Source organism: Thunnus maccoyii, chromosome 2, assembly GCF_910596095.1.
Source record: "Thunnus maccoyii chromosome 2, fThuMac1.1, whole genome shotgun sequence".
Taxonomy (NCBI): domain Eukaryota; kingdom Metazoa; phylum Chordata; class Actinopteri; order Scombriformes; family Scombridae; genus Thunnus; species Thunnus maccoyii.
The window spans coordinates 20,823,228-20,934,028 of NC_056534.1; the positions used below are offsets into that span (position 1 = coordinate 20,823,228).

Sequence of the window (110,801 nt, forward strand, 5' to 3'; positions counted from 1 at the left end):
CAAATTTCATATGCTTGTTAAGAGTCCCAATCTGAACACATGTTCAGTCTCATATTTAGCGAAAGTCATAGCGCCACCTACTGGCAACAGGAAGTATCATGCGTCGTACTTTGTCTAATTACTCCTAGGAAATTTGGCTGATGCACCTGAAATTAAGTCAGCTAATAAACAAGACCTTGGTGATGCTACATTTGGCAGCTCATGACCCAAAACTGAATGCTGTTACCATGGCGACACATCCTTCGCCATGAAATATGATACTGTTTTTCAGGGAGAAGGGATTGCTCTACAGTCATGAAACTTGACACACATGTCTAGAGTGATGTCAGCTAAAATCCTATGTGGTCGCTTTGAATGGGCGTGGCAAAATGGCTCAACAGCGCCCCCTTTAAAATTTCAAAATTGCAGCCCCGCCTTCCAGATTAACGTAGAGAGATGAAATTCACAGGGCACATGTATAATGTCAACACGCACAAAAAAGCCTCTTGAAGCCTTATTGTAAGTTGAACAGGAAGTCGGCCATCTTGAAAAACTGGTCAATTTTCGCCTTTTTTTGGCCATTTCGCATACCTTGTATTTTAACGCACTCCTCCTACAGATTTCATCGTAAGGACTTCAAAATCAGTGTGTGTCATCTAGACTAGTGTATGATCATGATGGTTTGGCCGTGGCGTGGCGTTGAGTTTTGATGTTTCGCCATGACAGAGGAAATTGATATAACTTGAGTGTACATGGTTGGATCTGCCTCAAACTTTACACAACAAGTCACTGACAAAAGCCCTTCGACTGAGCGTCACTTCGACATGCGCTGGGGTGCGAGGGCCCGATCATCGCTGCTTGCAGCTTTAATTATTATTATTATTATTATTCCTCCGAAACAAACGCATTTTTGAGGGCCTAAACATGCACGAAAACTCATGAAAATTTGCACAGATGTCAGGACTGGCGAAAATTTCGATATTTTATGGGTCTCGAAATAAAGCGGGACAAAATGGCTCGACAGCGCCACCTAGAAAGTCAAGAAAATTGAGCCCCTCGATACAGATTGTCGTAGGAGAACGAAATTCGGTATGCATATGTATCATGACCAGACGCACCAAAAAGTCTCAAGGACACATAGCCTAACTCCAACAGGAAGTCGGCCATTTTGTATCAAAGTTGAAATTTTGCACCGATTTTGTCATTTCCAGCCCGCATACTTTAACGAACTCCTCCTAGAGATTTGACCCCAGGACTTTCAAATTCGGTCCGTATCATCTACAGGCATAGGAGATTAAAAGTTGCTAAAACAATTCTCATTAGTCTTTCCTAGGGGGCGTGGCTGGGCGGCGAATTTCGATCCTTCGCCATGAAAAATGAAACGGCTATAACTCCGGCATACATGATCCTAAGAGAGCCAAACCTTTTGTGCTTCATAAGAGTCCCGCCCTGAACGGGTCCATGTGACAATACAGGATATGAGTCATAGCGCCACCTCCTGGCAACAGGAAGTTACATGTTTTACGCTCTGACGCCCTGTGGGCAGCACGGTGATGGAATCCAGCTGAAATTTACTGAGAATAGCCTCAAGACCTTGGAGATCTTATATTATGAAGTTGGTGACCCTTCGTTGAAAGGTGTTGCCATGGCGACGCGGCGAATTTCGATGTGACGCCATGAAATTTCAATGCCTTATAACTTGACTCCACGTGGTCTGATCTTTTCCAAATTTCATATGCTTGTTAAGAGTCCCAATCTGAACACATGTTCAGTCTCATATTTAGCGAAAGTCATAGCGCCACCTACTGGCAACAGGAAGTATCATGCGTCGTACTTTGTCTAATTACTCCTAGGACATTTGGCTGATGCACCTGAAATTAAGTCAGCTAATAAACAAGACCTTGGTGATGCTACATTTGGCAGCTCATGACCCAAAACTGAATGCTGTTACCATGGCGACACATCCTTCGCCATGAAATATGATACTGTTTTTCAGGGAGAAGGGATTGCTCTACAGTCATGAAACTTGACACACATGTCTAGAGTGATGTCAGCTAAAATCCTATGTGGTCGCTTTGAATGGGCGTGGCAAAATGGCTCAACAGCGCCCCCTTTAAAATTTCAAAATTGCAGCCCCGCCTTCCAGATTAACGTAGAAAGATGAAATTCACAGGGCACATGTATAATGTCAACACGCACAAAAAAGCCTCTTGAAGCCTTATTGTAAGTCGAACAGGAAGTCGGCCATCTTGAAAAAAATGGTACATTTTCGCCTTTTCTTGGCCATTTCGCATACCTTGTATTTTAAAGAACTCCTCCTACAGAATCCATCGTAAGGACTTCAAAATCAGTGTGTGTCATCTAGACTAGTGTATGATCATGATGGTTTGGCCGTGGCGTGGCGTTGAGTTTTGATGTTTCGCCATGACAGAGGAAATTGATATAACTTGAGTGTACACGGTTGGATCTGCCTCAAACTTTACACAACAAGTCACTGACAAAAGCCCTTGGACTGAGCGTCACTTCGACATGCGCTGGGGTGCGAGGGCCCGATCATCGCTGCTTGCAGCTTTAATTAGGGCCCGAGCACCGACCGGTGCGAAGCCCTATTGAAACTGAAGGAATTATTATTATTAGGGCCCGAGCACCGACCGGTGCGAAGCCCTATTGGAACTGAAGGAATTATTAGGGCCCGAGCACCGACCGGTGCGAAGCCCTATTGAAACTGAAGGAGTTATTATTATTATTCCTCCGAAACAAACGCATTTTTGAGGGCCTAAACATGCACGAAAACTCATGAAAATTTGCACAGATGTCAGGACTGGCGAAAATTTCGATATTTTATAAAGCGGGACAAAATGGCTCGACAGCGCCACCTAGAAAGTCAAGAAAATTGAGCCCCTCGATACAGATTGTCGTAGGAGAACGAAATTCGGTATGCATATGTATCATGACCAGACGCACCAAAAAGTCTCAAGGACACATAGCCTAACTCCAACAGGAAGTCGGCCATTTTGTATCAAAGTTGAAATTTTGCAACGATTTTGTCATTTCCAGCCCGCATACTTTAACGAACTCCTCCTAGAGATTTGACCCCAGGACTTTCAAATTCGGTCCGTATCATCTACAGGCATAGGAGATTAAAAGTTGCTAAAACAATTCTCATTAGTCTTTCCTAGGGGGCGTGGCTGGGCGGCGAATTTCGATCCTTCGCCATGAAAAATGAAACGGCTATAACTCCGGCATACATGATCCTAAGAGAGCCAAACCTTTTGTGCTTCATAAGAGTCCCGCCCTGAACGGGTCCATGTGACAATACAGGATATGAGTCATAGCGCCACCTCCTGGCAACAGGAAGTTACATGTTTTACGCTCTGACGCCCTGTGGGCAGCACGGTGATGGAATCCAGCTGAAATTTACTGAGAATAGCCTCAAGACCTTGGAGATCTTATATTATGAAGTTGGTGACCCTTCGTTGAAAGGTGTTGCCATGGCGACGCGGCGAATTTCGATGTGACGCCATGAAATTTCAATGCCTTATAACTTGACTCCACGTGGTCTGATCTTTTCCAAATTTCATATGCTTGTTAAGAGTCCCAATCTGAACACATGTTCAGTCTCATATTTAGCGAAAGTCATAGCGCCACCTACTGGCAACAGGAAGTATCATGCGTCGTACTTTGTCTAATTACTCCTAGGAAATTTGGCTGATGCACCTGAAATTAAGTCAGCTAATAAACAAGACCTTGGTGATGCTACATTTGGCAGCTCATGACCCAAAACTGAATGCTGTTACCATGGCGACACATCCTTCGCCATGAAATATGATACTGTTTTTCAGGGAGAAGGGATTGCTCTACAGTCATGAAACTTGACACACATGTCTAGAGTGATGTCAGCTAAAATCCTATGTGGTCGCTTTGAATGGGCGTGGCAAAATGGCTCAACAGCGCCCCCTTTAAAATTTCAAAATTGCAGCCCCGCCTTCCAGATTAACGTAGAAAGATGAAATTCACAGGGCACATGTATAATGTCAACACGCACAAAAAAGCCTCTTGAAGCCTTATTGTAAGTCGAACAGGAAGTCGGCCATCTTGAAAAAACTGGTCAATTTTCGCCTTTTCTTGGCCATTTCGCATACCTTGTATTTTAACGCACTCCTCCTACAGATTTCATCGTAAGGACTTCAAAATCAGTGTGTGTCATCTAGAGTAGTGTATGATCATGATGGTTTGGCCGTGGCGTGGCGTTGAGTTTTGATGTTTCGCCATGACAGAGGAAATTGATATAACTTGAGTGTACATGGTTGGATCTGCCTCAAACTTTACACAACAAGTCACTGACAAAAGCCCTTCGACTGAGCGTCACTTCGACATGCGCTGGGGTGCGAGGGCCCGATCATCGCTGCTTGCAGCTTTAATTATTATTATTATTATTATTCCTCCGAAACAAACGCATTTTTGAGGGCCTAAACATGCACGAAAACTCATGAAAATTTGCACAGATGTCAGGACTGGCGAAAATTTCGATATTTTATGGGTCTCGAAATAAAGCGGGACAAAATGGCTCGACAGCGCCACCTAGAAAGTCAAGAAAATTGAGCCCCTCGATACAGATTGTCGTAGGAGAACGAAATTCGGTATGCATATGTATCATGACCAGACGCACCAAAAAGTCTCAAGGACACATAGCCTAACTCCAACAGGAAGTCGGCCATTTTGTATCAAAGTTGAAATTTTGCACCGATTTTGTCATTTCCAGCCCGCATACTTTAACGAACTCCTCCTAGAGATTTGACCCCAGGACTTTCAAATTCGGTCCGTATCATCTACAGGCATAGGAGATTAAAAGTTGCTAAAACAATTCTCATTAGTCTTTCCTAGGGGGCGTGGCTGGGCGGCGAATTTCGATCCTTCGCCATGAAAAATGAAACGGCTATAACTCCGGCATACATGATCCTAAGAGAGCCAAACCTTTTGTGCTTCATAAGAGTCCCGCCCTGAACGGGTCCATGTGACAATACAGGATATGAGTCATAGCGCCACCTCCTGGCAACAGGAAGTTACATGTTTTACGCTCTGACGCCCTGTGGGCAGCACGGTGATGGAATCCAGCTGAAATTTACTGAGAATAGCCTCAAGACCTTGGAGATCTTATATTATGAAGTTGGTGACCCTTCGTTGAAAGGTGTTGCCATGGCGACGCGGCGAATTTCGATGTGACGCCATGAAATTTCAATGCCTCATAACTTGACTCCACGTGGTCTGATCTTTTCCAAATTTCATATGCTTGTTAAGAGTCCCGGTCTGAACACATGTTCAGTCTCATATTTAGCGAAAGTCATAGCGCCACCTACTGGCAACAGGAAGTATCATGCGTCGTACTTTGTCTAATTACTCCTAGGAAATTTGGCTGATGCACCTGAAATTAAGTCAGCTAATAAACAAGACCTTGGTGATGCTACATTTGGCAGCTCATGACCCAAAACTGAATGCTGTTACCATGGCGACACATCCTTCGCCATGAAATATGATACTGTTTTTCAGGGAGAAGGGATTGCTCTACAGTCATGAAACTTGACACACATGTCTAGAGTGATGTCAGCTAAAATCCTATGTGGTCGCTTTGAATGGGCGTGGCAAAATGGCTCAACAGCGCCCCCTTTAAAATTTCAAAATTGCAGCCCCGCCTTCCAGATTAATGTAGAAAGATGAAATTCACAGGGCACATGTATAATGTCAACACGCACAAAAAAGCCTCTTGAAGCCTTATTGTAAGTGGAACAGGAAGTCGGCCATCTTGAAAAAAATGGTACATTTTCGCCTTTTCTTGGCCATTTCGCATACCTTGTATTTTAAAGAACTCCTCCTACAGAATCCATCGTAAGGACTTAAAAATCAGTGTGTGTCATCTAGACTAGTGTATGATCATGATGGTTTGGCCGTGGCGTGGCGTTGAGTTTTGATGTTTCGCCATGACAGAGGAAATTGATATAACTTGAGTGTACACGGTTGGATCTGCCTCAAACTTTACACAACAAGTCACTGACAAAAGCCCTTGGACTGAGCGTCACTTCGACATGCGCTGGGGTGCGAGGGCCCGATCATCGCTGCTTGCAGCTTTAATTATTATTATTATTATTATTCCTCCGAAACAAACGCATTTTTGAGGGCCTAAACATGCACGAAAACTCATGAAAATTTGCACAGATGTCAGGACTGGCGAAAATTTCGATATTTTATGGGTCTCGAAATAAAGCGGGACAAAATGGCTCGACAGCGCCACCTAGAAAGTCAAGAAAATTGAGCCCCTCGATACAGATTGTCGTAGGAGAACGAAATTCGGTATGCATATGTATCATGACCAGACGCACCAAAAAGTCTCAAGGACACATAGCCTAACTCCAACAGGAAGTCGGCCATTTTGTATCAAAGTTGAAATTTTGCACCGATTTTGTCATTTCCAGCCCGCATACTTTAACGAACTCCTCCTAGAGATTTGACCCCAGGACTTTCAAATTCGGTCCGTATCATCTACAGGCATAGGAGATTAAAAGTTGCTAAAACAATTCTCATTAGTCTTTCCTAGGGGGCGTGGCTGGGCGGCGAATTTCGATCCTTCGCCATGAAAAATGAAACGGCTATAACTCCGGCATACATGATCCTAAGAGAGCCAAACCTTTTGTGCTTCATAAAAGTCCCGCCCTGAACGGGTCCATGTGACAATACAGGATATGAGTCATAGCGCCACCTCCTGGCAACAGGAAGTTACATGTTTTACGCTCTGACGCCCTGTGGGCAGCACGGTGATGGAATCCAGCTGAAATTTACTGAGAATAGCCTCAAGACCTTGGAGATCTTATATTATGAAGTTGGTGACCCTTCGTTGAAAGGTGTTGCCATGGCGACGCGGCGAATTTCGATGTGACGCCATGAAATTTCAATGCCTTATAACTTGACTCCACGTGGTCTGATCTTTTCCAAATTTCATATGCTTGTTAAGAGTCCCAATCTGAACACATGTTCAGTCTCATATTTAGCGAAAGTCATAGCGCCACCTACTGGCAACAGGAAGTATCATGCGTCGTACTTTGTCTAATTACTCCTAGGAAATTTGGCTGATGCACCTGAAATTAAGTCAGCTAATAAACAAGACCTTGGTGATGCTACATTTGGCAGCTCATGACCCAAAACTGAATGCTGTTACCATGGCGACACATCCTTCGCCATGAAATACAATACTGTTTTACAGGGAGAATGGATTGCTCTACAGTCACGAAACTTGACACACATGTCTGGAGAGACACCAGCTAAAAACCTATGTAGTTCCTCTTAATGGGCGTAACAAAATGGCTCAACAGCGCCCCCTTTAAAATTTCAAAATTGAAGCCCCGCCTTCCAGATTAACGTAGAGAGATGAAATTCACAGGGCACATGTATAATGTCAAGACGCACAAAAAAGTCTGTTGACGCCTTATTGTAAGTTGAACAGGAAGTCGGCCATCTTGAAAAACTGGTCAATTTTCGCCTTTTTTTGGCCATTTCGCATACCTTGTATTTTAACGCACTCCTCCTACAGATTTCATCGTAAGGACTTCAAAATCAGTGTGTGTCATCTAGAGTAGTGTATGATCATGATGGTTTGGCCGTGGCGTGGCGTTGAGTTTTGATGTTTCGCCATGACAGAGGAAATTGATATAACTTGAGTGTACATGGTTGGATCTGCCTCAAACTTTACACAACAAGTCACTGACAAAAGCCCTTCGACTGAGCGTCACTTCGACATGCGCTGGGGTGCGAGGGCCCGATCATCGCTGCTTGCAGCTTTAATTTCTTTCTTATTCTTTCTTTATTAATACGCCACTTCAACCCTAAATTTGACCCCCTTAACATGCTCAAAAACTCACCAAATTTGGCACGCACATCTGGTCTGGTGAAAAATTTGATAAAATGTAAAAATTATCCCCCAAAGTGCCAAAATGTGGTCAAGAGTGCCACCTATGTATCTAAAATGGCCGCCACGGCCCGTAGGAATGTCGTAGAGAGATCGAACCAAAACTCAATTATTTGTCTCATCAAGACCTACAAATCATATGCTGACACCCCTGACTTAAATCCAAAAGGAAGTCCGCAGTGTGCTCATCAAAGTATGACTTTGTGCCAATTTTGGACCTTGAATAAACGCTATCTCCTCCTAGGGCATTAATGGTATCGGCTTCAAACTTTAATACATGACTTATCACACTGCGCTGAACAAAAATTATTAAAAACTTTGTAATAACTCTAATGGTTTAGATCTAGTAAGCCCTGAAAGTTGTAGTGCCACATCACACCTTATAATGTAAACCAATGGGGAGGCAATCTCTGAACATGGACTTTGTGCCAAACTGGGGCGTCTGACGTCTAAACTATAAATCCGACCACTTTCAAACCTGTATCAATGGATTCGCGACGAAAATTCCTACAAAAAAATGTGATTTTTAATGTAAGATTTGGCCAAAGTCATGGGATTTACGAGGATATTTCACAAGAAGAGTACTCTGAAATCCTTCTCTACAGCTGAGAGAGAGAGAGAGAGAATGGGAGTGGGGGGGGATGGGTAAAGTAAGACCTGTCAGCCCAGGTTTGAAAACATCTACATGCCTGTGACAGAAGCCCTTGGACTGCGCCACACTCCAGTTACTTAGTGTTTCTACACATCTGACAGCAGTGTTCAATCCTCACACTCCAGTTACTTAGTGTTTCTACACATCTCACAGCAGTGTTCAATCCTTACTTTTTTTTCAAGGAGTACATGTGCTCCTAAATGAAAAAAAATTAGGAGCACACATATAATTTTAGGAGCAAACTGAAAAATGTTCAAGTAACAGTTTCTTAAAGAAAACAATTCATTACATACATATTTACAATTTATCACATACATATTTAAACTCTGTGTGTGTGTGTGTGTATGTAAATCACAATTTATGTTGTTTTTAGGGGTGCTCAATTATGGCAAAAATCATAATCACGATTATCTTGTTCAATATTGGATCACAATTATTTAACACGATTACTTTTTGACTGTCATTTTTGCCAATTGTCGATGATCATATATGCACATATTTTTTCCCACTTGGCTGAGGAGACTATTACACATGCAATCATATATTGTACTAATGATCAAGAAAGACTATAGCCTATATGAAGGAAAAACTTTAATGCTGAGCTACTGAACTCCAGTCTTCCTAAGTTCTTCCTTCATATATTGTCTTTCTTGATCATAGTATTATCTATGCTTGCATGCATAATAGCCTCCTCAGCCAGCTGGTAAAAATATGTGCATATATCAGTATCGGCAATCGGCCACAATGAGTTGGAAATATCAGCATATCGGATATCGGCAAAAATCCAATGTCATGCATCTCTAGTTAGTGGGCGGCTGTGGCTCAGGAGGTAGAGCGGGTCGACCACTAATTGAAAGATCGGCGGTTCGATTCCCGGCTCTTCCAGTCCACATGCCGATGTGTCCTTGGGCAAGACACTTAACCCCAAAATTGTTCCTGATGGCTGTGCCATCAGTGTATGAATGTGTGTGAATGGTTAGCTTCCTCTGATGGGCAGGTTGGGACCTTGCATGGTAGCCCCTGTACCCATTCAGCATATGAATGTGTGTGAATGGGTGAATGTGATTTGTAGTGTAAAAAGCGCTTTGAGTGGTTAGAAGACTAGAAAGGCACTATACAAGTACAGTCCATTTACCATTAAAAGTCTTTACATTCCTAAAAATAGACTTGATGAAAATTAGGAAATTAATTTGTTTTACACACAAACTCATCAAGGGTTTTCAATTTACTAATTGAAATTCAAGTGAATGGGCACAAAACTTGCATGATTTTTATGACACAGGTGTGAGCAAGGCAGCCATGTCTCACCCTGCAGAAAATTCTCATCCTCACACTGTTGAGATTTGATGTTTCGCCATGACAGAGGAAGTTGCTATAACTTTATTGTAAATGCTCCAGTCTGCACCGAACTTTACATGTTTGATAAGACTCCTGGCCTGAACACGTGTACATGACAATGTTCCATCAGTGATGCAAACTGGCTGAATAGCGCCCCCTACGAAATTTCAGTAAAGCAGCCCCAACAGCGGGCAAAATAGTGGACAAAGGAAGTGATGTTTATCTCCTTCTTGCACTCTCTGAGAACAGCCCGGGTCTGAAGACATCTACATGCCCGTCACAGAAGCCCTTCGATTGCGCCGCGGCCCGAAGTGCGCAAGGGCGCGAAGGCCCGTTCAATGCTGCTTGTGGCTTTAATTTATATTTATGATTTATACTATCAAAATAATCTCCTGTCAAACATCATTTTAACTGTCTGTAGTCTGAACATTTTATAGCCTTGCTGATAAAAATTTAATTCACAGACACACATTGTACATTCAACTGAAAGATAATTTCACACATTTGAATATAATGTTACTGTTTTTTCAATACTTCTTCTGTGGTAACATTTTTAATCACTGTTGAGACATATAATTGTTTTTCTTTTGCTTAAAAACTTAACTATATTATACATATTATATTAAGTATTATAACAGATGTGATAAAATGTGATGTAATTCTTGTATAAGAATATATATTTTAATTGAATACTTTGAAAGTAATGGGATAAATCTATATTTTTGTATAGATTCGTGTTATGGGGACTGAAACTACATAGTTATGAAAGAGGCCAGAGGTAGTGTAGATCCAGCCCTCAGATACAGCCCATATTTGAGGAAAATAGAGTGATTTTCATCTGATCTGGCACCAGCCCAGATCCAGTACTGAACTGATCTGGATTTTTATTTTTACTTGATGGTGAATCAGAAAACAAACAAAAGATAAAATTTGCGAGTAATATACTTCAGCTGAATCTGTTATTTATCTGTCCACTCCACTATAAAACTGTGGTGATCCGCTGCAGCGTCCAATTACTAAAAGATTTCCAATAAAGGAGTGTGTCAGCTGGTAAAAGACTAGACTCCATAAAGGCTGAACTCATGTATCCTCGCTCAGGCCTCCTCAGGAATCTCTCCTCGCTCCTCAGAGCAGAAATAAGCACTTTAGAGCAGCCTTTATGATGGCAGACCAGAATGATTTCTGGGTCAACCGAGGATCAAGAAGCGAGGAACAAAGAAATACGGAAATTGACATCTGTCTGTGGATGTCTGTGGACATTATTGGAAAATGAACAGCACATAGAAAATAAACAGTAACAATAAATATTCCAGTTTAGGTCAATTTTAGGTAAAACAGACAGAAATCAATACAACACATGTTGACAGAATTTGCTAGTAGCAGCTGTTTATTAAAGTTTAATCACTGTACACATTACCAAAAACATTCCATATATTTCACAGTTGTCATACAAAACAAACCAGAATGCTGACTGCCTGAGGTACAGCATTTACATTTTTGAGTCATTAAATCATATGGGTATGTGTCCACGACAGTCTACAGTATGTGTTTCATTACTGAAATATGTCCATCGTGACAGCTGGGGCTCATCCTTCATATCAGTGATGTCACACCTACAGAAAAACAGGAACAACAGGTCAACATAAATAAACACTCATATCATGTTCAGTGTTTCCCCTAGAATTTTTTTCAGGCCCAGTGGTATGCACCGAAAAAACCCTAAAGAGACGAGGCACTCACATCACGTCAAGAGTTTCCCAAGCAAGAACACAGAGGTTCACTCACGTTTCAGAACAGAGGCTCAGAGGCTCCCAAACGCAAATGATTATTGATTTCCGAATGAATGGATATTTGGCATTATTTTTGGCATTAAAGAAAATATTTTTTTGGCCCAATGGGGCCTCTTGTTGGCCTGGTGGCCCATCAGGCCTGTACAATTACAGGGGAAACACGGATAGTGTTCTAAACATAAGTGCAACAACTTGCTGTAGCTCCTTATCAGAAAAATCATAAATAATAATAGTACAAATTCATGATCAAACAAAGCTTGTTATGCCGTTATGGCAACCAAATTTAGTTAGAATGTCTCACATGAAGCTATATGAATACTTCTATAGAAATCAAAAACAGATAATCTCATGCTATGACCACAGTTATCTGAGTTAAAGCCACGCTTGCTTTGAGCAGTGCTGTATAAAGTAGCTCTAACAAACATTCACCACAGACTCACCATGGGAGTACTTGCACTGTTTGAGTGCCTCATTGAAGCCCTCACATAAACTCAGGTCATTCTGGTTGGTGGCACAGTCCAGGAACTGTTTGACCTCAAAGTGACAAGGGCCTGGCTGGGCTGGAGCAGGCCGAAGGGGCTCCTAGAATGATACAAGCAAGGGAGGAAACACATCACACATCTGAGGTGTAATGATATTTGACCACAGGAGAGCAGCTAGAAAGTTAGAAATGAATGTTGAGGCTTCTGGTTGGTCACAACTTTTTAAGCAACAGTCTGGGTATTAGTGGGATCATTTTCATAAGCGTATTTAAAGTATCTTCAAATATTAGTTACTTGGTGAATCATTTGTACATCCTGTGAATACATGAAGCGAAAGGAAATGTCTCAACTTTTAGTATACTACACCTAGGGCTGGGTATTGCATGGTACATGCTTGTGCTGATATGATATCAGAGTTTGGGAGCTGATGCAAAGGCCTTTTTTTTTGATATCGTACTTAAAATAAGGTTGTTATTTTACAAAACCATATTTTTTTAATTAGGAAATTATCTAAATGAATAAACAACTGAAACCAAAATATGTCATGCAATTTGTAATATTTTGATAACCAGAGATATTTTTATTTTACTCATTCCATTTTTTGTTTGAAATAAAAAAGATTAAGATTATTTTATTTTGAATATATACAACATACAACTAAGGATTACTGAAGAACTAGAAGCAGCAACACTTGTGCTTTAAAGCAGAGGCAGCAACTACGTTCAACCATGGGCCCTAATATTCCACTAATAATCGGAATAATAGCCCAATCAGAATAAAAATGCCTCATGTAACCACCTCAATCTGAATAGACTGGCCCGATCGGAAGGAATTTTCAATCAGGTTGAGAGGGGTGGTGTAAACCTCTGATAATCCGTTCAATAGGAAAACATTAGCGCCTAATAACTACATAAACACTTAAACGAATAAATATATTCTTTCTGTGCATGTTTTCCCCACATGGGTTTAACAGTAGGTGAGGTGATGGGGGAGAGAGAGAGAGTGAGAGTGTGTGTGTGACAGACTATGAAGTTAGCAGCTGTGAACATAGCAGTGCAGTGTCTGTACAGTTTAGTCTATTCGTCAGTGAATAAATGCCACAACTCCTCAAGGCCAAAGGCAAGTTCCTGTGTTCTATTTACCAGACCAATTGGACGTTTTCACAGACAAAGTGGATGAGGGGAAATAATTGTGCGCACACAGGTGAACACAGCGTTCGGGCTCATCTAATTGCAAACTGTCACGATTCTTTGCTGCTGAAATAAACTTTCCTTGTGGATTATTCTTGGATGGAACATAGGCCATAGGTCATTGCAAAATGACTGATTTCTTCTTGTTTGTCTGAGTGGTGAAATTGCGGGTTGCTCCTTTTGGAACTGTAGCTTCTTGCTCCTTGTTAACTTTGATTTTGATTATACAGTCTTGATTAACTTTATTCTATTGCTATCACTATTTCTATTGATTACTGGATATTAAGATTGTTATAATTTGGGTTTTTTTGTCACGTTTATAAATCTATATTTTGGTGTTTATCTAACGTCGGCTTATGTAGGCAGTTAACATTAATGTGCACATGTCTGCCAAGATTTGATTCATTAATCCTCATTCATCTTTAATAGCTTACATCGTGGGGCTATAATCATTGTTTCATTATTGTATATAGTACTGTTATATTGTCAAGAAACGATGTGTATGATTTTCAGTTTGTGGCTTTAATTAGTAGCCTAAGAGAAGGCCCTGTCTAATAGTAATAGGATAGCCTATTGGGCTAAGTATTAGGCTATCCGATCCATCTCCATTGAAGAATTGATATTGTGTAAACTAATTTAGCCTAAATAAAAGATTATGTGATTATAGCCTTTATTCAATCATATTTTGAATGTACATAGAAAGCCAAGCCTATTCGTTTTCAGAATTAGTAGACGGATTAGACATTCGAGAATATTGGCTATAGCCTAAAAATAAATATAGACTAGGCCAAAGGTATTAGGCTATGCAATAATTGATTGTTATGTTTGGAGGTGATGGAGAAAAGGTGCAAAGAGATTAAATTGTTAGGGGATCTGGCGCTGCTGCATATCTGGCGCTGCTGCAGCCTTGTCTGCATTACATCACAATGATAAAAATAGAGGGAAAGCTTATTTTCAAGACATGAAACAATGATACTATTCTGTAGGCCCTACTAAACTTTGCATTTTGGGATGAAAAGCGAAATACGAGAGGTAGGGCTATCATGATCAGAGGATGGGCTGTTGCCACAGAGGCTGTTAAACGTAGCCTATAAAGTTGTCTGTGCAGCTGTTTCAATCCCCGCAACAACAGATGTAAACTTTGCATAGTCTATATGGTTTGCTGGCTAGGTTACAACAGTCAATGGCACATTGCTTTTAGTAGCATACAAACCAGTTTTACTAACGAGAATGCATGTCAAAGTAGAGCCAATGTGATACAATGGCTCTTGGCCGTTTAACAAAAAAATGCATTGCTAATTAGTTAGCGAACAGAATTGCCAAATGCAAGGCTAATGTTAGCTGGCCAGCTACCATCTGTAGCAAACCATTATCTATCTGTTAACTCATGTTAACTCATTTTCACTGATCAAACATTCAACAAAACAATATGAATCTTACCGTTGTTATACTATTATCCTACATTTAAACAGCAATAAAACACAAAAACACAAACACTATGATCCAACAAATATATTTAAGTCAGCAGAATGAACTCTTCACAAACTCTGTGAACTGAGCATATAGTCCATATACAATCAAATCAAATAAATAGGCTTGCTGTTAATTTAATGCTACTATGCGGGCAGTCTGCAGCTGCAGCTGCAGCTCCGCCACCACCTCCACCTGCCGCGGTCTGCCTGAGCCCGCCTCTCACCGAGAGCGGGTCATCCACTAATCGAAAGATCAGTGGTTCCAGTTCACATGTCGATGTGTCCTTGGGCAAGATACTTAACCCCTAATCACTCCTGATGGCTGTACCATCAGTGTGAGAATGTGTGTGAATGATTAGATTTCCTCTGATGGGCAGGTTGGGACCTTGCATGGTAGCCCCTGTACCCCTTCAGCGTATGAATGTGTGTGAATCTGATTCGTAGTGTAAAAGCACTTTGAGTGGTCGGAAGACTAGAAAGGCGCTATACAAGTACAGTCCATTTACCATTTACTTTTCAGAGTCGTGTTAACTGCTGTTAAGCCAAAGCGCAGGACTGCTCCTGAAGTGCATGCTGGCTTTTCAATCTCGTGTTACACTTAGTCACATCTGACCAAACACTCAGTGAATCTCTCAATGTCTTAACAGTGGAGGCAAAACCAAACTTTTGCATAATATAAGTTAATATTTAAGTTATTTTGGCAACATATCTTATAGGTCACACAATATTAAGCTATTTAATGTGCTATTAATGAATTTAGCAATCGGCATATTTCCCACCAGACATTTTGGCCGTTGATATTATCATCTGCCGGACAACTATACATGATACTGGCAAAAAGCCGCCATATGCCAGCTAACATAAACCCAGCTGCAGACAGATGAAGTGCAGCTCTGAGCAGCTGGATGAATGGAGAGAGATCATTACACGGAGCAAAACATCCTCGCATCTTAAATAATAGCATCCAAAGTCTGACTGAAACTAAAACAAAGTAGCCCGTAGATGTCGCAATGAGTCAGTTTCCACCGCTGAACGTTTGACTGTTAAATTCAGACACATATGCGCTGTGAGGAAGACACCGCTCTGTCTGTCTGTCTCTCACTGCGCTGTCTTGCTGCTCCGACACTTAATGCACTGGATTTATAACAAGACAAAACCAGAGCACCATTGCGAAACGGAATGTGACAGAATAATCGGTTTATCTTGATTATCTTGTTTTCATAATCGTTGGAAGCCAAAAGTAGCCTTTAGCTAACTCTGGTGCAGTGCATCAAATGTTAACATTTATGTTTAAAACTGTATATTGTCCCAATAAATACAATACAATACAATCTCATCGGGTAGTGAGTGTGACAATTTGCAAAGAACATTACCTACAACAACATTACCTATGTTACCTAGCCAACTGTGCATTGTAGCAGTCAGCCTGCTAATGTTAGGATACTGAATGGCAGCAACAATCAGTGATAACAGAAAAAATCTACACATGACACTTCCATTTGAACAGCTGATGTTGGGAGTAACGTTAGTGGTAGGGTAAAGCAGAGTCAGCTGCTTCTCTTCTTTACATTTTATTATTGTTGGACCATGAACGGTTAATCGTGACTGTTTGTCACTTTCTTTTTTGTCCTGCTGGTTTTTACTTCTTTTATCTTACTTGAAACTGTAAATGCTCCAGTTGGTGTCCGTTCCACCTGCTGCTATGGAGTGTGTCTCTGCCCTTACAGTGGAACCTTTGTTCACACCTCTTTGATACTCTCAGCCAGATAGTGGTCATACCTGACCACTTTAGGAAGAGTAGGATTTAGTGGCCAAAACGAAAGTATGGATGGACTTGGTAGATTATTTTTGTTGCTCAGAAATCTAACTTCTGGGCTTTGTATTTAAAGTAAAATAAGTCAGACTAAAACACAGACCCGGACCGAAGTGCAAGGCCTCAGAGAAAATGTGAAGACCATATAGGCATTTTAAAGCCAAACTAGGGGTCTGTCCCAATACCCACACTTGTGGTCTTGAGGGCTTACATGCATGTTCACGCACTGCAAGTAGGGAAGTGTGTCCCACATCTGAAATATACCAACACACACTGCACTCAACCCACACTTCTCCTAATACTGCTTTGAAACGATATTCAGAACCAAGTGTATCGCACAATTCACCATGGTATATTGTGCTAAACCAGTCCAGCTGTTTGTGGTAGTGTGCCAATTGTAGGGCTGTAGTCTCCTGGTCGACTGACCGATTAGCTGGTCGATAAGCTCTCATCCAACCAAATTCTCATTAGTCAAATAATCACTGTGTTATCTTCATAAGGAGAGAAGTGCTACATCAATAGCTTTCCAAGATTAATCCATTATTTCCTGCGGCGGAAGAGACAGACTAACAAATTACCTGTGAACCCCCCCCCTCCCGCGACTAATTGATTAGTTGAGCATTATGTACAATTTCAGTCGATCAAGATTTTCTTTGGTTGACTACAGCCCTAGCCAATTGGCTGGTTTTAGAACTAACAATAATCTACAGACAAGAAGTTGAAATTTATGACATATTAGATTTTAAATCATTCAAAATAACACTGTGTTATATCTAATGTACATTAAACCTATGTGATTTTAGATAACTTGATTTAACTGCTTTATATTTCTCCTCTCAGCTCCTGAATGTGCATTTTTTCTGTCATCTGACTGACTATAATACTGTTTGGTTGATCCAACTACTTCAAAGTCATGGACAGTGGCCTATTTGTATTTGTGTGGTTGACAGGACGTCATTAATCAAGAGAGTCCCAGTGAGTTCTCATAAACTTCCAGAGGTTTTAACAGGCACTTGGGCACTGTGACAGTAATCGGAAATATGTCACACAAGTAGCCACTTGACTACTTGCAAAATGTTGGGACGGACGTGAAGTATCTATCTTCTGTCTGAGGAGACTCTACCTCTTACCTGGTATGTAGGTTTGGCTGGCTCTGGACTGCTGCTGCCCCCACTGAACGCTCCTGTAAGGGCACTGCCAACCACGTGGCCAACAGCTGAGCCTACTGCCACCCCAGCAGCTGTGGTAGCCATCTGGGCCATGAGGCCTGGTCCCTGGGACTGAGCTGGAGCCGGGGCCAGGGCGGCTGGAGGTGGGTGAACGGGGGCCGGAGCATGGGATGGAGCTGGGCTACATAGAGAACAAAAACAGTCCATTTCCTGTGCATTAGAGAGGCTTAAAGTACATTACATAATCTACTGTATAAATGACAACACCACCAAGTGAACTTGTCTCCTTCACCACACCACAACTTCTCCTGGCCCCTGGAGCTCTATCAGAAAAATAAACTGTCAAATATAAGTATGGAGTAGAACCCGACCAATATATCGGTCAGCTGATATTATCAGCCAATATTGACCTATCACAGATATATCAGTATTGGGGTATATGTTCATCATGCACCAATATATATATATATATATATATATATATATATATATATATATATATATATATATATATATATTTTTTTTATTTATTATTTTTTAAAGTTGTACAGGCAGCATTTTATTTATATTTGATCCTTTATCTGAATTCAAGTTTAATATATACATACATGTTTTTTATTTATAATTACTAAATTCCCAGTGAAGTTTACTATTTCAGATCACTGATGTCATTTCATACAATAAAGTTTAGTGTTAAACTGTAAACTATCATGCCTCCATTACATATCTTTGTCACAAATGTTTGATAACCACATTTGAAGAATCATTGCAAAAAATGTGTGTTTATGTATATATTTGTTATGTATAAGATTAACAGCTGATACATCGATATCAGAATTTTTTTTACTGCCTAACATCGGTATAGGCATCAGCCCAAAAAATCAAGTATCAGTTGGGCCCTAGTATGGGGTATATCCTCATGCAAGACCATCATTTGCAGAGAAAATACCTACCTATCTGTTTAGTCTATAGAATTTCAAAGATAAGGTCAAATGTCTATCACAAGGTAACTGAGCCGAGAGTTGAGTTTTCAAATTAATACAGTAAGACCCAACAGTATCCAATTTATAATATAATGTGATGCTTGCATTGGAGAAGCAGAAGAGAACTGTTGCTTGATAAATACTTTAAACAACCACCAAACTGTCATGATGGATTAAATGATTGAACAAGTGTCCTTGCAGTAACTGTTATCCACACAGTGTTACCTAACAACCACATTGAGGAAAACAAATTGTTTCTGACATTAGTAATGCTCAGTGACATTTACTTGTCACATTACAGTTCACAAAAGCATTTTAATACATTTGGGCCCCTGTGAAAGTACACAACTCTTACAATACACTTGAAATACAATTTTTCTCCACTGTGGTAAAACAATTGCAGAAGATTTTCAGTCTAACATTATTATTGTCTTTGTTCACAAGCCCAAAACTAAAACACATAAAACTCTGAGTGTAAGTAACAGTGTAACAATGTAAGCATAGAGATGTAGAACTACACAACTATTTCTCTTCAGAAAAATCTCAGGATACAACACAGCCATACAGCTCTCTGACTTGCCTAAAAAAAAGATTACCTTTTGCGTAGTGACCTTGCCGAGACCTAACTTCACTTTTGACTCGAGTTCTGACGCAACCATAATTGAATTACTTTATAGTTGTATAAGGTAGTTATTGGCCTAACTAGACAAACTATCTCGGATTTACTGACAAAGGCATGCCTGTTTTAACGTTTAAAATGTTTCTGACACTAATGTTGAATTAGCGCAACTCCTGCGCTTTAAATACGCAACTGAGATCCGCTACAGTGTTACAACACCACTGACTTGAGGCAAGTGTTTTACCTGGCTGGAGCTGTGGGACGGCTGCGGTTTCCTCTAGCCATCTCTGAGTAACAGAAAGTTAGCTTTATGGATCAATTTGACAAATGCACCGCAGAGTTCAGTCGTCGCTTCTAGAAAGCGCTCACTAGCAGACCGCTCTATTCGTCTTGGCTCGGCTCTGCTCGGCTCGGTTCGGGTCACCGCAGGATGACAGCAGTGACCTTGTGCGGCCCGCCGGCTGCAGACGCAAACGTCGCGAGACTATCCCGAAGTTCTTAATCTTTTCTCCTCCTGAGTTCAGCATTGTTATTGTGCCTCTACCTCCGCTTGCTGGACTGGAGTGCAGGGGCATCAAGAGGAGAGCCAATGCGGGGCGCTGGTTTGTTCTGGTTCTGCCTGCTGTAATCATTCCCCCTGTTCATACTAACCATTGGAATATCTCCAAATGCCAATGTAATCACAGAGTAAGTGATAGAGGACACAATCCACTGTCCTTGTGTTAAGAAAAAAAAGCATAAAAGTTTACCTTAAGATAATACGAGGCTTCAGCAGTCTGAGTTAGTCCAATAAAGTGGGTATCTTCCACAGTTAGTCTTTTTTTTTTTTTTTTTTTACTAAAATATTCCCTCTTTGTGTCTCCACAAACAGTCTCTTCCTGTCAAGCTGCGGTAAAAAGACAGTAACTTTAAAAGAGACGGACTTGGTGTGGTTAATTTGGACGGTTGAAGCTTCAGATAAACGTCTAAATACATTTTTGCAGAAGGAGGGCTATGGACTTTGGCCCTAATCACTTACATTGAAAGTGCACTATATGACGGAATCTCATACTTACTATTGACTGTTGTTTTAGGACAGACTTGAAAAATTGAAAAATTGTGAACCCATCCTTTAACAGTTAACTTAAAATTGATTCCATTGTGCTGTCATTGATATGGGGCTTTAAGTCACATCATATATCTAAAGGACATCTGCAAAAGCCAAAAAAGTTAGGAAGGTACTCATTTCCAGACGTCAGACACTACTGCTTAGCAGCAAATGTCAGAGCATTATCATTCATGCATACAAGCATACAACTCTGGATCTGTTGCCATTGCCCCACACCCACCCAAATGGATACATACGAGGGCTCATTCATGTACAAAGGGTTCACTGTCAGCACTTCTTCTTCTTCATCATCTTTTTCTCTATGGAAACGTGAATCTTCCAATAGTTTTAAAAAAAGATGTTATGTGAGAATATTGAGACAGGTTAAAGGTACATTCTCATTAATGCCCCCAATTTGGTATAATCATAATTTCATCCCTTTTTTCAATGACAGTGCGTTCCATAAATAATGGAGAGAGAAAGAGCTGACAGTCATCAGAGATCTGTACATCAGACAAGAGTTTGCATCTTTTGTTGAACTTAATGTTAAATTTGGTCTGCCCCAACACTCGTTTATTGTTACCTACAGATAATAAACTTTGTTAAAGATATTACCATGATTTTTCAAATTACCAATGGACAAAACATTTTTGTTATTATGTTTAGCCAGCCAACAGTTGCAAGGAAGCCAGTATCTCAATTTGTGTCATTTTTCACAGTTTCCTACAAAGAAATATGTAAATAGTAGTGTATGGGAAGGAAGTTTGAAAAGGATACATTTATGTTCTCTAAATGTTAGAGCTCAACTCATTCAGTTCAAAGTGATTCATCGCTGATGTAGGGATTTGTGCACTCAAATAGTTTTATGATTTTATGAGGGAATTATGAGTTATTATTGTGCTCCAACATGAAATTATTCATCCAGTGACATAATTCATATTAGAGTATATATATTAATAGGGAAATATTCCTCCTTGTGGGCCACACCAGAGAGGTCAATTAGAATTATGATTGTTATTAATCTTAATTGTGATTTTGTGAGGGTATAAGGTCTTTTAAGGTTAAGTGACTGAGATGCAAGCACATGAAACACCAACAAGTCCACTTTAGTTACATACACATGTATTACTAATACTACGGCTACAAGTACTAAACACCACAACATTTTACAAATAAGACACAAGAGGGAAAGGGAAACTGGAACACAAGGCTATGGCTAGTGAATTATTTGAATGTAATCAAATAATGTGGTTATCTATTGTGTAGTTAGTATGAGGGACCTGATAAAAAGATGAGATGACTGTTACCTGAGAAGCAGCAAGTCAAATCAATGGTAACACAGCTTAGTTCTGAATTGCCAATTGAAATTTCAAATTATGAAAGTACCAGGGTTTAAGCAAGTTGATGAAGCTTTGCAGATAACTTGCTTGCTCCCTGGGGTGGCTTCTCACTGGATCCTGTAATGATAAGTGAGTCAGCAACACCGGATTTGAAAACTTCCCATTGGAAGAGAGCTCCTGGTTTAGGCTCCTCTAGTTTTGATCCTTAACTCATGACTCTAGATGTCTGAGGTTTCATCTCCTAATGTTCCGAATCACATCTTCAGTGTTTTCAACCAGCATGGCAGAAATCAAGAAGACAAAGTCAAAAGCAAGAAAAAACAGCCTGTAAAACCAGTCTGGAGTCTCAGATAAGAGACTGTTTTAAAGTTTCGGTCTGCCCACCCAGAAGGTGCATCCTGGCCAATCCCATGTGTTGCAGAGTTCTAGGGGAGCAGAGTCAGTCCCCTCCTTTCCACGGACAGGTGGGTTCAACTCCTAAATACAGTTACGGTTACTCCCTTTATCACAGTATTTGCAATTTAACAATTGCATGATTCCTAATTTTGCATTTTTGATAGTAGCTGTAGCATTTTGAGAGTGAAACAAGCAGAATGGTACTAAACATGATGTTAGCGTTGTCAAGGATGATGGAATTATGTTTGTGGTACATTTCTTGGCTTAAAGGCAGTGGAATAAAAGTCTAACTAAAGCACATAACAACACACATATAATAGACATATACATATCAATATACCATATTAATTGTTCTTAGACAAAATCTAAAACTACATTTGTAAGTCCATGGGTTTTACAGTCCTCTCTTCTCCTTGATCTGACTGCCATTTGTGAGTGTGTGTGTGGGCTCTTCTCATTTCTCTATTTTGTGCCTCCTTGTCTCCTCTCTCCTCTGTCCCCCTGTCTGTGACCCGGATATCGATCTCAGTGCGCCATGTTTAAGGATGTCTCAATTCCTAAAATGCATCTCGAGGAGAGAGGAGCGAGGAGAGATATTATGCCATGTTGTAATTTGAATTCAAAGTAAATATATAAGTTGTCATCAACACTGTTATGCTCATCTGTCAGAGATCATAAAATACAGCAGCAGGCTATAACAAAACAATGGACAGATGATGCAGCTCTGCAGCATGTTATATTTAATTGACATGATGGCTCTGAAGCGAGGATGTCTCATTTTGTTAAATGTCTATTTCCTTGACTCCTCTCTCCTCGTGTCTCCTCCTCGCCTCCTCTGTTCACATCTCAGGTGGAAGGGACTAAGACGCGAGGAGAGGAGGCGAGAAAAGGAATTGAGGATGTACAAACTGAGAAATGACAAGAAGTGCTTGTGTGTGTTCTGGTAAATGTCTGTGAGTGTATGTATGTCACTGGTATCAGGGAGGTGGGTGAGTGGAGCAGGTGGACCCAAACGCAGAGACGGCAGGCAGGTTGGATACGATGCTGAATATTTAATGAATGAACTCAAAAGTCACAGGAGACACTGGGACCAGGAACAAAGACCATAAACACAGGAAAAAACAGACAGTCCAAAGGCCAAGACAAGGTGCAGGTTGCCAGGGAGGTGGCACTTGAGCAGGCAGCCAGGACACTGGGAACCAAGGAGGCAGCACTCAGATGGGCAGCCTCAGGCCGGACAGGGGCAGAGCCAGGAGCCCCAGGCAAACGGCCCGGGGACTGAACAGGGGCAGAGCAAAAGTTCAGGTGGAAGGCCTGTGGGCCAGACAGAGGCAGAATCAGAGCAAGGAGATGGAACCCAATGAGTGACTCCATGACTTCAGGTGGACAGGGACAGGATGGTTGCAGCTCAGGAACGAGAGACTGGCGCAGCTCAGGAATGGAGAACTGGCGCAGCTCAGGAACAGAGGATTGCTGCGACGGCCCAGCAGAAACAGAAGATTGCTGCGACAGCCCAGCAGGAACAGAAGATTGCTGCGACGACCCAGCAGGAACGGGGAGTTGCTGCGACGGCCCAGCAGGAACGGGGAGTTGCTGCAACAGCCCAGCAGGAATGGGGAGTTGCTGCACACCAGCAGGAACGGGGAGTTGCTGCACTTTAGCCAAGATGGGGAGTTGCTGCACACCAGCAGGGACAGGGAGTTGCTGCACGATAGCAGGGACAGGGAGTAGCTGCACGCCAGCAGGGACAGGAGGTTGCTGCACACTAGCAGGAACGGAGAGTTGCTGCATGCCACCAGGAACGAAGGGTTGGGTCTTTGTGATGCTGGTGAGTGGAGGAATTACTGAGGTTGCTACTGTTGCTAACAACCCAAGTTTGTTTATGTAACCGCAAGAAAAGTAAGTTACTGGTATCTGTCTTACTGTCAGTACAGGGGTGGACTGTGTTGATAGCGATGATCATGAGAACTGAGCTCTAGAGCTCTTGTGCCTTAAGTTTTTAACTCATGGCTCAGGGCTGTAACGCTCCGGGTAGCCAGAGGGAGACAGGGATTCAGAGGTGCTGTCACTGTCTGATTGATGGTGACTATGTACTGAACTGTGGTCAGAGATGCTGCAGTCATCTTCTGATCTGTCCATTGGCTGGTCACTCTTCTGGTCCAGAATCTCTGCGTATGGCCTCCTAAAGTTTCTATTGTGGGAATGCCTATCTCAACACAGTTGGTGGACACGGTGGTTACACTCAGTGTCCCTCTGCAGCCTTTTGTCACCCCCCTTTCGACAGTTGTGAGGTGATCTTTTGAGACAATAGACCTGGGTGAGGCTTTGGTGTTTGAGCTGGCAGGCTCAGTTGTTTTCCCTCCTGCTTTGAAAGTGACAACAGTTTCCCAAGCCACCTGTATCATCTTTCTTATCTCGCACAGTGAGTGGTTACCTTGGCGCATCATAAGTACAACGTTAGTGCGTACGCATGCATGAACGTTCTGCAAGAACAAGGACTTGAAGGTGAGGTTTTCTTCTAAGCCTGGTGCATTCTTACCCTGGAAGTACGCATGCCTCAAATGTTGGTAATAATCTCTGGGATGCTCACGACGGGAATGTTTAACTTGGAGAGCTGCAACCATTGATGTGGTCTCATCAGCAGTAGAAGATAATTCCTCTATTAGTGCTTGACAGAGCTCTTGGTAGTCAATTCCGACTGGGACGTTGTGATTGTATAAACTTGTGGATACTTTCAGAGCTGGTCCTCCACACAAGTCTTTCTCACTTTGGGTTGCATGGGGCAAGTCAACTAGATTGTATTCTAGATCTCTAAAATAATCTTCGATGTGGTGATTACAGCTGTCTGGGTCAAAATGTTCAATGTCCTTAGCTATAAGCTCAAGCACTTTAAGGTGAGGACACTGTGAAGTAATTTCCAGTGAAGGCGAGACTAAGCTAGCACTACCATGGACGTTGGACTTTGAGTAGTGAATCTATCTTTTCTGCACTCACTGAAATTCAACCTGCTGCTGAATTCAGGGTAGCCAGGTTCTAGGCTCTATGCTAGAGAAGAAATAAACTGCTGCAGGAGTACCTATACACAGGTGTGTGTGTTTGTGTGTGTGTGGGGGGGGGGGGGGGGGGGACAATGGCAAGACAGCTGAAGTCACCTGACTGAGCACATGGCATGCTGCAGACATATGGGCCGACAAAGAGAACCACAAAGACAAAAGGCCAGACCATGTGGTGTCTTGAACCACATGTGCTGCCTGAAGCAAAGTGTGCAAAGTTGGGTTTTAAACCTCTTAACTGTGTGGGTCTCTGTTCAAGGCAATTTGGTGTAGAATAAAGGTGCCAGGTTAGGAAGAGGTTAGTCGCATGCAAGGCCTAGTCACTGGATGTAACATGTGTTAAGCATGCTGACATTAACTTAGCAGTGTGATTATGCAATAACCTGACCATGAATTGGACATCACAACAATAGTTCAATGAATAACTTTAGCTGAATCAATGCATGTACAGTACATTGATTTAGTTAAACAGTCTTGCTTAGCTGTGCTGTGCTATGCTATACTATATGTTGCTAGGCTATGCTCAGTTGTTACCGAGTCCATGGAGGGAAAGAGATGCTTTGTAGCGTGCTGCTTCTTAACTGGTGAATTCGTGGATGAGTCAGGCTGAGAAGAGTTTGGCTACAAGTAGTTCTCAACTACAACTGACATCCTCTGTTTTCCAGCAGACAAGGCACAGGAATTGAATTACTGCCTCCTGTGTTCAATTCTTTTGATAACAGGATAAAGAAATGTATTATTTTGTTTTCCGTTTTTCATGTCAATTAAAAGAACATAATCCACCTCCCAATTTTCCCCATTCCTCAAACCCATTTTCCTCATCAAATGAACAATTAGATTAGAAATTAAACCAAAACCAGAAAATAACCTGTTTTTTCGCTTGTCTGTCTAAAAAGATATTTCAGAAGTTAAACATTGCTGGATAGTTTACTCTGTCCTGTCAGGTTGATAACTACAGTTTTTAGTTTTGCTGTGCTGCTGGACACAATGGAGCTCAGGATTTATCAGGAGGATGGCTGCTTTACTCCAAATACTTTCACTGTTTGAACCTGGACTGTGTGTGTGTAACAGCTGATCTATTGGATGTGTAGAAGAACACAGAACATTAATTAAAATTAGATCTTGACTGTTCCTGTCGGCGTGTCAGAGATTTCAATAATCATTGAAGTTATGCCGCTGTGCCTCAAGCTTAAATGCGCACAGTGTCTCTCAATGCAATCTAATTGCTATCACAACTAGAGATTGATGAGGTACAACGAACATGCTACGGCAAGGGGGAGCCAGGACGACAGGTCAGAGGGGAGATATCATCATCCTCCCCACACTCCGAGATTGGGTACCAAGCCCTTACGACCTTAACACAAGGTCGTAACTGACCTAAGAATGACTATCATAACTAAGCTGGACACCCAGCACCCCCGTAGCTGACTACCAAGGCTAAGTGACAAAGTACCCTCTGAAAGTCTGCTAGAGGATGTGAATGCAGCGCTATGTACTATCCCTACTAGGACCATATACACCACAGCAACAGTGATCCTAGAGATGCTTGGCTAAGATGAAACACAAAGAACATTACCCTCCATAGAGAAGGAAGCTGGAGGCCAAGATCAAGGCAACACAGAGAAAAGTTAGTCAACTCTCAAAGCTACAGAAAGGTGTGGGGATGAAAGGAATACCCAGGAATTACAACAAGCTGTCTATACCCGAGGCACTGGAGACTGCCAAGCAAAGGCTCACAGCTCTGGCTACCCGCCTGAAGAGATACACAGGAGAAGCAGAAGCCAGGAGAATTAATAGGATGTTCTCCACTGAACCATCCAAAGTGTACTCTCAGTGGCAAGGTAATAACATGAGAATAGATCCAACCAGGGCTGAGACTGAACAATACTGGAAGAGCATATGGGAGAAGGAGGCATCACATAACACCAATGCTCAGTGGCTAGTGGACCTAGCAGACCACGGCAATCTCCCAGAACAAGATCCAGTAACCATTACAATGGCAGACATCCAAGAACGAGTGTCAGGTATGAAGAGCAGGACAGCACCGGGCCCGGACATGATCCACACCTACTGGCTAAAGAAACTGACTGCACTGGAATGCTTGGAAATGTACAACATCAACAGGACACTAAGAGCCTTCATCAAGAACTCAATGGGGCTGTGGAAAACGACTCTGGAGGCCAACTCAAAGCCAATTGCACAAGTTACCATCAAGTGTGGCATATACCAAGGTGATGCACTATCCCCACTGCTGTTCTGCATAGGCCTGAACCCCCTCAGCCAGATCATCTCAAAGAGTGGCCACAGATACCGGTTCCAAAGTGGAACAACCATCAGTCACCTCCTCTACATGGATGACTTCAAACTGCATGCCAGGAATGAGCGAGACATCGACTCACTGATCCACCTCACCAGGATCTACAGCAATGACATTGGAATGTCATTTGGACTAGATAAGTGTGGTCGGATGGTATCGAAGAGAGGGAAGGTGATCAGGACCGAGGGGATTGAGCTACCAGAAGGCAGCATTGCAGATGTTCAGGACAGCTACAAATACCTTGGGATCCCGCAGGCAAATAGGAACCTTGAGGAGGCCGCAAGGAAGTCAGCCACAGCCAAATACCAACACAGAGTAAGGCAGGTCCTGAAAAGTAGGCTGAATGGGAAGAACAAGATACAGGCCATCAACACGTTTGCCCTGCCAGTCATCAGATACCCCGCTGGTATAATAAGCTGGCCAAAGGGGGAGATAGAGGCCACTGATATCAAGACAAGAAAGCTCCTTACAATGCATGGAGGGTTTCATGCCAAGTCCAGCAACCTGAGACTGTACACTAAGCGGAACGAGGGAGGCCGAGGACTGGTGAGCGTCAGAGCCACTGTCCAGGACGAAACAACCAAGATCCAGGAATACATCAGGAAGATGGCCCCCAAAGATGAACTGCTAAGTGAATATCTCAGGCAGCAGAAACCCAATGATGCAGAGGAGGAGGAGGAACCATCATGGACGGACAAACTCCTATACGGCATGTACTACCGACAAATAGAAGAAGTGGCTGATATCAAGAAATCATACCAGTGGCTGGAAAAGGCTGGACTGAAGGACAGCACTAATCATGGCAGCACAAGAACAGGCACTCAGTACAAGATCAATAGAGGCGGGGATCTACCATACAGACAGGACCCCAGGTGCAGGCTGTGCAAAGATGCTCCTGAGACAGTTCAGCACATAATAGCAGGGTGTAAGATGCAGGCAGGAACAGCGTACATGGAACGCCATAACCAAGTGGCTGGCATAGTGTACAGGAACATCTGCACTGAGTATGGGTTGGAGGTCCCAAGGTCAGAATGGAAGACACCTCCTAAGGTGGTTGAGAATGATCAAGCCAAGATCCTGTGGGACTTCCAGATCCAGACTGACAAACTGGTGATGGCTAACCAACCGGACATCGTGTTGATCGACAAACAACAGAAGAAGGCAGTGGTGATAGACGTGGCAATCCTAAGCGACAGCAACATCAAGAAGAAGGAACACGAGAAGATCGAAAAATACCAAGGACTGAAAGAGGAGCTAGAAAAGATGTGGGGAGTAAAGGCAACAGTGGTGCCAGTGGTAATTGGAGCACTGGGGGCTGTGACCCACAAAATGGGAGAGTGGCTCCAGCAGATTCCAGGTACAACATGTGAGGTCTCTGTCCAGAAGAGCGCAGTTCTAGGAACAGCAAAGATACTGTGCAGAACCCACAAACTCCCAGGCCTCTGGTAGAGGACCTGAACTTGAGGAAGACACACCACCACCCCCCCATGGGAGGGGGGTGAGAGGGAGCTTAATATATATATATATATGGTTGTGCCTATGGCATGTTTACCAGCCAGTTTTCCTACCTTTTTACCATCACCACACTCTTTGCAATGGCTGGTAAACAGCATGACAGCTCTCTGCACAGCTGCACCGCTCCAACAGAGCTTTCCTTATAAAGAGAAATGAGGGCTAAATGTATGCTGATTACCGATGGCAGGCACGCGCCTGTCAATTTAGAATGATTCTGATTCACTAACATATGGTTAGTATGGTGGCAAGAACAAAATTGGCGGTGCGTACATGTCATGAATCTGACGGTAATTTTGCATGCGCACTTATTTTGTGCACCAAGTAAGAACATTTCTATGCACATATTAGTAAATGAGGCCCAATGTGCGCACCTGTACGTAAATTCTGACCTATGCCTAAGAACATTTAGAGGAAGGGGAAATTGGTGACGCAGATGGTGAGGTGGTGAATTGAAGCCAGATTGTATAATAATCCTCCCACACATTTTATTTAACATAATATCAAACGTTTAATATATATCCACATTATCATAAACATTCAAACCAGCAGTGTTATCTGTACTTGTGCTCGTAGTGAGCTATAACTATTCTATAAGCACCTTTCAATTTGAGAAGATATAAGCCAACTCTAATCTTCAAAGTCTGCTCAATATTTCATCAGTGTTGTCTCCACCAGGAGCGCAGAGGAGAAGGTCAGTTGTGGAGCAGCACAGCAGCTGCAGGAAAGTCTGGCTTGCCTTTCCCTGATATTAAGGGTGAGTATAATGATATTTTTCACCTCAATCACGTTAACTAATTGTTGAAATTATCATCATTGGTTGTAGAAATCCCAAATGACATCAAATAACTTAAACAAATGTTATTTAAAGATAACTGCAGAACAGAGCACTAATATATTTTTAATCATATCTTCTAATACTGTGCATATATCACCAGGTATGATTTTAGTTTTCCATATAGTTTTTCTGTGTAAAATTGCTGCAGTGAACATGACTGTGCTGCCACTGGAGACACCGCGGTGGCTGCCACACACTCTGCCTTCGCCAGCCACCTCACTGGCACATCTTCATCAACTGCACTAATATATGGACTGTGTAAATCAGAGAAATGCCTGTACGCTGGATTTTAGACTATATATTGAGTGTATGGTGTAAAAACTACTTAAAACTAGTTAACTGGGAACTGGCCCACTGCAGGGTGTCCGCTAAGAACTTAACCAGAGATGTCTGACTTTAAGATCCACAGGAATGTTTATTGAAGTTGTATGTGGTTGCTTTGGGTTACACACATAACTTCAAGAAGTCAGAAAATGGGTAAATAAAACAGTAAAGGTCCGTTCACAGCTGGTGAGGTCCTTCCGCTGCAGCTGCCCAGTGCAAGTGACGAGCAAGAGGGCACGTATGATGACTCTCAACACTGATTGGTCAGGCATCTGAAGACAGAGAGACTGATTTGTGCGGCGAAAGAAAGATATACAGATCAATATTCATGAATACTTTTGCCTTTACCATTTATGGTTGAATATATGAAGTACTGAAACTGCCAAAATCAAAAATAAGCTGAACCCAAGTGCTCCATCATTCCAACCTCGACCAGCTTTTCTTGCAGCAACAGCCCCCGAGGAGACTGTCAATCTAGCCCAAGCAATAGCAAGTTTCATAAGCATAAACCGCCTGCCCGTGCCTGAACCGATGACATTTTATGGAGATCCTATGAAATTTGTTGACTGGAAAAAGTCTTTTATGACTCTTATCGACCATAAGCCCCTCCAAGCTAGTGAGGAGATGTTTTATTTGAAAACTTACCTCACTGGAGAAGCACGTAAAGCTGTGGAAGGATTCTTTTACAGGAACTCAGAGGATGCATATTTAGGTGCCTGGAAAGTCCTATAAGAGAGGTTTGGAGACCCATTCATTGTGCAGAAAGCTTTCAGAGACAAACTCACTAGATGGCCTAAGATTGGTGCAACTGACCCTCTAGCACTTAGAGAGTTTGCAGACTTCCTGCAAGGATGTGCAGAAACAATCCCACATGTCAAAGGATTGGGAATCTTGAATGATTGTAAAGAGAACCACAAATTGCTTAAAAAATTACCAGAGTGGATTGTGCGAAAGTGGAGCTGAATTATTGTTGATGACTTGGATAAGTCCGGAAATTATCCAGATCTTAAGCAATTCACAGTGTTCTTGAACAAAGAAGACTGCAATCCTATTACCTCCACACTCCTGATGACCTCTAAGACTACAGATGAAAGATTACTCAAGAGAACCAGAGCCCTAAACACAAGCGCCCAAACAAAGAAACCCAACCGAGACACAGAAAAAACATCCAATTATAAAGTAAGACCACCATGCCCAGTCTGCAAGGATGAAACACATGGCATTGCCAGATGCCCCACCTTCTCTTCAAGGACCATGGAAGATAAAAAGGCATTCATCCATGAAAATCGCCTCTGTTTTGGATGCTTGAGGAAGGGACATACCACCAAAGACTGTAAAAGGCGACATACCTGTAGCACTTGCAGTTGCTGCCATCCAACCTGCTTGCATGAAGAGTGGAGACAAAGGCCAGTGGAAACAAAGAATGGCTCAGCTTCTGCAGACACCCGTACAAGTGTTCACAATGTCGTGTCCTATGCTTCAACACAATATGCCCCGGCTACCTCAAACATTGTTCCAGTCCTGGTATCCTCAGTACAGGAGCCACAGAAAGAGGTTCTTACCTATGCATTACTTGACACGCAGAGTGATTCAACATTCATCCTCGAAGATTTGCTCGAAGATTTGAATGTTGAGCCTCAACCAGTGAAGCTGAAACTTAGTACAATGACAGCTGTCAACACAGTTTTGTCAAGTAAGAGCATTCGTGGTCTACAAGTCCGAGGACTCCATTCTGAAAAACACCTCAAAGTAAAGCAAGCCTACACCCGTGGCTTTATCCCAATGGATAAGTCTTACATTCCAACAAAGAAAACAGCACTACTATGGCCTCACCTCAAACACCTAGCAGACCGACTACCATCACTTCAAGACTGTGAAGTAGGGCTATTATTTGGATATGGCTGCCCATCAGCACTGGCCCCGCTTGAAGTTGTCATAGGTGGTGAAAATGAACCCTTCACACAGCAAACTGAGCTCGGCTGGAGCATAATAGGCTTATATAACCCTCATCTGGACAGGCAGGGAAGTCAAAGCTTTGTGCATCGTATTAGAATAAAAGAAACCCACTGACGAGTGGGTCTGGAGTTAGACTTCAATGAAAGGACTTGCTAAAGAAAAGTATGTGTCTCAAGATGATGTTCATTTCTAAGTGACAACATCAGACAGAAGGAGGATGGACACTTGGAGATGTCCCTTCCTTTCAAGAACAGCAGCCCACCTTCGCTGCCAAATAACAAGAGTCTTCAGTGTCTGAAAAGGAAGTTGAAGGCCAATAAACAGTATCATGACCACCATAAAACATTTATGGAGGAAATAATCAGTAAAAGTAATGCAGAATTGGCACCTACACCAATTGCTGGAGAGACTATCTGGTACCTCCCTCATCATGATGTCTATCACCCTAACAAACCTGATAAACTAAGAGTTGTCTTCAACTGCTCTGCAAAGTTCTGTGGTGTCTCCTTGAATGACTCTCTACTGACTGGACCTGACTTAATCACCCCCCTGGTAGGAGTCCTTTGTCACTTCAGGAAGGAGGCTGTGGCCATAGTCTGTGATATTGAGAGAATGTTCCACCAATTTGTTGTCACTCCTGAATCCCAAAACTATTTAAGGTTCTTATGGTGGGAGCATGGAGAATTAGAAAAGGAACCACAGGACTATCGGGTGGCAGTCCACCCCTTTGGAGCTGCCTCATCTCCTGGATGTGCCAACTTTGGACTGAAGTATTTGGCGCGGCAACATGCAGCTAACCACCCAGCAGCATCAGCCTTTGTCGAGAAAAACTTCTATGTCGATGACGGATTAGTCAGTGTTGCATCAGTCAGAGAAGCCAAGGCATTGATCACTGATGCACAGGAGTTGTGCAAGGGAGGAGGGATACGTCTCCATAAGTTCAACTCCAATTGGAAAGAAGTCCTTGACTGCGTGGATCCTTCAGAAAGAGGGGCAACAATTGAACCTCTTGACCTGAAGATGGATGCAACTCCAACAGAGCATACTCTTGGCATTCAATTGTCAATAGACCATGATACCTTTGGCTTTAATGTCAGACCAAAGGACTTGCTTTCAACCCGCCAAGGTATCCTGTCAGTGGTCGCCTCTCTGTACGATCCACTTGGGTTCATTGCACCGTTTGCTCTAACTGGAAAATCTATACTACAAGAGCTATGCTGCAGAGGCATTGAATGGGATGATCCATTGCCAGAGGATTTAAGATTACGGCGGGAAGAGTGGAAAATAGGTCTTCAGGAGTTGAAGGATGACAAATTCCCAAGATGCTACTACCCACAAGACTTCGGTAATGTGATCAGAACAGAACTGCGTCACTTCTCCGATGCCAGCAGCAAGGGGTATGGTGCATGTTCGTACCTTAAGTACAAAAATGACAATAACATAGTTCACTGTGGTCTTGTGATGGCTAAAGCAAGAGTTGCACCGACAGAGGTAACAAGCATTCCAAAGCTGGAGCTCTCAGCTGCTGTAGTTGTAACCAAAATAAGTGTCATGTTGAAATGTGAACTCAACATGGAAATTGATGAAGAGTTCTTTTGGACAGATTCCCAAGTGGTGCTGGGATACATTAACAATGAGGCACGGAGGTTCCATGTGTTTGTTGCAAACCGGGTTCAGCTGATAATGGAAAACACAGATCCCAGTCAGTGGCATTACATTGATACAGCGGAAAACCCAGCCAATTATGCTCCCAGAGGTCTTCATGCTGCACATATCTCTGCTTCAAGTTGGATTTCAGGGCCTAAGTTTCTCTGGGAGCAAGAAGTACATCCAAAACCTTCTCAAGGGAGCTGCTTGTTGGTGACCCAGAAGTTAAAACAGTTCTGGTATCTGCAACTAAAGTTAGCGATTGTGCTAACATTCTTGACCGTCTAAGTCAGTTCTCTTCTTGGACAAAGCTCCTTAGAGTTATCGCAAGAATTAAGAGGTTGAAATCGAAACAGGGACATCACAGTGACCTTGTGACAATCAAAGAACGGGAAAGAGCTGTGATAATCAAGCTTGTCCAACAGCAAGCCTTTGCCCAAGAGTTGAAGACTTTTCAAGGGAGGCTTCCAAGCTCAAACCATTTGCCTTGACCCTATCTTGCGTGATGGGGTCCTTTGTATTGGTGGGAGACTAAAACAGTCATCTCTCAGTGAGGAACTAAAACATCCAGTAATCCTTCTGAAGGACAGCCACATCACTGCACTGATTCTGGCATCACACTTCCTTTATTGCAGTGTCTGCAGCGTCCTCTATTCGTCTTCACTGGAAAATGTAAGATTTTTCAGTGAGCGATACCTTGTCACAGGGCATGGTGTATTTGTTTGGTTGGGGTTCAATGTCCACATAATCACTGGCTCAAGTCAGTGGGTTGTTGGTTTTTTTGTCCACTTCATTGGCATCTTCATCTGCCTCTTCATCACTTGCATCAGTGTTGTCTGATTCCATTTCAAAATCACTCTCTCCATTTTGGATGGCAACAGTCACAGCCTGCACACTGTATAGAAGACCTCTCTTTGCTGGTTGCATTCAGAAATGGAAAAAGTATAAACAAATAATAAAAATATGTATGAATGATACATATAAGTATTATACTGTATGAGATAACCTGAAAGAATAGATAAGGTGGTGGACCAAGTGCTCAGGATTGAGAGCTAAGTATTTTCCAGGCTAAATAATATCAGTGCAAATTAATCCTAATTCATTTACACATTCCACTAAATTCACACAATACTGTCTGACTGGCCTATTATGCTCTTTACTTATCATAAGTAAAGGAGTGCTTCCATCCCCCCAGAACATTTACATCTCTATACTAGGACCATTCACACCTGTCCCTGAGCAATGCAACAACCATCCCCCAAAACATTCAGAACAATCAGAACCTGTTTCTAACTAATGTAACAGGCAACTATTTGGGCTAACAAAGCCCAGAAAAAAGCCCAGGATCAGTTAAATGTAATTTTATAACTGAAAAGATTCTGCTACAGATTGAGTTTCAAATACTGCAACCAGAAACAGTTTATTCATTTGTTCAATTCTTGTCTAAACTCAAAATTTTAACAGAGAAAACAAATTTAGAACCTAGTTATAGTGAATCATGAAAGACATTGTATTTCTATTAGTATTTTCTCCATATGTGAACATGTGAGAAGTGCAGTGTCCCCATGTCATGTGTAAGGTGCACATGCTATTTTAACTACCACTCTAACCCAGCATTGTAGAATTACAACATAGACATAACACGCTCAAAATCAAGTTTGATGAATGTATTCCACAATAACTAAGTGTCTACATGTTCTAGACATTGTAATCATCACAAAAAAATATTCAAGGCATGTTACTTACTTCTTTCTTGACAAATCCGGTCCAATAAAACAAGAAGATGAGCTTGATGGAAAGTAGTGTGAGTTCATGGCCAGATGGCCGGACCTATAAACACATTTACCATCCAATAGCATTGCAAGGATAGACAATAGGACCCATTGACTACGTAAATGTGGTCTTTAAAAAAAAGCATTTACAGATTTTTTTTTAGGAGAGCTAAAAGTGATTGTTGTAATATTGCAACAGTGGGCCTTACAGGGTTAAGAGCTGTGGAGACTCCTGATGGAGTTTGTGTCTGCACACATGTGCACTGTACTGACACTAATAAAGGTTCACAGTTATCACCGCTAGAGCAGCTGTTTTCTCTCTGCAGCCGATTACCTGTTTAACAAACACCTAAATAAAAACCTGCATTCGGCATTTATACTGTGTCCTACACAGACGCAACAGGAACGATTTCTACTTGCAGAATGTGTTTATACTATTTTACTATTTCTTTTATATTATTATTTGCATCCGCATTTTTTGATAATCCTGATAGTGAATTCATTATTCAATAACCCAGAATATGATCAGGGTGTCTTCTGAACACTGGAAAATGCTCAGGAATTTTCAGCCTCACATGCGACTGAATGGAAATGACGATAATTGACTTAAAATATAAATTTGTTTAACTGTTATTTTGGATAAAATTAAAGTTAGAAAGACTCTGTCTGCCAGCAAGAAATAGTTTAATGGAGGAAATAACAGATCATGAAAAGAAGAATCTTTCTAATAAATGAAGAAAGTTGTTTATGGTTCTTTTGTTGATCAGACTGACAATTAACAGATTTTTAACTATATGATGAATCAGAAAACGAATAAAGCATAAAACTTGGGAGTGATACACTTAATTTGAATCTGTAATCTGTCTCCGCTTCGGTATGAAACTGCAGTGATGTATCAGTTCAGTCAGATCAGCTGCAGCGTCCTATCAATAACTGATATCCAATAAGGGGGCGTGTCATCTGGTAAAAGACTTCCGGGAAGTCTGCTTTCATGTTTCCTCGCTCCTCGCTCCTCGGGGCAAAATAAGAGGGCACGTCTCATGTCTCTTATTTTATGTCTCCTCGCTCCTCGCTCCTCGCTCCTCGCCTGAACCGGAAGTTGTTCCTGATGCGCCATTTTGACGAGCGTCCCAAGTCTCTTATTTTTCTCGGAGGAGCGAGGAGGGATCTCTGAGGAGCGAGGAGCGAGGAAACACGAGAGCAGCCTTCACGGAAGTGTTTTACCGGCCGACACGCCCCCTTATTGGATATCAGTTATTGATTGGACGCTGCAGCTGATCAGACTGATCTGATACATCACTGCAGTTTCATACTGAAGTGGAGACAGATTATAGATTCAATTTAAGTGTATTATTCCCAAGTTTTATGTTTTATTTGTTTTCTGATTCATGATAGTTAAAAATCTGTTAGGCCTAATTGTCGGTCTAATCAACAAAAGAACCATAAACAACTTTCTTCATTTATAAGAAAGACTTGTCTTTTCATGATGTTATTTCCTCCATTAAACTGTTTCTTGCTGACAGACAGACTCTTCCTGACTTTAATTTGATCCATAATAACAGTTAAACACATTTATATTTTACGTAATTTATTATCATTTCCATTCAGTCACATGTGAGGCTGAAAATTCCTGAGCGTCAGGTATGAGTTAAATCATTTCCATTTGCCCTGAAACATTTAGCCTAATACATATTTTCCAGTGTTCAGGAGACACCCTGATCATATTCTGGGTTATTGAATGGTGAATTCACTATCAGGATTATCAAAAAATACAGATACAAATATCAATAAATAACGCATTCTGCGAGTAGAAATGGTTCCCGTGCGCCTGAGCAGGACACAGTACAAATACAGAATGCAGGTTTTTATTTAGGTGTTTGTTAAACAGGTAACAGGCTGCAGAGAGAAAACAGCTGCTCTAGCGGTGATAACTGTGAACCTTTATTAGTATCAGCACAGTGCACATGTGTGCAGACACACACTCCATCAGAAGTTTCTACAGCTGTTAAAGCCGACTGACAGCTGGTCCAGCTGTGATCAGCTGTCGCCGTCATCAGAAACGCACGTCGCTTCACATGACGCTTCAGAGGAGAGGACGTCTCATGTTTCTTAAAACAAATTTCCTCGTGTCCTCTCTCCTCGCTTGGTTTCCTTGCGTCTCCCCTTGCATCCACGGTGGGAGGGACTAAGACGCAAGGAAAAGACGCAAGTGAGGGAAACGTGGAAGAGACTTGGGACGCCTGTCAAAATGGCGCATCAGGAACAACTTCCGGTTCAGGCGGAATTTAAATTAAATTTACCACTGATTGTCTTATTTTTCTTTCTTTTGCTTGTTGCTTGCTTTGCTCTCGGTGGATGGGTTGATTGGGATGATCTAGTGTCTAATTCAGTGGATGTAAATATTTTGAAAAACCTTAAATGAAATAGTAAAAAAAGAGAGATAGAAGAGATGGGGGACCAGATCTTCATTTATCATTCTGTGCAAATATGCATTATTAAAATGCATTTGCATTCAGAAAATGCTATTAAATTGAAAATGCATTTCATGACATTGATAAAAAGACTCTTGCACCCTTTATAGTTAGATTAGTGTACTGTTCGCGTACTGTGTGGCAGGTCGGCTCCTCGACAGATGGGGCGCTGTTTTACTGTATCCATCGTTTCTGTCGGAAAATTACTGGCAAAATGTGTGCTTCCGCGCAGCCAACACATCAAACAAAGAACAAAGATTCTGCAACCTGGGTGCTTAGGTTTTTCTCTTTTATTTTCAACAAGTGTAACCAACCAGTTATGCATCTCAGGTAGCGCTGCAACGTTTTTTTTTTAAATTCCCGTCAGTGTCATTTGGACAAACGCCCGTTTCCTCTAACAAAGATACAGACTGTTTGAGCTCGCAATGACAATGTCGACTGCCATGGACTTCCATTCACAGATAGCCTCCATCATGGAGATGCTAGCTAACGCGGCCGTCGCAGAAATTTGCAAAGTTGTGGACGACGGATACGCCGTGGTCCATCTGGAAATGTCTCGGAGCCAGAAGGAGAACGAGTTCCTGCGGCGTAAAATCAAACTGCTGGAGCTGCAGGTCACCAGGTACCGAGCGGAGAGAGTGAAGGGAGCGGAGGGCTCCATCAGCAGCCGCTTCCCCGGGGTCCGCCTCCTCAACCGGCACAACAGGGATACACTGGCTGGTATGGAGCCCTGGCACATACCACGAATACAAAACTCCGTCCAAAACTGTTCTGAATATGGCCATTAACATACACGAGGGAAGCATAATATTGAGGAGGGAAAGCTGAGAGCACAGATCAGTGTGCAGAGCAATTTTCAGTCCGTCCTTCATGTAGATGGGACGTTAAATTGACTTCGAGATAACCAGAGACAGCTCGACACCAGGAGTCACCAGTCTTGTAAGCAGCAGCAGGTGCTCATGTAGTGTAACTAATCGTGTGACGTCACAGCTTACGGGTGATTGGTTGTATTTATTTATTGGGACAGTGTACAGTTTTTAACGTAAAAGATGCACTGCACTGGAGTTAGCTCAAAGCTAATTTACATCCGTAGTCTCCCACAATCGAAACATACAACAGTACAACAACAAACAGTACAGAGTAAAAAACACACAGAACACACCTTATAAAATACAAAGCTACACACAACAGCACATCACATACACCCACAATGTCAATTAGAAATTAATAATGTAAACTTGTCAAATTAAAAGCAAGACTACCTGCGCTAATGAGAAGACCACAGATGAAATTTAGACAGTGGTCACAGAGCTGATTGGCCTTTTTAATTTGGCCTTGAATGTATTGATTGAACTGCAGTTCTTCATATCATCAGTTAGGGCATTCCACTGAGTTGTGGCTTTCACAGAAAAAGCTGACTGCCCAAATGCAGTGCGACGAAATGGTATGGTACAATCTTGTGTAGAGGATATTCTGGGGAATCTAATAGAACTTACTGAGCGAGTGTACACAAAGTCACATAGTGGAGGAGGGGCCAAACCATTTAAAATTTATAAACTAGGCACAAATTTGAGAATAATCTAAAATTCTCAAAGCTCAGTATATTGTATTTCTCTAGTACCCTACAGTGATGGAAATACATTGGCTTTTTGTCCAGAGTTTTTAGAGTTTGTTCGTATAAGGACTCAAGAGGGTTAATGGCTGTTTCTCCAGGCTGCCCCCAACATGTAATGCAATAAGACATATGGGAAAGAATCATAGCATGTATATTTATCTTGGCCGCGTCCAAAGAAAGACAGTTTCTAATATGTCTAAAATTTGGTAAGTTGTACTTTATGGTTTTAACCGTTTTTTTTAACATGTTTCTTAAAGTTCAAATTTGGATCCAGTGTCACACCAAGATATTTAAAATCAGTAACTATGTCAGTCTTTTCACCTTTGGTGAGAATATCAGCGTTAGGAGGTTGTATCATGGTTTTAGAGAAAAACATACCCTTTGTCTTGTTTACATTTAGACTCAGATGCAATTGTTAGTTTAGCAGCAACCAACTCAGCTGTTTTTGCATGTGTGTTCACAACAGTGTCATCTGCATACATTTGTAGTTCTACATCATGACACTGTTGAGGGAGATCATTAACATAGAGGCTAAATAATAGGGGCCCTAACACATGTTACTGGACAGTGTGTCACCAACTTTAACACATTGTATCCTTTTAGATAAATATGACAACATCTATGCCAGTGCTCTAGATGAGAAGTTAAATTTAGAGAGTTTTAATATGAAAACATCACGATTGACTGTGTCGAATGTGTTACGCAGATATAAAAATACAGCACCAACTACTCCTTTGTCAAGTCTTGATTTAATTTGCTCTATTAAGTGCAAGGTAGCAGTTTTGGTGGAATGACTTTCTCTAAAGTCAAATTGCATACAATGTAGACCAAAATTATGAAATGTTTCTTAATTAATTAAGAAATGTTGTCAGTTGTTTAATGACCACTTTCTCAGCAACCTTTGAGAGTACTGGCAGTATACTTATTGGTCTGTAGTTACTGGCATCAAGGCGGTCTCCAGATTTAAAAATAGGTCTGACAATGGCACATTTCCAGTCATCAGGAAAGGAGCTGTGTTTAAAGGACAAGTTAATTAAATGAGCAATAGGGGAGTTAAAATATCTTTGTGTGATTTAACAAACATAGTGTCAAATCATTTGGAGATTTTTAAGGAGCTGATGATTTTGTTTACTTGTAACTCATTAGTCTCTACCAGCTTGAAAACCTGGCCTGTAGCACCTATAGGAACAATATCCAGTTTCCTTTTTGTACATTTTTTTCCTAACTCATATACAGACTCAAGAAAAAAATTATTAAAGACAGCAGCAATAGTAAGATGATCTTCAATTAACTTTCCCTGTACTTCGAGTTTAAAATCTCCTAGAAATTTTTGGTCCCTCCTTGTGAGATTATTGATGTTTTTCCAGATCAATTTACTGTTGCCTTTTGCCTCATTCAACATATTGAGATAAAAACGAGAATCAGCATCTCTTAGCTCTTGGATAACTTTGTTCCTTAAACCTTTATAAATCAGCATGCCAGTGTCTTTTCTAGTTTTAATTAATTAATTAAGCCTTCCTTAGTGCAGCATCTCAAGATTTCATTAGTTTTCACAAATTTTCATTAAACCACGGGAAATTGTTTTGATTTGTAGATTTCATTTGTATCCTCACATTATATCTTTCCCTCACAGAGTAGATTCTGTGAGTAAAAGTATCACTGCCATGGTCCAGATCATCAGAGGACAGTACATCATCCCAGTTCCAGCTGTTAATTTCATTGATAAATTTCTCTTGCTTAGCTCTGGGTATGCACTGAAGGATCATTGTCTTAGTTGCTGTGGTCCTAAATCTATTTTTAGTCAGTTTTCTCGCACATAGGGTTAGGTTATGATCTGATAAGTCAGTGATTGAATTATAACTTTTAGTTGTTCTTTCTGGTTTGTTAGTAAATATCAGATCAATTTGTGTACTGGAGCATTTTGCAATCCTAGTTGGGCCTTTTACTAGTTGTTCTAGTTGGAATTTCTCTGTGATCATTTTTAGTTTTTTCTTAGTTTTGTCCTCCCAGTTCACATTAAAATCACTAGTGGTGCAACGGATCGTAGTTGATCCATGATCTGTATGGATTGCCCCCACACGGTACGGCATACATGTGAACCGTGAATTAATTGCAAAATTTAATGTCTCATTTAAGACAACGTTAACAAATTTCTCTAAGTACAAGTCATGGACAGACAGTGTGTCACTAATAGGGATTTTGAAGAGCAACGACCAAACCAGCATCTAATGGGTCCGCAGGTATGTTTACATGCTGTTTAATGTGCTGCAGCTAATCAGCTACGTAGCTGCTAACTGACATTAGCGATGCACTTTTCCCCCGCTGAATATTTGTTTGGTGGCTCTTTCAACAAGCTAAGCTGCAGGACAAGACGTGTGTTTGTGTTTGTAAGTTACCCAGTTTCAATGATGTGGACACAGGCTGTTGTCTCATTCACTACCATGTTTAAAAGAGGAAGGTATCAGGCCTCATATTGCAATTTAATTTAACAATTAAGCATTATTTATTTTAAGATTTTATTTAATCATTGGACATCTTGAATGTTGTTTTCATTTAAGACCATGGGCAAAAGTTCCTTGCTGTAAGTGTTTTACAGAATATATAGTAAGCAAAGTTTTATTTGTCCCCCCAACCCCCCTTTTTTTTTTGTTTTGCTGATCCGTAAAATGATCCGATCCATGACTCAAATCCGTGATACGATCTGAACCGTGAGTCAGTTGCACCCCTAAAAATTCACCCAGAAGTAATAATTCTTTGTTGAGATTGCACTCTTTCAAGACTTCTGTGAGTTGATCATAGAAAGTGTCATCTGCAGAAGGGGGCCTATAGACACCTATGATGTTAAAAGATATTTGTTGTTTGTTTCAACTATGTTTCAGTCAGACAGAGAATGTCCAGATTTGAGTCAGACACAAGATGAGTTAGCCGATTGCTCTTTGCAGTAATGCTTCTGATGTTAAAATGTCCACCGAATAGCCCCCTCGGTTTCAACTTCGGGTCCCAAAAGACTTTTGCATGATTGACAGTTTGGAACATTTTGAATAACCTCTGCCTCCTCACTGCAGGGTTGTGACACACAGTGGTGTCAGCAGCAGGTTTTGTGAGAGAGACACTGGACCTGTTAAGGTTTCCACAGCCCAGTAGCGAAAAGTTATTCATTTAATTAAGGGAGAAGCCCGGCTCAGAAAGTTGCTGCTCATTTGTCACTGCACACCAAGTCTGTTTTTCGTTTGCGTTTTTTTAATCCATCATCCGACAAAAATCGCACAGAAACCTTGCATGCTGAGTCCGATGTGTTTTATTACTATATTCGTTGCGAAAATTGGCTAGATCAGTCTGTGTACAACTTCTCTGCTAGAGCTGATAGTATCAGTGTTTCGAGGCTGTGTTGTTTGCGTGTACAGTGGCTCTGAGTGGTCAAACAACTCTAAAGGCTTTTGATGGATGCAAAAAATGCAGAAAATCAAAGCTGCTCCGAAAACTTTAATGACAGACAAAACTTTCGGAGTCGGTGTGTAAACATGATTGACACAATGTGACGTCATATTTATTTTTTAACGTGCAACAATTTCAGACGAAAAAACGGACTTGGTGTGCAAAGACCTTCACTCAAGCACAAATCAGCATCGAAGTTTTGCAGTGCTCCAGGGATCACTGGTCCAGGATTTAGCTGAACATCTCCGGAGAGTAGGATCAGCATGAAGAGGAGACCTGCTATTCTCTGAAATGGGGTGGCAGATGACCGGTCCACTGGATTGGTGATTCACTCTGGTACCTGGGCTCGTCTGTGCTGCAGGACAGAGGAATAGATTGCAAAATACCTCAGTAAGTTATGATGAAAACTCACTGTAGAAGCATCAACTGGCCATGAGCCAGCATTCGTCCCACACTCAATCACTGTGTCCCAGCTGTTTTCCATCAATGTTGATTGCTCTGGCCAGACAGACACATACAGGCAATACAGCAGTGAGTACCAACAGTAGTCCAAAAAGCACTCCATGAAATACAGCCCAGGTGTTTTTGCTGATGAAACACTGCTTTGAACTTGACGCAGGCTTGACCCAGGCGGTTAGGAACCCCAGAAGATCCATGTGGCCAGGACCATTTCCTTTGATGTTGAGATGGATATACAGATGGTCTTGATGTTTAATCTGACGTTTACATTCGAAAACCTGGACTGGCCTGGTAGCAGAGTCGGCAGGGGGATGAGTCATATGCCATCACTTCTTGAGTCCAGGATGCATAGAGAGGCTCCAGCATGCGTGCGCCTTTTAAGTTTTCTTCTTGTTTTCAAAAAGTGGCTAAAATAACTTTTTTCTGTATATTGTAATTTGATTTTTCGATTTATACATATTGTATAAAATCGAGATATTGCCCAGCTCTATTTCAAATTGCCCTATATTCCAAATTTTCAGACAGAGCAGTTTATATTAACGGGTGGATACACTCAGTAATGGCTGCAGACTCAAGCACACGATTTGTACTACTGTTGCTTCTTGCTTGCACTTCTACCAACAATACAGAGACAATGCTGTTCGTCTTTACACAAAATGGTAAATGTACTTATACATTTATATAGCGCCTTTCTAGTCTTCCGACCACTCAAAGCGCTTTTACACTACAAATCACATTCACCCATTCACACATTCATACGCTGAATGGGTACAGGGGCTACAATGCAAGGTCCCAACCTACCATATAAGATGATTGTAGCACTTTGTAAACCTGCTGTCATACAAGAGTTTGACAAAATATTAAATTATGCAGAATGCTGCAGTAGGACTGGGCGATGAATAGAATTTTATTTTCAGTCACAATTTTGGCTTCCAACGATTATGAACACAAGCTTATTGAGATGAAATGATTATTGTGCCGCATTCCGTTGTGTTATAAATCCAGCGCACCTCTTTCCTTTACAGCGCTCAGCTTTCATCCCTCCCTAAAAGTCCAAGCTCACTCTCATAGTACAAGTGAGACGTGAGTGAGACATGAGCGGTGTGTAAGCGTGCTCTATCTGTTTAATCTACACTGACTCTACACTGACTCCGACCTGTGTTTCATTCATATATACATATGTATATATATATATATATACATATATATATATATATACACACACACACACACACACACACACACATATATATAGAGGGAGAGAGAGAGCTATATGCAGTGAGCTCCCTGCAGCTGTGCCTATATTGAGACATTTACACATGAGGCACAGCAGTCTAACTTCATTGGTTATTTAAATCTCTGACACACCAACAGGATCGGTCAGGATCTAATGTAAATATAATGCTCTGTAGGGCTATGCGATATGACGATATATATGTGCTCTATAGTTTATTTTGTTGTGATGCAAATCACACTCTTTACGGAAATATTTTTCATAATTTGGAGTCTGTCCATCTTTTTGATACATTGATAAATTACTCTTCTTGGCTTTTTACTCGCAAAGCTTTTATTGCACTTACAGTAACATAACGAGTTTAGTTGTTGTCAACTTTCCAACTCTCCACTGCTGTCTGTCTCCTCTGCTGCACTTCACACACACACGGGGGGCTCAGCCCCACCCGCACTGAGAAAGCACTGAGAAGCAGAGAAGCAGCGAAACGGTGACCATAAATGACAGTAAAACGCAGTAGAGACTTTCTTTATTTATGTTATTTACCAAATGTATGTGCACTCGTTTAATATCAGCTCAGTGTGAGAGTCTCTGCTGCATTTTCCTGTCATTTTTGGTCGCGCTACTCTCCTCTGCTTTCTATGGTTCACTGTGGGCGGGGCTGAGCCCTCTGTGTGTGCTGCACACAGACAGTGAAGCTTGTGAAGTACTCGAGTTGACGACAACTTCACTTGTTACATCACTGTAAATGCAACAAAAGCTTTGGGAGTAAAAAGCCAAGAAGAGTAATTTAATTTAATCTGCACAAAGGATGGACAAACAGCGGGGGGAAGGAGAGGGGCACAGACCAACTATTTATTCACTGAATAAAAATGTGCTATATCAGGATAGGTATCGTTATCAGGATATGAAATTACCTATGTCGGGATATCAGATTTTGGTCATATTGCCCAGCCCTAATGTTCTGTGTTCTTCCACACATCCAACGGGTCAGCTGTTACACACACAGTCCAGATTCATACTGTTTGGAGTAAGGCAGCCATCCTCCTGATAAATGCTGAGCTCCATTATGTCCAGCACCACAGCAAATCTAAAAACTGTAGTTATCAACTTGACAGGAAAGAAGAAACTATTCAGCAATGTTTGGCTTCTGAAATATTTTTTTAGACAAGCAAAAAACAAGTTATTTTCTGGTTTTGGTTTAATTTATATTCCAATTGTCGATTTTAAGAGGAGAACGGGTTAGGGGAATGGGGAAAACAGGAGGTGGATTACATTTTTTTTTATTCACATGAAAAATGGAAAAACAAAATAATGCATTCTTTTATCCTGTTACTAAAAAAGTTGAACACAGCTGTAGACCAGGAGGCAGCAATGCAATTCCCGTGCCTAGTTTGCAGGAAAATAGAGGATGTCAGTTGAGTAGGCGGTCCTTCAGTGTGGCCCAGGACGCATTGCGTTTACACTGCTAAGTGAATCTGGCCACATGCAGCCCAGACCACCTCCGAATGTGGTCTGAGTGATCGGATCTCAGTGCGTCCTCAATATGTCTTTGGTGCGTTCACACCTGTACTTACTTACTTACCTGTACTGTCCATTTGTGATTGGATCAGCCGAGACGCATGTTGATGCCATGTGTAAACAGGGCCTAAGAAATAAAGGGAGTTCTCAAGAAACTCTGTTTCCCCAGAGTCTGTGGTTGTTTGCACACAAGTGTGAACTCTAACCCATGGACCCAGGTTAACAAAACTGTTAACTGTTAACCGCTGTGCCTCGTGCGCAGCTTCACTGATTATTTAAATCTTCCGATATGCTTACAGGATCGATCAGGATCTAATGTTACTTAATGTTCTGTGTTCTTCTGCACATCCAATAGGTCAGCTGTTACACACACACACAGAGTCCAGGTTTATACAGTGGAACTGTTTGGAGTAAAGCAGCCGTCCTCCTGATAAATCCTGAGCTCCATTATGTTGAACGTTTACACTGCTAAGTGAATGTGGCCACATGCAGCTCAGACCACCTTCGAATGTGTTCTGAGTGATCGCATCTCAATGTGTCCTCGATGTGTCTTGGGTGCATTCACACCTGCACTTAAAGCACTTAAAGCCCACTTGCGATCGGATCACCCAAGACGCATATTAATGTAAAGAGGGCCAATGAGTCTGTCCTGTTTACAAATAATGTCATGTAGAGTTGAGCTAAATTAGTGACTGATCATTCTTCTATTCTTTTAACAGGCCCCTCCCTGCAGGGCAGGACCAGGTTTCTGAACAGAGGTCCAGGGGCTCAGCAGTCTGTGCAGAAGACCCAGCCCATCAACCTGGACCAGGACCCTGATCAGGAGGTCGTCACCACCACCAAAACAGAGGTAGCTACTCCATGGTACAGTCACAGCTAAAAGTTCTTCTAGTAGCACAATGTAGTCATTTTCCCCTTGTTTTGTTTGTTTTGTGCACATGGCTTTGAATTTTGGTTCTAGGCCTACTTATCAGTTCCTTAAAAGCGATAACCCTGTATTATTGCAAACAAAGGCTACATATCTGCAAGGGCATGGCTATCTGCTAGGACCTGTCTATGTCATGAATCAACACAACAGCGTGTCAATTTTGTTTAGATCCGTCACAACAATAGTGAAAGATGGACCATGGTAAATGCTCAAAAGCGTGGCTTCACTTTTGAGCACACATAAAACAACAAGGCAAAGTGCAATGTATGTGGGATGTCAATTAGCTGTAAGTCAGGTTGCACATCAAATTTGACCAAAGATTTAAGGCAGCACAGTGTCAATCTGAAAGAATGTTCAGTGTTTGATGTATTGTGGTCTCCTAGCCTGAGTGTGTCATCAGCCAGCGCTAGCACCTCTCTAGCTCCTCCAGTAGAGGGAGGGGCATCAAGCCATGACACACCATTCTCTTTGGCAATAAAGGGAAAGATGGCCAAAGAGAAAACTGATCATTGTCAAATACCACATTATCCACAAGAAAATGTATGTACTGACTGTGGAAAAATTTGCCAAATCTTCTCTGCCAATGCCAAACAGCTTATTTTGCTGTTGCTATTGACTCTTGTTTTGAGCTTCTGGTACCCCCAGGTGCTGCCAATCAGGCACCTGATTGGCGGTACCCCCAGGTGCTGCCAGGCAGCACCCGTTAGCATGGGCCCTGCTACAGTGGTCAGTGGGTGTCTGCTCCAAGAATCGGCATGCCACGTTTGACTGATCTGGATAGGGCCCATGCGATAGGGCAACTTCAAGTTGGTTTTCCGCAAAACCAAGTTGCGGCATTATTTGCAGAACAGAACAGACTGCACACAGCCAATCTCCGGTCTCATAGGGCTGCCAGGTGGCCTGCCATGACTGCCCTTCACCGTCAGGCCAGTTTGCGCGGTAGTTGGCAACACGTGCACTGGAACCTGAACATGTAGAGGAACGTTATGTTCAGCGATGAGTCCAGATTCTGCCTACGGCAGTTGGATCGCAGGGTCAAAGTGTGGAGAAGACGCCGAAAACGCTAGGCTGATTGCTGCACCGATAGAGTGGAGGCAGTGTGATGGTGTGGGGCGGCATCTCCCTCACTAGAAAAACGAAGCTTGTCATCATTGGAGGCAATCTCAATGCAGAGAGATATCGAGATGAGATTCTGCAACCAGTGGCAATCCCATATCTCCACAGTCTGGGACGAAACTCTATCCTCCAAGATGACAACGCTCGCCCCTGCAGAGGAGGGTTTATCAGAGACTACCTCCAGAATTTGGGAGTGGAGAGGATGGAATGGCCTGCCAGCAGTCCTGACCTCAACCCCATTGAACACTTGTGGGATCAGCTTGAGTGTGCTGTTCGTGCCAGAGTAACCAACACAGCCACTTTGGCTGACTTGCAACAAATGCTGGTTGAAGAATGGGATGCCATCCCACAGCAGTGTATGACCAGCAAGAGGAGGAGGTGCCAGGCTGTTGTGGCTGTGTATGGTTCTTCCATATGCTACTGAGGCTCCCCTTTGTTAAATGAATACATTTTTTAAAATTTTTAAATTGCTAATATGTCTTGTTTCTTCAAACTTCAATCATCAAGAGTCAATGGCAGAATAAGCTGTTTGGCATTGGCAGAGAAGATTTGGCAAATTTTTCATGGGCGCAACCCACATACTCAGCTCTGCTGCTCATCCCACAAATGCATGTTCCTTACAAATGTGGCACCATTTGAAAGGGAAATGAACAGGCTTTCCAACGGTCAAAGATTTATTGCCAAGCATTGTTACAACAAAGAAATAATCTACCAAACACAAATTTCCTTACTTTTTGTGCTATTTTTGGAAGAATATAAGATATGAAAGTAAGTTTTCAGACACTTATAATTAAGTTTGACATGAGGGTTTCCCGGATCTGGATGGCTGATCAGCTGCTAAACTGTTTCCTGGGGAGAACATGAACTTGCTGCAGCTCCTGGTCAATATCAGAAAAGCAACTGGGCTGTTAAACTGAGCTGGCGCAGTTTCAAATTGAATGTTTGATTATTTATTGACTTTTTTGGACCATTTATGTGGTAATTGATTTACTTGTATGCACAGTTGAAAGGAAGCTGGAAGGATGTACTGCAGATCATGACATGTAGTTTAAACGCTAGAATCAGAATAAAGTAGTGTTCCACTCCCTTATTGCACTGGCTCATTTCAGTAGGTGATATGCAGTAAATTTTATATAATTATACTGTATATATTATTATTTTCTTCCTTTTCTGAGGTAAGGAACATGTTTTAGTAAATCTGGCCCACACTGTCTATTACAACAATAATACATAGATGATATAAAGGCTGCCAGGGTTCAAGATAAATGAGCTCCTTCAGAAAATTTTACTGATGAAAACCAAAAAAAATTTTCACTCTAAAAATAAATGGTTTGCAGTCATTTATATCAGTATACATTCTTAAGCTTATTGATCAAACATGCAGGCTGTGTAGTTGATTACACCACATGTATATCACATACACTGTACCGAGTGGTGTAATTTACACTGTGAATATGGGCTGAGTAAATCAAAATGAAAATTTTGCAATTCATTATGCAGCTTCCATGCTTCAATCTGCAGGGAGGTATGCTCTACTGCACAAGATTTCATAATAACTGTAGGCAGTGAACAAGCACACAAACTTGCGGTAGAGGAAGCAGCACTTTGACAGCGTCCTCTGACTTGGTTGTTGAGACTATATGCAACTACAGACAATACCTAGGGCTGAAAAAGTTTAAATAAAAATCTGCATTTTAAGATACTGTTGATATTTTTCTTAAAACGATTAGTTATACATCAATCAAAGATAAGGCAGTAAATGACAGAGCTCTTTGTGGTAAAGATGCAGATTCATGATACTGTATATAATAATGTGTAAAGTCTCTGTCAATCAAACTTCATGTCGCTTTAATAGGGTTGAGGCCTGGATACACTAGGATTTAAAAAGGTTAAATTCATTCCAATGGAATCACCTCAATCAGTGGATTGGTTCACTGTGATGAAGTAAATCCATAGCTGATAAACTGTGAAGTTATTGTCCCATTAGCTAACAAGAGATTTATTTTCCCTCTATAGTAACTTTTTATTCAGGAACATTTTACGTGAGATGCTTGGGTGAAGTAAACAGAACAGTAGAGGGAACCTGCATGGAAGCTACTGTGACTGATGAGCACTAGCTTGGCTGCAGTGGATAGTCACTACGTTACCAAGCTTCCAGCCCCCCTATTTCACCTGGACAAGTGAATGTCATTTTGTGGTATAACCACCAGGACTTTAGTGCATTAATAATAGTAATTTACAAAGCATTTTTATTGTTATAGTTTTGTTAGGTTTCCGCTTCATCATTATGTGTTTGCTAGATTAATGCAAGAAATAGTGGTTGAAGAATACCTGCTGCTGAAAAGTGCATATCTTGAATATGTTATGTGGCCTGTCATTGTATTGTATACAGAAATAATCAGCTTTGTCTTCAGTCCTCAGTACTCAAAAATGTGGACATTACCTGTTAATGCACCTCTCTGTTTGTCCATTCAGTCAGCAGAGCCTGAAGAGGAGGAGGAGGGGGAGCTCCTGATCATCAAGGTGGAGGGAGCGTTGGAGACCGGCACAAACGGTGACACTGGCTCAAAGGATGCCCGACCAGCCAGACATCACAGCAAAGTGGAGGTCAGTGGATCCGACATCGTCAGCATTGTTGTCGACAGGACAGCTGAAACAGACAGCAGCAGCAACACTACCCACAGTCCCCAGCTGGAGTTAACACAAGGTGATGTCAGAGCAGGGGAGAGTCAGCCACCTGCAAGCTCAGACACTCCGACTTCCTGTGATGATGTAACGGATAGCAGGAAAGATAATGATGCTGCCTTAGACACCAGCAGCCTCACCTCCAAGTCCTCCCTGTCAGAGGTGATAGTCATTGATGGAGGGGGCACATCAGACAAGGAGGCAGAAGAGTGTGAGTGGTCAGATGAAGGGAACACAGCTTTAGACCCGAGCAGTAGAGAAACAGGCAGACGGAGAGACAGACATGAACAAAATACATCACCCACAATTCAGTGTGTTGGGCTGGAATCAGCAGGACAGAGTTCAGTGCAGGTGGCAGTGTCCGTTTTCCCCCGTCATGATACTCCAGGAACATCTAGTGGCGTAACTACCTCCAGTGATGCACACACAGTCCACCAAGCCAACTCATCCAGCATCGCTCTGCACCGCCCTGTCACCCACCCCAACCCCAACCACAGCTACCAGAAACCTTACTCCAGTGGCCTCCACCTGGCATTCTACCACGCTGTCACCATGGAGCGACCATACGGCTGCACCAGCTGCACCAAGCGCTTCTTCCTGGAGTCTGACCTGCAGAAGCACATGGCCAGGCACACCAGGGAGAAGCCCTACACCTGTCTGGTGTGTGGCAAGAGCTTTGTGTGCCAGAGCCAACTGGATATCCACCGCAATGTCCACACAGGCGAGAGGCCCTTCAGCTGCTCCATCTGCAACCGCCGCTTCTCCCATCCCAGCAACCTCAAGAGACACCAGAAGATACAGCACTGATCAGACACATCAGAGCTCTCACAGTCCTCCTGCACCAAGGTTTCACAGCCTTTCCCTGAAGACGACTAGATACAGCCTTTTTACACAAGACTTACTGCTTGACTTTTTATACCTGTTGAGACTTTTCAGAACGCTCCACTGTTCATTAAAAACAGCACGAGAGGGAAGAAAAACAGAAAGAAAATGCTAGCAATCAAAATCAAATAGAGCTGAAATGATGAGTCAATTAATCAATCAGTCGATCACAGAAATCATTTAAATCATATTGTAAGAAACAAATTGTCATTAACGGTTTCCACCAGAAAAGTTGTTCGGCCCGGCGGTGGGGGGTGGGAGCAAAACGTGTTGCTGTGTGTAAAGTTGTTTCTAGTGAGACATGGTGATCAGGCATACACCGATTATATTACTTGCCCACCAACCTCACTGTCATTTTTTTTTTTATAGGAATAAAACCCATTTAGTTCATTTTTGCGTATCAGTGCCCACCTTCATCAAATAAAAAAACCCTAATTTGTAAAATACTAAGCGTGTTATCATTACTTAGTTGGGTGACAGATGTTACCGTTATAAATTGAAAGTGTCTGCTCCTTGACTGTCTGCAGCAGCAGTCGCAGCACAGAGTAAAGGAATGTGACATCTGTCCTCCCTCCTGCTCTCTGCTGTAAACACACGTAGCTATTAGCGAGCAGCTGCTATCATGTCTCCCTGGGTCTCTGCTTGTTTTTGGCAGAAACTCTCCCGCTCTCTGCCTGCTCTACTTGCTCTCAGTGTGTCTCTCTCTGGATGGCAGGATTATACTATAAAATATTATATATAAATATTTTTAACACTTAAAAATCCAGCTAAACTCTGACTGGTGCACAGAAATTTATGATATCACAGTCTTCCAACTGAGCCCCACCCACTTCAAACCAGTGAGAAAAGCAAGAAAAAAACACTAATACACCAAAAATTTTTTGTCTTCAAAAAGTAACTACACCCAGTGGTAAACTTCTATTTATTACTTGTCTCAGAGTCTTATCATCATATACAGTATGTGCTTGTATATGATTAAGCATGAAATGCTTGTGTGTATATAGAACACATATGATCCATTCACTGATGGTGAGAAGCTGATTGAGAAAATAGATTTCCAGGGCCTATAAAGTTGAGGGTTGATTAAATGGCAGGATAATGAACCAACCAAGGGGTCAACCAATATGTTTTTTTTCAGGGCTGATAGCAATACAGATTATTTGTAATCAAGGAGACCAATAACTGATATTAAGAACCAATATACATTTCAGTAAAAATGAAATTGAAAATTGGTTTCAATTATTTAAATGCAGTGGTGGAAAGTAACTAAGTACATTTACTCAAGTACTGTACTTAAGTACAATTTTAAGGTACTTGTACTTTACTTGAGTATTTTCATTTTATGTTATTTCATACTTCCACTCTACTACATTTCAGAGGGAATTATTGTACTTTTTACTCCACTACATTTATTTGATAGCTTTAGTTATTAGTTACTTTTCAGATATCAAATTTTACATAAAATAACATAACAAGTTCATAAATTACAATGCATTGTCAAAGATTAAACCAGTGGTTCCCAAACTTTTTGGCATGTGGCCCCCTACAAAAATAGCAGTGTATTTGTGTCTCTTTGTCATGTTTCAGATGTCTTTTGAGTTGTCAGCATTTCCACCAAAGAGACATTTCCCCTCACACGGTTTGAAATAAATAACTGTTTAAAGTCCAAGTATATCTAAGTTGTACTGAAGTTCTTTGAGAAATTTATAATGTAGTATACAGTCAAGAGGTTGTGATATTTAGCTAGTGAAGGTCTGTAAGTGCAGCCACGTTCCCCCGCATGCTCAGTTGCGTCTGTTTCTCTTCAGGGACAAAGGAACATGTCACTCAGTGCAGCAGTGTGGCTCATGGATGTGTTTTTAATAATTTTTGGACAACAACGGAGGTCTACAGTACAGAGGAATAAGATATCAGACTTTGGATACACACACAATCCTTTTTAGTAGGATGAGTTCCCTGCAAAAAGCTGTGACCATGAGGACAATGTAAACAATGTAAAGACAAATATTATATAATATTTATAATATTTGTCTTTACATATATATATAAAGCCTTTAGTTTGGGTTCTGAAGAATGGGATATCTTTGAGGATTTATAGGCTTAACTAAAACCTATAGCTACATGAAAAACATCTTTACACAGAGAAACTAAACATGATTTAATGATACAAAAAGAAATTTGCCATCAATAATCACAGCAGAAGCAGCTTGATTGGCCAGCTGCTATACATAAGTAAACAGAGACAGTTTGAATTCATCATTTGAAGACAAAATACAAATCACATAGTAAAGGAACAAAAAGCACATTTACTACATTAATGTATATGTTGTTGTTTTTTCATTTTTCTATATGTGAAATGGCAGGAAAGGTTGCCAGAGCTTATGAAACTGTTGCAGTTTCACTGTTGGAGTTATAGCACACCAAAAAGTTAGACACCAAAGCAGCACCTGTAGAAAAGCATCTACACCAATACATCATTAAATGAAGAAATATTTTGTGAAATCACCGGTCAGTTCTTCAGTACAGTGTAAAGTCCAGATAGCAGATAAAAAGATAGCTCGTCATTAATGTTTCTCCCAGTTCAGATCTAGCATGCTTTACTGCTCCTCATTTGACAGATTGTTACCATGTCAGCATGAATTCAGCTTTGTGTATTTTTAAATGGTAAATGGACTGCCTTTCTAGTCTTCTGACCACTCAAAGCACTTACAATACATGTCAACATTCACCCATTCACACACACATGCAGATGCTGCCATACAAGGTGCCAACCTGCTTATCAGGATCTAATCTAATACACATTCGCACACACACACACACACACACCGCTGGCGCAGCCATCAGGAGCAATTTGGGGTTCAGTATCTTGCCCAAGGACACTTCCACATGCGGACTGGAGGAGCCAGGGATGGAACCACAGATCTTCCGATTAGCGGACGACCCACTGTGCCTCCTGAGCCACAGCCGTCCACGAAATAGAATGCTTCTATCGGAATCATGGAGTCAGGTGTTAAGCTTCTTTGTCATACACGTCTATTTTGCATCTAAGTTTGTGCTGGTCTATCATTATCATTATTATTATTATTATTATTATTGTTATTGTCGTTGTTGTTATTTGTCTTTTGTTATTTACCTTTGTGAGGCCTGACACCCACCCATTGCTGCTCACAGCTTTAACCCTCCTGTTGACCCTGGGTCAAATTTGATCCGTTTTCAAATGTTTTTGTATCAGAAATATGGACTTCTTTCATCTAACTGCCTGAAAATCACGTGGATGGTTCCATACTACACTCTTTGCAAGTAAAATTAATGATCACTACTTTGATTGAATTTTCGGTGTTTTATTAAAATGTATAGCATCCTCCAAAGCTACAGGTGTGTAAACCTGATTTCATAACAACCTTTCCCTAGCTTCCAGACAACGCACACACACACAGAGCAGCTGAGACCCAATGGGGCAATTGGTCACACTATTGTGCTTTCCAGCAGATGAATACACACGCACGCTAGGGTTGGGCGATATGGCCTTAAAATAATACCGCAATATTCAGGGTATTTCTGCGATGCCATCTATCCATCACTGTCTTAACTTACAAGGCAGCTGGATTCGCAAGATCATGAGATCACGCGAGAATCCATCTTTTCAGGCTTAAAGTTATGCGCCTGTTGCCGAACCACCCAAGTAGGTCGATCTTTGGACTTGCAGTATCTACACAACACACCCACTTTACTACATGACACACCCACTTGTTTAGGTTTAGGCATGAGGAGGGGGATGGTTAAGGTTAAGGTTAGGGGTTGGGGGGAGGACATGTAGCATGCCGTTAGGCCATATTCAGACCAAATCAGGCAGTGCAGCGTTCAGCCACAGGGTCGAGCAGACGTGTGTGGGGGTGTGGGTGTGTTTATTTGTGCTCTACAACGTAACCGCTGTGAAACAATCAACAAATAACATTTTGTTGATCTGATTCACCGGCTTTCTTGCTACCAGGCTTCCTCTCTTCATTCATTCTCTAGTTCTCTCGACCACAGCTGTTCTCTCTCTCTCTCTCGCTGGTGCTCTCAGCTCTCTCGCTCTCTTTTTCTCTCGTCTTTTTTAAGATGAGTTGGGAAGCAGACAGCAAAATCTAACTTTACTTTTAACGTTATCAAGTGAAGAAAAATGTCCTCCTCTCATCCTAGTAACGTCTTCCCTCATGGCAGAGTTTACAACACTGATCAGTCTGATCTCTGGCTGTGATTGATCACTGGAACCTTCAGCCGCAGTGATGTCGGATTGCGTTTCTCCAAAAGTTGACTCTGGTTCAACTTTCCGGCCGCAGTCTGGTGCGGCTTGGCTGCGGCCATTTTGGCCGCTGCGGCACCGCACCCACCATTACCCCCATTCTACCCCCATTCAAATGAATGGGAGAACTGGTGTTTTCGCCGCACCGCCTGATTTGGTCTGAATACGGCCTTAGGGTGACAACATTGGGGGTGTGTCGTGTAGTAAAGGCATGTCACGTAGTGAAGTGGGTGTGTCGTGTAAGTCTGCAAGACTGCAGATAGACCCTTCCTGAACCACTGGTGGTTCAGAGGAATCAGCGTCTTATGAGGATTGTTGCATGATCTTGAGATTTTGCAGATCCAGCTGCCTCTTAAAGTAAGACAGTGAGAGACGGTGATAGACAGTTGGTTCAACTAATCACCTGCCAAGTATTTTTTGAAAGTGCCTGCCCTTTTCCAAACAGTTTCCAAGGACGACTTCTCAGATGGTTCTGTGTTACGAGGGCATTTGGCACATAAGGTTAGCGATAATGATATTCTTGATGATATGACAAAATACACGGGATCTTTGGCTCTCCTTGTACTCAACCGGGTGTTTCTGCTTGAGGTGGTGAAATAAGTTTGTTGTATTGCCCCTTTTTGTTGTTACAGTCTTCTTGCACTTCTTACATATTACCATGGTTTGTTGTACATCTGATCTTTTATAACCAGACCACCTCCACATTAACTCCTCCACCGTGGAGTCCAGTGGCGGCTGCTGACTGAAAAAATTGGGGGGGACAGGAGGAAAACCAACATGGAATCTTACAACAAACCACATCATACTATGTCGTTGTCCCCCACCTGATGAAATCAGAGGGGTGGGGGGCAATTTTAAATGCCAATAAAACAATTTGCTTTCAAAAACAAAAACCCCTGAGTGGTGAAAAGGCTGCTTGCTTCTTTAGAGACATTTAGCATATACATGTTGTTTGTAAATAAAGAAGTGCTCATTTTAGCTGTGGAGTGGTTCACAGAATGTGTCATTTTACAAAGTTAAATTCAAATTTAGTATTAATCTATTGTGACAACAGATTTATGTTCTCATCAAAAACAGACAACATATCACATGATTTACAAATGTCCCCTATGTATTTTTTTAGTGTACAGAAATATAGAAAGTACCACAAAGCTTATAATGTGATACAGATCAGTGCTGAATATTGGAAATATTTAACACTAAAAACATTCACAGGTCTAAAAGTGTAGGTTCACATTAAAAAAGTATTAGTGCATGTATCAAATACATGACTTACACACTCTTACACACTTATCTATATACACGACATACAAAATTAGTCTACAAAGCTGACATGTTAACACTTGTTATTCTAGTTACTTTTAGTGTTTAAAAAGTCTTAATTCTAGTAACTTTAAACTCATTACTCAATATGCGGCTCAGCTTAAAAACAAACAATGAAGAAATTGTCACAAGCAAGCAGCCAGACCTCCTGCACACTCATTCATAAATCACACATCATCAACAGGTGACTGAACAACCACTCAATTATAAACTGGATCAATTCCAAATGAATGAGTGAGTCCAACTATTGCATTGTATAACAGAAGCAGCTATCTACTGCACGATAAAAGAAGTGAAATCTAACTGCTAAATATGAAAAAAGGAAATTTGGTTGTTGAAAGGGCCTAAATAAGACGTAATGTTTTACTGATGTGTCTAAAAATATAGTTCACAATTTGCACGTTATGATTTATTTTCTAATATGCTACTCTATCAATTTATCTATATCTTACCGGTCTTCTTCTCTTATCAGTTCATCACCCTCACGTATGTTACAGTTGTAGAGAATTGAAGATGAAATCTGGAAACTATCATTGGACCAACACAATGTCAATATTACCTTCTGGTTGTTGATTGGTTAGGGAGGACGTCCTCCCTTGGAACGTCATTTTTTTTGGCCAATCATAGATTAGCATGCAAAAAAATGAAGTACATTAAATTGATGTAAGAGATCCTGCCCTAAAGAGGACTCCCCCCTCCCCTGCCACCACACAACTTCACACAGTCTGCCCTTTTTCCTCCTGCCCTGCAGGTGTTGCTGTTGAAGCATTTTAATCAGAACTTCAATAATGGATTTTTTCCAAAGAAGAGAGAAAAAATATTTTATAAATGATACTGAGATTTGGTAATGGTTTATTTCAACCAAATATTCTTTTTTATATTTTGTCCCTCTTGCCTCTCAAAAAGGACAGGAGGAGCAACCTCCTCTGCTTCTATGGACCAGGAGTCGTTAGCAATGTTACTTTTGCCTCCAGCCGTGCTTCTTGCTGTGCGTAACGGTATGTCAGCAAGTCGGAACATTGCCATTATCATGATATTCATTTTTATATCATATTAAAAATTATACTGATATGATAACAATATGATATGGCACAACCCTAACACACTCACACAACTTCAAAGTTACAGGTCTGTAAACCTGATTTCATCACAATTGATGTATAATTTCATATAAATTAGGTCTATTGACCATAAATTGCATATATTTTATGCTTAATAAACAGGCAAACAACACTGGGTCAATTTTGACAAGGGAGGACAATAGGTGTTATTATGTGTTGCCATAAAAAAATTGAAATGGTTTCAAAACAGTATCCTGACTAAACTTTTACATATACCACTCTGTGATGATCAATTGACATATTCCCCTCTGATCTTAAATATAATTAAAATAATTCATAATTTCTGTTCTTTTTTTACTCAAAAATGGGGTATAATTTCATGTAAATGAGGTCTATTGGCCATAAATTCCACAGATAAGTGTAAAACTTGTGGTATTGAGTTGGAATGATATTGGTTAAAAACATGTAACACAGAATTGGGTGATAATTTATACTAAATGCTTTATAAACAGTCAAACCAGACCAGGTCAGTTTTGACCCGAGAGGACAAAAGTCACACAGTTGACGGGAAGACAGCAAGAAGGTTAATTTTGGCTGACTGACCTGCTTGTTGAGCACAAAAAGATTTGAACCTGCCAGTTGCCACTTGTGGCTATATTTTAAAATATTTTTGAATGGCACAGATTAGTTTTATCATAAAGTTTTCTGATGAGAATTCCTGTGTCTCTTGCTCATGTTAATCAAGTGTGATCACAGTTGTGGTGATACTTTAGAATACATGAATACTGTGTGTGAGCATTGACAGCCTGTTGGCAGCATTTGAGGATGCAGTATTATGTCCTGGTGGCTTTCACAGTGGTGACTTTCTGTCACTCATCCTATAAGATTGAGATTTTTTTATATGTTTATCCATTTGAATGTATTTATTAATCTGAGCTCTCAGTTCACCAAAGAGGGAAGAGAAAGTGACACATATATCTGTGCTCATGTATCCATACCAACAAGTGTAAATATGCCAATAAATCATATTTTAAATGTTTGAATGTTTCGTTTTTGTTTTATGTATTTAGCAGAAGCAGCAGTTCGCTGCAGCAGTTTGAAGGAAGATTTTCACAAAGTGAATGACTACTATATTGTGAGCGTATGAAGTTTTAATCAGGAGGGTCCATCTGTGATACGTTCAGCTAAATTATTTATATTTCTTATATTTTAATGATATTTAATTATGAACATGTTGTAACCTATTTCCATAAAATTATTATGTCATATCTAACAAGAAACTGCACAAACACACCAACTCAATGTCTCCTGTTTTAAAGAATACTACTGACTGTACCTGTTGACTGGAGGACTCATGTCATAACCTCCTAAACACCTCCCTCCTCTTTCCAGGGCCACAGATGTATGAAAAACACCAGCAGCCCTCAGAGCAAGGAGGAAGAGATGGAGGAAGTGCAAGGTATCAGTTTATTTTCCTGTCACATCCCTTCCTGTAGGTTTCCATTCAATCATTTCAAACTGCACCGAACGGTTCATACACTGGCTGTCCAATGGCTGTGAAGGTGATTTCATCTTTACTACAGTGTAGTCATAGCTAAACTGTGAGATTTTCAGCTGCTATGCTTTATAGCAGGCAAAAAAGGCTGTTTCAATCTTTAAAAATATATAGTTCCATTTTTTTTAGGTTCAGTAATCCCTAAAACATCTGGTCATTGTAGGTTTTATCTGACTATGTCTTGGATGAGATGTAGATTTTGTTTTGTTTGGATGTGTATATTGTGTTTGTGCTCTGTGTTCATATATTTGATGTATAATCATTGTTGGATATCTGCTGCAGCGTCATGTGTATTGGATGCTGGAGGGTTTAAACGCCAGAATGTGTCTGAATAATTCCCTGAGGGAAGGGTCGTGTAAATGGCCAGACACGAAAATGAAGTGATCTGTTCTTTCAGTAGTCAGATTGATCTCCTACTGCACCCTCAACCACATCCTCCAGTTAAGTTTCTATTAAAATCACTGTAGGGGAAAGTTCCCTTGTGTTTTGAATGCAGACAGAGCAAACCATGAAGCAACAGGACCTGCTCTAGGAACCAGTCATCCACAGAGAGTAGCTGAGACCAACTTTAATCCTACTGTCCTACTTTTGTGGACTCTAGTAACTGACCAAAGAACTGAAGAACGAAGATCCCTGGACAAACCAGCATAAAAGCAAACAGACAGCTTGCAAGTCATCAGCACCAACAACAAAGAAAAGATTTGCTGCACAACATGTTCATGCCCCAGTGACACACAGACATTCATAGACATTCAACAGAACACTCCACAGTAAACGTGGTGTAGCCACACACACACAGACGTAGCACACAGCCTGAACCCCTGCAGTTTGCAGTCAGACCAAAGAGAACAAAGGACTGAAAACACATGGACTCTGAAATGTAGTTTTAGATTTTTGTACAAGGACAATTACTACTGTATGCTAGCATGTGTGTTGATATAATATGGTCTTATGACCATACTACATGATGATTCCTGATGTTGAGCCATCCTTTGTCGCTCTTCCTGAGGTTTCTTCCATTTTTCCTTATTAAAATGTTTTTCCTTATCTGAATCGAAGGTCTAAGGATAGAGGATCCTGTATTGCTGTACATATTGTAAAGCCCCCTGAGGTTAATTAGTGATTTTGGATATTAGGCTAAACAAATAAAAATTGACTTAACGCCATGGGGGATGGAGCCTTCTGCTCTGATGCACCACGCTTGTGGAACAAACTTCCTTACCATCTGAGGGCAGCACAGACCCTAGACTCTTAAAAAAATTCAGGAAGGCTTTTTCACCTTAACTCTTATTATTTTCTTTATGTTGTGTGTAATGCTGTAGCACTTTGAGTTTTACTACAAATGAAAAGTGAGGTATAAATTAAATATTATTATTGTTATTATTATTATATCAATCCTTGCAGCATTTTCTCACAGTTTTCAACACAGTTACTGCTCACTGCTAGTCTGCAGTGATGTCAGGAATATGCAGTTGTAGTTATTAGGATGATACATGCAGCTTGCATGTTCCTTTAACCTATGAGAAAGCTATAGGCAAGATGCTATATGTATAATGTAAAACCTTATGTAGTGCACTGCACATAAAAACAATACAGCCACTATGGTCTTTCTTAATTTTTTTCTTTGCTGTTGGCTCATCAGGTGACGCTGCAGAGAAACACAGTCCTTCCCAAACGCTGCTGGAGTGGCAGGAGAGCAACAAGACCGAACCTATGGAGCAACCATCTTGTTCCACATTCTCACCAGAAACCGTATCAAGAAAGTCATCATTTAGCCAAATAAAGGCAAACTCTGTCTCCGGTTTCCCCACTGCTCCCAAAACTGACCAGACAAGTGCTGCATCTAAGCTCGATGTAATTGTAATCAACTCGCTTCCCTATGAAGTGGAGGACAGCTGCAGTGCAGCATTGTTGTCTGTACGAGGTGGCCATGAGGAAGAAGACATAACACCCCTCGGAGATCAGGGCAATGCAAGTGAGAGGTCACAGTATCAACCGCTGCTGTGTATTCAAATCAACGAGCCACCCACTGAGGTGATGTTTGAAGATAACAGAGCCTACAGTAATCACATTTCTACCTTTAACAACCCCCCTGTTGCCATGGAGACAGTGGACTCCCAACAACAAATGCATTCAAATAAGCATTCTTGGTCTGGAGTTCAGCAAACAGATAATTTCCCCAATCAAAACCAGCTTTATCAACAATCTATCAGTCAGGACCAAGAGTCTGGCTCAATGCAGCTGCAGCCCTGCCTCCCCTATGCCTGCACCTTCTGCTCACGCCGCTACACTCACCAGTGCCAGCTGCGCATTCATGAGCGTGTCCACACAGGGGAGAAGCCGTACCAGTGTGTCCAGTGTGGGAAGAGCTTTGGCCAGTTTTGCAGTCTCAAGCGCCACCAGATGGTCCACACGGGGGAGAGACCATTCCCCTGCCCCCACTGCGGCAAGCAATTCTCCACTTCCACCAACCTGAAGGTCCACCAGAGCGTCCACACTGGGGAGAAGAGATTTCACTGCTCCAAGTGTGACAAGAACTTCTCCTTCCTCAGCAACCTCATCAGGCACCAAGCTCTACACACTGCCAAGTAGAGGATGTTACAAAAGAACCAGTGGGATTCACTTGTATATAATATAATGCAGTCCAGGTCAACACCACAACCATCTAAGGCTATGTTCAGGTGTTCACATTATTGTGTCCACTCCCTGTTGATGTGCTTCTCACAGCATTTGGTCATTATGTCTTTTCATATTTGAAATTTACTGCCTCTGGTTATTATTTTATAACCAGACAATGTTATTATATTGTTGGGAAGTATCCATGCTACTATTTTTTTCCTTTTGATTTATTTTGGAAAACGTTCGGAAAGTCTTGACAAGCATTCCTGGTCAATAAAAATGTTTTTGAAAAATGACTTTTGTCTTCACACTAAATTCATCATAATTAGGTTTAATTTTGAAAAGGTTTGATGAAAAATGAGCATTGTTCTCGATCATTTCTGCTGGGTAGAGTGGCAGAAATTAGGGCTGATTCTGGTGTGTAGACATTTGAAGAAATTCAAACACAACACCTTTTCTGTCATTATGGTTGATCATGACCACTTTGAGGTCATGTAAATGTAACATTTACTCAGCTAGTTGCTTCAAGGCAAAACAAGCTTGATGAGTAGAACAAAATACTGTTTGCACAAGCAGCTGTCTGCCCTCAAACTACTTGAATATGGAGGATCATTTGACCCAGAAAGAGAAATGGTAAATAAGTTACTATTTTTCTCTAATACTGAATGTAATATAGTTTGAATTAAATGTGTAAAAGAAAATGCAAAGTTGGATATTGAAATGATAAATGGAAAGTGTAAATTGGCTGTTTGGAAATGGGGAGTAAAATTTTGAAAAAATGCAAAATGGAAATGCTTAAAGTGAGAGCTTAAAGTCCACTTGCACTCAAAAATGTGTTCTTCTTGTTCCTACAGTTGGATGTTTGAGCTTCACTGTGCAGAATGATGTATGTGCAGAGTCTGACACTGGAAGGCTGTGTACACATGCATCTGCTGAGGGCGGAAACTTTCTCTGTGCTCACTGAAAATTTAGAGCTTAAGGTGGGCACTTATAAACAGGATTTGTGACATCACCACTATTTTGGAGCCAGTCATGGTCCAGTATTCACCTTCACAAGCTGCATGAATTGAGTTTTTGTTATTGTTGTTTTGGTCACCTGGTAGCAGCCAAAAGCCTGATATAATGTACATGTTAGCAAACAGCTCACACACCCAGCTGACTCAGAGCAACAAAAAACAAAACAAAAAAACTCTGTTTTGGTCTCCATCAACTCCTGAAGGAAATATCTGGCTCCTTTGCTCCACTAAGTTCACCAGCTAGTTGCAACTGTGTCTGTTTGCGTTTAGTGATGACAGGTAGTGTACACTGGGTTTATCATAGATGCCTCACTGAAAATAGCTGATTAGTGTAAAATTGTGGGATTGGAAACCAAAAAATTAGCTGAAAGATGTTAAAATGCTCTGTAGAGCTGAAGGAAACTGCAGAACTGGGAGACAATTCTCTGATCTACTTGATTTGACTCATTTGGATGGCTGAAGCTTCATATTAGCTTCAGATAAACTTTTACATTCATTTTTGCACAGAAGGAGGACTGTGGATTTTGTGCCCCATCACTTACATTATAAGTGCATTATGGAGGGATCTTGTAATGGTCAGTATGAACAGGAGGAATGATTACAGCCCGAAAAAGGTGTTAGTGGTCATATAGGCACCTGACTTGTTTTAAGACAGGTTTATTGTGAACCTACCATTTTAAATATTAAGGTTTTTTTTTTTAATTTTCGTGAATTACATTTGCTCTTTTTGACTTTGCTTTTAAATTAATGAGAAGACATGGGCTGAAAAGTGGAGGGTCAGCCTGGAGCAGGTTAGCAAAGGCATCTTCAGGTATCTGCTGATTTACAGACGTTTGGCTGCTATGTCAAATTGGCTTCACAGCCCAGCACTGTTCCTGGGAGCTTGCTCAAAACAGCAGTCCACAAACCAATGGGTGACGTCATGGTGACTATGTCCATATTTTTTACAGTCTATGGCTGTGTCTGCAGAAACAATCTGATGAAACCACCCATATGTCCACGTGTCCACCCACTATCTGCCATTCTAATGCTGAGATCAAGCCCAGAAAATTATTTATAAATGGATTAAAACAATAATAAAATCTTGTCTAATGAAATCTGTGGTCAGAGCCAGAGGACACTGTGGTCATGACCTTTGTAGGGTTTTAGCAAACTGGGAGGAATTTACAGTCCACAATTGTTAAATTTGGCCTGACCAATGTTTGTAAAATTATGGTCCTGGCTGTAGTCCACACATAACACCCCAACGCATTCCAGCCGGGACACACAGCGCGTGTGCGTTGCGGAACCTCTTGCTTTTCATTTCGGCGACCATGTTAACAGATTAGAGCAGCCACACAGCCCGCGTGGCTGCTGCGGCGCGTCATTCAGAGATTCGGGGTCTCGCCTATTTATTCCGCATAACGCCTGGGACACACTGGATGCGTGAACCTCAGCAGTGTGTGTGCATCGCTGAACTGCTGCGTCTCTCACGCTTGCAGCGTCCACACTGGAAGCGTGTCTGCTGCGGCGCGTCTGGCACTGGCAGCCCTATCTTTCTCGTTTACCCTGTCTATTTCTGCTGAGAACCGCGCGCGTCACGCGGAGAAAATAGGCGAGACCTCGAATCTCTAGATGAAGCGACGCAGCAGCCTCGCGTGAGACGCTCTAACCTGTTAACATGGGCACCGAAATGAAAAGCAAGAGGTTCCGCGACGCACACGCGCTGCTCACGCATCCAGTGTGTCCCAAGCGCAAGAGGTTCCGCGACGCACACACGCTGCTCACGCATCCAGTGTGTCCCAGGTGTGACACACACCGCTCTCAGCAAAAATAGGCAGAGAAGATGATCTGTTGACAGTCATATTGACATCATACCAGCAAAATAACACCTTTCACTATGATTTCAATGTCGCGGCTGTGGCTCAGGAGGTAGAGCGGTTCGATTCCCGGCTCCTCCAGTCTGTATGTCGATCTGTCCTTGGGCAAGATACGTATCCCCGAATTGCTCCTGATGGCTGTGTCATCAGTGTGTGAATGTGTATAAATGATTAGATTTCCTCTGATGGGCAGGTTGGGACCTTGCATTGTAGCCCCTGTACTATTCAGCGTATGAATGTGTGTGAATGGGTGAAAGTGATTCGTAGTGTAAAAGCGCTTTGAGTGGACTAGGAAGGCGCTATACAAGTACAGTCCATTTACCATCCATTTATATGTGTAGAGTTTGTCACAGGCATGAAATGTCAGCCTGGGCAGTGCACGCAGGGGTAGGGAGTCTCTCTGGCGGGGAACTCCAGTACGGAGAGTCGGTGACACACGGAGCTTCTTCTCTCAACTCCTGTCACTTTCTGTGATATTAGTTCAAACAGGGGCTCCTGCCTGTTGTTTCACCTGCTTCGAGGCGGAGATTTGATGTTGTTATTTTCTTTATTTGTTGTCAGTTTCCCTCCTGACAGTTTGGAGGTTTGTTTGTCGGAGTGTGTTTGGCTCGCTTAGGGAACTTGGTGTCGTCTGGAGGGATTTTCTTCACTTGGAGCGGTGACAGCGGGGTTTAACTGGCGGAATGATTAATATAATCAATTTTTTTTTGAAATTTTTTTTTTTTATGAAATTTATTGATGAAATGACATGATATGAAACATGCGTTGCGATATGAAACAAACGTTGTCTGTGTGGACGCTGCAAGCGTGCGAGACGCAGCAGTTCAACGATACACATGCTCTGCTGAGGTTCACGCAGGCTGTGTCCCAGGCGTGAGAAAGGTCCAAGGAATTTGATATTCGTCATTCTTCCAATAATTACGGTATACCAAGGAACAACTTTGCGACACACAAGTAAACAAAAAACAACAATTTAATTGATAAGAACATTTTTATAAAGGGCAGTCATTACTGAGGATGACTATTACTGTTTCCCTCCATTTTTTGATAAGTTCTATGTATTGATTAACTTTGCGCAAACAACTAAACAGTAAATTTGCTGGGAGACACGTCGAGTTGCAAGCAGTAACGTTACCGTTTCACAGGATGGCGAGTTGTGTCAATTTCCACAGTCAGCTGGCGTCAATAATGGAAGTTTTAGCTAACGCGGCGGTGGCAGAGATCTGTCAGCTCGTTGACGATGGTTTTGACACTCTGAGGTTGGAAATATCTCGGAGTCAGAGGGAGAACCTGGCACTGGAGAGCAGACTGCGGCTGATGGAGCCCATACCGGCGCTAGTGGTGACGCATACCAGTAAAGGTTAGCCTGCTCCATCCGAACTTTGTGTCATGCATGGAGAAAATTGCACACCAGGCTCCATGCAATAAATGTGACATTTTAACATGACCTTACAGTCTCTCACTGCCGAAAAACAGCTGCTGTCTTTTCTAATCTTTTCCCCCTGCTTTTTACATTTTTTTCTCATTATAATTAGATACTTTCGAAAATCATCCACTCGAAGCTTAAATAGGACACTGTATACTGCATACACTTCTAATATGTGGGACTACTATTATAGAATTAGTATGTGTACTGAAAATAAAAGTACCGCATAGTACTGAAAAATAGTATAGACCTGGGTGCCTGAGTTAATAAGTTACACCTGCAGCACACTACAACAAAGTACTACTGTGTGTGTGAGTGTAATGGCAGTTAGTTCAGCCTCAAGTGGCAGCTGGCTGAAAGGGAGCAGATCCCTGTAGCCAGGTTCCAACTGCTGGAAAAACAGAATAACATCATTTGAAATGAAAGTTGTACTGGGCTCTCACATTGAAGTGAGACATTTGAATTAGGTCTGGGAGCCAAAGTTGTGGCTTTCATCTGCATCTTTGATCAGATCAGTTAATGTATAGTTATAGCAGCAGATTGTTGTCCATTTGTTTTACTTTTTGCCATGTACTGTATGATGACTTTTCAGCATTTTACTGTAATTTACTGAAAATAAACAGTAGGCTTTTTCAAATGCATTTTCATTTGGTTGGAGGAAATTGAATCCTCAGCACAACAGACTCAGCATTTCAATAACAGCAGATTCTCACAGTGTCTTGTCAAGCATAAAATAATAAAACAAAACACAATTATTTACATCAAATGATTTTAACCAGTTATTGTCAGTTTCTCCAATATAGGCTGTAATGTCTTCTCTTTAAGCTCTGACTGGATCTTTTTTCATCATAACGACATATGAACATTTCTTGTTATAATGAAAGTGTCTTTCAGCAGTTTGTGTCTTTGCCCATTGTCTCCATGCCACATGCAACTGCTGTTATATTTAAAGATGTTAAAGGAGTTTGGCTTAAATTTGTCTCGAGGGAGAATGCTCCATCACTGTGTGATCCATGCATTTAGGCTTGGTGTAAAAATGGCTCGGCTTTACACCAAATTTTACACCGACTTTTCTATTATTCAAAAGTTGAGCTTGTGATGTTGTATTATTCTTTTTGTTGTGTCTGCAACAAAAGCTACAGTATCAAGCTGACTGAGGATATATTGAGGACATACAGTACTGTGCAAAAGGTTTATGCACTTAAGATGTTTTGATTCTTATCCATAATGCAATACCATCAGGGAGGTTTTCGGATTGGTCCTAAATTTATTCTGCAGCATGACAATGAGTCCAAACAAGATGGCCCAAGATAGTCTTATCTTCAGCTAAAGAAGAGCAAGTAGTCCTGCAACAGATGGTATGACCCCCACAGAGCCCTGACCTCAATATTATGGAGTCAGTCTGGAATTATATGAGAGACAGAAGCAGCTGAGACGCCTAAATCCACAATACAAGAACTGTGGCAACTTCCCCAAGATGCAGGAACAACCTATCTGCCAAGTACCTGAAAAACTGTGTGCAGGTGTACTGAGGAGAACTGCTGCTGTTTTAAAGGCAAAGCTGCTCACACCAAATATTGATTTCATGTATGTTTCTGCTTTTTACTCAACTTTGTATCAAGTTAATTGATAAATAAAAAAAACTATTCATGGCATTATTTTTGTAAGCATCCTCACGTTACTTTTAGTGCCTAAAACATTTGCACAGTACTGTCAGTAATTTTACATTAACTTAGATTTATGTCACCTTGTGTGTGATGGCTCTGGTTTGAACAGATTTTATCAGAAAGATAGCAAGGTTTATCCAGACTGAAAAGGAAGACATAGACATTAGTGACAACTGTGCTACATGTGTAAACCTTTAAGTAAAGTCAAGTCAGTTTTATTTATTTAGTGCCAAACCACAACAGAAGTAATCACAGGACACTTTTCACATAGAGCAGGTCTAGACCTAACATTACCCCATGAGCAAGCACTTGGCGACAGTGGCAAGGAAAAACTCCTTGGGAGGGGGAGAGGGGAGAGAGAGAGCAGGAAGAAGGTGAGCATGGCACAATGCAAGTCCCACATTGAGATGTATAGTAATAATAATCATGATGATGATAATAATAATAAGACTAATACTAATAATCTTAACTTATGTAAACATCTTAACTTATGTATTTCCATTTCTGTATCTCTTCTAGACCATACAATAATAAGACTAATACTAATAATTGTAGCAGTGGGTGTTGAGCAGGATCAGGGGGGCAGTGGGTGGCTTGCAATCACAGATCCAGATTCTACAGCTCTGGAGGCAGAAATACCTGCAGAAAGCAACAGCAGGAAAGAGATGAGAAAGCACAAAACTACTGGAGAGAGAAGATGCCGAGTTAGTAACATGCATTAATGGGACATGAATGCATGCAGCTAACAACACTAAACCACACACAAACAAAAATTAAAGTCTGTGCTTTAATATACATTATATTTTAAAATCTTTACCACTTGCTGTTTGCATTTCTGTAAGTACAAGGTACATGGCAGAGAATACACATACAGTAACTTGCAATAGTGTAACATACATATGCAACAAAGTCCTCTGATTTTCTTCGAACAGATCACCACTTTGGAGAAGATCCTACCAGTGGAAGAAGACATGTCAAGTCCACAAGCCTGGAGAATACAGACAGTCAGCTGTCCAGGGTCTGTGCTGCTATCTGTACAACAGTCAGCTTGTCTTACTTTATCTCTTCTTCTGTCCATCTCCCTCCTTACTGTGTAAAAGCTTAATGCCAAATGGAAAAAATGACATTAGTGTTTACATAAAGTTGCTTGCAAGTTAAATGTAACCATTGAAAGTAAAGATTGTGTGAAAGCACCATTAAAAAAATTAGGAATTTAAAAGAATTTAATGAATGAAAAACAAAAAAACGTCCTTAACAGTCTTGGCTGCTTATAACCTTTGCTAAGCACATATCAAATTTGTAGTGCAAGAGCACTACAGACTTTCCATTTCCCCTAAGGGGACAATAAAGTATACCTTATTTTGTTAAAAAAGGGTGACTAGATAGTCATTGTTTATTTACATCTTAACTTATGTATTTCCATTTCTGTATCTCTTCTAGACCACACACACAAATACAGCTCGTATTTTTACACCCACTACTACAAATACCAAGTTACTGGACTGTACAAAGGTAGCTGGATCGTTAATAAATATCCTGAAAGGAATACCTAACCTAATCCTAACCAATACCCCACAGAAAGAGCCATACCTTCCTAACCAGCTACCTACCTAAGCCTATTCTATATATTTTCTGTCCCTCAGCCGGTGGTTGAGACTGTGCAGCCAGTGGAGCCAGAGGTGGATGTAATCAAGAAGGAAAGGCTGGAAGAGGAGCAGACAAGCTGCAGTGTGGTGGACCATCAGACAGCCCCGAGTAGCAGCAGTAAGCATGAACAAACTCTAACATGAGTGAACACTGCTCAGTAAATTAACCTGTAACTTGCTAACTGAACCCTCCTTCAACATGCACTTTAGAACATAAATGTGCTGTCAATTTTACATGTCAGTCTCTTGCTTCCAAGTCACTTTGCCATAAAAGTCACAACAGCAATCTTACAAGGTCAGATCTAGTAACCTTTCCAGCACATGTCTGAATTGAATGCAGTCACATTAATATAAAGGGAGAGAGGTGGTAGTAAATGTGCGCTCCCTCTTGCACAGCAGGTGCCAAATATCACCCGAGAGTTGCAGCTGTAGCCATTATAGTCCTGTCCCATGTTTGAATCGAGCCATTATACAATATTTACATAACAGAAACCTACATTGAAAGGCAAAAGCTATTATTTGTATAGATTAATGAAGCCAGCAATGGTACAGATGCCATGACTGAAAAGTGCACATTATCTATAAATGTGTTTGGCAACCTTTTCTTCCATTTATTATGTTCATATATAACCAGTATTAAATACAATGGATTCAGAAAGTATTCATACCTCTTCACTTGTTGCGCTCTTAATTGTGTTAGATTTCATTTTAAATGCCATGCCATCCTTCAGTAACTCCTCCTCTGACTCAAGGAGCAAAGGCTTGCCCAGCAGCACAGAACGAGTGTTCAGCTGCCAACAGTGCTCAGCTCTTCTCCAGCTCCAGAGACCTGGTGGTACACCAGCGTTCGCACGGCAGGGAGGGGATCTTTCACTGCCACCTCTGTAAGAAGCCCTTCATCCACCCACACCAGCTCAAAACCCACCAGCGGGTTCACACTGGGGAGAAACCATTCAGCTGCACTCAGTGTGGCAAGCGCTTCTCCCAGTCCAGCCACATCAAGAGACACATGAGCGTCCACACGGGGGAGAAGCGCTATAGCTGCAGCCTGTGCAGGAAGCGCTTCTCACAGGCCTGCAGCCTCAAGGTCCATCAGGCAGTCCACACTGGAGAGAGACCCTACAGCTGCACCAAGTGTGGAAAGAACTTCTCTGTGCTGGGAAACCTGGTCCGCCACCAGAGCGTTCATATCAGCAAGTGAAGAAACAAAAACAGCAGCCACAGCATGCTGCTGTTGTGGATGTTTTAGTAGATGTTTTGGTCAGTATTGCTGCTAGAAAGTATTTAACAGACTGAATATTGTCCTGTGTTGGTATATATGTATCCTTGTGTTTACAATAAAACATGAAAAAGTGGCCTTTTAGTCATATTTGATTACGCCAGTGAGACTGAATACATTTACTTTGTGAATGTGGAGTGCTGCATGTTTATATATTTTTTCCAACTTTACTGGAGACAGAACAGTGACAGAACATCCTGAAACAGAATTTTAGTACACATAGTACTTGCTCATTCATTAAATCAAGCCATAAATGTCAATAAAAGAAAAAAATAAAACAATAATACAAAATTTAAAAAACTAAAAAAAAATAATGAAGAGTAAATTAATTAATTAAACAAGTGCCAAAGACATAGTTATCTTGCTCAGATTATTTTAAATGACCTCTGAAGCAGATCAATATGTTCACATTTCTTATTATAAATAAACTCAACAGTATTTTTATTTCCAAAGTCAAAGAATGATTCAAGAGATGGGAAAGAATTGGAAATTTACTGAATAGAATGAACAGTTGTATTTTTGTAGTTGTTAAAGTAACATTTTTAGCCTCTACCTTAACTGTGTGATTTGTTTGTTTGAGCAAAATAATCCTTTACTTTCCTCCAGAATGCTGTTACGTGTTAAGAGTCATAAGAAATGTTTGTGTCAGTTTCATCTTTTAAAAATCACATCTACGCTACAAATCTTAAAATATGGTGGGAGTAGGTGAGATATAAATTAAGGCTGGGCAATATATCAATATAATGATATTGGGATATGAGACGAGATATTTTCTTAGATTTTGGATATTGTAATACTGTGATATGGCATAAGTGTTGTATTTTCCAGGTTTTAAAGGCTGCATTACAGTAAACTGATGTCATTTTCTTAACATACCAGACTGTTCTAGCTATTCTATTATTTGCTTTTACCCAGTTATATTTTCATTATATCCATATTACTGATGATTATTTATCAAAAATCTAATTCTGTAAATATTTTGTGAAAGCACCAATAGTCATCCCCACAATATTGTCGCAATATTGATATTAAGGTATTTTGTCAAAAATATCATGATAGTTGATTTTTTCCATATAACCAAGTCCTAATATAAATTTTGTTAGATTTTAACACATGTTTTTGCCACTGGAGATCAGAAAAATGGGAGTTCCTGTTCACATAACATAATTAAAAAAAACAAACTGTTCTGTTCACATAAAATAGTAGTTGTAGCTTCCAGTTTTTGCAACTCTCGTTGCATCAAATGGCATCTCAGCAGTTGTAGAATAACTTAATTTATTACCATTTGATGTTTTATATATAACGGAAAGGTTTCAAATCTGAGAAAGTCCTCATAGTCAAGAAATATCATTTTGTTAGTCTGCTAAGAAAATGTTATTCCTATCAGTCCAGTGGAGCACTCAGCATTATGTACAAAATTGACATCACAACAGGTTTACCATTTCAACAACAACAACAAGGGACTGCTTGACGTAGTGCACAAATAATAATAAACCAATAAAGAAATATAATACATTTAAAGAGTTAAGTAAATGTCACATCAAATTTATAATATAATGCTCCAATTTTGCGTATGGAATTTTACTAATAAAGGAATATGATTAATGACATGCATTTCATTAGTAAAAATACAAAATTATATGAATTCAATTTACAATTTGAGTTTTGATCTAATTTTCAGTTTAACAAGACTAGGTCAAAACCTACTATATGACTGGACAACTAATGGTGTAACTTCATCAGTCAGTCAGTCAAACAGTCAGTCAGTCAAGCAGTCAGTCAGTCAGTCAGGGACATTCACATTTATAGGGCTAGCCCCGCTGTTGCAGTTTGGCCAAAAAGTTAAGTAGTACCAAAGATTTGACTTAAAGGGGAGGTATTATGCTTGTCCTTCTTTTCAGACATATATATAATGTCACAATGTCGGATATTCATGTTAAAAGTGGCCAACGTGTCAAATAACGAGGTAAACATATGTAGCAGTAATCCCTGTGAGCAAAAAGCAGCAGCTTCAGGCTGCTCTGAATGCTAAGTTTCCAATGTTTTTTTCTACTTTTGGCCCGAGCTGACATCAGTTTGTGATGGATTTTTTTACATGGACATCTGCTACGTGCACAGTGTGCTCCAAGAGTAGTTGCTAGGGGTGCAAGGATCGTAGTTGATTCGTGATCCGTACGGATCGCCCTCCACGGTTTGGCAGGCACGTGAACCGCGGATTAATTGCAAAATGTAATCTCATGTAAGACAAAGTAAACAAACTGCTGTAAGTACAAGTCATGGACAGACAGCTCGTTGCCAACAGGGATTTTGAAGAGCAATGACCAAATCAGCATCTAACGGGTCCAAAGTGACATCTGCATGTATAACAGTGAATGTTTGTTTAATGGCTCGTTCAACAAACTGAGCTGCAGGACAAGATGTGTGTTCATGATGTGGACACAGGCTGTTGTCTCATTCACTACCATGTTTAAAAGAGAAAGGTATCATGCTTCATATTGCAATTTAATTTAACAATTGAACTTTGAATATTTTATATATTTTAAGATTGTATTTAAACATTGGACATCTTGAATGTTGTTTTCATTTAAGACCATGGGCAAAAGTTCCTTGCTTTAAGTGTTTTACATAGTGTATCATAGCACAGAGACAGCACTGGTGAAACTCACAAATGATCTCCTAACTGCATCAGACAAAGGACTTCTCTCTATACTTGTCTTGTTAGATCTTAGTGCCGCATTTGACACAATTAATCATCACATTCTGTAGGAGCCATTTATGTTGATTGTTGGCATGTCATTTGTTTAGTGATAACTTTTAGTATTATTTTGGACACTGGGTGACGGTCATTAGATGCACAGGGTTGTATATGTATGGGCATAGGTGATAGGAAACAGTAGGCACAGGTAGGGGGAGCACATACAGTTCTTACCAGACCGGTAACAGACACACACTACAGATGGCAGGACAGAAAACCTGTTATGTTCATGGCTTGTACAAATACCTCAATAAAACAACAAACTAAACGGCAGCCAATCGACTGGAAAATCTGTTTTTGAATCTGCGTAAGATCACTTCTAACCTAACTTACCTGTGTAATAATGGCAACAGGAAAACAAGAAAAGGAAAGGACATTGAAAAATGAAAACTGCCATTATACATTCTATTACAGAGACTGGAGCATTAATTGGCATCACAGGAACTACATTAAGCTGGTTTTAATCCTATTTATCAGATCGATTTCAGTTTCCTCCAAGCATGCAAAAGTTAGACATGGAGTTCCACAAGGTTCTCTACTTGGACCAATACTATTCACCTTGTATATGCTTCCTTTGGGCAATATTATTTAACACTCCATAGATTTTCATTGCTATGAAGATGATTCCCAATTATATTTATCAATGAAGCCAGGTGAAACCAATAAGTTAACTAAACTCCAAGCATGCCTTAAGGACATAGGGACCCGGATGACCTGCAATTTTCTGCTACTAAATTCAGACAAAACTTAAGTTATTGTGCTCGGCCCTAAACACCTTAGAAACACATTATCTAATGATATATCTACTCTAGATGGCATTACTCTGGCCTCCAGCTCCTCTGTGAGGAATCTGGGAGTTATCTTTGATAAGGATATGTCCTTTAACTCCCACATAAAACAAATTTCAAGGACTGCCTTTTTTCACTTACGTAAAAATCAGGCATAGCCTTTCTCAAAAAATAGTCCACACATTTGTTACTTATAAGCTTCTCAGCTAAATTTACATATTATCACTTTATAAAGTTTTTATGGTGATCATGTTAGCCTATGTTCACTTATGTAATATTGCAAAAATCAGGCACATCCTGTCCCAAAAAGATGCAGAAAAACTAGTCCACGCATTTGTTACTTCCAGGCTGGATTATTGCAATTCCTTATTATCAGGCTGCCCTAACAAGTCTCTCAAGACTCTCCAGCTGCATGTATACTGACAAAAACTAGAAAAAGAGATCATATTTCTCCCATTTGATCAATCATGTCTGAGTCTAAATGTAAACAAGACAAAAGGTATGTTTTTCTCTAAAACTATGGTACAACCTCCTAATGCTGATATTTTCATCAAAGGGAAAAAAATAGACATGGTGAATGATTTTAAATATCTTCGTGTGACACTCCATCCAAATTTGAACTTTAATAAACATGTTAAAAAAACGGTTAAAACCATAAAGTAAAACTTAGCAAATTTTAGACATATTAGAAACTGTCTCTCTTTGGACGCAGCCAAGATATTTATGCATGCTATGATTCTTTCCCATATGTCTTATTGCATCACATGTTGAGGTCAGGCTGGAGAAACAGCCATAAAACCTCATGAGTCCTTATACAAACAAACTCTAAAAACTCTGGACAAAAAGCCAATGCATTTCCATCACTGTGGGGTCCTAGAGAAATACAATTTACTAAGCTTTGACAATTTTAGATCATTCTCAAATTTGTGCCTAGTTTATAAAATTTTAAATGGTTTTGCCCCTGCTCCACTATGTGACTTTGTGTACACTTGCTCAGTAAGTTCTATTAGATCCTCCAGAATATCCTCTATACAAGATTGTACCATACCATTTTGTCGCACTGCATTTGGGCAGTCAGCTTTCTCTGTGAAAGCCAGAACTCAGTGGAATGCCCTACCTGATAAGAACTGTAGTTCTATCAATACATTCAAGGCCAAATTAAAAAATCAACTAAAGACAAATCCACTGTGTGACCACTGAGCCTAGTTTTCATTATTAATTTTTAATTGACATTGTGGGTGTATGTGATGTGCTGTTGTGTGTAGCTTTGTATTTTGTATGGTGTGTTTTTTTTTGTTTTTTGTTTTTTGCTTTGTACTGTTTGTTGTTGTGCTGTTGTATGATTTGATTCTGGGGGACTACGGAAGCAAATTAGCTTCAAGCTAACTCCAGTGCAGTGCATCATTTATGCTTAATACTGCACACTGTCCCATTCAATAAATCAAATCAATATTTAGCTTTGCTTCATCGGCTTCCAGTAAAATCCCGAATTGAATTTAAAATCCTTCTCCTCACCTACAAAGCTCTTAATGGTCAGGCCCAACCATATCTTAAAGAGCTCATAATACCCTATTACCCTGCTAGAACACTGAGCACCCAGAATGCAGGCTTACTTGTGGTTCCTACAGTCTCCAAAAGTAGAATGGGAGGCAGAGCCTTCAGCGATCAGGCTCCCCTCCTGTGGAACCATCTCCCAGATTTGGCCCAGGGGGCAGACACCCTCTCTACATTTAAGAGTAGGCTTAAAACTTTCCTTTTTGATAAAGCTTATAGTTAGGGCCGACCAGGCTCGCCTTGGACCAGCACTTAGTCATGCTGCTATAGGCCAAGACTGCCGGGGGACTTCCCATGATGCACTGAGCTCCTCTCTCCTCCTCTCCATCTGTATGTATTCATTTACCATTAATGCATGTTACTAACTTGGCTTCTTCCACGGAGTTCTTTGCACTTTCTCATCTGCCGGAAACCCCAGAGACCGGGCTGTGGGCCTTCGCTGCGGGGATGTCCTTCTCCAGCCGTCGCTGCTATTTGCTGTTGCTAGTCATATATCTATTGTTGTTGTTGTTCTGCTTCTCTGGCTTTTGATCAACTTCATTCTGACAGTTTAATGTAGATAGTGCCTCTTAATCGTTACATTTTTGCTAATTACATCAGACTTCTTAATTGGTTCAGACGTTTGAAACATTTAGAGCTGCTTGTTTTTTCTTCTTTTCTAAAAAAAAAAGGAACACAGAGGAAACAATATAGAACAAAGACATGACGTAATACAAGCCAAACATTATGAGATAAATTCAGTACACCATTACATCAGAAGTCAGATTTTTTTAAGACAGATATGTTAAGAAAAAGAAAACCAACAACAAAACGAACACAGCGCAAGGTTTACAAAGAGAAATAATCATCAACCTATGTATAACTTTATGCTCTTTCTGTTAACATAAATCTCAGACTGTATTTGTGATTTAAGGTCAACAAAAAAACCGAACTTATCTAGCTTGAGGGGAATTTGATTGTGAATCAAAACAAATTGCGGGTAACATGAAAATCATTATCAGTTATTTTTTAGCATGTTCACAGTAGCATATAGTGTCATAAAAACTGAGAAAATCAAGCAACCTTTAACTAGATCCAAATCGAGAACCGCTGAACAACAAACTGACGTCATCAGCAGGCGACTCTCGCACCCCTAAGAGCCATAACGTTGTTAAGCACATCAGGCGGACAGGGACAGAACGTGTGGTCCAGACACCTGTCACCGGAGCTTTCTGCATGTCCGCCGTCACACATCAGTCTCCTCCACGGTGGATCTGGTCACGTGCACCGCCGCCGCCGCAGCAGCAGCAGCCGTCCGCCGCGCGCCTCTGTCCGTGCGGGAGCACATTATAGAGACCTGACGATGATGGCGGACTGTGTCGGCTTTCAAGCACAAATCGCCTCGATCATAGAGATACTGGCTAATTCGGCGGTGGCGGAGATCTGCAAATTGGTGGACGATGGCTACGCGGCGTTGCGTTCCCAGATGGACCAAGAAAGGGAGAAGAGCGAGAAGGAGAACGATGCCCTGCGGCAGAAGCTGCGAGAAATGGACGTGAAGATGCGGAGCTACGAGAGGAAGATGAGGAGACGGAGTCAGCGGGAAGAAATGCACGCCGTTCATTTTAGGCCACCCGAAGGTAAACCCATGGTGCAGCAGCTGGCCTGGATACATACTCACTATGCAAAATGACGTGTGAGGGAGACGACACAGAAATGTCCTGAGACATGCATTGATAAGCTGATGCATTAGCCTTTGATCAATATGAGGCCATACAGCAGCATGTAGTGGCTGTCACTGCTTCACTTCATAACTGAGCACTGAGACACTACTGTGCTCTAATGGCTCACGCAGTGATGTGGTCCTCAGCATCATACAGGCATACAGTCTCTCTAGCACATATCAATGCAACGGATGACAGGCTGTGTAAAGGAAAAGTCATACTGAGAGGAAAGTTTGCTTTCAAGTTGAATTAGACTACCAGCATGGAGGAGTCAGTTCAGCTGAATCACAAAATACATGTTTCTGCAGACATTTTTTTCCAGTTTGATCGTCCAGGTTTTGTGACATTATCAGGTATTACCTAGGGGTAAAACGGATCGTAGTTGATCCGTACGCATCGCCCCCACGGTTCGGCAGGCATGTGAACCGCGGATTAATTGCGAAATGTAATGTCTCATTTAAGACAAAGTAAACAAACTGCTGTAAGTACAAGTCATGGACAGACAGCGCGTCACTAACTGGGATTTTGAAGAGCAATGACCAAATCAGCATCTAACGGGTCCGAAGTGACGTCTGCAGGTATAACGTTATTTACATGCTGTTTAATGTGCTGCAGATGACCAGCTAATTAGCCTTCTAGCTGCTAATTGACGTTAGTGGTGTTTGTTTGGTGGTTCGTTCAATAAACTGAGCTGCAGGACAAGACGTGTGTTCATGATGTGGACACAGGCTGTTGTCTCATTCACTACCATGTTTAAAAGAGAAAGGTATCATGCTTCATATTGTAATTTAATTTAACAATTGAGCTTTGCATATTTTATATATTTTAAGATTGTATTTAAACATTGGACATCTTGAATGTTGTTTTCATTGAAGAACATGGGCAAAAGTTCCTTGCTTCAAGTTTTTTACAGAATATATTGAAAGAAAAGTTTTATTTGTCTCCTGCTTTCTTTCTTTCTTTTTCTTGCTGATTCGAAAAATGATCCGACCCGTGACTCAAATCCGTGATACGATCCGAACCGTGAGTTTTGTGATCCGTTGCACCCCGCAGATTACCTGCTATTTTGTGCTGGTGTACTACCAGGCCCCAGTCACTATGTGGTAGTTAGATTTGAGCGTAAAACTGAAGCAATGAAACAAGTAAAACGAGATCTTGACAAGCTAACCTTCTTAAGACGGGGATCAGAGACTGTAGCAACATTAGGGCTGTAGTCTCCTGGTGAACTGGTTGATTAGTTGGACGATATGTTCTCGTCCGACCAAATTCTCATTGGTATCGCTGTGTTATTTTCAGAGGGAGAAAAGTGCTACATCAATAGCCTTCCAGGATTAATACATTTTTTTCCTGCAGCGGGAGGTACAGAGTAACAAATTACCTGTGTATTCAAAACACCCCCGTTGTTTTCACAACTTTGAGCTCGCCCAAACTAATGGACCCTGCTAGGTCTAACTGTACTCAGTGTTTACTGAGTATTTACTGAACAAGTGTTTCTCCTATGATTGTAACAACGAGAACCCCCGCCAGGCCGAAAAAATATTTTTTAATGCCAAAAATAACACCAAATATCCTTTCATTCGGAAATCAATAGCGTTTGGGAGCCTCTGTGCAGCGCTGTTCCAATATGTGAGACAACTTCTGTGTTGTTGCCTGGGAAACTCTTGGTAGCGTATTTCCGTTAAGGAATAGGGCATTGCATAAAATGTTTGTGCAGTGGGTGGGAAAGAGCGGCAGAAAATAGACAGTGAACGTGAGCGGAGCAGAGGAAAAGGTTAGCAATAAGTTGTCAGTCTGGCAGTAAATGTACAGTACAGACTCCAGTGTGTCAGTTAATAAATGCTGCAGCTTGTCAAGTCCAAGAAAAGTCACATCCGTTGGCTGGAAAAGTAAAGGAGGTTAGCTCCAAAGTTAGCAACAATGGGTTAGCCTAACCTGAAGACACTAAACAGAGAAATAGAGAATGGAGAAGTGTGTGGCTGCTGAGTTCACTCTGTCCCATAACATCCAACAATTTCCAAGCCCCCCTGCCCCGTGACCAATCGATTAGTTGAAGATTATGTACGATTTCAGTTGACCAAGATTTTCTTACAGCCTTCTACAGTCCTACGAAACATACCTTAAAACTGCACTTAATCAATGTTTTTATATTAACAATGGGTCAAATGATTAGGAGTAATGTGAGAGCACCACACCTGACTACAGCTCCTCAGCTCTACTGAGTGTTTCCAGCAGCAGCAGACAGCTGTTTTTTATCAAAGAAGCTCTGGTAAACTGTGGGTACACTACCTACTCCGCAGCAAACAGACACAGTTAGCAACTAGGTGGTTAACGGGAGTTATTGGAGAGAAAACCTAAAGCTAAAAGGAGAATGAATATTGTATATTAACATGACTCCAAATTAGGGCTGCAACTAATGGTAATTTGTTTGCTAGTTGTTTGGTCCATAAAATGTCAGAAAATGGTGAAAAATGTTGATCACTTTTTCCCAAAGCCCAAGGTGATGTCCTTCAATGTTGCTTTGTCCTGACAAACAGTCCTCAACCCAAAGATAGTCAATTTACTATCATAGAAGGCTAAAAAAAACAGGAAATATTTGTTTAAGCTGGAACCATAGAATTTTGCCATTTTTTCTTTAAAAAAAAAGGACACAAAATGATTATTACATCAAAAATAGATGACAATGCATTTTCTGTCGATCAACGAAGTGATGGATTAATTGACTAATCGTTGCAGCTCTACACAAAATAAGAATAACAACAATCATAACAATAACAATAACAGCAGCAGTAGCCGGGGAAGGATACCAACAGGACTGCGAAGGACCACGAAGGCTCGGACTGTCACCCAGGGTTTCCTGCGAGATGAGAAAGCACAAAAACCTCCGGGGAAGAAGCCAAGTTAGTAACATGCATTGATGGTTCATGAATGCATACAGATGGAGAGGAGGGAGAGGAGAGAGGAGCTCAGTGCATCATTCCCTGGCAGTCTAGGCCTATAGCAGCATAACTAAGGGCTGATCCAAGGTGAGCCCGGCCGGCCCTAACTATAAGCTTCATCAAAAATGAAAGTTTTAAGCCTAGTCTTAAACTTAGAGAGGGTGTCTGCCCCCCGGACCGAATCTGGAAGATGGTTCCTCAGGAGAGGAGCCTGATAGCCAAAGGCTCTGCCTCCCATTCTACTTTTAAAGACTGTAGGAACCACCAGTAATCCTGCATTCTGGGAGCGCAGTGTTTTAGTGGGCTAATACGGTACTATGAGCTCTTTAAGATATGATGGTGCCTGACCATTAAGGGCTTTGTAAGTTAGGAGAAGGATTTTAAATTCTATTCTAGATTTTACAGGAAGCCAACATAGCGAAGCTAAAATGGGAGAAATATGATCTCTTTTTCTAGTTTTTGCAGCTGCATTCTGGACCAGCTGGAGAGTCTTTAGAGACTTGTTAGGGCAGCCTGATAATAAGGAATTGCAATAATCCAGCCTAGAAGTAACAAATGCGTGGACTAGTTTTTCTACATCTTTTTGGGAGAGGATGTGCCTGATTTTTGCGATATTACGTAAGTGAACATAGGCTAACATGATCACCATAAAAAAAGTGATAATATGTAAATTGTTGTTTTTACACTGTTCTGCAGCCACCAAGTGGCCAACAGCTGCAAGACACCTTTAAAATCCAAGCTTCTAATATAGTTTTGGACAGTTTCATATGAGGTGTAATATGTGTAATAATGTTAAAGGATGGGAGTTTAACATTTTGGGAAATATGCTAATTTGCTTTCTGACAGAGTTAGAAGAGAAGGCCGATACCACTCTGGACACAGCTATCGTGGCTCTGTCCAAAGGTAACAAAACCCACCTACCACACTTATAAAGTTTATTAATTAACATGTATCTCATTTCTTTAATTGAAAATGTCTGTCTGCTGGTTTATGGGGGTTTTGTGCTGAACAAGTAACTTCCTGGAGTCTCCAGTTGTTATAATAGTTGTTATCACACTAAACAAACAAGATATTACCTGGTAATCTTAGTGAGCTTTAGAAATGCTGGTGACTTTAAAGAAATGGATTGTACATGGTAAATGATGAAGCGGTCTCACCCCACAAGTTCAAAAGGGAGAAAAAGCCTTTAATACCACTCAATTGCTCAGTGTTGGTGCTTTTCTTTTAGGGCCTGACGACCATCAGGCTTCGGTGCCGCCTCTTTGTGCCACCTCTGAAGACAGACCCTTTCATCAAATTTCAAAGGTAAAGATTAATCAGCATAATGCTTTTAAATATGCTGTATTGAGTCTTGTGAGCACTGGACACAGAGCTACTCAATATTGGGATTATACTGTATGTGTTCAATGTGTTCAATCCTCTGAATACATTGAAATGAAGGCAGTGGAGATCTGTGGTGCAATGTTAATGCATGTAGACCAAACCACTAAATCCACATGAACACACTGAGTGTTTTTATTTAAGTAAAATTATGAAACATAAGGTCATTTTTGGTGCATGTGTTTCAGTGGGAGGGGGGCCACTGTGCATCACTAGGGAATGCTGGCACATACTGGCTGCCACTCCTCTTTGCCAAATTGACAGTTGACTCTGAATTTCACTGCTTTTATGCTTTACGTGACCTTCCTGCATTTTGCTCAAGCTTTTCATGTTTTCTGTCTGTGTATTTTGATCGCTCCCTGCGTTGGAATACGTTCTATTGAACTGGCAGACTTTGGATTAATCAATGTAAAGTGCTGCCTACTGGGATCCCTTTTCACCGGAGGACAGTGGCTGTCTCCTTCCCCAGCCTGTCAGCTCAGGTGTGCTACAAAGCCCCGTCCGGCTTCCCTGCACTCTCTATCAGTACGGAAATCACCCAGAGCTGCGCTGTCACTGATGAACTCTAGTGACTGGGGTTTTTCTTCAACTGAAGCTCTCCTCGTTTGCTGTAATGATCCAGACTGCGACTGTGGTTGTTACCAATGCTGCCATTTTGCCCAAATGATGCAATTGCTTGCTATGATGTCCTACACCGCCACACAGCTACGGAGTTTACACAGCTTCCCAATTACACCTGATAAAGGGTTTTTAACCTGCTGCCAAGAGTTTGGGACTTTAAGAAACAGACCTCGTTTCTGCGCGTCATTGTTGGAAATGTCGCAAGACTACCCTGTACCAGGCAAGATACAAAATATGGAGTGGATCACAGTGTACTGCAGAGTTTGCAGAGACTTCCATCCACAGCTCTGTCTCCTGCCACCATAGAACTATTTAATACACAATCTCTCACCAATAAATCCCTCCTCATACATGACCACATCTTGGACAAGGGACTTGATGTCATGTGCCTAACTAAAACCTGGCATAAACCAAGAGACTACTCTTTGCTTAATGAGGCCTGCCCTCCTGGCTATAGATACATGGAAAAAGCCTGCAGCTCTCGCAGTGGCGGTGGTTTAGCAATCATGCACCGGGCTGAACTGAAGCTGTCTCCCTTGCCTATGCTTGATTTTTGCTCTATTGAATGCCTTGCTCTAAAATGTTAATGTCCATACTAGGGATGTGCAGAGAGCCCAGTATTTGTATTTGTATCTATATTTGTTGAGGCAGCAAAATTATTTATATTTGTATTTGAATTCAAATAAAAGTGGAAATAGGCGCAAAAATCCAATTTTTGTTTCTATTACGCTCTTAATTTTAGGAATTTAAAGTGTTAAAATAAGTGTTTATGAATAAAATACATAAAAGTATATAAAATATCTTATCTTAAAATATCTACCATAACACAGAGACAGCACAGCATGGAATGTGTAGAGAAGTACAAAGGCAATTGTTGCTTTGCACTTTTCATTTATTGCCTATTTTTTACAACCTAACCTTGTGGAAAGGAGAAGGGGAATAACAGGTTATGGAGAATGCCTTGGGATCACTTTGCACCTGTCAGTGGCTCAGCTTTATCTCTGGGGAACACCCCCAATTCAGGGAGTGATGTCCAAATAAGGTAATGTGCGTCATGCAGCAGGTGGATGTGACTCCCCTCATTGAGACCTGCTGATAGACGTAACAGCAGACCAGAGGAGAAGAGGATGAAAAGGAGAGAAGATGTGTGAGGTAAATTTTTCACGCTCTGCTCCCTGGTTCACTCATGACCTATGGAAAATAAAACAGTTGGACATCTCCTGGAACGATGCTTCAGATGCTCTGGGCTCGCTGTCCATAAACTGGCCTTCCGTTAACATCAAAGGACTTACTCAAAGTCCCTTAAAGATGCTCAGTCACGGTTCTACTTCAATCTAATTAATAACAACCCTGGCAACCCTAAGCATCTTTTTCCCACCATAAATCATCTCCTGAAGCCCCAATTTAGGCTACAGAAGAGCATGTAAGAGCTTCATTGACTTTTTCAGAGCCAAGGTCAACAACATCTGCTCTCTGATGTCTAGCTCTTCCTCGCTATCTCTTCCTGTCATCGACCCTCTGTCTGAGAGCTTGCTGTCTCTCCTCCATTTTACTGGCATCAGGCAGAGCCACATTGAGGAAGACAAAACCCTGTTCTTATGCCCTGGACCCCATTCCCACAGCTCTGCTCAATCATACCCAATCACCCAAACTGTCAGCCTTTCCCTTCAAACTGGTAGTGTTCCATCTGCCCTCAAGGTCAACGTCATCTCTTTATATAAAGCAAGGAATCTCTGTCTGTCTGTCTGTCTGTCTGTCTGTATGTATGTTTGTCCTTTGCATATCTCGAGAACCATTCATCCGATCTACTTCATACCTGGCAGGTTGATACCTTACATACTCTGCCATTGCAACCCACATTGTGGTCAGAGATGGGATTACATCAGTAGTGATAAGAACTACCACAGAGAATGAATTGAAAAAGTTCAGAGTTAAGCTCTACTATTCAAGTTCCTCACGCGCAGGAACTTTGTATGCACAAAGACAGACAGTGCAGGATGTCTCAGGCATGTTTTGAATGGGCACTACAGTTCATCCGATTAACTTCAGCTCAACTCAAAATTGTAGTCTCCAGATATTCTGCGTGTGTGGTATGTAGTGAGCATCGGTAAATTGTAGTGTCTCCCAATAGCCTGCATGTGAGGCATTTAGAGAACAAAGGGAAACTATAGCGTCTACTGAACGCCACCATGTGAGGCATTTAGGGAACATCAATAAATTGCAGCGTCTACTGATAGCCTGCATTTGAGGCATTTAGGGTAAAGGCGCTATTCTCTCTAGGTACTGGGAAATCGGCCCATTCCGAACATGCACGTTTTGAATGGGCACTGCACTTGTCAATACAATGCAATACAAGTGACCAACATGAAAACAAACAATGACCAACAAATAGTGCAGTAAAAGTGACCAACATGACAACAAACAAACAAAACATATGACACAGCACAAGACAAGCGGGAAAGCTAGACTCAAACTAACTAAAACAAAAGAGAGAAAAGGAGGGCATCTCTGGTTGGGCTCTCAGGACAAAGAGGTGCAGAATTTTATTTTTATTTATTTTCCCTTCCTTTTTTCCTTTCATTTTATTTTTGTTTGTTTGCTTGTTTTATCCCCTTTTTATTCGTCTATTTTATTATATTTAATTAATTAATTCATTCATTAATTTTATTTAGTGAGATGAGACAAAACAGGTGATACAAGATAAGACGAGACAGAATGGATGACATGGACAGGATTTGCGTGATAAGACAAAACATGCATTGAGGATGTACAGCAGTAACAGCAGAAAAAAAAAACGTTAGTACTTATAATATGAAATGTGTGTGTTAGGGAAAGTGTAGGGCAGTCTGTTGTACAGGATTTCCTTGTGTGTAGGTGTGACTGTGTATGTAAGTGTAGAAGAGCAATCGGGGTGAGTGGTATAAGAAAGAAAAAATTAATGATGATAATAATGAATAAATAATAAATAGGGAGAGGAATGGAAAAGGAACAAAGAAAGGGGAAAAAGAAATTTTGGAATTAAAAAGAATAATTAAGTTGAATTTTCTTGGTAGGGGACGCTAGTGATGTCTCAGGAACAGCCACTCTATGACTTTCCTATTCACTCACCCCCACCCAGATTCATGTCAATAATAATGATAGTAGGCAAATTATAACAATAGTAATGAGTTAAAACAAACAACCAAAACAAAAAAAGAACTAAAAAATACTAACATCATCATCATCTTCACCATCCTATTAAAATGTGTAATAGCAATAAAAATAATACACCTAATCATCTGTATAAAACTCAATATAATCGTACTATTAGAAATAATCAGTGTAATCATTTTTAAGCATAATAGTAATAATTACCACCATCATCATCATCATCATCACCATCACCAATCTTGACCTTCCAATATTAATACTAATCAACATAATAATCACCGTCCTATAAATTGTGCAATATTAATAATAGTATTCTGTTTAATACTAATAATCGCATTATCGTCACCCATCTCAACCTACCAATAATAATCTATGTAATAGTAATACTACTAATCAACATCATAATCGTCATCTGGGGGGGGGTTAAAAATTGTTGAATGTTAAGGGACACAGTGAACTCAGCAGTCACACACTTCTCACTCCTTTCTCTATTTCTCTGTTTAGGCTAATCGATTGTTGCTAACTTTGGAGCTAACCCCCTTTACTTCTCCAGCAGTTGGGGAAACAACAGACGTGAGTTTTCTTGGTCTTGACAAGCTGCCGCATTTATTAACTGACACACTGGAGTCTGTACTGTACATTTACTGCCGTGCTGACAACTTACTGCTAACCTTTTCCTCCGCTCCGCTCGCGTTCACTGTCCATTTTCTGCCGCTCTTTCCCACCCACTACACAAACATATTATGCAATGCCCTATTCCTTAACGGAGATACGCTACCAAGAGTTTCCCAGGCAACAACACAGAGGTTGTCTCATGTATTGGAACAGCGCTGCACAGAGGCTCCCAAACGCTATTGATTTCTGAATGAAAGGATATTTGGCGTTATTTTTGGCATTAAAAAATATTTTTTTGGCCTGGCAGGGGGTTCTCATTGTTACAATCATAGGAGAAACACTCATTCAGTAAACGTTGAGTACAGTTAGACCTAGCAGTCTCCATTAGGTTGGGCGAGCTCAAAGTTGTGAAAACAATGGGTGTGTTTTGAATACACTCGTTTTCACAGGTAATTTGTTACTCTGTACCTCCCGCTGCAGGAAAAAAATGTATTAATCCTGGAAGGCTGTTGATGTAGCATTTTTCTCCTTATGAAAGTAACACAGCGATTATTCGACCAATTACAATTTGGTCAGACAAGAACATATTGACCAACTAAATGACCAATCGACCAGGAGATTATAGCCCTACATACCAGTCTGTCTTAATAACGATAATAATGATGATGATAATGATATCACTACAACAACACAACAACAGCAACAACATCAATAATAATAATGCATCAGCATCAACATCCTCCTCATTCTCATCCTCATATGTAATAGTATGAATGATATGGTGAAAATGTGTAATTCCTTTATCCTTCCAGGTAGTGAAATTCAATGTTTTTGGTATTGATAAGGTCTGGGTTGTTTCAAATTGGTGAGTGGAAGGATGGTACAACTGTGGAGTTGGATATCTGAAGTGCTTTCCACCAAGCTGACAGAGTTGAAGCGATGGTTATATTTTGAAGTAACAGTAGTATTGCTTGATGGTTTGGCTGATAAATGGGAGGTCTGATAAATGTACGATGTCGTGTAATGCTTGTTCAGTTTCTAACCAGGTAGAATCAAGTTTGGGGGGGTTGAGCCATTTTAAAAGATATTTGAGCTGATTGGCCAGGTATATGTGTATAGGTATATATATATATATATATATATATATATATATATATATATATATATGTGTGTATATAGGTATATATATATATATATATGTGTGTATATATATATATATAAAACTTTCATCGAGCCAAGAAAAGTGATCCGTGGTGTCATCACAGTGTAAAGTCTATGGGCCGAGCAGGAACTCACGGGCAAGGCCAGTGGGGGAAACACAACCGCACATATTCAGTGGGCCGCATATCGCGGAAGCACACCCAGAAACTTTTTTTGGCATATCACCAGCCGAGCAATTCTTATAGGACTGAGTGGGCACCATTTTTAGTCCGGTATTCAGCTCTTATAGTACATCCATGGGTTACACATGCTCAGCTGTCAGCAGGTGTCCTGACTTCTTGCAGGAAACAGAAAGGTTGTTATCCACTGCAGCACAACTAAACTGTGTCAGTAAAAGTTATAGCCGATGAGCCATTGTTGGATGTTTACATTTTTCTAAATAAAAGAGTAAAATGCTATTTTCTACCTTTCTTTTTTTCTGCTGTACTGAAATCGTATCGAACCATGACCCCAAAACCAAGATACATACCGAACTGTGAATTTTGTGTACCGTTACACCCCTAGTCATAATAGACATGGGTGTCATTTCAGGTGGGGTCACCATGCATTTCAGGTAGCCAAACTTCTCAGGTGTTCTGATATATTAACTGGAAATTGTTCAAATTGACACCTAGAAATGTCAGCATGCATTGATAAAAATGAACTGAACTGCCACCTCAGCTTTTAACTAGTGCAATCTCTCTCAGGTATGTCGTGTCATGTTAAAGCTGATTGTCACTCTGTCACAGCAGGAAGAAACCACGGTGTTACCACTGGTGAAACAAGAGAAACTGGAGAGAGATGACTGCAACCTGGACCTCAAGGTAGAGGTCAACATCAGGGCAGAATGTGGGCTGACAGCTGGTGAGTGTGTCTCTGTACATATTTAAATCAGTGTTTCGTTGACATCTTTGTGATAAAACATTGTAAACTCAGGGCTCTCTTAGGAGCCATGTGTGGATCTTTGACAGTATTTCATGGCCTTCTGTTGCAAAGGGGTTTAGAATATTTTATCACAAATAGGTGCTGGAATGGAAAGAGTGTTACAGTATTTTACTCAAGTAAAAGTACTGTCACTTACAGTACGAGTCAAAGATTTGGACACATTTTCTCATTCAAAGGAATAGGAAGTAAAAATAAAATGACAGATTAAAATTACTGAAATTTAAATAAAAATAGTAAAATAAAAAATAATAAAATTACTTGATAAAACTCACAGTACAAGTACTCACAAAAAAAGGTAATTCATTACTTCCACCCCCGGATATGTGTTCCCAAGTTCAAGAATGAACCTCTAAACTTGGGCAAACTTGTCCAATAACTTATAACATTATTAATTAGTGAATTGCATTGCAAAAATTGCTGGAACATAGCCATCATTAATGTTGTTAGTTCCACCTATTCTCAAGATATCTGCAGTAAAAAGGAATGTTAGAGAAACAAGATTCTGGTTGAATTTTTCAGTTTCCTAAAGACGGTACTGTATAACAAAATGGAAGAACTGCCTCAGAGTGAATGAAATACGATTCACAACAGAAATGTTCTCTGAGTCAACAATAGATTCAAGTTATGTTAGCATACTAATACCTCAGTAGCTACCTAATATTAACCCTCTAACTGTGTACACATTAAATTCTCATGGTACAGAGCTGTTTTAAGTTATTTCTCTGGCCTTTTTTTTGTTATCAAGCTAACATTAGTTGGCTAACTTTGTTGTTTATAAGAGATGCTTTTTTTTGCGCGTGAGCTTGCCTCATCCACCCTCCAAGGAATTTTTTAACATGTTTTTACTTCTTTTTAAGTTTTGGCTAAATGGCCCTGTAAATTTAAATATTGCTATCAGTTAATATAAAACTATTACACTAGTTACACTGGGCAGTCAAATAAGGTGATCTCATGGAGATGAGTGTAGATCAAATTGTCTCTGCATCTGCACTGTAAAAAGAAAATCCATCGTAATTTACTGTGTTTCTGCACAGTTAATTACTGTGAATATTTTTACAGTATAATACTGTGTATTAGGCCTAAAAACACAGTTGATATTATACTGTAGAAAATCACAGTAGTGAACACACTACTGTAGAAAATCACAGTAATAATCCCACTACTGTAGAAAATCATAGTTTACATTACATTACTGTAGAAACCACAGTAACCATTATGTTACTGTAGAAAATCACAGTAAAAATCACTAATTTGAAGATTATTTTGTAATACTTTCAAATAAAACCCTCTAATTCTTGGTGCAGATTAAATAACTGAAACATTAGTTTGAAATAATTATTTTTTTCATATGAATTCAAATACTTCAAGATGGCCTTGTTTTTTCATGCTTCTGCAGGCTGTTACTTTCAGTTTTTAAATTTGTCTCAGCGTTTATCAGGTCATGACAGGTTGTGTCAATGAAGTCATGAGCTGATTGGTTGAGCCAAAGAAAAACATCACATGATCTCGAATTTGGCAGTCTGGGCGCAAAAGTAACTTACTTCACTGCAGCTGGTTTGGGATTTAACAGCTTTTTGGATTACTACATTATCTTCTTTTTTTTCCTTAAAGGATTTTCTTTTTAAGAGTGCTCGTGTTCTTGTCTGTTTTTGCTTGGTGTAAAGTTGTCAGACGGTATCATAAATGGATAATGTGGACTTTCTGACATCCTACAGCTAACTTCACCAGCTAACATTTAAGTGCAGAGTACTCTGAAATTAATGACGCAACAAACTCAGAACATTCACAAATGAGCTCTGGAACATATGGAAGACCACAAAGACATCTGTACAACAGATATTTTTTGCAGTGTGGACAGTGCACTTCTTGCAGCGTGGTGAGGAGTAACGTTAACGTTAGCGGTCAGTCCGGAGAAGCAGGAGCAGCAGCAGGAGTCACCGACATCAGCAGCTGATCAGTAAGTGTCTTCAACATTAAAACACTTGGTCCTGACTAACATCAGACGTTACATTAAGCTAGTTTTGTAGTTAATTATTCACATCAATCTCTCAATCTGGCTGCTCAGAAGTGTGTTGTGCTAACTTTATTATGTTAACTAGTGGTCCGTTAGCTAACAGAAATCCATAGTTACCCCGATTGCATTGTCTTAAACTGAAACAGCTTCATGTTACAAAACTAACTTGCCAACATGCCTTAACGTTACAGATGTTAGCTTTGTATCTTCTGTGTTTATAGGACATGTGAGAGCACTGTTACGTGTGTTTAGCCTGTGTCACCCCCTGGCTAACTCAGCACTGTTATACCAGTTCACTGTGAAAACATCACCCTGGTTTTGTCATCTCTTTAAATTAACAATGAATTACTCTAACGTTAGTTCTGATAGTGATGACAAAATAAGGCAAAGAAGATGATCTGATGGTCTACCACCAAACTGTGTGAAATTACAGTGTTCCAAGAAGTATATCTCTCAGTGAAAAAATAATGTTTTCCAAAGCAGGGCTCTTAACCCTTATGCCTTTCTTCATCTTATTTCTACTCCTCACAGCTGACAACCACTCCTGCTGATGCCAGAGTCCAGGATCTCCCATCATCCCAGGTCTCACTGTGTAAGGTAAGATCCACAGACAAAGCCAAGTTAGTCAGCTCTTGTTGTTGTAGTTGGGCTTGTTATACTATGTGCCTGTTTTTAGATATTTTATATTTATATTTTATATTTATTTTGGCTTAACCACAAGCACCTCAGCAGTCATCTGCTTAGATTTCTTCTGATGTACTAACTCACACAAACAATGTTATCTCTGTAGTGTAAGTTTCTTAGTTTTCACAGACAAAACAGTACTTGAAGGTAATAGAATTGTTGTCAAGTTAGTGTTTGATTATTAGTCGTCAGGAGAACCTGAAACTGAGATCCTGTGTATGACCAAATGGATGCTGTTGATGGAGACCTGACTTCACCACCGCCCTGGCTGTCCTCTTCACATCTTGCTATACGTTGACAGTTCTATCTGAAGTCTGTTCAAAAGGTATTGCTCATCAACATTTTTACATCACATGTAGATTTTTTTTACTTGCATTTTCCGTGTGATTGTTATGATCGCTATTAAGATGTATTTAAAAGTTTGTTAAAATAGCTAATTAAAATCTTGTTAGGTGTAACCTATTATACAAAAGTTTACTTTGTTTGACAGTCTTAAAAATGTGTATTTGGTCATTGCTTGACTATTACACTGATAGTAATAATAAAACATTTTTCTTTTCTGTCATCTACAGTAGCTGTCATTCAGTTTGCTGAAGAACACAAAGCAGCAGCTCCTGATGCAAGGATCCAAAGCCTTTTGGCCCAGCGGACTTGTGATGCAAAGTGGACTGAGGTGGGCTGTTGGACTCTTTACAGACAAGTAGCATCCACAAACACAATTTTAAAGACTCTATGGACACCTGAGTACCTGGGGACTTGACATCTCCCACAGTTGAATATCTATGTTTAGACTACCCAAGAGTGTTTTGTTTCAAGGAAATAACAGTGTCTACTGTATATATGTATATGTATATGTGTGTATATAAATATATATATATATATATATATATGTGTGTGTGTGTGTGTGTGTGTGTGTGTGTGTGTGTGTGTGTGTGTGTGTGTGTGTGTGTGTATGTATGTATGTATGTATGTGTATCAAGTTGAGTGATTGGATTTTTTTTTAAAAACTTGTAGTTGGCTTAAGAAGTGACATCAGTATTATTTTTTCATGAAGATTTAACTGAACTGTGGCTACAGATTTAAACAAGCTTTTTACATATTGGATTTTCAACATTTTGTGTAATATTTGCTAATTTTTGTAATATATACAGTTGAAAACTTTTTATAAGAACTGGAAATACTGGAGAAAACATTCTTATTTACTATATTCTTATTTACTGTGTTCAGTTAAGCTGTGTTACATAAGCCTATGCAGTCCAAATATTTCCTGCTGTTGCTACTTCACATTAAAAGCTTCTCACTGGTGTACCACTACGTGGCTTTCATTATGAAGCATGTACAGGAAATGCAAAACAGACTGCACTATTGGTCTGTAAACATTTGTCTTCACAGCAAAATGTTTTAAATATTGTAAAGGAGAATTTGTAAAAGAGGAAACAGCCACAGGGAGCTGGTGGATGAAGAGCTGCAGGCAATAGGCTCTTTTGCTACAGTTTATGTCATTAAGGGTAAACAACTTATTTTGTTCTGCTGTCCTGTCTGAGGGAAAACCATTTGCACTGTGCATCACAGATATTATTGCCGCAGTTCACTATTCAGCTAGGGTATTTCTGCCATATGGAAGAAGGCCATTAGATTTCTTAATACATGGTATGCAAAATCCTTGCACACAATGAAAATAAATAAAATGTAGTATTTGCTGTTCAACAGTTAACAATAAATGTCATTTAAAGAGTTGATTCTATACTCATTTATTGAAATTTAAAAGTGTGGTATGAAAGTTTACAGCATTATATGAATAACCGTAATCTAATTTACTGCAAAACGTCCGGTGCTGTAATCCAATACACAGTAACATAAAATTTCTGTATTTTATTTTACAGTAGCATAAAGCTACTGTAACAGTAGATACAGTATCATTATATTACTGTGTTTCATTTTACAGTTATGATCTCCTTACTGTGATTTTAAGTACAGTACCATTAAATTACAGTGTTTCATTTTACAGTTACAATATTGCTACTGTAAGTAAAACCACAGTAAGTTTACTGTTTATATTTACAGTAATTACCTGGCAGCAATTGACAAGTAACTGACTGTAATTTATTTTACAGTGATTTACAGTGATTATTTTACAGTGAGTTACTTGTCAATTGCTGCCAGTTAATTACTGTAAAAATCACAGTAAGTTTTTTACAGTGTGAACTTGAATTGTTTGTAACTACTGTAAATATTGATCTCTTAATATGTATTACACACATACACACACACACACCCTTTTTTGCTCTATTTCTGCATAAATATGACTTAAAACGTGATCAGATTTTCATGCAAGCCCTAAAACTAGATAAAGAGACATCAGTTAAAGAAATGAGACAAGACCTTACTCTTGTTCATTTCTATATTGAAGAAAATGATCCAATGTTACATATTTCTGTGTGGCAAAAGTATATGACATCAAGGATTATCAATTCATTTGAAGGGGAAATTAAAGTCAGGTGTTTCAATCAATGGGATGCCAATCAGATGTCAATCTGGGAGACCCTGAAAGAGAAATTTGGGTCTTCACTATGAAAGTCTGAGCTTCACAACACAGGTTGGTGGATGTGTGTCATGGCTCAAACAAAGGAGAGTTCTGAGGACCTCAGAAGAAGAGTTATTGATGCTCACTGGGCTGAAAAGGGTTACAAAACCATTTCTAAAGAGTTTGAATTCCACCAGCAGACTGCCAGGCAGATCATGTACAAATGAAGGACATTCAACACCATTGTTACCCTCCCCAGGATCAGTCGACCAACAAAGATCACACTAAGAGCAAGTTGTTGTAGGAATTTGTGCACTCAAATATCTTAATGATTTTATGGGGGGATTATAAATTATTATTGTGCACAACTCCAACATGAAATTATTTGTCCAGTGACATAACTCATATTAGAGTATGTATAATAATAGGGAAATAGTCCTCCTCATTGGTCACACAAGAGGCCAATTAGAATTATGATTGTTATTAATCATAATTATGATTTTGCAAGGGTATAGGTCTTTTAAGGTTAAATCACTGAGATGCAAGCACAAGAAAACACAAACAAGTCCACTTTAGTTACATACACATTTATTACTAATACCACAGCTGCAAGTACTAAACACTACAACATTTTACAGACAAGACACAAGAGGGAAAGGGAAACTGGTGCACAAGACTATGGTTAGTGAATGATTGAAATGCATGATGTAGTTATCTATTGTGTAATTGGTATGAGAAACCTGATAAAAAGATGAGATCACTGTTGCCTGGGAAGCAGCGAGTCAAATCAACGGTACCACAGCTTAGTTCTGAATTGCCAATTGAAATTAAAAATCATGTTGAAGAAGGTTTTGTACGAATACTTGCTTGCTTCCTGGGGTGGCTTGTTGCAGAGAATGGAGTCCGATGAGCTGGGGTGCCCAGAAGGTGCATCCTAGCCAATCCCAGGGGTTGCAGAGTTCTGGGGGAGCAAAGTCAATCCCCTCCTGTCCATGGACAGGCAGGTTCAGTTCATGAATATAGTTCCTCCATTAATCAAAGTATTTACAATTTAACAATTGCATGATTCCTAATTTTGCAATTTCGATAGTAGCTTTAGTGTTCTGAAAGTGAAACAAGCAGAATAGTACTAAACATGATAGTGTTATCATGGATGATGAGGGATTATGTTATTGGTACATTTCTTGGCTTAAAGGCAATGTAATAATGTAAAAGTCTAACTTAAGTACATAACAACACAAAATGTGATATACACACACATACTAACAACAATAACAATTCTCCATAGACAAAATCTTAAACTACATTTGTAATTCCATGGGTTTTACAGTCCTCTGTTCTCCTTGATCTGACTGTGCATGGCAGGGGTCCATGTAATTTGAGTGTGTGTGTGTGTGTGTGTGTGTGTGTCCACATGTTTGATGTGGAGTGTTCTGTTTGTCACTGGAGCATGGCATCTTGTGCAGCATGTCTTGTGCCTTATGCTGGTTTGCCCAGTAATCAGTTCTTGGGTTGGTCATTCCAGTCCTGAAAGTCAAAATCCACAGTGGGATTTAAGTTGGTGCCAGCTCATCTCTGTGTGTGACTGGCTCTTAGAGGTGAGTTATGATAGCCAGTGGTGGGGTCATTTAAACAAATGGTACTATCAATTCACACTGGGGTGTGAATTGGTCTTCCCATCTTGCTGGCTTTTGTAGCTTGAAGGATCAAAGGTGGTTTGGGTCAGTGGTCTGGTTTTGTGACCATGCAGGAGATGGAGGGTTCCTTGTGTTGAAGAAAATTCACTCAAGTCCTTGTTCAAAGTTTGCTGTGGTGGAAGTGGTTTAATAGCATTCCGGAAATGTGGAGAGCTTACTGACACAGAGCTGGTCTTATACAGTAGACTGACCCAGAGCAGAAGAAATGGAATGATTTTGTACAGGAAGGATCAAAGCAGTGACCAACAAATGGTGAACAGAAGATAGGAAGGGGGGGCATTTGCATATAAGATCAAGGCAAATCAAGGGGGTAAAACAGGAGGGGTCAAATCAGCAGGGGTCAGGAGGTAGGAAGGACACAACTGGCATATGCTTGATCAAAGGGTTGTCTCAGACGTCACTTGATTATCAAGTCTCCAAACCAAATGTGTATTCCTCTTCACTTGTCTCATCCTTTCTGTTTGCATTAGGTTGTTTAGATGGTCTGGTCAGTGAGGACCTTGGGACTCTCACTTATGTTATTTGCCAGCATGCCTGGGGTGTTGAAGAAAGAGCTGGTCTGTTGATTGAGGCTTGTGCTGTCTGCTTTCGAAGCATGCAGGACTTTATCCTACATTGTGTAATAGTCTGGGGGGTCACAAGGGTTCCCAGGGTAACATCTAGGAAATGAAAGGCCTCTCTTGCAGAGGCTAATGCCAGTGTTCATGAGTACACCATCAGTAGAACATTGAACATCAATTGTGTACATGATAGAGTTGTAAGTAGAAAGCCACTATCCAAAAAGAACATTGCTGCCCATCTATGGTTTGCTCAAGAGCACGTGGATAAGCCAGAAGACTGTTGGAAAAATGTTCTGTGGACGGATGAGACCAAAATTGAACTTTTTGGCTTGAATGAGAAGCATTATGTTTGGTGATGAGCCAACACTGCATTCCAGCATGAGAACCTTATCCCATTGCTGAAAAATTGGTGAATTTCATGGTTTGGGCCTGCTTTGCTGCCTCTGGACCAGGAAGGCTTGCAATCATTGATGGAACTATGAATTCCAAGTTGTACCAGCAAATTCTACAGGAAAATGTCAAGGTATCTGTCCATGAACTGAAGCTCATCAGAAAGTGGGTCATGCAGCAAAATACCGACCCTAAACACACAGTCATTCTAACAAAGAATGGTTAAAGCAGAAGAAAGTTTATGTTCTGGAATGGCTGAGTCAAAGTCCTGAGCTTAATCCTATAGAAATGCCAGGCAAGGACGTGAAGCAGGCAGTTCATGCAGTGCATGAGTTGAGACTGTTCTGTAAAGAGAAATGGGCTGAAATTCCTCCAAGCCAATATGCAGGGCTGATAAACAGTTACTGGAAACATTTAGGTGAGGTTATTGCTGCAAAAGGGGGTCACACCAGTTAATGAAAGCAAGGGTTCACATACTTTTGCCTTACATAAAATATGTAAGATTGGATAATTTTCCACAATTAAATAAATGAATAAGTCTGATGTTTTTGTCTCATTTGTTTATTTGGGTTCCCTTTGTCTAGTTTTAGGACTTGTGTGGAAATCTGATTACGTTTTAGGTCATATTATTAGCAGAAATTAGCAGAAAATTAACATTCAAATCATACTCTATGACATATATAAAAATGCTGAACAGGCCCAGTTGATTCTGATTTTGTATCAAGATGGCAGGAGGAAAAGATCTAAGTTATTTTGAAAGAGGGTTAATTGTTGGATGGATATATATAGAGAGAGAGAGCAATAAAAGTTAAGTGAGGATGTTTCCAAAATTTATCAACTAAATTGATACAAAGTTCAATAAACAGAAGAAACCTAAATTAAATTAATGTTTGGAGTGAGCACGCTTTGCAGCAGTGCTCCTCAGTACACCTGCCCACAGTCTTTCAAGGTACTTGGCAGGTCGCTTGTTCCTGCATCTTGGAGAAGTGCTTCTGTGGATTTAGGTGTCTCCTCATATAATCCCAGACTGACTCCATGATGTTGAGATCAAGGCTCTGTGGGGGCATTACCATCTGTTGCAGGACTCCATGTTCTTGTTGTTGCTGAAGATAGTTCTTAAGACTCTAGCTGGATGTTTGGGCTCGTTGTCATGCTGCAGAATAAATTTGGGACCAATCAGACACTTCCCTGATGGTATTGCATTATGGATAAGAATCTAAACATCTAAAGTGCCTAAAACTTTTACACAGTACTGTATCCATGTATATGTATACATTACCATATACATCATCTCCTCAAGATATTTATTTAACCAGTTTCCTAGAATTAAGATACAGCAAAAGTGACAACCTCAAAATATGCAAATAACTACCAGGGACCAGAAGTTTTTTCTAAATATATTTTTATTTGAGTGAAATAAAAATATAAGATGCATGAATCCATTCACCCTGATCCCTGTGCCTGTCTCTCCTTCTGCAGCCCTGGAGTCCAGTGTGGAATCCGCCCCCAGTGATATTGCTCTTGACACCAGTGTCACTAACATCACCTCCTCCACCACCCAGCCCTCCTCCCCCACTGACACCACAATGGACCTGACCTGCAGGCCTCGAGCAAAACGCAAGGCCACCAAGCCTGTGGGAAACAGTTTGACAGTGAGTGGTGGGGGGATCCCGGCCCCTGAGGCAGCACGCAGGGACCTTGGAAGGAGCCTAACAGATGAAGCTCTGAAGCCAGAGATCCAGACTGATAATGCGACAGAAGATGAACTTCACCCTTCTCAGCTGTCGGCCCCTGTAGCCTCAGATGAGCCCAGCCCCGACCGCCTCAACAGCCTGGGCCTGGACCTGGCGTGGATGCAGGAGAGGGTCAGTCATCTTGGTGCTGCATATGCTGTAGCACAGCTGGGCTTGGGGAACACAGAAACTGGCCACCCTTCAGCCTCCTTCCCTACACAGGGAGGAGGAGACAGTCTAGATGGCCCTCCGACCATGCTCTTCCCAGGTGGTGCTCATGAAATGGCAGCTTTTGCCGCCTCCTTTGACATGGCAGCTGCTGCTGCAGCTGCTGCTGTAGCTGCGCCACCTCCACCCCCTCCCCCTCCCCCAACAGCTCCTTCTGCCACCACCACCAGCCAGAGGCGGCCTTACAGGAGCAGTGCTGCTGCTAAAGAGCCTGTGGTGTGTGCTGTGTGTGGGCGTGTCTTCCCCAGTGCTGCTGCCCTGGAGCTGCACCAACGGATTCACACAGGGGAGAGACCCTACACCTGCCCCCACTGTGGAAAGGGCTTTGCCCAGCCCAACAATCTGCGGGTCCACCTCCTCATCCACACTGGGGAGAGACGTTATCGATGTACACTGTGCGGGAAGAGTTTCATCTCATCCAGCCACCTAAAGAGGCACCGCACGGTCCACACGCAGGAGAAGCCCTACAGCTGTTCCCGCTGTGGACAGTCCTTCAGCCAAATGTGTAGCGTTCGCAGACACCGGCAGCAGTCTCAGTGTGGCCTGTAGACTGAGAGAGAGAAATGGATGGCATCTGGAGTTTGGACTAAGTAGGATCAAAATCCTACAACAGGGGAATTCATGCATCTTATGTAAGCATGATTAAAGGAGAACCAACGCTGTGCCCTGTGATATCATGACATGTAGAGATAATATTTGTTCTAGATTTCTAGCAGTAATCTGTGAATTCTGTCTTAAGGTGGATTTTGCTTTTAAGCTCTCTCAATCTTTATTTACTCCTTGTTTCAAACTGTGAGAGGATCACGGAATGGACTGTAAAAGAGTGCCTGAGACAGTATTGGAAAGAGTGCGATAACAATCCATCCGTTTGTCAAAAAGAATTTTGTTTACTTTGATTGACTATCCAGAAAATATATACAGTACACTGTATATATACATATATATACATAAGGTGATCCTGCAGAAGAGGGTTATGGTTCATATTGGATCTGTCCAGTGGCCATCTGATGAAGTAGGATTAATGATGTTTTGAACTCTCGACAGATCCATAATATCTAAGTAATCAGAAATACATCAGAAATACATGAGCAGTTAAGCACAACAACATAAATCTATATTTGCCTTATCTTACTGTAATCTCTACAACCAGATTCACATTTCCAGACACCTCCAGCTTTTGTTGTTTGTTTTAGGGACTGCTTGCACTACAAGATTTCATTTCTCACACTGCAAAGACATATTCCAACATTAAAGGATGCAGAAACGTCCTTAGTGGAGTTCTAATTGAAGCATTTACACTTTTTGACTGGAGGCAGGGGAAACCTGTTAGCGTGGTCAGCCTAGCTCAGTACAAAGTTGCAAAACTACACATTCCAACAACTCCAAAACTGTCTTTACTGACATACTGTATTTTATGTACTCAACATACTGTATGTAGTAATGAAAAAGTAGAAATTGTGATTTCAGGAGCAGATATCTGTGGAGCTAAACAATAACTGCATGCAGCAGCATTTCTGAAGCCCTGTCTTCATAACAGGGTTGCTATATTTGAGCACTGTCTTTAAACCTGGGCTTGGGATAGCTTAGGATGTGTTAGTGACTAGCTTGCAAGCTAAAAAGAAATTCAAAAAGATATCAAAATAAGACATCTTTGGAGGTGTTGGATGTCATAAGGTAGCTAGCTAACAAGCTAATTGTTTATGTCTGCCTTCAGTCTTTGCACCAAGCTAGGTTGTCCATGTCCTGAACCTATCTGTACTGGACATTCAGCTATTAAATTATAATAATCTTCTTTTCTGTCAGAGTAATAAGACTATTAAATATATTTTCCAAAATGTAGGGCTCTCCCATTAAGGCTCTTTGAATGTTCCCATTGCATTCACTTAAAGACAATGACAAAATCTGGGGGCAGTGCTGATACACAATTTAGTCATGTGTTTTTCATGATGTCATTTATCATGTATAGTCGGTGTTGTTCATATTGCAACAGTGTCATTAATGAGTGGCCTTCTTAAAGCAGCCAGGTCTTGAGCATTAGCCTTGAATGGTACATTTTGGCATGATTAAATCTTGTAGTTCAGGCCTGCACTTCACGTGTGTACATGATTACGTCTTTCACATTGATTATCAGTACATTTATTTGCACCTCATTTCTTAAGAACAAAGGAAAACATGTAATGTGCTGTCCAGAAGATTCACTTCAAGGTCTGTTTTCAGAATTGGGATATGAAATAACCCTAACCCTAAAGTTTTAGTTTTTGGGTGCAAGGTACTGTGTTTTAATCCCCCTCCCTCATCTTTTCACAGGTTGAACCCCTGAGGTTTAACTTCCTTTTAATTTCAATCATCTTTTTACCAATTAAATATCAAAGAACAAAGGACTGTAAAAATGTAAAGTATATATATCAGAGAGTCTTGTTTGTATGTGTAGGTGTTTGGATGTAATTGGCACTAGCTGTAGGTTGCACAGCTATAACAACTATTTTGCTTTTTAGTATTCTTTCATGACATGTTCCAGTGTTTAAAAATGTATGGTTATTATTAAACATGTAAAAGGTTTGTTTGCAATGAACTTTGGTCTGCTGCGGGTAATTTCTGTGATGTTATCTCATGTGCAAATTACTGGAGCCTCTATTTAATCTGGACTCTCTGTGGGAATGTTGTGTTTTCAGCCATTCACATATCAAAAGACATTCATAGGAGTTTAAGTTATTAGTCTTAAAATTGACAAAGTAAAGAAGGTACAGTATGTGAATTTGACTTGTCTACAGGGTGATGAGAGGTAAAGAAAAATATACAGTCCCAACAGTAAGCATTTGAACAGTTACACATTTTTGTTTGTCAGGCTCTGCTTGAGCCCATTCAATTGTAAATTGTAAAAAAATGCACACTTCATTAAAGTGCAAAGTCTCAGCTTAAATTTGAGTAGGTTTATATCAATATAGAAAGAACTGTGTGGGAGATACAGCCCTTTTAACACATAGTGTCCAAAGTTTAGTGTGTCGTTTAGTTCTGCACAAAAGAGCTCAGGTGTGGCTTAGATTCAATTGATAGTTGAGAGTTCCCATTTAGATTGAGGTGGAGTTTTCTGTCAATACGAGGAGTAAAGAGGTGACCATGCAAGAGAAGGGAATTAAAGGGAGTTGGTTTGCCACAATCAACAGTTGGATACTTCTAATAAAGCAGGTGCACACAGGAAAACTAGAAACGAGGCTTGTAGAATGAGGAGCAGAAGTCTTGTGGATGAGCAGAAAACCATTTGCATGGTGAAGAAAAAGACCCTTATGATTGCACAGCAAGTCAGGAATGCTCTCCAGGATGTAGGCAGACATGTTTCCTTGTCAACGATCAAGAGAAGATTTGATGAGCATAACAGAGGATTCAGCACAAGATGCAAACCCCTGGTAAGCCTCAAAAACAGAAAGGCAGGCTGCAGTTCACAGAAATGTAGAAAAAGAAAGCGTTAGAGTTCTGGAACAAAGTTCTGTGGACTGATGAAATAAAAATCAACATCTATCAAAATTATGGAAAGAGTAAAGTGTGGAGAAAAAAGGAACAGCTCGAGACCCAAAGCATAGCACCTCGTGTCAAACATGGTGGTTCTGTTGTGGCTTGGACATGTATGGCTGGCAATGGAACTGGCACACTTGAATTTACTGATGATGTCACTGCTGACAGAAGCAACAGGATGACTGCAGAGGTTATACTGGAGCATTCTGTGTGCTCACATTCGGACAAATGCATCAAAACTCATTGGAGCACATTTGATCCTTCAGCAGGGCAACCATCCTAAACATAGCCAAAGCAACCTGTGAGGAAGCCTGGCCATAGTGGCTAGGAAGGTGGTAGGAGGTAGACTCAGACTTTTATTGAATGAGTAAAAACTGATTTATTCAATCCAGTGTACCAAAAAAAACAAACAAAAGGTGTCTCAAAAAATGAAATGGACACAAGCAAATCAAAGTTAACTAGCTTAACTCAGGTTAACGCAAACTAAGGCATGATTAGGAGCACACAGCTACACTGTCATCCCCAAATTTCTGCTCCCCCTAAACCTATATCTCTCTCGTTATATAGGCCCTCCAATCTACCAGGCAGAACCATATTTATTGCAGGGGGGTCCTTTCCCTTATACCACCTGGCATTATAACAATGCTACTTGTATCAGCCAACATTGTTTACACAAAACACATCCACAGTATTAAACCTCAACCTGAGCCAAAACAAGTACAAATAATATAGATAGTAAACCAAACATTTAACTAAGTAACATAAAATCCCCCATATTTGGTCTACCCCAGTGACATCACTGATGATGTTACCCAGTGTATAAATACAGGAAGTAGTTGGGTGACCCCTCCTTTTGTCTGTGGAACACATGGTGGGTATGGTAAGTAATAAAGAAAATGATTAACTTACAGATTGCAGAATTAAACCCTAACCCTAACCAATAAACAATAACTAAACTTAACACTTGTCTGTGTTTTACTTTAACCAAAAATGTTGCTGGTATGTGAACTGTAACTGAACACAATGCAAACCACAAACAAACCCGGGATAGTATGTGTCTACAAGTTACAGATTAATGCTGGACCTATGGCCAAACAAACAAGCATGGTGAAATTAATAAGCTATATTGCACTGATGGTGAAAATAGTGTCAAATGGTGTTTTCTCCCCACTTTGTCAACCAAAGAGATTTTCAGGGTGATTAGGTGGAATATTCTTGACTGGCTGAGTCAATCACATGAACTCAAACCCACTGATCTGCATTCCACCTGCTGAGGACCAGACTGAAGGCAAAGAGAGCCCACAACAAGCAAGAACTGAAGGTGCAACAAAAACATTACATAAAAAAACACATCGAATAAGAACACGTGCAGACACTGGCCTAAGATAAAAAATAAAATAAAAATACCAAGCAAACTAGAACAAAAACCATTCACTCTATTAAAAACTGCAAATTTCTAAGGCAAAAAAACCTCATCTCAAAGCATACACCTTAGTAGAGAAATTACAAACACACACATCTCACTGTACATGCTTACAAACAAGCACAAAATCAGTGGAGTGCCTCTCTCAGCTGAGCAGATGATTTTAATGTGTCAACCTTAAAAGAAGTGTCTGTCATCCAGCCCAGGGGCTGCTTTCGGTGATGTTAAATGATGTCCCATAATTTGGGCTACTTTTTGGCAGACTGTCTAGTTCCATCAAAATAATTATGCATATGATGGACAACTTGTGTTTGTTTTTAGTTCAGTCAGGTGTCCCATTTTATTTTACATAGTAGATGCCAGCAGCCATGATCTGCTAAAATGTGCCATTTGTTCATCTTAAGTCAGTGTGAACTGCACAATCATTCTTAACAAAGCAATTATTATTCCCTGTTTCATTTTTAGTTCAGAATGAAATAAAACAAACTTGTTTTCCTTTTCAGTCATCAGTTCTGTGTGGTTTTCTGTCCATGTTATGAGCTGAATGGGTTTCTACAACTATACTGGATAGTACAATTTAAGTTACTTGGACTGAAAACCCCAAGAACATGTTTAAGCTGCCTACAGTTAAACAAGAAAATCCCATCTGTATATTATTAGAACATATCGTGTTCCTGGTAAAGTAACTTTGCAACCAGCAAAACTTCATTGGAAAAATTCTGTATGTTGTCTGTGTGCATAGAATTTCTGAAGGTGGAGATGGGTGTGAGTCAGCCCTTTGCTTTTTGTAGTACAGAGATTAGTTTTAATCAACAAGGCAGGATACCTGTGCCAACCCAATCTGGTGAGGTGCTGCTTAAGCATACTGTATACAAGACCAAAGCATGATGGCCCCTGCTATTACAGTTAAACTGAGCAGATGTCACAGTGAAGTCTTAAGGCAATCAAATGCACAGTATGCACCTTACTGATGATGACTAGTAAGTGAATAATGTAGCACTATATCGTCTTTGAAACGTGCTAGGGACTTTATGGTTTTGGTCACTTGGGGGCAGCGGAACAAGCTATAAACACAACATTGACATATTAACACCTTATAACTTATGCGGAATGTGTTATTTATACATCCAGCAGATACAGCAACATTACCATTCATTTGAAGTCATATTTCTAGCCACCTGATGACTGTAAGTCCAATATTCATGATCCTTTTAGCTGTTTGGGTCCACAAAACAAGTGATCAACCCCTGAGAGAAATATCTAGCTCTTTAGCTGCTAAATGCTATGTACACCAGCTAGTTGCTAATGTCTGCTGTTTCATGCTGGGCAGGTAGTGTACAGTGGGATTATTTTTCACTGAAATCAGCTGCCTGCTGCTGGTGGAAATGCTAGGTGTAAAACTGAAGCAATGAGCTGAAAGATGCTAAAATGCTCTATAGGGCTTTTTTTTTTTTTTTACAAATAAAAACTAAAACAAACTAAACTTAGGGATGTTCCATCAAGCTGGCTAACAGGATAGCCTAGCTTATTTCAATAAGGCTTGCTGATTTAAGTGAGCGTTCCGTTCCATCTCTGCGGCTTATATGAGTCCGAACTCAGTAACCAGGGTAACTTAGTCAGCAGAACTAGCCTGCTCAGTAGCAGGCTAATGGTCAAGCTTAATTCAGCTCCATGTCAAAGAATGTCCGACGGATGGAAACAGACTTTCAAAAGATGATTCCATCAAGTGTCTTTTCACACTTGCATCACTTGTCCTTGTTCAGAAATATAAAATAGGAGATCTGTGTGGAACTTTTACAAAAATACTTGAGTAAATCCCCATTTTATTCGTGGTCACTTCTGTGTTGGAGTGAACCCTTTTATTTAAAAACTTAGCATTTATAATTTGAGAATTAAAGTGTTCCAGCATTATTTTGAAGTTATTTATTTATTCATTCACTCATTTTGTTCAAGCTGTGAAGACAAAAAAAAAATTAAATAAAGTTCAAACCATGACCTTCTGCTATGTTTAAATGTATACAGTGGTAATTGCTTATAGTGATCACAGTTACAGTGATCAGCTGTTTATATGGATCAAAAAGCTCTGAGACAGAATCATTCATATACAAAATTAATGCTGTTTAAATAAGTTGCCTGTAGAAATCAACTAGTACACCTACAGTGTTCATTTTGGGTGTCTTCATACATGACAATATATGGAAAAACATTTTGAACTACGAAAATCTATTTTTGTACTTTACTCCCATGATAAGCGGCTGCTGCTGCGTGCACACTGAAATCATGATGGAGACAGAAAGTCATTTTCTCTCAATGACAAACATAGTCTACTTGAAGCTAATGACAACAAAAGGGGGGGCTTTAAGCAAAATTCACCGCTATCTTCGCCTGTTCTGCCACCAGGGAAAAGAAACGAGAAGAAAAAGAAAAAGAAAAGAAACTTATCATTGGCAAAAGTCAGAACCTGCTGCTTCAAAAATGTGTGCACACTGCGTTTGAAACAGCTGTACTGTATTTTGAAACAGTCAATAAAATTTAGTAACTTTATATTCATGTGGGCTGATAACTATACAATTGTCAATTAGATGGTATTCTGCATGACAAATAAAGAAAAAGGAAAGGTTATGATAATCATCTGCTTATAGTGATATTTGACCCGGACAGACATGATCACTCTAAGCAGTTTCCACTGTTCTTATATCTTACTCCAGTTTCTTTATCTCCAACTGCAACTTAATTTTTAACTTTCATTGACACAAATAAATGGACATCCTGTGAAAGAGAAAATGTGTCAAAGAGTATGATAATGTTGGTAAGTTGGTTCTCTTAAGTTGCCTGTACCATAATTTTAAACATACATCTGATATTATCTAGCCTATTGATAATATAACCATAGTCACTGATCTGAATGCTCATTTATTAACAAATAAAGATAAAACCATGAACAGAGACAAGTGCTGCTCTTCACTTTCCCCACACAGACTCATCAAGCCAGATGCAAGGATTGAACCGTCAATCTTCTAGTAAAAAGTTTGCTCCTCTAACCTTTAGGCTATCACTACCATGCATTTAATCTGTCATCAATTTTGTACCAAGCCATCTCCTTCACCTTGTTAATTGCAGCAGTATTGATCTTTTTGGTGAAAACTCCTTTATATTCTTCATATAGTTTCATCAGCAGGTTTGTTCTGCTGCTGAGAAGAACACCGCTCTAGTTCTCTCTTCTTTTTGTGACGTAGTATCGTCTTTTTGATAATCGACTGTTATGGGCTGCTAATGTACTCTGTGCATGTGCACACTGCAAGCTTATTCCAGTCTGGCTAGACTTAGCGTTGACTAGACACAGCTAAGCTGTGTTAGTGAAACGGCTTGAGCCTCAAGTGAAAGTTGACGTTAATTTTAGCCAGGCCTTTTCAATTAAACACAGCTTTCTTTAGCTGCGTTGATGGAACACCCCGCTTGTTTCAATAAAATATTAAATGCGCATATACTTGGCTGAAAAACAAATAAAAGAGACGAGTTTGGAGGCCAGCTCTGGGAAGCGATGCCTCTTGGAGACTTTTATTTGCTAAGGAAAAGGCAGGTGGAGTTTGGGTGTGTTTTTTTTTTCGCACCAAATCACTGATGAATATTCAATTTCTTTGTTTTTGAGGAACTCCAGAGGGGTGTTCCATCAACACAGCTAAAGAAAGCTGCGCTTACTTGAAAAAGCCTGGCTAGAATTAACGTCAACTTTCACTTGAGGCTCAAGCCGTTCCACTAATGCAGCTTAGCTGCGTCTAGTCAACGCTAAGTCTAGCCAGACTGGAATAAGCTTGAAGTGTGCGCGTGTACATAAGCAGCCCAGAACAGTCGATTGTAGAAAAGACGATACTATGTTGCAAAAAGAAGAGAAAACTAGAGCGGTGTTTGTCTCAGCAGCAGAACAAACCTGCTGATGAAACTATATGAAGAATATAAAGGAGTATTCACCAAAAAGCCTAAAGGTTAGAGGAATGAACTTATCACCAGAAGGTTGATGGTTCAAGCCCTGCATTCGGCTTGATGGGGCTGGGTGGGGAAAGTGAAGAGCAGCGCTTGTCCCTGTTCATGGTTTTATCTTTATTTGTTAATAAATGAGCATTCAGTAGTATTGCTCTTCAGATCAGTGTGGTTATATTATCACTAGGCTAGATAATATAAGATGTATAATTAAAATTATAGTGTCGGCAACTTAAGAGAACCAACTTACCAACATTATCATACTCTTTGACACATTTTCTCTTTCACAAAATGTCCATTAAAAAGCGTCAATGAAAGTTAAAAATGAAGTTGCAGTTGGAGATAAAGAAACTGGAAAAGGATATAAATACAGTGGAAACCGCGTATAGTGATCATGGCTGTCCGGGTCAAATATAACTATAATATCATAACCTTTTTTTTCTTTATTTCTCATGCAGAATACCATCTAATTGACATTTGTATATTTATTACCCTACATGAATATAGAGTTACTGAATTTTATTGACTGTTTTAAAATAGAGTACAGCTGTTTCAAACACATTGTGAGCATTTTTGAAGCAGCAGGTTCTGACTTTTGCCAGTGACAAGTTCCTTCTTTTCCCCAGCGGCAGAAAAGGTGAAGAGAGCTGTGAATTTTACTCACTATAAGCAGTTAATACTGTACACATTTAAATACAGCAGAAGGACATGGTTTGGCCTTTATTTCATTTTCTTTTTGTCTTCACAGCTTGAACAAAATGAGTGAATGAATAAATAAATAACTTAAAAATAACACTGGCACACTTTTATTTCTTAAATTATAAACGCTAAACTTTTAAATTAAAGGGTCCAGTCCAATACATGAGTGACCACAAATAAAATGGGGATTTACTTAAGTATATTTGTAAAAGTCCCTCACAGTTCTTCTATTCTATGTTCCCTGAACACAGACAAGTGATGTGAGTGTGAAAAGACACTTGATGGAACCGTCTTTTGAGAGTGTTTCCGTCAGTCAGACATTCTTTGACACGCAGCTGAGTTAAGCTTGATCGTTAGCCTGCCATGGAGCAGGCTAGTTCTGCTGACAAAGTTACCATGGTTACTAAACTGGGACTCATATAAGCTGCAGTGATGGAACGGAACTCTCACTTAAATTAGTGAGGCTTATCGAAATAAGCCAGGCTATCCCGTCAGCCAGCTTGATGGAACACCCCCCAGGTGTGGCTGGTGTCTGCAGCCTCGATCTTCTGAAATAAATGAATTTTTGGAGAAATCTAATTCTGAGCTTTTACATGCAGAGATCACACTTCAAGTCACTGTGGCTTACTATTTCACATTAAAGTTGTAAACACATTCTTTTCATAATGTTCAAGTATTTCATGATATTTTCTGATTCATAACAGTCCTGCTGTATTACAGTGAATAAAAGAGTTAAAGCAGCAATTTGTTTATGTTAACAAAGCATTCAGAAACAAATATACATTCAACATAGTTATTTCATTACTTCTGTAACTTCGAGCATTCAAGGCGACTTCCTATCTAATGTGTTTATCCATATATGATTAAAGTTAATACTTAAGTGATTAGATTAAACCTTCAGAAACATATTAAAATATAAATTACTTCATTATAGAAAAACATTCAAATACATTATATCTTTGCATTCCTATTACTTAAGAAAATTCACTCTTTCAATTCACTCTCTAAATACAGCGACTTATCTAATTTAGTCATTAAAATATGATTGTCTATGAGGTTAATAGATCAGAAGTTAAACACTTAGGTGATTATAAAATACAATTGCATAGTTTCCAAATATTCATTAACTCTTAACATAAGGGAATTTAACTCTTGTCACTACAGGGCAGTAGGGTCATATGTAGAAAAAGGTAATAAAATCAAAGTTTAATATCTCCTTAGTAGATATTCACATAGCTATTTAAGTTATACCATTCTTTGTGTATTTACATGACAAACAACATTATAAAACTTGCATAATGATTACACCTTTAATTTACATCAAGGAGCAGAACTTTTGCACACCTGCAGTTAGACAGGTGCATCAGAAGACCATGGGCCAACAATAATTGAACAAAGAACTCCCACACACTGTCTTCTGTGCTTGCAATTAGAGGAGATTTATTGGGAACAATGTTTCAATACACAGACCATCATCAAGTTATTTCTTGGAAAAGTATTTATGGAAAAATAATCTTTGTTTGACATTTAATTTATATGAAATTCAGATTTGGGTCGGATTTGCAGGAAGTCTTCACAAAAGTCCTCAGGAATGTGAGTTAGAGTTTATGGCTTTGGTCTGGTAAGATAAGAGAGTCGGTGCCCCATTTAAGTTGGGGGTTGTTTGGTTTTTCTCCGGTCCAAGTGGCCTTAGGATCAGTTTTATGCTTTTAGTTCAGGCCATAACTTTTGGATGTTTGGTCAGAAATGGTCTCTTAAGAGGTCTTTCTGAGTCTGTTGAGTATCACTGATCAACCCCTACTTAGAGGGTTACAAAGGTCAGTTCTGCAGGCCGGGGTGAGGCATTCTCCATGTCTCTCAGTTTGAAATTAAAGAAAGGCTGCGTTACCCATGAATTATCTATGAATCATCCCAGTGGTCCCACAGATGACTATAAAGTAATCGTTAAAGGG

At 40.5% G+C, this 110,801-nt stretch overlaps 4 protein-coding genes and 1 long non-coding RNA gene across 9 annotated transcripts; 3 read left to right on the forward strand and 2 right to left on the reverse strand.

The window, feature by feature from the left end:
* Positions 1-11,283: 11,283 nt before the first annotated feature.
* Positions 11,284-19,923, reverse strand: chchd10 (coiled-coil-helix-coiled-coil-helix domain containing 10). The gene is made up of 4 exons (XM_042423156.1): positions 19,686-19,923; positions 17,801-18,020; positions 12,154-12,295; positions 11,284-11,536 (listed from the first exon to the last, which is right to left on the reverse strand). The coding sequence occupies exons 1-4, from the start codon at positions 19,724-19,726 to the stop codon at positions 11,517-11,519; spliced, it is 423 nt and encodes a 140-aa protein (XP_042279090.1). The 5' UTR covers positions 19,727-19,923; the 3' UTR covers positions 11,284-11,516.
* Positions 19,924-38,278: 18,355 nt separating this feature from the next.
* LOC121884051 (zinc finger and SCAN domain-containing protein 2-like) lies at positions 38,279-63,165 on the forward strand. Its single transcript, XM_042392606.1, has 5 exons — positions 38,279-38,874; positions 47,135-47,265; positions 50,935-51,066; positions 60,088-60,154; positions 61,893-63,165. The coding sequence occupies exons 1-5, from the start codon at positions 38,580-38,582 to the stop codon at positions 62,840-62,842; spliced, it is 1,575 nt and encodes a 524-aa protein (XP_042248540.1). The 5' UTR covers positions 38,279-38,579; the 3' UTR covers positions 62,843-63,165.
* Positions 63,166-66,525: 3,360 nt separating this feature from the next.
* Positions 66,526-71,970, forward strand: LOC121884107 (zinc finger protein 271-like). Of its 3 annotated transcripts, none has more exons than XM_042392707.1 (5): positions 66,526-67,104; positions 69,770-69,855; positions 70,278-70,349; positions 70,481-70,601; positions 71,236-71,970. In XM_042392707.1, exons 1-5 carry the CDS (start codon positions 66,891-66,893, stop codon positions 71,682-71,684), a joined length of 942 nt encoding a protein of 313 aa, XP_042248641.1. In that variant the 5' UTR covers positions 66,526-66,890; the 3' UTR covers positions 71,685-71,970. The 3 variants fall into 3 exon arrangements, with proteins under 3 accessions (XP_042248641.1, XP_042248649.1, XP_042248658.1); XM_042392724.1 differs by lacking the exon at positions 66,526-67,104 and adding an exon at positions 68,902-69,541; XM_042392715.1 differs by lacking the exon at positions 70,278-70,349.
* LOC121884205 lies at positions 69,574-77,976 on the reverse strand. The gene is made up of 3 exons (XR_006092314.1): positions 77,922-77,976; positions 77,226-77,517; positions 69,574-69,937 (listed from the first exon to the last, which is right to left on the reverse strand). It is a non-coding gene; the product is annotated as an uncharacterized LOC121884205 (long non-coding RNA).
* A 15-nt stretch (positions 77,977-77,991) lies between these two features.
* LOC121884061 (zinc finger protein 853-like) lies at positions 77,992-101,811 on the forward strand. 3 transcript variants are annotated; one of them, XM_042392629.1, is made up of 5 exons: positions 77,992-78,478; positions 82,345-82,401; positions 82,727-82,803; positions 89,217-89,328; positions 98,758-101,811. In XM_042392629.1, the coding sequence occupies exons 1-5, from the start codon at positions 78,202-78,204 to the stop codon at positions 99,786-99,788; spliced, it is 1,554 nt and encodes a 517-aa protein (XP_042248563.1). In that variant the 5' UTR covers positions 77,992-78,201; the 3' UTR covers positions 99,789-101,811. The 3 variants fall into 3 exon arrangements, with proteins under 3 accessions (XP_042248563.1, XP_042248571.1, XP_042248553.1); XM_042392619.1 differs by having other exon boundaries at positions 77,994-78,478; positions 89,214-89,328; XM_042392637.1 differs by lacking the exon at positions 82,345-82,401 and having other exon boundaries at positions 89,214-89,328.
* Positions 101,812-110,801: the final 8,990 nt, after the last annotated feature.

Excerpts from the sequence above, each read along its gene's own strand:
- chchd10 (XM_042423156.1), bottom strand. The coding sequence starts at position 19,726 with ATGGCTAGAGGAAACCGCAGCCGTCCCACAGCTCCAGCCAG. Across the intron at positions 18,021-19,685 it reads CGTCCCACAGCTCCAGCCAG|CCCAGCTCCATCCCATGCTC; the intron begins GTAAAACACTTG and ends TTCTCTATGTAG. Across the intron at positions 12,296-17,800 it reads CAGCCAAACCTACATACCAG|GAGCCCCTTCGGCCTGCTCC; the intron begins GTAAGAGGTAGA and ends GTATCATTCTAG.
- LOC121884051 (XM_042392606.1), top strand. The coding sequence starts at position 38,580 with ATGACAATGTCGACTGCCATGGACTTCCATTCACAGATAGCCTCCATC. Across the intron at positions 47,266-50,934 it reads TCACCACCACCAAAACAGAG|TCAGCAGAGCCTGAAGAGGA; the intron begins GTAGCTACTCCA and ends TTGTCCATTCAG. Across the intron at positions 51,067-60,087 it reads GACATCACAGCAAAGTGGAG|GGCCACAGATGTATGAAAAA; the intron begins GTCAGTGGATCC and ends TCCTCTTTCCAG.
- LOC121884107 (XM_042392707.1), top strand. The coding sequence starts at position 66,891 with ATGGCGAGTTGTGTCAATTTCCACAGTCAGCTGGCGTCAATAATGGAA. Across the intron at positions 67,105-69,769 it reads GGTGACGCATACCAGTAAAG|ATCACCACTTTGGAGAAGAT; the intron begins GTTAGCCTGCTC and ends TTCTTCGAACAG. Across the intron at positions 70,602-71,235 it reads GACAGCCCCGAGTAGCAGCA|GAGCAAAGGCTTGCCCAGCA; the intron begins GTAAGCATGAAC and ends CTCTGACTCAAG.
- LOC121884061 (XM_042392619.1), top strand. The coding sequence starts at position 78,202 with ATGATGGCGGACTGTGTCGGCTTTCAAGCACAAATCGCCTCGATCATA. Across the intron at positions 78,479-82,344 it reads TCATTTTAGGCCACCCGAAG|AGTTAGAAGAGAAGGCCGAT; the intron begins GTAAACCCATGG and ends GCTTTCTGACAG. Across the intron at positions 82,402-82,726 it reads TATCGTGGCTCTGTCCAAAG|GGCCTGACGACCATCAGGCT; the intron begins GTAACAAAACCC and ends CTTTTCTTTTAG.